This window comes from Xyrauchen texanus, chromosome 28 (genome assembly GCF_025860055.1).
Source record: "Xyrauchen texanus isolate HMW12.3.18 chromosome 28, RBS_HiC_50CHRs, whole genome shotgun sequence".
NCBI classification, from domain to species: domain Eukaryota; kingdom Metazoa; phylum Chordata; class Actinopteri; order Cypriniformes; family Catostomidae; genus Xyrauchen; species Xyrauchen texanus.
The window spans coordinates 3,633,684-3,777,862 of NC_068303.1; the positions used below are offsets into that span (position 1 = coordinate 3,633,684).

Consider the following 144,179-nt stretch of genomic DNA (forward strand, 5'->3'; position numbering starts at 1 on the left):
ACCCATTCTTTGCAATCATGCATTTGTAAATTAATTTGTCCACGAACAATTCTTATGTATATTGTTGCATACACGCGTTCTTAAAAGCATGCTTAAACCCATTTTTCGTAAATCATTGTATTCATACGTGTATAAAACTATTTGTTCGTGAACCATTCTTATGTAAATTGTTGCATTCACAAGTTCGTAAAAACATGCTTAAACCCATTCTTATGTAAATCGTTGCATTCATGAATTTGTAAATAAAATTAAAATTGCGAACAACTATTACAGAAATTGTTGCATACACGTGTTCTTAAGAGCATGCTTAAGCTTGTTTTACGTAAATCATTGTATTCATGCATTTGTAAAAAAAAAAAATTCGAACAATTGTTACGTAAATTGTTGCATTCACACGTTTGCAAAACCAAGTTTAAACCCATTCTAACGTAAATCGTTACATTCGTGCATTTGTAAAACCATTTGTCCGCAAACCATTTTTATGTAAACTGTTGCATTCACGTTTTTAAAAGCATGCTTAAGCCCGTTTTTACATAAATCGTTGTATTCATGCATTTGTAAAAATACAAAAACGAATTGCAAACAATTATTATGTAAATTGTTGCATTCACGGTTTTATTTGTTTGCAAAGCATTCTTACATAAATTCTAACATTAATTTATTCGTGAATCATTCCTAGGAAAGTTATTGCATTCAAGTGTTCGTAAAAAACATACATTCGTAAACACATTTTTTCATAAAAAAACATTTTTATGTTGTATTTATGTTTGAAAAGCCATTAAATCAAAAAACAAATCATTCACAAATTTTTTTTTATTTAAACTGTCGCATTCATGTATTTGTATTTATTTATAAACCATTCTTAAGTAAATTGTTGCATTCATGTGTTCGTAAAACAATGTTAAAACCCATTCTTATGTAAATCATCATTCATGCATTTTTAAAACCAATTGTTCAAGAATCGTTCTTACATAAATTGGCACATTCATGTGTCTGCTGTAAATGATCTCTGTCATGTTTTTATTAAAATCATATAGTTAATATAATGGTTAAGAATGGACATAGGAATGACTTACGCAGAAGTTTGTTTGGCTTGTATTTCATGAGTCCATTTGACTTTGGGGGCCTTTGTTGCGACAGTTAATGTAAGAACTGCTTTATAAACAGATGTTTTTTTTAACAACACATGGATATGAATATTTATGTAACACTCGTTTTACTAAGACATAAAACTAAAAAAATATATCGTTATATATTTTAATTAGCTGGGATAGGCTCCAGCCCCCCGCGACCCTGTACACAGGATAAGCGGTTGACGATGGATGGATGGATGGATATATTTTAATTGTGTTCTGCTTGTGTTTCATGAATTGAATGAAAAGTCTATTGTATGGGAATTTAAAGATATGTCATCTTGCCAAACTGATTTCAGGCCTGTGTAAAGGGAAAACACTGATTAGTTGTAGATTGACAGGAGGATGAGGAGTGCTGTGGTAATGCCCAGAGTCAGTAGGTGATGTTGGTTAAATGAGGGCGTTCCATCGTGGTATACATCATGGATGTATTGAGCCCCACACTGAGAGCAATCTGACCCACACAGTGAACATACAGACATGTCCCGTCTTTTCTCTGATGTATAGGACCGCATGGTCTTCCGTCCTACAGAAGACAAGCAAATGGATTAAGGAGAAGACCGGAGATACATAGCATAACAGAGAAAAATAGGAGGTGCAAGTTTGAAATCGGGGAGGTTCGCCAATTACTGTTTGATATCAAAATATTTTTTGTGGAAAAAAAAAAAGGAAATATTCCTCTTCTGTCACTTACTCGACATTGTGTCGATGTAGTGACACTAGGGGTCTCTCTTGAGAGCCTCGGTTACCTCTTATCTTTGAGAAAAGGCCAATGAGAATTGGCGAACAGAATTTGCATGCCCCTCCCCCGGAGATATGGGTATAAAAGGAGGGAGGCGTGTGTCTGTTCAGACAGGTTTTGAGCTGAGGAGCCGAAAGTAAGGTCCTGGCAATTTCAGCAGCTTAGTACAGTGTTGTGGCAAGAGGGACACAATGTTACTTTCCCTCCATCAGGGAACGGAGGTTACGACAGTAACCAAGACTTTGCCATCTGTCAGTAACTCGACATTGTGTCGATGTCGACACTAGTGGTCCCTATTTAAAAATGCCACCTGGCCCTCCACTGGGGGATGGAGTGGTCTGAGCACCAGCTTCATGGCAGACATCTCTCTCCCTGGGTTGCCCATCTCAGGAGCATTTGGGAGCCTTCCAGGTCCGGGTGGAGGTCCATGAGACAGGGGGTGTCCGTCTCCTGTGGGGAGCTCTACGCTGGGGCTGAGAGCTGGGTCCGGGCTGGGTCAGAACTGCCTGGGATTTTACCGCTGCAGGGGGACGCCCTTGGCGAGCATTGGCCTTTTCTCAAAGATAAGAGGTAACCGAGGCTCTCAAGAGAGACCCCTAGTGTCACTATATTGACACAACGTCTCGTTCCCTCCATAAGGGACAGTAACCGAGACGTTTTATGCATTAAATAAAAATACAATGTTCACTTCTACTAAAGTTTGAAGTAAGCTTAAGTTCAGCTAAATGTTTCATAGTCCCTCCCATATTAAAATGTTTAAAGGAGTATTCCAGGTTCAATACAAGTTAAGCTCCATCGACAGCATTTGTGGCATAATGTTGAGTACAACAAAAAATATTTGGACTCATTTTCCTCCTTTTCTTTAAAAAAGCACAAATCTTAGGGGGCCTGGGTAGCTCAGCGAGTATTGATGCTGAGTACCACTCCTGGAGTCGCGAATTCGAATCCAGGGCATGCTGAGTGACTCCAGCCAGGTCTCCTAAGCAACCAAATTGGCCCAGTTGCTTGGAGGAGTCCTCGTGGTCGCGATTAGTGGTTCTCGCTCTCAATGGGGCATGTGGTAATTTGTGTGTGGATTGTGGAGAGTAGAATGAGTCTCCACATGCTGTGAGTCTCCGCGGTGTCATGCACAGTGAGCCACGTGATAAGATGCACGGATTGACGGTCTCAGAAGCAGAGACAACTGAGACTTGTCCTCCGCTACCCGGATTGAGGTGAGTAACCGCGCCACCACAAGGACCTACCAAGTAGTGGGAATTGGGCATTCCAAATTGGGGACAAAAAGGGATATAAAATACAATAAAAAAGCACAAATCTGGGTTACAGTGAGACAATGGAAGTGAATGGGGCCAATCTGCTAATGTGAAAATACTCACTGTTTCAAATGTATAGACACAAGACATAAACAATATACATGTTAACATGATTTTAGTGTGATCCCTTACTAACCTTTTTGTGGTAATCAACATTATTCAACAAAATTGATTGAGCCTAACTCGCATTGAACCTGAAATATTATTTATGTAAAACAAAATGTATATCTATAATGTTTAACGTGGAACATTAATAATGACCATTTTAATGGCTTTGCATTGTAAGAAATGAAAGGTCTTACGGGGCTCATAGTAGTCGTAGATGACGACCACTGCATTCTGAACACTGGCCACCTTGAAGTCCAGAAAGGTGGGTATTTCAACACACCTCTCAGATGTGGTGACCTGTAATGAGAGAGGACATGAGAACAATTGGAGATGTTCTTGTTCTTATAACAGTCAGAGTCTAAATATAGCTCTGGTGCATCCCAAATGTCTTGATCATCTTTGAGATGTTTCTATGCCTTGATTAGTGTCTTCCTGCGGTAAATTCCATTGAATGGACATGATTTGAAAAGGAACACACCTGTATATTAGTTGCATCCTCAGACGGCATGCCACAGACTGTTCATGGACCATGTGATTGCACATAAAAATATACAGGTACACAATAGTATGTCTGTATTTCTATCTGAACTACTGTATACACTGATGAGCCAAAACATTATGACCATTCACAGGTGAAGAATATAGCATTGCTTATCTCCTAACAAGTCCACATATCAAGGTCTGGGTAGATTAGATGATAAGTGAACAATCGGTTCTCGTAGTCAATGTGTTGAATGCAAAAGTAAAGATCTGAGCGACTTTGACAAGGGCCAAATTGTTATGGCCAGATGATTGGGTCAGAGCATCCCTGAAACGGTAAGGCTTGTAGGGTGCTCCAAGTCAGCAGTGGTGAGAACCTACCAACAGTGGTCCGAGGAGGGACAAACCTCAAACCGGCGACAGGGTGTTGGGTTCCCAAGGTTCATCAATGCACAAGGACAACGAAGGCTGTCCAGTCTAGTCCGAACCGACAGAAGGTCGGTTTTAATGATGGTAACAGGAGGAATGTGTCACAACACACAGTGCATCATATCTGCTGCGACCCCTTTCCAACATCAAAAGTGACCACAATGGGTACGTGAGCATCGGAACTGGACCTTGGAGCAGTGGAAGAAGGTCTCCTGGTCCGATGAGTCTTGTTTTCTTCTACATCACATGGACAACCATGTATGTGTGCTCCATTTACCTGGGGAAGTGATGGCACCAGGATGAACTGTTGGAAGACGACAAGCCGTTGGAGGGAGTGTGATGCTCTGGGCAATGTTCTGCTGGGAAACATTGGTCCCGACATTCATGTGGATGTCAATTTGGCATGTGCCACCTACCTAAACATCATAGCAGACCAATGGTATTGCCTGATGGCAGTGGCCTTTTCAGCAGGATAATGCACCCTGCCACACATTTTTCAGGAATGGTTTGAGGAAAATTATGAAGAGTTCAAGGTGTTGCCCTGGCCTCCAAATTCCCCAGATCTCAATCCGATTGCACATCTGTGGGATGTGCTGGACCAACAAGTCTCGGCAGATCCACGGCAGCTCCACCTCGCAACTTACAGGACTTGAAGGATCTGCTGCTAATGTCTTGGTGCCAGATACCACGGGACACCTTTAGGGGTCTTGTAGAGTCCATGCATCGGCTGGACGGCATTGTTTTGCCAGCACAGGGAGGACCAACAGCATATTAGGCATAACGTTTTTGGCTCATCTGTGTATTTCTATCCCTCACAGCCTCATTGTCATTCATTGAAACCAAACATGCCTTATAATTCGGCCTACAGTCATGATGCAAACCACAGAGTTTGTGGTTGTAAATATTAGGTATTATGTGTGTCCATGAGAGCTTGAGGTTGAATAAATGATGACAGAATTTTCATTTTTGGGTGAACTATTACTTTTAAGTAAGTAGCAAAGAGAAACCCACAGTGTTTAAGTATAGAATAGCTCGTCCTGGAGGTGTCTCTATTCTTCTGACCACATCGTCTGTGTGGATGGTGTCTTGTGCCAAGCTGAAGCCAGTTATTAAACCCACATCCAGTATGGCCATCCCTGTCTGATACAGGCCTTGGTCCTCCCTCAGACTTAAAGTAACAGGAAAAAAATTGAATTTCAACCCAAAATGTGAATTTTAATGACTATTTCAGTCTTATTTCTTTCTAACGGCAAAAAGCGAGGCACCTACCTGAAACAAATGTGAAGATTAACACGGAATGTGTCATTGTCCAACATGTCTACATACAAATAAAATGCATCATCTGTGTATACGTCACGACGTCTGAGTGACGTTCTCTGGCTGTTCGCGTAGTAGAACACAGAAAGCTAATAGAGTAAGAGATAGATAGAAAAGATGTATAATCATTAGTGTCATTCATATATATCTGTAGCACAATAATAGTGATGCTTGCCTTAGCAAACAACACTAAAAACTAAACAAGATAAAACATTTGTGCAGAACAGACTTTAGTGAGGCTTCTCAAAGCAGCTCAAGATGTTGTTGATGTCTCGCTGACAATAAAAACAGTGTCTGGCGTTGGTTTACGTGCTGCATGGCAGACAATCAAAGGTGTAAATACACATTCGGCCAAGAGAGAGAGAAAGGGGAGATCAGACTGGTGATGAAAACAAATTATTTTTCTCATTACGTATCTTTATGGGGCTTTCGGTTGTTATTCACAGCTGCGTTCAGTTGTAATACCTCACTGTTTAGGCCAGTGGTGGCACAGCGGTTAAGGCTCTGGATTACTGACCAAAATGTTGGTCAGGGGGTTCAAGCCCCAGCACTGCCAAGAGTAGGGATATGTGAAAACAACTGCATTTCATTGGCTCTGTAGCTGTACTCTGCACAATGACAATAAAGTTGTATTTTTATATATATTTTTTTCAGCAGCTCTGTGACAGAGAAGATATGTACACTACAATAATGTCATGTGATGTAATGCTGAATTTGTCATACCATATTTTACTTGTGTTGCAAGTTTGCAGTCGAATAGAATATAATGAGAGAAAAAGTGTACAATGCCACGATAATGCATTTGTCTGTTGTATTGCCTGCATTACAGACTGGCTGTTTATATGAGAGCGTGTAGTTAAAGGTATAGAAGTCATTTTTTGATATTGATATAAATTGATATTATAATTGGAAAAACCTAAAGTGTCATCAAGTATTCAGAGAGCTGTGTAATACATGTTTAACATACCTGAAATAGAGCAAAGCCTTTCCCTTCTGCCACCACCTGAATGTGAACCGGGTTCTCTGCCTCCATCTGTAAAGGCAAACATGACAAGGAAACTTCAGTTATCTTGAAGAATTACTGTAGTGTCATATTGAAGCTAGTTGGGCCTGTTTATTATGACCTCAGAGGAAAATGTTGCTGTATAGTGGCCAAACTGAAAAGGTCATCTCAAAGTTTATACAGTACGTGTTTTTCAGCTTCGGACAATTTCTTGTCTTAGCGGATGATTTTTATTAAAACAAACCGATTTCAGTTATTTTCCTTTTGTTATATGAAGAACATTTTAAATCTGAATAGGAAATTTCAATTTTGGCCATGTCCACACCAACATGTTTTCATTTGAAAACCATGTTTTGGCCTTCCGTCCACACTGAGACGGCGTATTTGTCCAGCGAAAACTGAGCTTTCCGAAAACGCTCTCCCAAGTGGATACATTTGAAAATGCAGTATTCTTGTTTCCGTGAAAACTGAGATATTCAAAAAACATGATGTATTTGGTTTTGTATAAGGGTAGTCATGTGATCCATTCAACACAAAACAATCAAGAATGCAGCCCATGTTGTAGCGGCATTGTTGTGCCTGTTATCGACTTTGATAGCATTATTAATGATAAATGATACAAAAGAGATACATTGTGCAACCTTCACATTGCATTCCTCCAAAGGTGATGGTAAGTTTACTCGTAATTGCTTTGCAGCGGCAAAACACGAGGACAATTGTGTTTCAGCCCATACGTGGAACATAAGCAGTAAGTGGATTTAAGTGGTTTTATACGCTTCAGTGTGGACGAGCAACTTTTGCAAAAATTTTTAAAATGGCAACATGGACGTAGTGTTTAAAAAAACAAAAACACACACACACTTTTCAATTTTGGGCGTAGCCTAAAACTGTAAAAACCCATCTTAAAAATATTGAAAAAAAAATCAGTGACCAATGCCAGCAGAGCTCCCATGCAAGGCGCTAGCCTGCCATTGGGAGCATCTTGGGGTTCAGTGTCTTGCCCAAGGACGCTTCGGCATGTGGAGTCATGTGGGCTGTGAATCGAACCACCAACCCTGCGATTAGCGGCCGACCCGCTCTACCATCTGAGCCACAGCCGCCCCTATGCATGAAAATGATTACGATTGTCCCACAGTTCTGGGACTTAATGTTAGTGGTTTGTTCAAATGCCTAACTCTAAGTATACTGTAAGCAATAGTAATAGTAATGTAGAGTTGTTATGTACTAACGGGCAGGTCTTGGCTCTGGTGCAGCAGGTAATTGGATCTGCTGATGCTGAAGATGGCCATGGTGCCGGTGGGGTTGTTGACTGTGATGGTGAGATCCATGTACTCAGAACTGCTGTATGTGGCGTACACCGAAAGAGCCTGTAACGCTACTACCGTATCCTGACAATGAAGACAAAAACAGAGTACAGACTTTATAATGATAGAGCTTCAGAACTGGAGGTGAAAATAAAAGCAGCTGAAAAGGAAAGTCATTTTTACAGGCTGAGCTTTGTAAAGATAACAATGGCAAACAGATTAATCGTTCACAATAAGACCAGGATAATAACGCGTTTTATGAAAGTAACTAGGGACAATTTTGATTCCGTGTTGATTTCAAGTGTAGAGGCGGATGTCATTAGATAATCTTTCTGTATTAATTACAGGTGTCCATGCATCTGTTTGCAGGTCCTTTAATCTTTAATACACACTCTGCCAAGCACTGCCATGACGGCACATATGCAGCAGGTTTATTGGCAAACACAGTAAGATGTTCTTCTCTGAGTCTCTTGGATTAAAGTGTTCTGCTTCAGATGTTATTTTAATGCTCTAATGAAAAAGAGGAGCTTAAAAATGAATGCAGGGTTTTAGCAAAGCTCACGTCCTGTCCTCACTGAAGTTATTGTTCCTGAAAGAAGACTTTCAGACCAGAGCCAAACACCCATTTAAATAAAGCAGGAGGGATTTTATAAAACTAAAAGGACATCTTACATCTGACCTAGATGGCCTTTCACACATCTTGATTTCCCATTTAAACATTCACATTATAATTGCGATTATTTTTGAACTGCAATATAATTTTTATGTTTTTAAACCTTGTGATTTTACCCATATCGTTCCAGAAAGGGTGTTCAAAAGCATACATCGGGTCTTTAGTGACCCGGGACCTCATTCCACACCCTGTACCTCATCCATTTTTTTGGAGTTGTGCCCACACCTCTTTAGTATTCCTCAATCTTACTCTTATTAATAGTGTAACGCTCACACAAAAAAAAATTAATAATGGCTTAAGTATCAAAAGTGTATAGGGTCATTAAATACCCTAGGTATGTAATTATTGTAAGTATAGGTTTTTCTTTGACTTGTTTTTGCACTTCTATAAATTATATATTTTATGATTATTTATTTATTTATTTATTTTTTGTTTATATTAGATAAATCGCACTAGACCATATCTGATTTCGATTTTATTTCGATTCATCATTCAGCCCTACTACTTGTTCAGTCAACTAGTCAACCACCCTGACCCACTCTTTTTTTCTCTCTCCCCTTTTCTCCCCAATTTGGAATGCCCAATTCCCAATGCACTCTAAGTCCTCGAGGAGGTGTAGTGACTCGCCTCAATCCGGGTGGTGGAGGACGAATCTCAGTTGCCTCCTGAGACCGTACATCTGTGCATCTCATCACGTTGCATGTTGAGTGCGTTACCACGGAGACAAAGATTAGTGGAGGCTTCATGCTATTCTCCACGGCATCCACGCACAACTCACCATGCGCCCCACCGAGAATGAACCACATTATAGCGACCACGATGAGGTTACCCAATGTGACTCTACCCTCCCTAGCAACCGGGCCAATTTGGTTGCTTAGGAGACCTGGCTGGAGTCACTCAGCACACCCTGGATTTGAACTCACAACTCCAGGTGTGATAGTCAGCGTCAATACTCGCTGAGCAACCCAGACCCCCTCGCGTTGACTTTCTGAATGAACTAACAACAATGGTCAATTACCAGTGTTCCGTATACACAGACATGTCATACATATTATACATGCTTTTGATTCAGTGATTGACTTGATTTACATTTGAAATTGCTATTTGATGAAGAAACAACATGGAAGTAAACTATAGCAAGTGTAACACATGAACAGAATAATTTGGTTATTGTCATTTGGGTGTACTACTGAAATTATTTCAACCCATCTACACCTATTCTCTTATGTAAATAAGTAAAGTCCAGGGGGGTAATCAGGACTCGAGTCTGGAGCTCAGAGCCCTCCAGTATAAGGACTGCAAGCCAAATAGTTTTACTGTTTCAACATAAGATTATATTAACATACTAACTACTGAATTTCTGGGTATTTATCTGGGTACTATCATGAGCCTCATGTGTGTTTAGAGTGTGTGTTATATGCTGACCCCATTTACATGCAGACATGCTATAGACAGCTGTTAGCGAGTTCAGACTATTTATATATTTAATTAAATCAAAGCCTATCCTATATTAGATAATCGCACTAGACCATATCTGATTTCGATTTTATTTTGATTAATCTTTCAGCCCTACTACTTGTTCAGTCAACTAGTCAACCATCCTGACCCACTCTCAATTTCTCTCTCCCCTTTTCTCCCCAAGCTGGAATGCCCAATACCCAATGCACTCTAAATCCTCATGGTGGTGTAGTGACTCGCCTCAATCTGGGTGGCGGAGGACGAATCTCATTTGCCTTCGTGTCTGAGACAGTCAATTTGTGCATCTTATCGTGAGTCTTGTTGAGCGTGTTACCGTGGAGAGCTGCCAAAACTTACCACGCACCCCACCAAGAGCAAGAACCACATTAGGGTGACCACAAGGAGGTTAACCCAACATGACCCTACCCACCCTAGCAACCGGGCCAATTGGTTGCTTAGGAAGCCTGACTGGACTCACTCAGCACGCCCTGGATTCAAACTTGTGACTCCAGGTCTGGTAGTCAGTTCTTTTACATGCTGAGCTACCCAGACCCCCCCGCCTGACCCATTCCTAATCAAAAGGAGAATCTTTCTAAACGTTCAGCCATTGTGTCCCATATAAACAAACGTTATCTCTTGTGACCTGAGCTTCTCCCCACAAAGAATATGCATACTTCCCTAGTATATATTATGTCAAAAGCATTACGTCAATATAGCAGTATTTCCGAATCCTCAGTATTCAACAGTATGCTAAAATGCACAGATGACCTACTGCATCTGAAAGGGTTCTGAAGTGCACATACACTGGACCATTTAACTATCCCTTAATCCTACAGGAGCTGAGATGATGTAAAACAAAATGGTATTTTTCCAATGTAATTTGCCAAGAAATTACGTCAATGGTAGTTGTTACTACATTAGCTATTTTGGCACGGGACAATGCACACGTTCACAGGTGAATTATGTCTGGAAATGTATTCATACTACACACCTGCATACCTAAAGAACATAGTTTATTAATGGATGAGAAGTATCTTCATCAAATGCAGTACATACTCTGTCAGTACACAAATTCTGATGCAGCTTATGTTTGAGTGAGATGCAGCTACCTGAGTGGATCCATATCCACCAAGATGGTTCCTCTGTTGGCTCAGCCATTTCATTAGACTGAAACCGTCATAGATTTGTGCCTGTCTGTGCATGGACAGCAGTACGTAGGCAGACATCTCGATGTCCGCTGAGCGAGGTGGCCAAGAATCTAACAAAGAGTTCCAAAATGGCACTCCATCTGAAAGCCACAAAATGCAGGATGGACTGCTGTTTAAAGGAATAGTTCACACAAAAATGAACATTAATCGTTTACTCTTATGTTCCAAACCCATATGACATTCTTTCTTCTATGGAATACAAAAGGAGATGTTAGGCAGAATGTTAGTCTGAGTCACCATTGACTTGTTTAATTGTATGGAAAAAAGATGCACTGAACGTGAATGGTGACCGAGGCTAACATACGGCCTAACATCTCCTTTTGTATTCCATAGAAGAAGAAATAAGTCATGTAGGTGTATAATAAAAATGAAACTGCAGGACTAGAATGGCATTGACTGTTTCATAGTATATGAACTATATAGAGGATATTTACCCCTAATGAGCGCTCTGTTCATCAGCTCTTTGAGGGCAGATGGAGCAGCGCTGCTGTTGGCCAGTGACAGCGCATACGTGACCAGACACAGACTGTAGTTACTGGAGATGCCCTGAGCCAGTCGAGACGTCATGAAACTCAACGCAGACGACACACTACCTTCATATGTACTCTACCAAGAGAAAAATACACACAATTAGTATTTTATTTATCTCTGTATCTATCTATCCATCCATCCATCCACACTGTAAAAAATACATGTATAAAATACAGTATATTTTAACATTAATTTCACAGTTTGTACCAAAAGTGTAAAATTCCCCTAAAAATACATTTAACATTATACATTTACATTTTCAACAAATATTGCACATTAAAACATTTTTTTTTTACTTAAACAGTTTTGTTTTGAACTTTATTTGACGCTATATTAGCAACAAAAAATACTGCGTTTATGCTGTACACATAATATGAAGAAATTTTACTTAGTAAACTCCAAAGTAAAATTAATTTTTGCTGCTCATTCAATTTACTTAGTGAAATACACTTACTGTAGAAATGGAAAATGTTAGTTTAGTTAATCCATTTGTGTTGGGAACTGTAAAATATGTCTGTCATTAACAGAAAAATGATGTAAAAATGCTACAGTAAAAAAGCATTGGTTACCAGGTAGTTACTTTAGCATATACACTAAAATTATAATATATTTAATAAGATGATACATGTAATCTTACAGTAAAAAAAAATAAAAATAAAAAACATTTAAGATGTAAAAGTACTTTATAATTAACTATTTCTTCGATTTTGTGTCTATCTGTCTGTCTGTCTGTCTGTCTGTCTGTCTGTCTGTCTGTCTGTCTGTCCATCACAAATTTCTTTGCATGTAAAGTTTGGTTTTCCACCAAACTCTTAAAAACCAATACTTCACAGGTCAAATCCAAATAAGAAGCCACAGATTGCAAAAAATTAGCAGTTTAGCAAAATATCAGAATAATTCAGTTCATTATCTGTCAGTAATTGATCACACTGCACTCACTCTGTAGTCATCATCCTCTAGAAGTGCTATGAGGACGTATGCAGTGAGTGAAACAGGTCCATCCAAACCTCCCTGGAGTTCTGTGTGGATGACATGACCTGGCTCTCGGAACGACCCGTCAGGCTCCTGCTGAGTCACCAGCCACGCAGCTGTCCTCTGCACCAATGTTGGCTCAATGGAGATGAAGGTACGAGCCTGGAGAAAACATCTCAACACGAACGCTGATAACCTGATTACCACAAAACACCACACGAACAAACCACAGATCACTCATAAGCTACATTTGTGTATCATTTTATGACTGAATCATTTTTGGTTGAACTACCCCTTTTGTCACGTGCATATAATTTGATATGTACCATGTGCTTCCAGAGTAATCACTGTCCCCAAAAGCACTGAAGGAGCCGTCAAGCCTCTGATAGGACAGTTCACACTCATATGCTGCAATCAAACAAAACAGATGTGTCAAAAGACAATGAGATCTTCTGTTTGTCTCTGGACTATAAATCACAACTCTTACCTTCCATCATGTAGCTCATTGCCCTGCTTCCGGTCTGTTCTTCCACCTGTCCTGTGCTCCTTAGGTATTGGAGAACATAAATATTTGGAGCAAAATGGATCATGTTCTGCTCGCCACAACCATAAGGCATCTGAATGAGCGAGTCCAGATTGCCCATGGATGGACCCAGAATGTCACCTTCACAACCACGCGGATACAAATAGGGAATGGTTTGATTATAATGCCTTGAATATGCTAAAGCAGCATGATAATAGTCAGAAATCCTCTTGGGTTAGAAATATCATAAACTCACAGAACTGTTAAAATGTGGGGAAACTGACTGGACATACCAACAGCAGACACATGGGCTCTCTGACTGCCGGGTACCACATCTGCAGGAAAACTGAACTCCATCGATCTAGACAGCGCTTTCTCCTCATGTAAGAACTCCAGAAACAACGTTTGAGTGAACAACTGCTCCATTCCTTCTGGCTAAAGAGAAATAAATCCACAAAAAGACTTAAGAGGGATTTTCCACTGTCCCAGATGGCTTTCATTTGACATTTTAGTTGTCATCACACTATTTATAAGACAAGCATTCAGCTCTCCAAAGCTTTTACTTTTACCTTCTACAATACTTTTAAGACTAGATATTAAATTGGGTGTATCTCAAGACAAACTAGTCAAGAACATGCCTATGTCATATTTTACTTCAAAAATGAAATACAATTTATTATATGATATTATATTTTTTTAAATAATATATATATATATAATTTTTTTAGCATTGTGACATTATTTTCATTTCTGTAAATTCAAAAGGAAAAGTACATTATTTAAATTGTATATACAGGTGAAACTCGAAAAATTAGAATATCGTGCAAAAGTTCATTAATTTCAGTAATTCAACTTAAAAGGTGAAACTAATATATTATATAGACTCATTACAAGCAAAGTAAGATATTTCAAGCCTTTATTTGATATAATTTTTATGATTATGGCTTACAGCTTATGAAAACCCCAAATTCAGAATCTCAGAAAATTAGAATATTACATGAAATAAAAAAAAAAAGGATTTTAAATACAGAAGTGTCGGCCCTCTGAAAAGTATAATCATGCATATGTACTCAGTACTTGGTTTGGGCCCCTTTTGCATTAATTACTGCCTCAATGCGGCGTGGCATGGATGCTATCAGCCTGTGGCACTGCTGAGGTGTTATGGAAGACCAAGATGCTTCAATAGCGGCCTTCAGCTCTTCTGCATTGTTTGGTCTCATGTCTCTCATTTTTCTCTTGGCAATGCCCCATAGATTCTCTATGGGGTTCAGGTCAGGCGAGTTTGCTGGCCAATCAAGCACAGTAATACCATGGTCACTGAACCAGGTTTTGGTACTTTTGGCAGTGTGGGCAGGTGCCAAGTCCTGCTGGAAAATGAAGTCAGCATCTCCATAAAGCTTGTCTGCTGAAGGAAGCATGAAGTGCTCTAAAATGTCCCGGTAGAGGGCTGCGTCGACTCTGGACTTAATAAAGCACAGTGGACCAACACCAGCCGATGACATGGCTCCCCAAACCAACACAGACTGTGGAAACTTCACACTGGACTTCAAGCATCTTGGATTGTGTGCCTCTCCATTCTTCCTCCAGACTCTGGGACCTTGGTTTCCAAATGAGATGCAAAATTTGCTCTCATCAGAAAAGAGGACTTTGGACCACTGAGCAACAGACCAGTTCTTTTTTTCTTTAGCCCAGGTAAGACGTTTGACATTTGAAGCCCATGTCCAGGACCCGTCTGTGTGTGGTGGCTCTTGATGCAGTAACTCCAGCCTCAGTCCACTCCTTGTGAAGCTCCCCACACATTTGAATGGCCTTTTCCTGACAATCCTCTCCAGGCTACGGTCATCCCTGCTGCTTGTGCACCTTTTTCTTCCACACTTTTCCCTTCCACTTAACTTTCTATTAATGTGCTTTGATACAGCACTTTGAGAACATCCAACTTCTTTTGCAATTACCTTTTGAGGCTTTCCCTCCTTGTGGAGGGTGTCAATGATGGTTTTCTGCACAACTGTCAGGTCAGCAGTCTTCCCCATGATTGTGAATTCAACTGAACCAGACTGAGAGACCATTTAAAGGCTCAGGAACCCTTTGCAGGTGTTTAGCTGATTAGAGTGTGACACTTTGAGCCTACAATACTGAACCTTTTCACAATATTCTAATTTTCTGAGATTCTGAATTTGGGGTTTTCATAAGCTGTAAGCCATAATCATCAAAATTATATCAAATAAAGGCTTGAAATATCTTACTTTGCTTGTAATGAGTCTATATAATATATTAGTTTCACCTTTTAAGTTGAATTACTGAAATTAATGAACTTTTGCACGATATTCTAATTTTTCGAGTTTCACCTGTATGTAAAGAGCTACTATTTAATATTAATATTTAAATATTTAAATGTAATCTATTAGTGTAATAAATCATGGGGGTATGTATAATTGTCATTAAAATAATAATTCCACTGTGCCAGAAATCGTAAAAAAAAAATTATAATAATCTGGTCACACAAATACTCTTAATTTTCAGTTTGCAAAATATAATTTTTTATTTAATTTTTCAGATTTTGGGGTGAAATATGACCTTAACATGTTTTATGTGAGACTTCTTAGGTTAATTAGACTCATTTGCAAATAGTCATTTTTCAGATGATCACCTTGACAAGAAGTGTTTGGTAGACTAAGTCTGAGCTGTAGATGGATGTAGCTTTCACAGTGATGGGGATCTCTCCCAGTACAGTTGCTCTGATGGGGAATAAAATGGATGTAACATCCTGACTCAACACTGAGACTTTCCTCACATGGGCCAGAAAAATTTCTTCATCGTCAGCAGCCACAAACTCAAACATCTCACTCTCTGCAACAACAACCAACACCTGTGACAGGGGGGGAAATGAAGAGAGCAAATAGTTACAGGTGATAGTATACCTGATACAAGTTCATTCCACCTTGACTAACCTGATATTCAAAGAACAGTGCACCAAAAAATGAACATTAAAAGTTGTCCATAAACCTCATGCACTGCATTGTCATGCGATAGCTTTGCGTGAGGAACAGACATTTCCGTCCTTAAATCATTTCTAGTGAATAATGACCTAAATTTAGGTCTGTTCCTCACACAAAGCTATCATATGGTTTCAGAAGACTTGAAATATAGCACAAAAGTCATATGGACTATTTTTGGTTTTATTTAGCGCTTCACTGTATGCTTTCATTGCATGAACATTCTTCAAAACATCTCCTTTTCTGTTCCATGTCATGCAGGTTTGGAACAACATGAGGGTAAGTAAATGATTACAGAACTTACATTTCTGGGTGATCAATTCCTTTAACTGTGCTAACCTCTAAGTATTCTCACAGGTATGTTTTCTAGTATCATTCTAGATGTTGATGTATTAGTAAATGACACCTACAATATATCAACTATTTTACAAACACAAATCTCACTTCCAAATCCACATCCATATAGTTGAATAAATAGACTTCCAGAAGCAGCAGTTCTCCACGGATGAGAAACGGCGGGAGATTTAGAGACAGGAAGAATTCCTTGAACACGGTCAGCTGGGAAAGACACTTGTTTTTATTAATCATTATCTTTGGAACTCTATTATATATAATGTATATACCAATAATCAGTTATATATACACTGTAAATGATGCATTACCTCTACAGGAGCGCTGATGCCTAAGCCAAGATTCTCTGACATCACAATGCCAAAAGCCATCCAAGAGGTCATGCTGTCTGGTACGGTAAACGGAAAAGAAGCTGAGGTGGAATCGCTGCAACATGAACAAACACAGAGAATGTTATTTCTCAGGAGACTTTATGGTGTCCTCAGTTAAGTCTCATATTAATTGAATCAAGTCTCCATTCACTCTCAATTTAATTGCTGTCTAGGAGGTTAAGTTAAGTGATCACCTTTGTGATTTCTTGTTAATCCTATCATAAAATAGACAAATTGGTGGACCAACATATTTCCTCCCTTTTACCTCATATTAGCATCCATCCAGATCCATGTTTCAGGGAAGTGTTTTCTCTCTTGTGGTTCTTCAAACATCCCGTCTGCATGCTGAGTCTGAAACAGTTCTTCCCCTGCTGTGGAGCACATGAGCGTTAGTGACAAAATGATTATTAATGATTCTAATAGACACAAACACGAGTAGAATTCCAATTCCATGACAGAAGAAACCTTTTTGCTCTGGATCGTCAGTGTTTTCCTTGTTATTTTTATATATAGAGAATTTAAAACTCATTCTCCGGATTAATTAATATATTTTGGCATTTTGAAATAATTATCTTGGCAAATAAGTTTTTTTTTTTTTTTTTTTACCTCAGATGTCACTATAGGCTACTAAAATGTAGTTAACCCCCACTGGGGTCCCCCAGTGGGGTCCCCAAATCGCCCCCAATGCTAACCGCCGCGGCCTCATATCCGTAGGTAGAAGGACCGAGGTTGAGAGCCGCTGGGGTGGTCATGACCACAACGTTGCCATCGTCATGTTCTCGCAATGAGGACATGACCCATCCACAAACGATGTCTCCGCATGGGCAACACCCAAGCACGTGAGACAGCGGTCGTGGCATCTGAAGTGGAGAGATAGCGACCGCAACAAGGAATTATACACAGATGGAAAGGCATCTTTAAAAAGACGCTCCATCAGTGCCACACTTTTAGTAGGAAATATTATCTTTTATTAGGAAGAATATACTCTTTTAGCTGCTGAAGCACCCAGGGGTGTTCTCTGCACACCACCAGGGCAAGAGGGGGAGAAACCGCAAATCCAAAAGCTTGGTTTTCAGAGGTGAATGGATCAGCAGAGGAATTCAGCTCACAGAACACAACCGCTCGGCTCCGAAGAAACAATCTGAATGAGTGGTTGCAAGCCAGCTCCTTTTATACCTGCATGCAAATTCCACTCGCCAATTCCCATTGGCCTTTTCTCAAAGATCAGAGATCGACTCAACGTCGAGAGAGTGACAGATAGGGAACATCCTGTTTAATTCTAATGGTCATGAAAAACTAAAAATTGACTGTTTTTGATGCAAGAAATCTTGACTACTAACATTATAAGTTAGTAAATCTTACAAAAGTGTAGAATACGGCCTCTTTAACTCTTAGTGTTTTACCAAATTTAGCCTTAACACTTACGGAATGCAGGGATCAATTTACTCGTCTCCAGATTCAGTCTGGCATCTGTCAAAACCGTGACACCGCAATTCTGCAGAGTGAAACACAATAACTGTAAACTCATTTCTGTGCTCTTATCGGTGTGCATACAAATGGACAAGAGATCCATGTATTGTGCCTGAGATTAAATCAAGGCATCGGATGACATGGATGTATCTGATCTACCATGAATATAGAGTATGGATCTCCCATTTTCATGCCACTGTAATCTGTCTGGGTCACTTCACTGCTGTACGCCATAAATTCCTCCAGCACCTAGAAAACAACAACAAAAAGCTCTTGATTGCAGATCTTGTATCAGTTTTATGGCTCTCTTTGTATAACTAACATAATATGAATAGGACCGTTCCAAAGTCTTTGATTCGCCATTATAAGCTGCTACTTTTGTCAACAACAAACCAAACAACAGAATGGAGTCTGTATTATTTAAACCTGTTCACCAAGTTCTGGAAAACACTCTTAAGTTTCCTCTTATTGTCTTGAAATGAAACTTGGGTGTGGTATCAGTGTTTGGTTACAAAGGGAATAACAATGAAAAACCAGGACTAAATCTCAAAAGGTGATTTTCCACACATAAAAATTCAAAAACCCGAATGAGATAAGACATCTGGGGTGAAACTCGGAAAACAAAGGATCTTAAAATCCCTTTGGACCTCCGTGTTGTCTGTTGTTGAGCATTCTGTAAAGTGTGAATGAAATAAAGACGTGGTATAAGGCCGTGTTACCGTCGTCTCTGTGATGCCATTGTCTGTTTTGGAGTCCAGCGTTCCCTTGTCTACCACCAGAATTCCCACTAGAGATCCAGGCTCGGACACAGAGACAGAGAGAGACACAGAGTCTGCTGGTTCTGCACGGTCCTGACTCCAGCTCAGAGATACCTGAGTTACATAAACACATTTTATATCATTTAGATTTCACGTGATGCATAATTCATACATTTGGGGCTTGCTAATATTTATTTTTCTATTGCTAATATTTTATATTCAGTTTGTACATTTGTGAATGTTCTGCGATGTTACTGTTGTCCTGAACTCTTACGGTGTTTCTTAGGACTTGTGTGAATGTCACTTGTAGAGCATCATTCACAATCTCTCCATCTGGAAGTGTGTAGTACACCAGAACACAAGCTGATGGAGTCCAGGAGTGATCAGTACTCAAGCTGAAGGAGAGGGAATCTAACGTTCCAGCATCCACCACTTGACCACGGGACATCACCTACAAAACAGATATTTATTAAGATATTTAAGTGGAAAGCTACCAAAATCACAGCATCCTTCTCAGAAAACCATGCCATTCATGTGCAAAGTGTGTCACCCTGACTTATGATTTTTAATAACAGGACAACTCTAGTCACGTTATTTGATAGATTTAAATCCAATTTAAATCTAAATGAATATTACTTCAATTGAAATTGAATTTGTCTGTGTTTCTGAACTTTTAGTTCTTGTAATGGGAAAAAAGTCAAAGCGATCTATTTTTTTAAGAAAAATATTGTTCTTGGCACAAATCACAAAAATGCGGTGTGGTGTAAAAAAAACATCTTACAGATGTAAACGTCTGAGTGATGTACGCGTGCTATCAGGAAAGCATATAGATTCCAAACTTACTGTGTGACGGCTGAAATTATCTAGAAATTTAGGGTTCGCGAAAGTATCAATAATAATGTATTATCTATTGGTAACACATATTTAGTAATGGGGTAGTTTAGGAATCTTCCATTGTAAACCCTAATTTGTTTACAATGGAGTTCCTCAAATTCACTAGTACAAATAGCACCATTTGCTGAGAATGACCATATAATTTTTTATTATATATATATATATATATATATATACAGATAAGCAACACCATTAAATCCACCTGCCTAATATTGTGTATGTCCCCCTCGTGCCACCAAAACAGTGCCAACCTGAGATGATATTCTTCTCACCACAATTGTACAGAGTGGTTATCTGAGTTAACATAGACCTGCAGAGTTTAGCTCCAACACACCTGCCTGTCATTTTCAAGTAATCCTAAAGACCTTGATAAATTGGTTCAGGTGTGTTTGATTGGGGTTGGATTTAAACTCTGCAGGAAGGAGCATTTACATTTACATTTATGCATTTTGGCAGATTCTTTTTATCCAAAGTGACTTACAGTGCACTTATTACAGGGACAATCCCCCCGGAGCAACCTGGAGTTAAGTGCCTTGCTCAAGGACACAATGGTGGTGGCTGTGGGGATCGATCTGACAACCTTCTGCTTACCAGTTCAGTGCTTTAGCCCAGTACACCACCACCACTCCACAGGAGCAGGGTTGGTCATCCGTGCCGTAGACTTTGTCAGTTCGAACCAGTCTGGACTTTCTCTGTTGACCTCTCTCATCAACGAGGCGTTTCCATCCACAGAACAGCCGCTCAATGGATGTTTTTTTTGTTTTTGGCTTGTGCATAAAATCATGCACTGCATGAGCTTCAGTTAATTTTCACATCAAACATCAGGATGGGGAAAAATGTGATCTCAGTGATTTGGACCATGGCATGATTGTTGGTGCCAGATGGGCTGGTTTGAGTATATCTGTAAACTGGCTAAACAGTAATCATCAAAGTTGTAATGTCAAACTTTACCTAAAACAACCATAAACAAACACGGAAACAAATGAAACACGGCCGGGTGCATCTCTCTCTCTCTCGAACTGGCATCTCCGGCTCCAGTGAGAGGCAGTTCTGTGGATGGAAATGCTTTGTTGATGAGAGAGGTCAACAGAGAATGTGACTGGTTAGAACTGACAAAGTCTACAGTAACTCAGATAACTGCTCAGCACAGTTGTGGTGAGACAAATAGCATCTCTGAATGCTATTCTGAGATGTGCGTTAGCGTTATTTGGGTGGCACGAGGGGGACCAACACAATGTTGCCTAGGTGATTTTAATGTTGTGGCTGATTGGTATATTTATTAGCTTTCATATGAAAAAGGACATATTTCTTGATGACATGCTTACAATGTAGTGGAATTTGCTCAGGTGAACATTACTCTCCACAGTCAAGTACAGTGGCTCTCCAACCTGCAAAAGTCACCCAGACGGTTAGCATAAACACTTTGGAAATGACAGCATGCTACACCATTCACAAACAGCACAAATACCTGAGGCTCACTATCTCTGTGAAGTTGTATGTAGGATTTACTGGGTGAAGAATAACCACTGTACAACTGAAGGCGTTTCACTGAGTCTTCAAACTGGGCCTGAAACAAACAGCAGGTGGCAGTATTGAGAGATGATGAGAATTAGCTATAGGCTACATGCTAATTAGTACATTGCTAATTGCAATAGCTACTTGGCTGGTGGTGGGAAGTACATATTTTTATGTATTTTGTAAAACAAAACAACAGTATTAGGACATGGAGACAACTCATAAAATTGACTCTTGATATCACAGATCAGTTTGTTACATCCTGTTAGCAAACTGATAGCATCTAGCTGCACATTTACCTTCTTTGGTCCATATAGTGCAACTTGTTAACAACTTACATTTCATTAAAAACAGAGCAGCTTCAAAATGCACATTTCAGTTAAGAATGTAATTGTGCAATTTATGTTGTTGGTAAAATTATTTTCAAGTAATGTTAACCGCAGAGCTTCTTTTACTCATTTAAATTGAAAAGCTGTATGAACCCTTTTCGCAGACTGAGATGATGCATATATACAGACCCTCTCAGAGGACAGGGATGGAATTTTTTTTTCTGAAATAGTTTTCGTTCCTCACAAATAGTTTTGCGTGCATTAGCAATAGCTTGCATTCAGTCACAATATGTTTTGCATTGCCTTACAATACGTTTTGCGTGCCTTTGTAATAGTTTGCAGTCCACTGCAAAACATTTTGCGTGCCCTCACAATACGTTATGTGTGCCTTCGCAAAACGTTTTGCATTCTCTCGCAATAGTTTTTCGTTCACTCTCAATAAGTTTTGCATGTCCTCGCAATAGTTTTGCGTTCCCTTGCTATGAATTTATCATGGTTTTACTAAAGTAACCATATTTTAACCTTAATATTTGTAGTAAAACTATTGTAATAATTCAGGAAAATGAAAACTAAGGGAACAACAATCATAATTTTGTGGTTTTTATGGTTTTACTGCAAATACCATGGTCAAACCACAGTAACCAAATACCATAGTAAAACCATGGTTAATACGGTTTATGGATACAGTATATTGTATTAAAAGCATAGTTTCAGAACATAAGAAATGTGCGTTCTTGTATTACTGTGGCGGTAGGTAACTAACCTCAGTATACAAGGAGGCGATAGAGTTACCTTCAAAAGTCTGTTGCATTAAACTGGATTTGTTATTATTCAGGTAAGTTATAAATATATTCACTTTAACTTACTTGCTAAGCAATATTCTCATCAAACTGTTTCTCCTCCATGACAGAAGTAGTAGTAGTAGAAACCTCACCATGGGACCTTTGAGAATGCAGTGTGTACTTGCATTATGCTATGAATTGCGGTCTGACACATTTTGGAATACACGAAATCGAGCTTAAGTAGCTAGAATTGCCTGTATTCACGTACTTGTATAGAATATGTTTCGGCCTTAATGTATTGTATTTTAGAAGCAACACTTGGCAGTGTTCGCACCTCTATATCAAGTGTGGCGACATCTTTTGAGAGGTGAACCTGGAATATCATTACTCCATCAGCAGTTACAGGAAGCTCCATTTCCTTCACAGGGACATTGTAAATGGGAGTGAAGAAGCTGGAGGTAGTTGTGGTGTTTAGCATGCGTGGCTCCAGGGATCCGTGTTCATTCCACCTCCACGTCCAGGGGCTGAATTTGTGTTGGGTCACCACCAGCCGCACACTCCTGCTCTTATCTTCAGTGGTCAGGGGCCGGTCATCATAGGTGGATAACTTCAACTTGGAAAACAGAAATACAGATATTTGATTTTTAAATTATCTGTAGGAAATGGTGATTGGTGATTGCACATGCAAATGTCGGTGCCACATTGTCAGGGTGTTGCGATGCAGTTCCTAAGGTGTTCTGAGTGGCTTTTAACATGTTGCTATGTGGTTATTTGGGGGTTCTGGGAAGTTGCAAGGGTTAAGGTTTTTGCTGGGTAGATGCTAGGTTGTGTTGGGTGGTTTCTAGTGCATTCTAGTTGGTGGCTAGGGAATTGTTATGTGGTTGCTAGGGTGTTCTAGTGGTAGCTAGGGAATTGCTATGTGTTGTTAGGGTGTTGCTAAGTGATTCCTGTGATCAAGAAGAGGACATGGCCTAGCCGTAATGATGCACGGCCGGCACTGAATGGGCATATATTTGGTTTGAATATTGGGGGGTTGCAGCGTGAATCATCTACAAGTTTCCATTGATCATGGTATAAATATGGGGGGGGGGGGGGGGGTTGCACTTACTTATTTTGATTATTGGGGGGGCTACTCCCCAGCAGTCCCCTGGGGGAGGAGCGAACTGGCATCCGCCAGAGGGCGGATGAGCAGTTGAGGACTGGGAGCCACTTGGTGAGTAAGTTCTTCTCACTCTCTCTCTCCTCTCTCTCTGTGTCTCCGCTCACCCTTTCCCTTTCCCCACATGTCCCGCCGCCTCTCCCCCAGGTTCACAGGATGCGGGTTGGACCACCGGCTAACAGAACGGCCGGAAGGGCAGCGTCTCCCCACCAGAGTTGGCGATTTTAGTTAGGTATTTGTCAAACCGGTGGCGCCCCGGCCTGAATTTGGCGGGGGAGGAGTGCGATGGTGCATGATGATCAGCGGGAAAGCGAGATAAAGGGGAGCCCGGAGATGCCAGTTCGAGAGAAAGAGAGACGCACGCTGCAACGTTTCATGTGTGTCTGTGTTTATTTATGTTTGTTTTAAGTTAAGTTTGACATTAAAACTTTGTTTTTTGTTCAGCCGGTTCCTGCCTCCTTTCCCATCCTTTACCTGTTACAGTTCCCTAGGGTGATTACATACTGGCACAGTAAAAGTCAAAAGAGCCCAGTCTATGTTAAGTAGATATGGTTTGGGTCATTCCTTCAAGCCTATATGATTATTTTACAGTTTTATCGCCCACCAAGTGAAAACCACAAGCCTAATCGCTTAGAAAGGTAAAGGCACACCTAGCAACAACAAAGAATACCCTTGTAATTGCAAAGCAACATGGTAACAACCCCTCAGAACACCACAGCATTGTGGTGGTTAGTTTATGCATACCTCTCATATTAGAAAATGTACTAATTGCCTTACATAGACTACTCGGATAGGATACAGATCACAAGGCACTTAAAAATCATATGTAATGTCCTGTCAGTTGTCTAGGTGTTTTATGTCATTGTTTATATCTTTGTCTATATTTTTCTGTGTCTATTGAGCTGTTTATTGTATTCATTTATTAAAAAAGAAAAGAAATGTCCATACCTGAGCAGTGAAGGTCATGGAAGGTTTAATCGTCTGTGGATGCTGCTGAAATTCTAGGTTATATTTATTCTTTACAATAGTCACCCTCATGCTGCTGTTGTATGTTAATCCTGCAGAGAGAAATGAGTGTGTATCTACAACATTACACCAGAAAAGGCATATCTCAGTTTATCAGTTTGCTTGAAGGTAAATTCGTATTATTTGTGTTTCAGAGCTAGGTGCATATAGGCAAGTTCTAACGCACCTGTAACACGTTCAGTGACGTTCACTGTAATGTCGATATATTCACCAGCACTGTATCCATCATAAAGATATTGGTAATCGACAGACCTTTTGTTCAAGTTGGCCAAATAAAATGTGACATCAGCTGAGCCATTAATCTGCGCAGGGGAAGATACAACAGATTAACAGTTAATCAATCTATAACTTAAAGTGTTGCATGTCATTTTTTATATATTAACATACTTTATAATGCTACTTAATATGTAGAGACTAATTCTATGGTTGACTCCCCCTTAAATTTTAAACACTGTGATGCTATCAAAACATTGCACTGTTCGTTAGCTCAATCAATGGCTTGAGTTTGGGACGGGAATATCTTTTTCTTGAGCAATGGTGGATGGACGGGGAGTTTGGGAAACATTTTGCAATTACATTTGGAAACAGAAGCAATGCAGAAATTGCACACTTGTTGAGTATAGATGTTTCTCCCGAAACTGTACTCACGGATTCTTCCTGTTCGTAATGCATATCTAGGCCATGGAAACCGTGGACATAGGATATGTTCATTTTCCCACTGATGGGCTTCCCATAAAGATATCTGAGAAAAAGGACAGTCAAAGTGTCTCTACAAAAATCCTTTGTTCACCTTATCAAGGATCATAGGATAAATAAGGACAAACACTTACTTGGCAGTGACCGTCCCCATCAGTGTGTCTTCATAATGCAGGACAGAGGGGAAGTCCAACTTTACCTCAAATTTAGGAAGCACTGCAAACACAAAATAATAATTATTAGAGATTAGTAACAAATTTAAAGGTAAAGATGTGTAATTTTGTATTGATAAATAATGTCTCCTATCCCAGCTTTATGTGCCGATACAAATATAAAAAAAATTGTATTTTGATTCCCACAAAGGAAACACCATGGCTCTGTGGTGCATAAAACTGTGCTTTGTTTGAGAGACATCCTGCTCCATTAGCTCAACCAATGGCGTAATTTTAAGGCAGAATTATCTGTTAGTCCAACCAATAGACGTGCTGCACCCTAATATTGATTTCATGACATAATACTAAACATGTAAGTGCTATATTACCATAGTAGTTGACATTGAACTGTCTCTCCTGTACAACATCCTGCATTCAAAAAATAACAATGTTAAAATTGCATTCAAATCAAACAGCAAAATAACTTTATAAATAAATCAATATACATTTTCTGATAAAAGTGTTATTGCTGTTGCCAGCCAGTGTTGTGGATGGTTGCCAGGGTGCAGTACTGGGTAGTAATGGATTACATGTAATCTGGATTACGTAGTCAGGTTACAAAAATTGAGTTCTTGTAATTGGATTAAATTGCATTTGAAAATACTCCTAATCAGACTACAGTTACTTTTTTATAGATTACATGATTACATTTTAACAAGGCAATGGCAGTAAATTGTTAATAATTTATTGATCATTTTCATATCAATTTCATCATATTCTTACCCTGAAGCACAACAGTCTCACAGATGAACATTTTGAGCATGTGCTCCTTTTACGTTACAACAATAAAATATGCACCTAAACTAAGGAACTGGTGATGGACTATTAGTAAGTAGTAAGGGTTAAAAGTAAGTATATCAGAGATTTGAGCTGTTAGCTTTGACCTATAATATCATTGCTGTTGATTTCAGGTTCATTACTGTTTGTTTGTGTAATGTTTCTATTGTTTTATGCACTTAAAATAAACTAGATATGGTTTTTAAAATGTTTCATTATTTCTTACTACCTCACCAATGGTGTGCAGCTTACACATTGAACTAAAATGTAATTTTTGTAATGGAAGATTAGGGTTAGGTTTAGGGTGTCTGTGGGACTCAATTAAATAAACTATGTGCAAATAAATTGGCATGCAAACGTTAGGGCACCCCTGGTCAAAATTTCTGTTGCTGTGAATAGTTAAGTAGAAGATGAAGTGATTTCCAAAAGGCATAAAGTTAAAGATGAAACATTCTTTTCAAAATTTAAAGCAATATTAGAGTATGATTTTTATTTTGTACAATTTTAGAGTGAAAAAAGGAAAGGAGCACCCTGCAAAAGTTTGGGCACCCCAAGAGATTTGAGCTCTCGGATAACTTTTACCAAGGTCTCAGACCTTAATTAGCTTGTTAGGGCTGTGAAAATGCCAGGTGATGCAAATTTCAAAGCTTTATAAAATACTCTGACTCCTCAGATCAGACCCAACAATCAGCAGCCATGGGCTCCTCGTTTCAGGTAGCTGTTTCCCCAGTACGTAATGTAATTAAGAATTGTCAGTTAACAGGAATGGTGGAGTTCAAGTTGAAAACCTTCAGAGAGAACTCCTCGTAGGATTTCTAGAAAGGCATATCAAAACCCGTTTGACTGCAAAAGACCTTAAGGAAGATAAAGCAGACTCTGGAGTAGTGGTGCACTGTTCTACTGTGCAGCGACACCTGCTCAAATATGACCTCCATGGATGAGTCATGAGAAGAAAACCTTTCCTGCGTCCTCACCACAAATTTCAGTGTCAGACGTTTGCAAATGGACATCTAAACAAGCCTGATGCATTTTAGAAACAAGTTCTAACTGATGAAGTTAAAATATAACTTTGTGGCCGCAATGAGTAAAGGTATGTTTGGAGAAAAAAAGGTCCAGAATTTTATGAAAAGAACACCTCTCCAACTGTTAAGCACTGGGGGGGTGGATCGATCATGCTTTGGGCTTGTGTTGATGCCAGTGGCAAAGGGGAACATTTCTTTGGTAGAGGAAATAATGGTTTAAATTAAATACCAGCAAATTCTGGAAGCAAACATCACACCATCTGTAAAATAGCTGAAGATGAAGAGGATTGCTTCTACAACAGGATAATGATCCTAAACACACCTCAAAATCAACAATGGACTACCTCAAGAGGCTCAAGCTGAAGGTTTTGCCATGGCCCTCACAGTCCACTGTCCTAAACATCATCGAAAATCTGTGGATGGACCTGAACAGAACAGAGCATGCAAGACGGCCCAAGAATGTCACAGAACTAGAAGCCAAGGAAGAATGGGTGAAAATCCCCCAAACAAGAATTGAAAGACATTTAGCTGGCTACAAAAGCTTTTACAAGCTGGGATACTTGCCAGGGGGTGTTACTAAGTACTGACCATGCAGGGTGCCCAAACATTTGCTTCGAACCCTTTTCCCTTTTTATTATTTTGAAAATGTAAATGATGGATATAAAAAAGTGAAATTGCTTAAAGTATTAAACAAATGTTTCATCTTTAACTTTATGCCTTTTGGAAATCAGGCCATCTTTTGCACGCCACTGTACACTTGAAGCAAATTATGATCAGGGGTGCCCAAACTTTTGCATGCCACTGTACACTTGATGCAAATAGCCTCTACCAAATTTTAGACATACTGTTGCTGAATTCATGAGACTTTCTAAAGTGTTCTGAGGTGATTTTGGCATGTTAGCCAACCAACTTTCCTATAGGAAAATCCCATATAGTGTTCTGGGTGGTTGCCTGGTACTTGCTTACTAGCTCTAGTCAAAAGAGTCAACCCATAAGTCTCTTTGCCATTATGATGTCTTCAGTGTAAGTCGATGTCCCCCCACCTCCCCCCCCACCTATGATGTATCAGGCAACAAATTACATGTCAGATCTGACTTGACTCATCATTCATGTCTGTAGCACAAACTGATCACTTAGAGGTTTTCAAAAGTATGTAGTTTACTTTAAAAATGCACACAACTCACATTGATTCCAGCTACAATTTTCCACTGGCCGAGAGGTGGGTTCTGAGATAGGTTCAGTTCTTTTGAAACAACTCCTAAAACACCTTCTGCAGAATCCCACTGTCGAATCGCGTTCCCTCTGGGATCCTGCTCACAATAGACACACCAAAACAAGTTAAGAAGCATCAACGCTGAAGACCCCTGCTGAAAAGACTAGCTATGACCAGATTCATGTGCTGGTTTATAATGGTTAGGGATGGTATGATGCTAGTGACAGTTTCAATCATCATTCACTTTCATTGTACAGGGGAAAAAAAGATGCACAGGGGTTTGGAATGACAAGTGGGTGTATAAATGATGACAGAATTTTCATTTTTGGGTAATCTATCCCTTTAAGGCACCTACCCTGATGAAAATGTCTATCTTGCCATTGTACGGCTTTCCATCTGGTGTTACAGACACAACCCGAATTTTCACCACCTGTCCCGGCTTGTAGTTGCTCTTGTCGGTCTGGATAAAAATGGACATGCACTTGGGGCTAAAGACCATCATGGTGGAGTTATAGAACACTTGACTGGCTCCAACAAACCCCTGAACATTCAGCTGGTATGGATACAAATAACTCATCTCACTGTAAAATACCTGCACAGAGAAATCCATACATAGGTCAAAGACAGCCTGATATAACATATTAGTTTTTAATCAGTGCATTATTTCTAATTTATTTGGTGTCGGAAATATCGTGCAGTCCCAACACTCACAGGAGGGAGAACCATTTGCCTGGTAGAGCCTGTAAAGTCAAAGCAAAGCAGACATGAATACAGCTTGTTTGTACAGGGAGCAGTTGTACAGCCATGTCCAAAAGTATTGGCAGTGACATACATTTTGTGTTTTACAAAGTTTGCTGCTTCAGTATTTGTAGATTATTTTTTTCACTTGTTTCTATGGTATACTGAAAAACAATGATAAGCATTTCATATGTTTTAAAGGCTTTTATTGGCAAAAACATTCAATATATGCAAAGAGTCAATATTTACAGTGTTGACCCTTGTTCTTCATAACCTCTCTGGCATGCTGGATATCAGATCCTGGGCCAAATCCTGACTGATGGCGATCCATTCCTGACTATTAGTGCTCGGAGTTAATCACAATTTGTGGGCTTCTGCTTGTCCACTTGCCTTTTGAGGATTGACCACAGGTTCTCTATGGGATTAAGATCCGGGGAGTTGCCTGGCCACGGATCTAAAATTTCAATGTAATGATCTTCGAGCCACTTCATTATTACTCTTGCCTTGTGACATGGTGCTCCATCATGCTGGAAAATGCACGGATCACCAAATTCCTCCTGGATCGTTGGGAGAAGTTGCTCTTGCAGGACGTTTTGATACCATTCTTTACTCATGGCAGTGTTTTTGTGCAGAATTTTGAGAGAGCCCACTCCCTGTGATGAAAAGCAACCCACACATGGATGGTCTCAGGATGCTTGACTGTTGGCATGACACAGGAATCATGGTAGCCTTCACCTTTTCTTCTCCGGACTATCGATTCTCCAGATGTCCCAAACAGTCAGAAGGGGGCTTCATCAGAGAAAATATATTTGCACCAGTCTTCTGCTGTCCAATCCTCGTACTTCCTGCAGAATTTCAGTCTGTCCTTGATGTTTTTCTTGGAGAGAAGTGGATTCTATGCTGCCCTTCTTGACACCAGGTCATTGTCCAAAAGTCTTCGCCTCACTGTGCGTGCAGATACACTCACACCAACCTGCTTCCAAAAAATATTGAGCAAGCTCTGCACCGGTGGTGACACGACTCCTCAGGAGGAGACGGTCCTGTCTCTTGCTGGACACTCTGGGAAGTCCTGAAGCCTTCTTCACTGAAGTTGAACCTCTCTCCTTGAAGTTCTTGATGATCTGGTAAATGGTTCTTTCAGGTGCAATATTCTTTGCAGCAATTTCCTTGCATGTGAGGCCATTTTGATGGAACGCGATGATGGCTACACGTCTTTCTTTAGAGGTAACCATTGTTAACAAGAACACAATGATTGGAAGCACTTCTTCCCTCCTTTTATAGCAATCAGTCTGCTCTTATAATCCAATCAGAGTGACACTTTCCCAGGTGCTGCTGATATGATTAGTGAAATGATGTAAGCAAGTCGTTTTGTGGCAGGGCCAAAAAACTGTGAAATTTGGGTTTTTGTGATAAAGTAAATTTATTTGGCCAATGAAGCTTTTTGCAATTATTTAAAATGCATCTGATCACTCTGCACAATAATCTTGAAACAATGTGAATAAACACCACAACAACCGAAGCAGAAAACTTTGCGAAACACAAAATGTATGTCACTGCCAATACATTTGGCCACGGCTGTATACTTATAACAATACAATAAAGTAGTGCAATAAAATCAAAGCACCTGCTAGGATGGTTCTCTGCATTTGAGCCACACTGTTGTTTCCATGAATGAGTTCAGATGTGACATTAATGGGATATTCTGTGAGAATAGTGACTGATAGTGTGGTCGGAACTCCACAGCGCAGCACTTTAGAGATGGATATTAGATAGGATGGATTCTGAACTGGGCTAAAACAATCAGAAAATCAAACAGTCACATTTTGTATGGGTTACACATTTAGAACATACCATTTACACAATACATTAGAAAAACTACATTTAAAAACTATAAACCTATTAAGATGATGACATACTCCTGTAGCTCAACTGGTGCTAGCAACCCACAAACTGGTCAAATTTACACCTTAAATACACTTCAAGTTGCTTTGGATAAAAGCGTCTGCCAAATGCATAATATAAATATACAAATTTATTGCATTGTAACATTATTTTTAGGACAATTAAGGACGCCACCACCCCCAAAATGCTCATTCTTATTAACGCAAAAATAATAATAATTATAATTGAATGTTGTTTAAATTGAAAGTATTTTATACAGTACATCATGATATGGCATTTGCTGAACTGCATTTAATATATGCATTGCATTTTACACATAAGTACTGAAAGTTTGGATGGATGAAACATGCTTCATTGTCATTGCCAATATGCATATAAATCGTCCTTAAATAGGCTTAATCTTCTTCATGTGAAATATACTCTCTTCTTTTGTCTTAAGGTTGTGGGGTAAAATTTCATGGGTTTCAAACATAGTTACTATAAAAATAAATTAGAGGGGTGGATTCCCTCATTCTCTTAAAGGAATATTCCGGGTTCAATACAAGTTAAGCTCAATCAACAGCATTTGTGACATAATGTTCATTTCTACAAAAATTTATTTTGACTCGTCCATCCTTTAAAAAAAAAAAAAAGAAGAAGAAGTAAAAATCGCTTACAATGGAAGTCAATGGGGCCAATTTTTGGAGGGTTTTAAAGGCAGAATTGGGAAGCTTGTAATTTTATTAAACCACTTACATTAATTCTCCTGTTAAAAGTGATGTATTATTTGAGCTGTAAAGTTGTTTAAAAACGTTGTTTAATGGTTTTAGTGTTAATGGCATTAAGTCGTCATGGCAACAAAGTTTTAAAATTGGAGATGTTAGTAAGAGATCATGTTAACATGCCTTTTGTTTACATCTTGTGGCTATACTTTTGAAACAGTGAGTATTTGATTCCATTGTAAGTGCCTCATTGTACCCCAGATTTTTTTGCTATTTTTTAAAGAAAATTAGGGATGTGACTAAATTCATTTTTGTAGTAATCAACATAATGCCACCAATGCTGTTGACTGAGCTTAACTTGCATTGAACCCAGAATATTCCATATAATTTTTTTATGAATCAACAATGTTTGCGCCAAAATTCTGCTTTAACTACAAATAAAGCATGGTCAGTTTTCATAAGGGAAGCTCCATTGTAAGACGCACTAACCATGAAGACAACCACAAAGCTGCAAAGCCTAAAAAGCAAGACAAAGAAAAAGCAAATATTGTTTTCACCAACCCAACCCAACCCAAAAAGACAAAAGATAAACATGGAATTGGAGGGTAAACAAACCTTGGTGTGCTTGGAGTGCCACGGCAAACTAGTAGAAAACCCAGGACTCCAAAGACTTGAAGCCACTCCATTTGCAGGTGTCAGACTCAGGTGAAACCACATTTACTGAACAACGGAGACTAACGAGTGCTTTTAAAGACGCTTTGAACACCTGATCCCTCATCACTCCACTCGCCTGGGGAAATAACAAGACATGTGAGGGACTGAGGGATGTCTAGAAAGCATTATATAACATTTACAACAATAAGGAGGAATCAATTAATGAATCTTAATGAAATATTAGATGAGAGGGAAATGAAATGTGAAGATTATAGTTGTTGTAAGATGAATTCAGGCAAAATGGGTCGGATAGGGTTGTATTGTGTGCAAGGTGGGCAACATAAGGAAGTTAGCCCTAACTTGCTATCTTCCTTATTAATAATACTGATATATTTGTAAGAAACAAATGAACATTAATGTTATAAATCATGAATTCAAGGGTGTAGATTTGGCTTGAACATTAAGGGAGGTTAATTTCAAGGGCGTAGCAGCCACTCTTTAAAAAGGTGATTTTTGTCCCCCGCACTTTTACAAGCTAAACCCATACCGAGTCCAAATGGTGGATTTGTATACAGTATTTTTGTGTTTTGTTACTTTGGGCTGATTGAGCGACCAATGTAATATTACATCATACTTATATATTAATATATAGTGTAATATATTAATACTGCTGCACTGTAAGTATTGGGTCTCTACAAGCCAACTGACAGCTGTGCCCACACTTTTAAAATGACTGCTACACCCCTGCATGATTTTAAGAAAACAATTCAAACGATTACCAAAACAACTTTTTGATGAAGGCTGTTTAAGTGCTTGGCCACTGCAACAGAGCAGGGCAGATAAAATGTTCTAAATTGACTTGAGATATTTTTATGTTTAATTTCATAGAGAAATGTGAACATTATTATAATAATCCAAATTCAAGCCTGGATGTTTCATATTTATGTTGAATTAAGTCTAAATGTCCAGTTTCTCTCCCCCATTTTAGCTGAAGACATGGACATCTGACAAATAAATAGCAATTGACACTAAAATGTGAATTTTGTTAAATGTAATATATATATATATATATATATATATATATATATATATATATATATATATATATATATATATATATATATATATATTTCTTTGAATATATATATATATAATTATTGAGACCTGATTTACCTAATAAAGAAAAAAAATCACTTTTGAAAATTGCGCAATATAGGTAAACATAGCCGGTTTACCTGAATTTATTACAATGAACCCTATATGAGATTTCTAATACTGTCTTAAACGTTTTAAACTGTTTTTATGCTACCCTTTAAGAAAGCAATAAAATTGGCAAGATATTAGTGAAATTAGTTAACAGTTTCGAAATGTCAACATTCTCTTACACCTATGTTTAACTAAATGAATTAGAATAATATTTTGTTTATTATTCAATCATATGGTGTGATAAAAACGTACATAATTTATACATGTTACCTCATAACAGTAAACGTTTACTGAGTAACGAGTCATTTCCCGCTAAATAACTGCATGTGTTTCACTCCATCATGTCGATAGAGGTCACTGTTTAAAAAAGGAAAAGATACGTCACACGTACACGCACGTATGACGCAACTGTGAAAGGTCAGAGCGTCGTCCTGCGCGTGCACGGGAAAATGACAACATTACGGGCTTTCACGTGCGATGATCTTTTTAAATTCAACAATATGTGAGTTTTATACATGTATAAACTTATATAATATCACCGATAATAAACGCGTGGTACAGTGATGGTATTAGATGTTAATATGTACAAGAATAATAATGGCACTATGCTAGTATACATGTATTGTACTACGAGCATTGTACTTTGAGTTTGTGTGCTGTTACAGAGCTGCATTATATTAACGATTAGGAGCTGAATATTGAATATTTACAAACAATAATGTGTTTGATTTTTTATTTTTATGGTTTAGTATGTCATGTCACTTTTAATAGTGTGTATAAGCTAATCACTATCATAAAAGTACCATGGAAAAATATGAACATGGCATTTATTCAGTAGACATGGTATTACTATCTGATACCCTCATTGTACCATAGTACTTTTTTTGTACGAAATTATTATTATTATATGTGCATGTGATGTGATCATAATTAGTCATGTACTTGAAGTCAGATGTTTACATACACCTTAAGCAAATACATTTAAACTCAGTTTTTCACAATTCCTGACATTTAATCGTAGAAAACATTCCCTGTCTTAGGTCAGTTAGGATCACTGCTTTATTTGAAGAATGTGAAATGTCAGAATAATAGTATAGAGAATTATTTCTTTCAGCTTTTATTTCTTTCATCACATTCCCAGTGGATCAGAAGTGCACATACACTTTGTTAGTATTTGGGAGCATTGCCTTTAAATTGTTTAACTTGGGTCAAATGTTTTGGGTATCCTTCCACAAGCTTCTCACAATAAGTTGCTGGAATATTGGCCCATTCCTCCAGACAGAACTGGTGTAACAGAGTCAGGTATGTAGGTTTCCTTGCTCGTTTTTCAGTTCTGCCCACACATTTTCTATCAGATTGAGTTCAGAACTTTGTTATGGCCACTCCAATACCTTGACTTTGTTGTCCTCAAATAATTTTGAGGTATGCTTGAAGTCATTGTCCATTTGGAAGACCCAATTGCAACCATGCTTTAACAACTTAGCTTATTTCTTGAGATTTTGCTTTAATATATCAAAGCAGTGGCTTCTTCCTTGCTGAGCAGCATTTCAGGTTATGATGATATAGGACTCGTTTTACTGTGGATATAGATACTTGTCTACCAGTTTCCTCCAGCATCTTCACAAGGTCCTTTTCTTTTGTTCTGGGATTGATTTGCACTTTTTGCACCAAACTACGTTCATCTCTAGGATAAGACATCTCTAGAAACATCCCTAAGCGGAATGATGGCTGCATGGTCCCATGGTGTTTATACTTGCGTACTGCTGTTTGTACAGATGAATGTGGTACATTCAGGCATTTGGAAATTGCTCCACAATATTGGTATTCTGAGGTCTTGTCTGATTTCTTTTGATTTTTCCCATGATGTCAAGCAAGGAGGCACTGAGTTTGATGGTAGGCATTAAAATACATCCACAGGTACACCTCCAGTTCAGTAAACCTCATATCAGAAGCTAATTGTCTTAAGCCTTGACATCATTTTCTGGAATTTTCTAAGCTGCTTTAAGGCTTTAATGATTTCAACATAAGTGTATGTAAACTTCTGACTTCAACTCTATGTATGTGTGTGTGTATATATATATATATATATATATATATATATATATATATATATATATATATATATATATATATATATACCTTGAATGAACTTTAAGTCGCTTCTGCCAAATGCATAAATGTAAATGTATGTATTTTTCTCCCACAGTAACCTGGACCCATTGACTGAGACTGTATCCTTTAACAGAGTCTTCTTCAAGAGATGTAGGACTGTATGGCACATGCAGGACTGTTTTGTTTCTCCTCACTTTTTATTTGCATTATTCTGTTTTCTTTGACCTTTATTCTTTGTACAGTATGGCATTCCCTTTTACCTGCAGTATTTGGCTCACTGGCCGGAGTATTTCATCGTAGCAGAAGCTCCGGGCGGTGAACTGATGGGATACAGTGAGTGACTTTCAAATGTGTCATTCCACCTTGCTCTTTCTCATCTCTTATTGATCACATTATCTCATTTTGTTTAGGGATAGTTCACACAAAAATTAGAATTCTGTCATGATCTATTATTTACTCACCTTCATGTTGTTTGTAACCCGTAAGACGTTCTTTCTTCTGTGGAACACAAAATGAGATGTTTAGCATACAATGAAAGTTAAAAGGGATGGATGCTGTCAAGATTGTTAAAGAACATCTCTGTATATCCTCACAATGCAAGTGAAAGGTGGCCAAAATTTAAAGGTCAGCATAAAAGCTCTAGTGGATGAATCCATGTCTTCAGAAGCGATATGCTTGGTGTGGGTGAGAAACGGATCAATATTTAAGTCCTTTTTTTTTTTTTTTACAATAAATCTCCACTTTCACTTTCTTTTTTTCTTTTAGAAGATTTGCAATCTTCATGCATATCACCATCTATTGGGCAGGGAGGAGAATTTATAGTAACAAAGGACTAAAATCAGGGGTGGGGAACCTTTTTTCCATCAAGGTCCATTTGAGTATTTACAAAATGATTTACGGGCCGTACAATTGCTTGCCATTCCTGATTGTCGGTTGAAATTAACACTAAAAGGTCTGTCTATTATACAATATTTTGTGGTGTTAGAATTTTAAATGATTTTTTTGTAATTATTAGATTTTTTTTTCAGGATAATTTAATCAAGGCCATTTTTTGCTTTTCAAATTATTTCTCAAATGGACTCATGGGCCGGGTAAAATGGTCTCGCGTGCCTTATACGGCCCTGAGGCCTGACGTTCCCCATCCCTGACTTAAATACTGATATTTTTCTCACCCACACCTATCATATCACTTTTGAAAATAAAGATTTAACCACTGGAAGCATATAGATTACTTTCATGCTGCCTTTATGTGCTTTTTGTAGCTTCAATGTTCTGGCCACCTTTCCCTTGTATTGTATGAACCTACAGAGCTGAAATAATCTTCTAAAAATCTTTGTTTGTGTTCAGCAGAAGAAAGAAATCATACACATCTGGGATGGCATGAGGATAATTGATGAGAGAATTACAGTTGAAGTCAGAGGTTTAAAGTCATTAAAACTCATTTTTTTAACCCCTCCACAGATTTAATATTAGCAAACTATAGTTTTGGCAAGTCATTTAGGACATCTACTTAGTGCATGACAAAAGTTATTTTTCCAACAATTGTTTACAGACAGATTGTTTAACATTTAATTGACTATTTCACAATTCCAGTGGGCTTTAACTGTGCCTTTAAGCAGCTTGGAAAATTCCAGAAAATGATGTCATGCCGTCAGATAATTAGCCAATTGGCTTCTGATAGGAGGTGTACTGAACTGGAAGTGTACCTGTGGATGTATTTTAAGGCCTACCTTTCAACTCTAGAAATTCTAAAGAAATCAGACAAGACTTCAGAAATAATTGTGGACCTTCACAAATCTGGTTCATCCTTGGGAGCAATTTCCAAATGCCTGAAGGTACGTTCATCTGTACAAACAATAGTATGCAAGTATAAACACCATGGGACCGCGCAGCCATCATACCACTCAGGAAGGAGATGCGTTCTGTCTCCTAGAGATGAACATAGTTTAGTGCGAAAAGTGCAAATCAATCCCAGAACAACAGCAAAGGACCTTGTGAAGATGCTGGAGGAAACAGAAAGACAAGTATCTATATCCACAGTAAAACAAGTCCTATATCATCATAACCTGAAAGGCTGCTCAGCAAGCCACTGCTCCAAACTGCCATTCAAAAAGCCAGACTGCAGTTTGCAAGTGCACATGGAGACAAAGATCTTAATTTTTGGAGAAATGTCCTCTGGTCTGATGAAACAGACCAGAGGACTGAAGCCGAAGAACACCATCCGAACCGTGAAGCATGGGGGTGCAGCATCATGTTGTGGGGGTGTTTGCTGCATGAGGGACTGGTACACTTCACAAAATAGATGCTATCATAAGGAAAATTATGTGGATATATTGAAGCAACATCTCAAGACATCAGCCAGGAAGTTAAAGCTCAGTCGCAAACGGGTTTTCCAAATGACATTTCACACTTAAAATAAAGTAGTGATCCTAACTGACCTAAGACAAGGAATGTTTTCTACGATTAAATGTCAGGAATTGTGAAAAACTGAGTTTAAATGTATTTGGCTAATGTGTATGTAAACTTCTGACTACAACTGTATAATTTTTGGGTGTAATATTCCTTTAAACTTTGTTAATTGTTATCTTGTAGTCATGGGCAAGGCAGAAGGGTCAGTCGCTAGGGAAGAGTGGCACGGGCATGTGACGGCTCTCTCTGTGGCACCAGAGTTTAGACGACTGGGACTGGCTGCCAAACTCATGGAGATGTTGGAGGAGATCTCGGAAAGGTAGAACGTCTGTGTGAATCTGGATCAGATACACTTGGTCATGGAGAAGTGATTCCTCTAATGACTATTTTCATTCTTTTCTCTTTAGAAAGGGAGGATTCTTTGTTGATCTCTTCGTGCGAGTGTCCAATCAAGTCGCAGTGAAAATGTACAAACAGCTCGGCTACAGCGTATACAGAACAGTGATAGAATATTACTCAGCCAGCAACGGAGAGCCAGATGAAGACGCTTACGGTGAGTCATTCACTTGTTTACCTAAAATGTATGTCATAATTGACTCACTCTCATGTTGTTCCAAACCCATATGACTTTCTTTCGTCTGTTGAAGACATTAACCTTACATTGTGATAAGCACCACTCAGATTTTCTTCAGAAAATGTCAAAATCGTGTCAAAATCTTTTATTTACAGATATGAGGAAGGCTTTATCCAGAGACACGGAGAAGAAATCCATAATCCCGCTTCCTCATCCTGTCCGGCCAGAAGATATTGAATAACACTGAAATGTGGCTCTCTGAATTCATCAGCATCTAACCAGGAAAATAGAGATTTTTTTTTTTTACAGATTTATTTCAAACTGTGTTTATAGATCATTTCATTGTCAGAGAGTCACTGCTTTGAATGGCTTTCTTTAAATTGTTGTCTTTATTTGATTAGTAATGCTGAAATGCAATGACTTTAAAATTATAGTTACATTAAATAAAGGTCAAAGTCAAAACTTGCCTGATTGTCTTTAAAAAGCAGATAAGTGACATGAAGGTCCCCATGAAATCAAAACTGGAGTTTTGTGGCTTTTCATCCATGTTTGTTTGCTTTAAAGCCATCTATCTATGCTAGTTGCTCATATTTTTTGTTTTGTTTTGTTTTTTAAGTAGAAAAAATACATGTGAAATTATCAGGGAGTTTTAAAGTGGTGTCTTGCAGGCCTGGTAAAGTCATGGAAATTAATGAAATCTCAAGTCATGGAAAAGCCTTGGACATTTCTATAGTGAGTAAATGCGTTTGTTGTTTTTCACCGCTCTTAATGACAGGCTAGCTATCGCTCTTTTGTAGAGTAAAACTTGCTTACAAGCCATAAGGATATCTGATTTGCAGTGAATACATTTGAGTCAGTACTAATTCATTTCAATGAATTAGTCAAAATGGGTCAAAAATCCAAATGATTTTTAAAATTGGTATATAGTTGTCACAAATGCCTGGAATGGTCATGGAAAAGACACAAACCCTTTTGACTAATACATTTCTATGATTTATCCAGATGTTTATAATTATGAGAAATTGAGTTTTTATCATTTCAGACAATTGGCTAATCATTTAGACCAAATTGTGAACCATTTCAGCTAATTCATTGACAATAACTGACTCCAAAAAATTATTCAATCACAAATCTAATATCACCAAGTTGTGCAAGAATGTTTCACTCTACACAAGTTCTATGAAGTCGTGGTCACATATTCACTTGGCGAAATTGTCATCTCGATGGTGAATCCATGTAATCGTGAGTTTCACGCAATGGACTTCCGGTGGTGAATAATTCCCCCCTTTACTTTGAGAGACGAATTCGGCATGTTGACCAATAGGAAGATGCTTGGTTTGGCAGTGACCTCTGTGTGGGTAAGTTACTCTAAAAAAGTAATTAATTACTAACCACTAATTACATCTTCTACAGTGTAATTAGATTACTTTCTAAAACCCTTATCAACCTCCACCAGATGAAAAATAGACATGAAACTGTTCTTTGAATTGTTTCAAATGAATCATATAAAACTAAAGTTATTCCTGAAGTGGCCAAGAATTTAAGGGGGCAGCGTTAAATGATAAAAACATACATTTTAACATTAGATGTTAAATTTCTATTTTAAATTCACTATTGTTTTATATAGAATTGTTCTATAGTCTATAAAGTTTTTAATGCTATTACATCAGAAGTAACTAATTAAATTAATAAAACATTAAGAGTAATCCATTACTTTTTATTGAAATAGTAATTTAATTACTTTTTAATGCATTCCACCCAACACAGGTGGGCGGTGCTTCATACACAGCTGCACTGAATATTCACAATGGACAAGGATATTATTTTAGTTAGTTTCTTTTTAACTTCACTCAGGGTATAAAGTGCAGCATTAATAACAGGCTGCTTGGCAATAGAGCCGTTCAGCTTGTAGTCCAAAAACCCAGAGGAGAATTCACCATGGGTTCCCTCTGGACTTTTATAATGGCCTTTTTGAACTTAAGAGAAAAACAAGGTATGTGGCAAACATTTCTTGACGATACATGGACGTTTTGTTTACAACATAAATTACACACTTTCATACCTCAAATGTGAATTTTGAAGCTGTATTGAATAATTACAACAAAATGCGGCTTCAAAATTCACGTTTGAGTTATGACTATTTTTGATTTATGTTGTAGAACAAAACATCCACGTATCAAGTATTGTGTACAGCAAACATTATTTTACACACAAGTTCAAAAAGCCAATTATAAAAACCCATAGGAAAATCCATAAGGAAACCATGGCAAAATCAGACTTCCAGGTTTGCCTTCAAAATGATGTCACGGATTAACAGCTGTTATTTTTTGCTGGTTTTACACGCGCTCAACATTTGCCCACGCCAACTTCGCACTGCCCACACTGAGGTCACCAAACCCATAGATATCTATACATCTATGACCAAACCAAGCAACTTCCTATTAGTCAACGCACCAAATTTGCGTATTTAGTCGCAATGTGGAATTCTTGGCCACCGGAAGTGCCATATAGTGCCATATTCACGATTGGGTGGATTCCCATTGAGATAACGGTATTTTGCCCGCAGAGTTTCCATGAACTTTAAGATTTTAATTTCCATAAATTTTCCAAGCCTAGAAAACACAAATGAAAAATTCCCTGATATTTTCAATTTTCCATGACTTTGGAAAATCTGTCACAGGCATATCCAGGAAAAACACTTTGTTCGTCACTCCATTTCATGAGGTCTTTAACAAAAACAGCAATCTGCACAAGCGTGTTGTGGTTCTCACCTTTATTTTGTTACAAAAAAGAGACAAAGACAAATAATGGGATAAGGCTCTAGATCATCGCCGTTCATATACCACACCGGTTCAATGTTTTTCTGTGTCTGTCTTGGTTTGTTCCGTCTTTCCTTTGTCATCGTTATGGTCGCTATCACTCTCACTATCACTGCTAGAACTGCTACTACTATCATCATCACTATCGTCATCCTCGTTTTCCATCTGTTCTCTTTGGGCCACAGGTTCCTGCTCCTCTGCTTCAAAGTTCTCTCCTGGTTCCTGCCCTTGAGGAACCTGCGGTGGTTCTTCTTGTTCATCATCATCTTCTTCTTTCTCCTCCTCTTCCTCCTGCTGCTGTTGTTTCTTCCACATCTTGGCCATAGCCAGCAGTTTGAGGTTAGGCTGGTTGGCAGCGTCCTCAGGGAAGATGTAATCGTAATATTCCTCCCAACCTGCATCCGACTGATGAGCAAAACACAAAAAGTCAAACAGTTTGGAAAAACAACATCTACCATAATCAGATCAAGTTTGTTTTTAGATAATTTTTTTACATGACAATAACAATAAAGATCTCAATTAGTGATGCAGCTTTAAACCGCATCTCAAATTTGAACGCAACAATTTAAATCCTATAAAGCTTGAAAACTCCCAAATGTATTCAACTAAATCAAAAATAGTGATGCACTGCATCTTTTGACTAAGTATTATTGTTTTGTAAAAATGACTGCAAAACATTAGAATAATAATTTAAATCTTAGATAAATGGCTCATAAGAATCATTTGTTCAGGAATCGGACTACACTGGTAATGCTGTATGTCTTGCATTGGAGATTCAACAGAACCGGCTCATAAAGAGTCAATTGTTCAGGAATCGGACTACACTGGCCACACTGTAGAGTCAAAAGAACCGGCTCATAAAAGTAATTTGTATTGGAATCAGACTACACTATGGTTTGTGCTGCTGATCCCATAACGGTGTTGCAGTGCTAAGAAGTAGCTGGAAACTATGTCAGCGTATTTAATTGGAGAAAGAATGCGTTCAAATATGTGTTAATGGAACCGAAAGTCATGAAAACCATTTGGTCCGGGTAGAATTTGTTTTAAATGGAACTTGGCCTGAAAAAGAACCTGTTCTTGGTTCACAATCCTACTGCTTGCTATACAATGCTACTCCACAATTAGCCTAAAAAGATTGACTGTTTTAAAATAGCCAGACAACTATAATACCACTGGAAAATGAAGTAGCACCACTACTTGTAGTTAATTCTTCCCCAACATTAAACAGCACATATGATGTCAAACTCTCACCCCGTCCTCTGCTGTGACCTTCCTCCTCTTCTTCACCTTCTCGGGCAGGAGTTTGCGGACTCTTTCTCTGTTGGCCAACGTTCCACACTCCTCCTCATATTCTCTCCAGGACTCCATTAGCATCAGGCGTTCCTCCTTCTCCTCGCAGCTCTGCATGCTCTTATTGGCCTCCTCATAGATCTGTCTGCATCTCTGCAGTCTATCTTCACTGTCGATGGACAGCTCAAACTGAGCATAGCTGATCCAGACCTGCATATTAAATGAGTGGAATAAACTGCTTTGCAGATGTTTGTTTGAAATACAGTGCGTTATTTAATTTGCTTACTTTGACATGTTGAGTACGCTGTAACAGTCTTTTATAAAGTCCTCGTGTGTTCTCATATTCTTCTTGCTCGATCTCAAAGTCTATATATGACTTCCACAGCACCTGAATTAAACAATTCAGTTAGTAATACAAAACCGTTCAAGGTATAAGGACTTCCTTTTTAAGTTGTTAGCAAATATATGTGATATTGAACTGTTGACCTCTGGCATGTCCAGTCGTGGTTGTCCTATGGCCAATTCAAATATGGCTCTGGCCCGGTCTGTGTCTCCCAGGATGGACTCCAGCTCGGCAAACTTGATCCAGGTGGTGCAGTTCTCCGGACTGAACTCCAGGTACTTCTCATACAGCTTCCGGCAGCGGTCAAACTCTCTCAGCTGTAGCTCCAGCTCGACGTAGCCTTTGAACAACTTGTTCTTGGGACATTTTCCAATAGCTGTGCCCTGACAGTAAAGAGGTCAGGGGTCAAACTCATTATCATTCATGTAGGGAGAGTATATTTTATTATTATTATTTAAAACTTACCAGGCCTCTTCTAGCATTTTGCAAGTTCTTCTGTCTGATTTCAAACTGACCGTATAAAAGCCAAATCTTGGCAAATGTGAACTGAGTAAAAAAAAAAAAAAAATAGATAACAATTAAAAATGGGAGTTTCTCAGATAAAACACACATTAAGCAGTCTAAAAAATGTAAGCTGTTGTTTCAAGTTGACCTCAGGGTGCAGAATTGACACATTCTCCCAAGTTAAAGGTATAGTACACCAAAAATGAAAATTCTCACAACATCTACTCACCCTCATGCCATCCTAAATTCTAAATTCATATAATTTTTTGTGTCTCATTCATTTTCATTGTATGGAAAACAGAAGTGTGAGCATTCTGCCGAACATCTCCTTTTGTATTCCATGAAGCAAGCGAGTCAAATAGTTTGTAATGACACGAGGGTTAGTAAAGGATGACAATTTTCATTTTTGGCCTTTATCCAACATTATTACATCCACCTGTGTGAAGACATTTCATTTTACCTTCTTGTGTGGTATCAGCTCCAGGCATGCCTGGTACACCTGTCTCGTAGTTTCTGGGTCCTAAACATGTGACAAATTAAACCCTATTATATAAAATACTAGACATCTTATTACAGATCAAAATTACCAAACAACAGGCTATTGATATCTATCACACCTTGACTTCCAGTTCTTCATAGAGAGCATAGTTTATCCACAGGTAGATGTAGCGTCTCCAGTGTCTTTTTTCTTGGATGGGGGGAATGTTTGCTATCGCTCTTTCATACACTTCTCTAACGGTATCTGCATCAGCATCACTCTCCACCAGACGCAGGTAATCAAACCAGGCATCATAATTGTGTGGGTTTGCCTATCAAGGAGAAAATGTCAATACTTCTAAAACATCGAATTAGAGGTTTGTTAGAGCAATAGTAAAAGAAATACCACTAAAACAAGAGTATTTTGGATATTTTAAATACCTTGACCTCCTCCTCGTATTGAAACCGCCTTTTGCTGACGATCACATCTTCGATTCCTCTCCTGTCTCCAAACCTCTTTTCAAACACGGTGTAGTTCTTAAACAGCTCTTGGGCTTGCTGTTTGGGAATTCGGTCCAAAGCATATTTATAGGTGACCCGAACTCTCTCAAACTGAAGAGACACAGTGAAAGGTCACGTGTGAAGAGAAAACAAAAGAAGGGTCTTGTGTTTTCTGTATAACATGACTGCACGCTGTCATACCTCTTTCTGTTTCTCCTCAAATCTGGCAAAAGCCACATAGAGGTTCTCGCTGATGTGATCTTCAGCAAAAAACTCCACAGCTCGCTCGAACACTTTCCTCCCAAGAGCGATGTAGCCGTGCTTCTCTTCAAAGTGAGCATACTTGATCCAGTTCTTCACTTCAGGATGGACCATTACAAGTGCAACCGCTGTTAAGGAACTATTTCTCAAGTGAGAACATGAGCGATTTTTAAATTGCGGTTACAGCTAGGCACTTACAATGCAAGTCAATGGGGCCAGTACATAAACATTTAAATATACACCGTTTACAAATAGCCACAAGATATAAATATTATATGTATAGCATAATGTTAAGCTCATGTTTACAATGCTTTGTGGGTGTGACACTTTTGCCGTGTCATCACCATTCATATCTATACAACCAATATGTGCTCAAGTGGGCATGCCCCCGGACCCCCCTAGAGGGTCTCAGGTCCACCCACCACAGTCTCTCAAAATCCTGTAACATTTTAGGGGTTTTAGGGTTATAGCATTATGCAGTCATAGCAAAGAAGTTGCAAATCGAAATATATCTTTACACAGAAACGGTTAGTTGTGGTTATACTGTTGAAAAAATTAGTATTTTAACATTTATGGATTGGCCCAGTTCACTTCCATTGTAAGTGCCTCACTTTTTCTTTTTTTAAATGTAAATAATTTTTCAATCTCTGTATTTAACCCAGAGTATTACTTTAAGAATGCTATGTAAAAGGACATATTTCTCATAGATGCTGCGGGCTTTATCCACCTCCTTGTAGCGTAGCTCAAAGTTGATGTATGAATGCCAGGCCTGTTCCTCCGGCTCCCACTCCATCCAGCGCTCAAACACCTGCCTGCAGCCCGCAACATTCCACAACATCTCCTCCATATACGTGTATTTGTACCTGAATGATAAACAAACATAAAACAATCAATCGGGATTCAAAGAAAAAAAAAAAACTATGACACCATTCTAAGTTGACTGCACGTTCTCTGAGCATGTCATCATCTATATGATAATACAGAAATGGGTAGGAGATACCAGAACTGATTGACGCGAGGCAGGATGGTGATGGCTCGGTCCCAGATGTTGCGAGAATGATTCACCTGCCGGTTCTTCATCTCCATCTCTGCATACTTCAGCCATAGTGTAATGTTGCGGTGATCCACGTCCAGCGCACGCTCGTAGATGGAACGAGCTCTGTGGAGAGGAGGGGACAGTGAAACAAAAGTCCTCCACACTAAGTCCTTCATAAAACTCTGATTACATTACTGAACAGAAACTCACCTCTGGACCTCTTTCAGGCTCTCCTCCCATTGTGCGTACTTGATCCAGTTACTGATGACTGTTCTGTTCTTCCTGATGTTGTCTTCAAAGCCCTGTATTTAGATGAGAGACGAATAGCACATGTACCATCATAATAATACCATTGTTTATTTATTACATGTCCTAATTCTTGGTATTACCACAGTACATGTTCCACGGTAATACTGTAATTATTTTTTACATGTACCACAGTAATAACATATTTTACCTTGATTTTTTTTGCTTTAAAATTATTATTGTTTTGTGAAACGTGCTATATGAATAAAAATGACAACGTTTGTACATGTACCACACTAATACGATATTTTTGGACATGGACAATTTTAGGTTTTACCAAGATTGTATTCTGTAAAACTGCATTGAAACAGTTATTGTACTGTGACAAGCGCTATACAAATGACTCAACTTTTGGAAATGTACCATGGTAATACCATGTTTCATTAGATGTACTATGGTAATTTCATGCTTTGGACATGTAGTATGGTAATATTATATTTTTGTACATATATCAATGTAATAATACCATGTTTTTTTTGGACATGTACTGTGGTAATGACATGTTTTTGCACATGTATCACAGAAATACCATGTTGTTGTTGTTTTTTTTTTCAATTACAAATGATACTTTTTTTCAAATGTTAAAAAGTTTGGTATGTTCAATAGTAATACTATGTTTTTACATGTACCTTAGTATTACCATAAATCCCAGGAGATCAGCAGTTACAGAAATACTCAAACTAGCCCGTCTGGCACCATCAATCATCCATGCGATTATCTAATCAGCCAATCGTGTGGCAGCAGTGCAGTACATAATTGCATATACGGGTCAGGAGCTTCATTTAATGTTCACATAAACCATCAGAATAGGGAAAAACATTTTATATCAGTGATTTGGACCATGGCATGATTGATGGTGCCAGACGGGCTGGTTTGAGTATTTCTGTAACTGCTGCTATTTCTGTAACACAATATTAGGTAGGTGGTTTTAATGTTGTGGCTGATCTGTGTATTTTGAAAACAAACTATGGTAATACCATGTTTTTGGGACATGCACTACAGTAATACCGTGTTTTTACACGTACCACAGTAGTACCATGTTTTTGGAAATGTACAATGGTCCTACCATATTTTTTTGCATGTACCATGGTAAAACCACATTTTTAGTACATATACTACTGTACTACAAAGAAAACATGTATCAGGGTAATACATTTTTCTTTTACATTTACCACAGTAATACGGTTTTTGGACATGCACTACAGTAATATTGTGTTTGTTTGTTTGTTTTTTTTGTACATGTACTACATTAGTACAATCTTTTTTACATGTACCACAGTACCACCATGTATTTAGAACATATTCCATGTTTATGGATATGTACCATATCAATACAATGCTTTTTGGACATGTAGCATGGTAATTTTATACCATATATAGGACATGTAACATTAGTAATACCATGTTTTTTTTTACATGTAACAACATTTCCATGATACATAAATGTAGCAACCTTTTAATATGTAAAATCCAAGTAGCATGTTGTTGCCATCTGTTCACTGCACCACAGTACAGTACGTTTTGTAATGGGTGTTGTGCCACCAGTCTGATAACACTATACACAGCTCATACCTTCCTCTTCCTCAGTTTATAGTCATTGAGCTCTTCTTCATCGGTGATCTTCTGTTTGGGTGGGGGAGGCAGAAGCTCGAGCTCTCTCTCTTTCGCCTCCCTGAGCAGCTGCTCTGCGGTTATCTGCACCTCTGCCGGGGCTTTGTTCTTCACCTGAACACATTCATATAAAATGTACCATTAATTAAACAGTGTTTTCATTACAAATGAGCAGCTTCACACTGTTTACATGCTGATGCTAACTCAGAAACACTCTTTTTATATATATATATATATATATATATATATACCTTTGCCACTTTCGGGATCCTCTGTTTGCCCGCCGCAGTGGACGCCATGATAATAAACCTCCCGTGACTTTGATATAACGCTACTTTAGTAATTTAATTCAAGTTTATGAACTTCAACTTCAAAACATTTGCGACGTTTCACTAGCGTGTGTCGCGCGGCGTGACGTGCACACTGTGACCTTTTACAGCAGTTACGTCACCGAGGCAGGTCACTATGGTTACAGGATGCGTGCTAACAGTTAGCGTTAGCTTTGGTTGACTGATTTCTAAAAATGTACTGTTTTGAATGAACCACTTTGCGATCTCTCACGCGAAAGGGCTGTTTAATTCTTTATATATATATATATATATATATATATATATATATATATATGGCTTATATATCTTATAATTTATTGTTGTGTCGAAATAAAAAATGAATAATGCGATTTTAAACCGAAATTAAAATCGCACTAAAACATGATTTTTGTTTGTTTGGTCGATGCATAGATTCCATACTTCTATTTTTGGTTGTTCATACTTTTGATGACTTTAATATTATTAAAAATAATAAAGTATTAATTGGTGTTTCCAAAATTTTGAAAAGTAGTTTAGATATTAAAAAATAAAATAGGTGCATTTTTACAGCTCTAACATAATTTAAGTCTGTATCTACAGTTTACACCTTAGCCAAATACATTTAATCTCAGTTTTTCTCAATTCCTGACATTTAATCATTCCCTTAGGTCAGTTAGGATCACTATTTTATGAATGTGAAAAAAAAATTCAGTTCTGCCCCCAAATTTTCGATTGGATTGAGTTCAGGACTTTTTTTATGGCCATTCCAATACCTTGACTTTGTTGTCCTTAAGCCATTTTGCCACATCTTTGGAGGAAAGCTTGAGGTCATTGTCCTCAATTTGGAAGACCCAATTGTGACCAAGCTTTAACTTCTTAGCTGATTTCTTGTGATGTTGCTTCAATATATCAAACGTAATTTTCCTTCCTCGTGATGCCATCTATTTTGTGAAGTGCACCAGTCCCTCCTTCAGCAAAGCACCCCCACAACATGATGCTGCCACCTCCATGCTTCACTGTTGGGGTGGTGTTCTTCGGCTTGCAAGCCTCACCCTTTTTCCTCCAAATATAACAATGGTCATTATGGCCAAACAGTCACATTTTGGGCATTTATATGGCATTTCTCCAAAAAGTAAGATCTTGCACTTGCAAACTGTAGTCTGGCTTTTTTATGGCTGTTTTGGAGCACGGTGACCTCTTCCTTGCTGACCAGCCTTTCCGGTTATATCGATATAGGAATTGTTTTACTGTGGATATAGATACTCGTCTACCGGTTTCCTCCAGCATCTTCACAAGGTCATTTGCTCAGTTCAGGGATTGATTTGCACTTTTCGCACCAAACTACGTTCATCTCTAGGAGACAGAATGCATCTCCTTCCTGTGCGGTATGATGGCTGCGTGGTCCCCATGGTGTTTATACTTGTGTACTATTGTTCGTACAGATGAACGTGGTACCTTCAGGCATTTGGAAATTGCTCCCAAGGATGAACCAGACTTGTTAAGGTCCACAATTGTTATTCTGAAGTCTTGTCTGATTTCATTTGATTTTCCCATGATGTCAAGCAAAGAGACAATGTGTTTGAAGGTAGGCCTTAAAATACATCCACAGGTACACCTCCAGTTCAGTACACCTCATATCAGAAGAGAATTGGCTAATTGTCTAAAGGCTTGACATCTGTTTCTGGAGTTTTCCAAGCTGCTTAAAGGCACAGATAACTTAGTGTATGCAAATTTCTGACCCACTGGAATTGTGATATAGTCAATTTTAAGTGAAACAATCGGTCTGTAAACAACCGCTGAAAAAATTACTCATGTCATGCACAAAGCAGATGTCCTAAACGACTTGCCAAAACTATAGTTTGCTAATATTAAATCTTCAGCTGGTAAAGCTGAAAGTGTGACTGTCAGAAGAACAGAATCCTCAGATGCTGAAGAGATCAATAATCTAATCAGTCCACCAACTGTTGCTGTGTTTGGAAGAGTCAATGTTATTCACCTTCTGTAAGTAGCATGGTGTCTTAGTGTTTCATAGTGTTCTCTTAAAATTAAAAATATGTTTATGATAAAATGATGACATATTTGTCTATGACATATTTTGTCTATTATGCATCATGTCTATTGAAGTAGTCATTGGTCAACATAAAAAAAATAACATACAGTACATGTGTCAAAGGTGTAATAGCATTAAAAAGATAGGCTGGAACAGGAAACTTGGAAATTTAGAAGCATTCTGGTACACAGTAAAAATCAAAATCAGCTCATTGTTCAGATTTGTTTCTCTAAAAATAATTAAAAAAAATACTCGTTCATGCGGCTTTCTCTGACCGTGTATTATTTAGTGGAAATGTTCACTGATTGTTTATATCCTGTTGCGTGTTCGTGATAGTGCATGAGAGCACCTCGTGATATTGTAGCATCCTAGCGAAAACTAATTTTGTTTATCAAAAAACAAGTCCATTGTAATCAGAGTTTTTGTCCTAACCAGCAGTGGCAAATGACAGTACATTCTACTGATCGCTTGTTTTCAATTTTCACCGTGAACTGTCACCGGTCCAAAAACGTAAAAAGTTTGGGCATAGAAATGCATCAATTCTTTAACTACAAACTCTTCAGACATGTTTAGTAAGTTCTGTTCTCTGTTTTGTGTGCAGCTGTGTTGTGTTCTGTTGTCGCTATCTAAAAACAGGTCCACCACAGCGGTGTTTTCGATTGAACGCCCCAATGTCGCCTTATTGTTAAGAAAAAGAAAGAAAGACATATAGGGTTATAACAACACAGGGGTGAGTAAACAATGACTGAATTTTTGTGAACTAATCCTTTAATGCTTAATAATTCCTTTGTTTTTAATCTAATTTTCTATCTGTTTTTTCCAGCCAATGAATACACTTTTCCTACATCTATTTGCTCAGCTTGTCCATAGGGGGCGCCAAAGAGATAGTGAGGTAAATGGGGACAGTAGTGCTATAATTTTTGGAAATAATTTCTGTTAATTTTGTTATCATTGTGATAATACAAGGGTGAATCTGATGAAAACATGGAAAATAATACTTTCATCCTAAGCATTACAATTGTGCAGTTACACGGATACACACACAATGTGATTTTTTGTTTATATCATGATTTGCTTAAACAAGACAAATTTTCTATTGTTCTATTCTATTGTTATCTTATTAAAGAGGGTTTGAATCTGGTTTTATGCAATACAAATTGTATTTACTGTATAGCAATGCCCAAGATTGCTATATAAAATTTCCCTCCAGTTGTATTCCCTCCAATGCAACTTTTAGAACAGTCTTCAGTGCTATTGTGGAGTTGGAATACATCTGTCTACAGAGGCTCGCTTGGTAGGTAATTAATTTGGAACGTTGTCTCAAAAAATATTTTTACATTTACGCATTTCAGTTTCATAACAAAAGGTTATCAAATTGAATTTAGTAATCTTTAAAATCAATTATGCTTTAAACCCTAAATATTTTAAAGGAATATTCTGGGTTCAATACAAGTTAAGATCAGTCGACAGTATTTTCTGGCATAATATTGATTACCACAAAAATGTATTTTGACTCGTCCATCCTTTTCTTTAAAAAAAAGCAAGAGGCACTTACAATGGATGTCAATGGGGTCAATTTTTGGAGGGTTTAAAGGCAGAAAATGAAGCTTATAATATTTATAAAAGCACTTACATTCATTCTTCAGTTAAAACTTGTGTATTATTTGAGGTAAATTTTTAGGGTTTGTTGACATTGCATCGTCATGACAACAAAGTTGTAAAAATGGCTATAACTTTACACAGAAAGTTTAATTAAGTGTTTTTATCACATTAAAATAGTTGATAACACACATATTGTTTATGTCTTGTGAAACAGTGAGTATTTTAACATTGACGGATTGGCCCACATTCACTTCCATTGTAAATGTCTCACTGTATCCCAGATTTGTTCTTTTTTTTTTGGAGGAAAAGGAGAGATTGGTCAAAATACATTTTTGTGGTAATAAATATTATGCCACAAATACTGTCGACTAATCTTAACTTGTATTGAATTCAGAATAGTGCTTTAAGTTTTATTCATTTAAATTTGTTTAACATGAATTAATTCAAACATTAATTTTGTTATAAAATTGTAATGCGTTCAATTGTTGTACTCAAAATTTAAATGTGTTGGCACACATTTTAAAGCATTATTTTTATTATATTTCAATGTCAGAGTCAGCGCTGGGGAAGATCTTTGAACCCATGACGTCTGTTAAGAAAGAAGTTCAGTGTTCGGTTTGTTATCGATACGACCTCTGCCCTCAGCTTAACATCCGCAAAGCAAAACACACTTCTCATTCACTCATGGATGGGTGAATCTCTCAAAACCTGTCAAGAACACGTTCTGTTCATATTTCACACCAAAATAAATAATACAATTAAAATAAGAAATTATACTTTGCATAAAGAAAATGAAGCCTTTTGTTAGAATTCTTAAGACTGTTTGCATGGTGATGTACATTTCCTGACAAAGAAGCAAGTTCCTCAAATCCTCAATATTGAAATGCAAAATAATAATAATAATGGTAATAATGATTTTAATAGAGCTGTTCATTCGTGACTTCAATTTGTAGGTGAACCCAGAAGTCTAATTCGCTGTGGGTTCCCTCGGGACTTTCCTATGTGTTTTTATAATGGGGTTTTTGAACTTATGAGAAGGTAAATAAATTAGGTCTATAATAAGGTCTAAATAATGTGTAAAACAGATTTTATTTTATACATAAGTTCAAAAACCCCATTATAAAAACCCGTCTGAAAATCCCAAGGGAACTCGGGGTGAATTCTCTAAGAGGTTTTTGGACTACAAGCTGAAAAGCTCTATAGCAAAGTACATCATGGTAAATTTGTTGTGCTTGCACCGCCTTTAGTTTTTGCTGATTTTATAAAAAAAAAAACAACAACACTGTATTGCAGTATTTTTACTGTAAAATGGGGGAAATAGTGTATAACAGTAACAAGAATCTGATGAGAATCATTATTGAGAATAATGAGAATCACAAAAAAAAACTCCAACAAATTACGGTATTGAGAATTTGGGGGAAATGTGCTTACGGTAATTTTAATGAAAATCATTTTAAAAAAATCATAATAATATACTAAATGTAATATGCTTCCATTTTTATCATGCAAAATATAATTTCTTATTTATATCTTTTGTGTTTGGGGTGAAATTTGAACCAGACGTGATTTACAAAAGTGATGTATTAAAAGAGCGGAAGAGCACGATGACCTAATGTACATTTCTGGAGATCAGATCACATCACTGGTGGAGTCCCACGGCCCGTACTTTCTGTCTGAACTCATTGAGGCGCAAGAACAGGAGAGTGAAGTTAGTCATGTTCATTATCATCCACTTGAGTCTTCAAACATTTCAAAAACGAGTACAAATGGAATCTGTCTGTCTGTCTGTCTGTCTGTCTATCTATATGTCTGTCTATCTGTCTGTCTGTCTGTCTGTCTATTTGTCTGTCTGTCTATCTGTCTGTCTGTCTATTTGTCTGTCTGTCTGTCTGTCTGTCTATTTGTCTGTCTATCTGTCTGTCTATATATCTGTCTGTCTGTCTATCTGTCTGTCTGTCTATCTATCTGTCTGTCTATCTGGTCTATCTATCTGTCTGTCTCTCTGTCTATCTGTCTGTCTATCTGTCTGCCATTTTTCATTTGACGCTAAAATCAGTTGTGGTATTTTTGATCGACATCATTAGGTAAGTGTTTCTCAAGTACACAGTCTCTATATGCAAAGTTTCAAAAGAATGAAGGGCTGACAGATCCCCTCCCTCCCTCCCCTGGGGCGCGTGCTGAAATGTGTTCATGCGACATATGCCAGATGAGAGCTCATGCCCTGCCAAGACATACTCACACTGAACATATTGTGTCCAGACATCTGTAGCAGTGTTGTCTTTTGTCTAAACGGCCCATCCATTCAGCTGGATAACTGTACTACATCGCCCAGGAGGGTAACAAAAAGTCCCTGAATATTTGTTTCCATGGAAAATGTACTATTGTAGAAATGTACAATTAGAGGTACTGTTTGTTCAAGGTCTTTTTTTACTCTTATTGTTATGAGTGTTTTTAATTATATATGGCTGAATCTCACAAATCCTGTCAAAATATGGTAATTTTTTTTATCCTGAAATCAAAATAAAGATATGAGATATAATTATATATTGCTTAAATTTTTTTTATGTAAAGCATGAAAAGGAAGCCTATTATTTTATTATTGATGTTTATTGCATTGGTACACTATTTTCATGACATTTCTCCACAATTTACATTACTGTGTTGTTAAAAATATATGGTATGTTATTTAATGTTATTTAATTCAATATTTGAGGTGAAATGTGAATTTATTTAACAATATGTTGAGCTCTGTAATTATAATACAAAAGTCTTAATAATAGTACGATATGCCAAAATCATAATAAATAGGAAAAATAAAAATAGGATTAAAAAAATTATTTGAAAATGTATTTAAATGAAGAAAAAGGAAGAAAAAAGAATACAGAAATAAAATTATATAAATCTAGAAAAATAAAGGAACCAAACCTTAACCTAACCATAAAGTCTAACCCCTTACCCGACCCCCCAAAACCATGATTTTAATAAGAAAATAACTTTTGTGTACCATGGAAGAAAGAAAACATCGGGATTTGGAAAAAGACAAGGGAAGCGTATTACAGGTTTTTGCCATAGACATTAGTATTAGTACTGCAAAAGTATATATGGAATGAGTAACTGTAGCGTGTAACACGTGTTTAGTGTGTTATACTAGCGTGACATTCAATATGGGCCAATTGATCAGAAGGAAAATGCGTCTACTGGAGAGAGGAAGACAGCACAACAGGTGAGTGAACAATCAATACAAAGTCTTGTTTCTGATTCAGTTTTTGGTCTTGTATTAGAAGAAATACACTTTTACTCAAAATGTGTGAATTACAAAGAAAAACAATTAAAATACAATAAATGAAAATATTCACACTTTTGTTTTCTTTTTCCAGATACGTGGACTCAGTTTTGAACAGTACTCTATTGTAAACAGATTCTCACATGCTTATGAATAATAAAATAAATAAAATAAAAATAAATCTGTGTCAGATTCCTTACAAACAACGAAATTAAAGAACAGATAATAATTTCACACAAAGTATTGCAATCAATAGCTCAATTACCTCAGAATAAAATCAAATGAACAATCAGTTTGATTCAATACACAGAATGAAATTCTGAACTTTCGCTTTCAGTTGCAAACGAATCACTTCCTCCTCAAAACTTAATAGTCTGTCCAATGTGAATCAGAGACTGAAGATTTGACAAATAAATTCAGTTAACCTGAGTTCATAACTCAAGTCGATGAGTTCAGAGAACTATTGATTCTTTTAGAATGATTCAGGATCACAATCAATGTCTTTTGTTGAGAAAAAGGAAAAATAGAAAAACAAGACGATCTCAATGTGTCCGAAGTCTTTGTCCAAAAGTAAAAGAAATAATTCTCCTACCAGTTTGATGGCTCAAAACACAGTTCAACAGAGAAAACTGTTCCATTGGTGGCTCGCCATATACAATATGCACCTCGATGGTCCAGCACGAATCAGGGAACTCACAGAAGAACTTGAATGAATCTCACAGAAAAACCCAGCCTTGTAAAACACAAGGCAGAACAATAATTAATCTTCAATTCAAAACAATTTCATCGTCAAATCACATGCATGCACTTCAATTAACACATTTAACATAACACTTTAACACTCAATAGCATGCTTCATTAGCTCATTAGCATTTTCACACGTGCATCAGCTTTAGCCCATGTGCGGTCCACTTCAGCTCGCATACGCCTATATAAACACTCTATATTATTTCTCTATTAGATCTACGGCACTTTTTCCATAAACATCAAGTTAATGTTTGAGTTTTAACTCACCAAGGCGATGAATTTATAGATTTTCAACAAGGAAGTTCATTTGTGGCACATTGATGTTCCGTGTGTCTGCATCAATCTGTTTCACAAGCCTCCGCCTCATCCGCCTCTTACTCTGGCATCAGCTCCTTATATTACAGCATCAGATCAGAAATCCTGTTTTTTCTGTTGTATTCGATCACTTTTCTTTGAGTTAATCACTTGCATGGAGGGGTTTTGAAGATCGCTACGTGTAGCTGCCTCATCTCACTCGCTCCACAGTAGCAGATAGGCGGGCTTGGCTCATTGCTGCTACTAGCTCTTAAAGAGCCCATCACCTCATTTAATCGGTGATTTCTTTGTTTCTTTCTTACTTATTTTTTACTTCCATTTTATTTTATTAGTAGCCTGGGTTTACCCGGTTACACTCTCCCGCCTTGAAGATATGCAGGTCTCACTGCATCTTCTAGGCTGTGAAATTACAGCAAAGGGAGATCCAGTTTCCATTTCTGGAGAGGCTTCCTGAAGGTAGTCAGACTCCTCCAGTGATGCAGTGAACGCTGTACTGAGTCCCTGCAGTAAGGACTGTATGACCAAGGAAAGGGGATTCCCTAATTGAGGGTACTGTAGCCTTTTGGTGGCTCATGGCCTTTGCGAACGCCTCAGGACACCTTCTCCAACCTGGTCAACCACTGTCTGGTCACTCTGAGGGTTTCTCTGATCAACAACACTGTCTTGTGGCAGGACATCAGTCGTATCTTCCTCAGTGGAGATCTTAGATGCCGATTCATCCGATTCCTCTATCTGCTCTACTAGTCTTGGGTCATCTCCAACAGGTAAGTCACTCAACACATCTTCTCTTACGAGATCCATCACCCACTCATCCTCTCTCTCAGGCTCATCCAGTGGAATTCCCTCCCCAGCGTCAGGTAGGTTAGGCAAGCTCACTTGCAACTTCACTGGAGTAGGTTGCTCAGAGTCTGTATTAATCACATTTCTCATTTCAGGAGAAACATCTGCTGTCACTCCACCACTTAACTGCTTTTGAGGTCTGGAATTGGAGAGAATTCGGTTTCCAACACTTGGCAAGTACCTGGGTGTGTAATAATCCATACAATCATTTTCTGATTCAGAATCCTCAGTCACACTTTTGGGATCATCTGTACCAGGGTTTGCTCGAGTTCTAGGCCTCCGAGGTGTCTTTGGTCTTACTGGTTCCTCAGGTGTGTTTTCTCTAAGTATCCACAGGGTAGTAGCAAGTCTCGGTGCAACGCATCTAAGCGGCCCATTCTTTCCCTCTGGTTGAACGGTATAGACTGGCAAATCAACAGCTTTCTTGATCACTATGTATACCTCCTTCTCCCACTTATCTGCCAACTTATGCTTTCCCCTCAGCTTGACGTTCCTCACCAGGACCCGATCTCCGATTTCAAGGGATGAGGCGACCACTCGCTCGTCGAATCTCTTCTTATTACGTCTTGCCACTTTTGAGGCGTTCTCACTTGCCATCCTGTAGCTCTCCTGCAAGCGATCTTTCAAATTTCTGACATAACTTGAATGAGATGGGAATGACTTGGCAGGTAAACCGAAGGCCAGATCAACCGGTAGCCGAGGCTGCCTCCCGAACATTAACTCGTAAGGCGAGAATCCTGTCGAGTCATTACGAGTGCAATTATATGCATGGACTAATGGTTTCACATAGTCCTTCCAGCATGTCTTCCCCTTCTCATCCAGGGTCCCTAGCATCTGAAGCAGCGTCCTGTTAAAGCGCTCAACAGGGTTGCCCCGGGGATGGTAAGGTGTCGTCCTCACTTTACAGATTCCTGCTATACCACATAGTTCCTTTATCAACTTTGACTCAAAGTCGGGTCCCTGATCACTGAGGAGTTTCTCAGGAAACCCGTAGTGGATGAAGAAGTTCTCCCACAGGCATTTGGCCACAGTTTGAGCCTTCTGGTTCCTAGTGGGTATTGCCACAGAATACCTGGTGAAGTGATCAGTGATCACTAAAATATCCTTAGTATTGCTCTGATCAGGCTCCAGCGACAAGTAGTCCATGCAAACTAGCTCGAGGGGTCTGCTGGTCGCTATGTTCACCAGGGCGCGGCACGCTCGGAAGGGTCTTCCGTCTCACACAACGCTCACAGGCCTTTATCTTCTCCTCCACAGTCATTGCCAACTTTGGCCAGTAAAACCGGGACCTAGCCAGATCCAGGGTCCTCTCAATTCCAAGATGGCCCATGTCGTTGTGCAGGCTTGTCAAGACCATCTCCCGCAGATCCACAGGTAATGCCAGCTGATACAACACACTTCCTTGATCTTGTCTCCTCCTAAACAACACTCCATTCTTGAATTCCAATCTGTTCCACTCTCTCAGCCATAAGGCTACTTCTACAGGCTCTAGTTTTCCTTCAGGCTTCTGCCCATATTCAAGGTACTTAATGACTTCTTTGAGTTCTGGATCAGCTCTTTGACGTTCTCTCAACTCTTCTTCAGACATTTGGGGAAGAATCGGAAGGCCATGGGCGTCTTCCTGCTGGAACTCCAGAGGTACTGCACTAGCATTAATGCACAGTGACTCAAACACAGTGGGTTGGAAGCATGACAGGTCAGAATCATCACAGCTCTGATATACTTGGTGTCTCTCACAGAGGGCTCTCACTGCTGCTGGGAGAATTGTTGGCTGCTCTGATTCTGCTAAATGGTGAAGAGTGAATTGTTTGATTCTTTCACGCTCCTTTTGGGAGGCAAGGTTATCCACGGGCGTGCCATGAGGACGTCTGGAGAGTCCATCAGCGTCTAGGTTTTGTTTGCCTGCACGATATTGGATCTTGAAATTAAAGGTTGAAAGACTGGACAGCCACCTATAACTGGTTGCATCAAGCTTTGCAGATGTTAAGATGTAGGTGAGTGGGTTGCTGTCTGTTATTACAATGAACTCTCCTCCATACAGATAATCACTGAATTTTAAAGTGACCGCCCACTTGAGCTGAGGAACTCCAATTTGTGCATAGGATACTTTGTTTCGCTTTTGGTTAGACCCCTGCTTGCGAAGGCAATAACTCTCATTTGACCCTCCTGCTCTTGATAAAGGGCAGCCCCAAGTCCTGTTGTGCTTGCATCCGTGGTCAACACGTAGGGAAGTCTGGGATCAGCAAATCCAAGGACTGGAGCTGAAGTCAGCTTCTCTATGATGCTATCAAACGCCCACTGGCATTCATGGGTCCACCGGTCCCCAAACTGCTCCTTAGGATCCCAGTACTGTGCACTTTTCTTTGGGTCTCGCTTTTGGTTTTTCTGCAGAGGGGATATCCAATTGTAAGGTCGTTAAGAGGTCTTGTGATCTTAGAGAAGTCTTTGACTAACCTCCTGTAATATCCCGCAAACCCAAGAAAACATTTGAGTTCTTTGAGATTTCTGGGCCTTGGCCAGGTCCTGAGAGCTTCAATCTTGGCCGAATCTGTCTCAACTCCATTCTGAGATACTATATGACCTAGATATCTGACCGACGCCTGGAAGAACTTGCATTTAGTGGGCTGAAAGTTTCAGTCCATACTCCCTCAAACGCTTTAAGACTTGCAAGAGTCTGGTTTCGTGCTCCTCTAAAGTTTTAGAGAAGACTATGAGGTCGTCAATGAAGACCAATACTTCCCTCCTGTTAAGATCGCCCATGCACCGCTCCATTAGTCTCTGAAATGAACTCAGCGCATTTGTGACCCCTTGTGGCATTCGATTGAATTCATAGAAGCCTAAAGGACAGACGAATGCTGTTTTCTGTTTATCAGCCTCTTCCATCTCAATCTGATAGAAACCTGATTTTAAGTCGAGGACTGAAAACCATTTGGAGCCAGTTAGAACTGAGAAGGCTTCTTCCAAATTTGGCAGAGCGTCACGCGTCTTTTATGGTCTGTGAATTCAATTTCCTAAAGTCAATGCAGAGACGTACATCATTGTTCTTTTTCTTTACCACTACTATCGGAGAGGCAAAGGGTGATTCCGATTCTCTAATGACACCTGCATCTAGGAGTTCTTTGAGGTGCCTTCTAACTGCATCGACATCTTGGGGATGGATAGGCCTAGGCCTTTGCTTGAAGGGTGTGTTGTCGCTGAGATTGATGTGGTGTTTTACCTTATCAGTCCGACCGTAATCCAAATCGTGCAGTGCTGAATACATCTGACATGGAGCTCACTAGATCAGTTATTCTTTCCCTCCATTCACTTGATAAAGGAGAGTCACCGAAGTCAGGAACAATCTTTGCTTGTGCAGGTCTCACAAATTTGCACACAGGAGCACTCACAGGGTTTCTTCCCTCAATAACACTATGGACAGTGTGCACTTCAGCCAACACCGCTCTAGGAGGGATTGTTAAATCGACTTGGGTCTCGTTCTTCAACACTACTGGTATCTGGATGTTGCGCTCGGAGGTAGGGAATGCAAACAACTAGCCACTAACAGTCCGCTAGGCAAAGATGATGATGCTGATGGCTCCACGGTTACCCAAGTCTCTGACAGTGGCTTGATGATGTTGACACAGCCATTCAGAACCACTGTGCTTCCAGCCGCTACTACTTCAGGCATTTCTCCTTTCACTTTTACTTGGCCCAAGACACTCTCACCAGCTCTTTGCCGTCTTGCCTCTAGGACTCTTATCACAGCTCGATATCCATGGTAGCATGACTTAGCTTTGAGTGTGGTTTCTTGTATGTAATCAGCATACAAGACATCCAGAGTGTTAGTGCCAATGAGGATCTGAGGCACATGTGTCAGGTCTGGGACTACTAGGGCCAACGTTGGAACTTCAGCTTCTGTTCCTAAAAACTCTTGAGGAAACTTCAGAGCTAACTCAACATATCCCAGGTAAGGAACAGCCTGGCCATTTGCCCCTTCAACTTCCAACAGGCGATTCAATGGCTGCAGGGGATGGTGCGACAGGTGACTGTTGTAGAAGGACAGAGGGATTGTCGTGACCTGAGATCCTGTATCTAACAGGCAGTTTACTTCCTTCCCTTCGACTCCGACTTGCGCCGTGCATCTCATTCCTATTAATCTATCTGGTAGCTTCCAAGAAATTCCGGCACCGACATGCTCATTAAACACTAGTCGCTGCTTAGGGCTTTGTTTCTTACTTCCAGTCCCCATCTGCCCTGCGACAGAGACTGATTTTAATTTAAAGGCACCGTTACGGCTCCATTTTGAAGATCCCACTCAGCTTGTCTCTCCTTCAACTTCCGCCTCTTCTCCTCAACTCTAGATGGATTGGGTGCATTCTCACAATTAGCGGCTAGGTGGCCATCGTCTCCACAGCGAAAGCAGTACCATGGCCGAGGACGATTGGATCTCATCTCAGTGCACTTTGGCCCTTCATTCTCCCTTCTGCTGACTTCATTGAAATTTGATCTGCTCAGACTGCTACTGAGATGAGGGAATCTTGCAGGTTGGTTTCTCTGTGCACTAGAAGCAGCAACTTGAACTTTAAGCTCCTTTATCTGGCTTTTCAATTCCTCAAACTCATTTGTCTCAGTACACGCCCCTTCTTTCTTCCTGGTGTCTGCTTTCATGGCGGCGATTTGTCTTTGAAGGCCAGCAATTTCCTTCCTTAAAATGCCCACTTCCGACATGTCAGGACACTGGAACTTGGCTTTCTGCTTAGGTGCCTTCTGCTCTGCATTTCTAGGAGCTGGGGTCTCTGCAACATCCTCTTCAAATGTGCTGAGCGGGTAAACAGACTGTTGGTGTGATGCCGTCCTCAGTTTGAGGGGAACTGATGGATACTTGCTCACACCCAAGTGCTTCCTCATTCTCTCCTCCTTAGAGGTCTGCTTATCCTCAGCTGTGCGAATGAGTGTTGCTAATTCAGCAAAAGGAGGTGGGTTTACTTTCCTCTTTTCAAGTTGCAGGTCAGCTATCAAGGTGTTGTCCCAACAGCCACGGCAGAACTGCTTCAACAGACATCGATCTCGTTCACCCTCTGCAACACCTTCACGTCTGATGGTAGCACTCAGGATCACGTGCAATCTGTGGAGGTAGGCAGATGATTTTTCACCGGGATTCTGCAGGGTGCTGATGAACTTAGCCAATAATTCATCTCCATCCTCCACTGAACCATAGACGGACTCTAGTAGCTTAAGGCACTCTGACGATGGAGCAATTGGATTCACATGTTTAATGATATCTGAAGCAGGCGGTAACAGGCTATCTAGAATTCTCCGTGTCTTGTGTGACTCGGGAAGGGATGGATCATTCAACAGGTAGTCAACACTTGCTCGCCAGGTGTCAAAATCAGGCTCATTGCTTGGGCGGGGCTCCTTCCAGAGAAAGCTCTTAGGCGAAAAGGGGTATTGTGTGGAGACAAGGAGTCACTCGTTCTTACAATGTGTTCCATCACCACCTTCTGGATACCTGGAGGGTGTACAGCAGTCATAGGGAATTTCAATGATACCGTCTCAGTAGTGCTGTCATCGAGGTCCCTTGAGCGATCGCGGTGATGCAGCGCCCATTGCTTCCTTGACTGGGTTTTTGAGTTCATCGTTCTTCGAAGGGTGAGTCAATGTCTCTGCAGCAAATTCCGTTCTCTGTAGTGGTAGTGATTCACACACTGGATGCTGAGGAGTGCTGGTGGCATGTGTCAGAAAACTTGATTTACTAGGACGGTGCTCTATTTCAGGCTCTGTTCTAGACAACGCATCAACTGAAGTTCTAATCTCACTTATCTTATTCAACTCTCGTTGGAGCACGTCCTGAAGGGATTCTCCACTGGCATCCGCTATTGCCTGTAACTTCGCCAAATACCCTGTGGTGGCGCTACTAGCGGTAGGGGTGTATACGCCGCTCAAGGTGCGCACGTGAAACACTGTGTCCGCATCAGTGGGACTTATGATGGTTGCGGGTAGCTGAGGCTTGAGGTTGGACATGGCAGAATTGCATGAGAACTCTATTACTGCATTATGATGTAACTCAGAACATGGGTCATCAATTAGTAAGTTTTGTCGAATAGAGCCAAACTTCTGCAGATAAGCCTCAAGAGCTTCATCTAGTTCAGTTAGTGTTATGCCACTGACAATCACTGCATTTTGCACATTGACATTTTCTCGTTCCACAACATCCATTTTTGTCTGGTTCACTGTATGTGCTATTTTAATTGATTATTCACCTCAGCATCTGCTGCGTCCTCTCTCCTGGCTGGCTCGCCAATTTGTAGCGTGTAACACGTGTTTAGTGTGTTATACTAGCGTGACATTCAATATGGGCCAATTGATCAGAAGGAAAATGCGTCTACTGGAGAGAGGAAGACAGCACAACAGGTGAGTGAACAATCAATACAAAGTCTTGTTTCTGATTCAGTTTTTGGTCTTGTATTAGAAGAAATACACTTTTACTCAAAATGTGTGAATTACAAAGAAAAACAATTAAAATACAATAAATGAAAATATTCACACTTTTGTTTTCTTTTTTCCAGATACGTGGACTCAGTTTTGAACAGTACTCTATTGTAAACAGATTCTCACATGCTTATGAATAATAAAATAAATAAAATAAAAATAAATCTGTGTCAGATTCCTTACAAACAACGAAATTAAAGAACAGATAATAATTTCACACAAAGTATTGCAATCAATAGCTCAATTACCTCAGAATAAAATCAAATGAACAATCAGTTTGATTCAATACACAGAATGAAATTCTGAACTTTACGCTTTCAGTTGCAAACGAATCACTTCCTCCTCAAAACTTAATAGTCTGTCCAATGTGAATCAGAGACTGAAGATTTGACAAATAAATTCAGTTAACCTGAGTTCATAACTCAAGTCGATGAGTTCAGAGAACTATTGATTCTTTTAGAATGATTCAGGATCACAATCAATGTCTTTTGTTGAGAAAAAGGAAAAATAGAAAAAACAAGACGATCTCAATGTGTCCGAGTCTTTGTCCAAAAGTAAAAGAAATAATTCTCCTACCAGTTTGATGGCTCAAAACACAGTTCAACAGAGAAAACTGTTCCATTGGTGGCTCGCCATATACAATATGCACCTCGTAGCGTCCAGCACGAATCAGGGAACTCACAGAAGAACTTGAATGAATCTCACAGAAAAACCCAGCCTTGTAAAACACAAGGCAGAACAATAATTAATCTTCAATTCAAAACAATTTCATCGTCAAATCACATGCATGCACTTCAATTAACACATTTAACATAACACTTTAACACTCAATAGCATGCTTCATTAGCTCATTAGCATTTTCACACGTGCATCAGCTTTAGCCCATGTGCGGTCCACTTCAGCTCGCACGGCCTATATAAACACTCTATATTATTTCTCTATTAGATCTGCGGCACTTTTTCCATAAACATCAAGTTAATGTTTGAGTTTTAACTCACCAAGGCGATGAATTTATAGATTTTCAACAAGGAAGTTCATTTGTGGCACATTGATGTTCCGTGTGTCTGCATCAATCTGTTTCACAAGCCTCCGTCTCATCCGCCTCTTACTCTGGCATCAGCTCCTTATATTACAGCATCAGATCAGAAATCCTGTTTTTTCTGTTGTATTCGATCACTTTTCTTTGAGTTAATCACTTGCATGGAGGGGTTTTGAAGATCGCTACGTGTAGCTGCCTCATCTCACTCGCTCCACAGTAGCAGATAGGCGGGGCTTGGCTCATTGCTGCTACTAGCTCTTAAAGAGCCCATCACCTCATTTAATCGGTGATTTCTTTGTTTCTTTCTTACTTATTTTTTACTTCCATTTTATTTTATTAGTAGCCTGGGTTTACCCGGGTTACATAACAAAATATGTTCAGAGATGTTTCCTATCTTTAAATAAAATGTATGCAGGTTTGATTTAAAAATTCTGTTTGTTGATTAGTTGATTGGTCGCTCTCTATGGGAATAAAAGTCGCACATTTTCATACGAGCGAAGTCAGATGATATCTTACGATGTCGCCTTCTCGTACAAATGATTACAAGTTGTCCTGAGACTACATTGTACAAACACAATGTTCTCAAAATAGAGATCCTGAAATTGAAGAATACCTCCTAAAGAACCAAAATAGCCTGTGATGAAATGCTGGCTTTTAGTTTATAGCTAGTGTTAATATGTTTGTGTTCCCACAGAGTGAAGGAACTATTGTTGGTTTCATCAACGTGAGTGGTCACATTAACCTGAAGCTCCTGAATATGTGTTTTGAACTTGGAGAATTTGACAGACTGAGAAAGACAATTCCAGCAGTTCACACCTAAGAAACAGTGAAACCAGAGGAACCAAAACCTCCAGAGAAAGAGAACAATATCCCTGATACTCAGGAATCAGATGGGACATCAGTCTTATTTTGCTGCAAAAGCTTTTGAGTTGTGTTGACTCTTTTTTGAAATCCCTACAAATGTGGTATATGTGAAGTACGTCATGTTAAAACGAATATTTTCTCTCTCTTTATTTGTCTCTATTCTAATAAGTCGGAGCATGTTGAATCGTGCATCAAAGACACATTAGATTGCAGTGAAGACTCAAATCTGGACAATTGCCCTAATGCATTCTGCATCCAGCGCTTCACAATGGAAAAAAGGTTTGAAATGAGGTGAGCTTTTGGAGCATTGAAGTAGAGGCTCAAACTATATCTAGAGACCAGAATAACACAGATAATATCATAGTTGAGCTCTTTTGACTTGAACAGAGTCCCTATCAAGGCAAGTTAGTCCACTCTGCTGCCATTTTGGAAATGGCAGCTATTTTCTATGGATACAAATGTACAGCTCCTATCTTCTTAAATGGAAAGACCAAAATCTCCAAAATGGTTGGTCAAGATTAAATTCAGATAACATTCCATATCAGCAGTAAAATCAGATGACATTGGTATCATAAATTGTGCTAATTTAGCTCAGATCATCATGGTGATGTCTGTATCTAAAGGGTGATTGGCTCTTTTACCTGTAAGGAGGGACTTCCTTTTCTACATCAGCCATATTATGCATTCCAATTTCTAAAACATGTGCTCCATCTCGAGCTAAATAGTCTCTGACTTGAAGCAGAAAGCACCCATCTAGCAACCACCTAGCAACTACCCAGAAAACCCTAGCAACCACCAAGTAACATCCTTACAATTGCCCAGAACACACTAGTAACCCCCTGAAGCAAATCCCACACAGAACAGCCAAGCAAACTCCTAGTAATGATGATCTAGTAATACCCTAGATACCACCTTGTAACATCCTGCCAATTGCCCAGAAATCTCTAGTAACCCCATGCTCCAAAGACCACCCAGAACACCCTAGCAACCACCTAGAAACCACCCATAACACACTAGCAACAACCTAGCAATGCTCTTAAACACACCTAGTAATGTCCTAGCAACCACCTAGAAACAACCCAGAACACACTAGCATCCAACTAGAACACATTTTCAAAAACCTAGCAATGCCCTTACAAGTACTAATGTCCTAACAACCACCCAGAGAATATTCTAGTAACAACCTAGCAATACCCTTGCAACCACCTATTAAAGACCTAGCAACCACCTAGCAACTAACCAGAAAACTCTACAACAATACCCTAGAAACCACCTTGTAACATCCTGCCAATTGTCCAGAAATGTATAGTAATCCCATGCACCAAAGACCACACAGAACACCCTAGCAACCACCCAGAACACCCTAGCAACCACCTAGTAACCACCCAGAACACTTTAGCAACAACCTAACAATTCTTTTAAACCCACCAATTATACACTCACCTAAAGGATTATTAGGAACACCATACTAATACTGTGTTTGACCCCCTTTCGCCTTCAGAACTGCCTTAATTCTACGTGGCATTGATTCAACAAGGTGCTGAAAGCATTCTTTAGAAATGTTGGCCCATATTGATAGGATAGCATCTTGCAGTTGATGGAGATTTGTGGGATGCACATCCAGGGCACGAAGCTCCCGTTCCACCACATCCCAAAGATGCTCTATTGGGTTGAGATCTGGTGACTGTGGGGGCCATTTTAGTACAGTGAACTCATTGTCATGTTCAAGAAACCAATTTGAAATGATTCGAGCTTTGTGACATGGTGCATTATCCTGCTGGAAGTAGCCATCAGAGGATGGGTACATGGTGGCCATAAAGGGATGGACATGGTCAGAAACAATGCTCAGGTAGGCCGTGGCATTTAAACGATGCCCAATTGGCACTAAGGGGCCTAAAGTGTGCCAAGAAAACATCCCCCACACCATTACACCACCACCACCAGCCTGCACAGTGGTAACAAGGCATGATGGATCCATGTTCTCATTCTGTTTACGCCAAATTCTGACTCTACCATCTGAATGTCTCAACAGAAATCGAGACTCATCAGACCAGGCAACATTTTTCCAGTCTTCAACTGTCCAATTTTGGTGAGCTCTTGCAAATTGTAGCCTCTTTTTCCTATTTGTAGTGGAGATGAGTGGTACCCGGTGGGGTCTTCTGCTGTTGTAGCCCATCCGCCTCAAGGTTGTGCGTGTTGTGGCTTCACAAATGCTTTGCTGCATACCTCGGTTGTAACGAGTGGTTATTTCAGGCAAAGTTTCTCTTCTATCAGCTTGAATCAGTCGGCCCATTCTCCTCTGACCTCTAGCATCAACAAGGCATTTTCGCCCACAGGACTGCCGCATACTGGATGTTTTTCCCTTTTCACACCATTCTTTGTAAACCCTAGAAATGGTTGTGCGTGAAAATCCCAGTAACTGAGCAGATTGTGAAATACTCAGACCGGCCCGTCTGGCACCAACAACCATGCCACACTCAAAATTGCCTAAATCACCTTTCTTTCCCATTCTGACATTCAGTTTGGAGTTCAGGAGATTGTCTTGACCAGGACCACACCCCTAAATGCATTGAAGCAACTGCCATGTGATTGGTTGATTAGATAATTGCATTAATGAGAAATTGAACAGGTGTTCCTAATAATCCTTTAGGTGAGTGTAGGCCTAGAAACCACCCAGAACACCCTAGCAATAACTTAGCAACTACCCAGAAAGTCTAGTAACAACCTAGTAATACCCTAGATACCATCTTGTAACATCCTGCCCAGAAAACTCTATTAACCCCCTGCACCAAAGACCACCAAGAACTGCCTAGAAGCCACCCAGAACACACTTTCAAAGTGTAGCAAGCCCTTACAACTACTAATGTCCTAACATCCACCCAGAGAACACTCTAGCAACAACCTAGCAATACCCTTCCTAGCAATACCCTTCCAACTAGCCAGAACACCTTAGTAACCACCTAGGAACTATCTAAAAAACTCTAGCAACAACTAGTAACATCTTAACAATTGTCCAGAACACTCTAGTAACCCCATGCACCAAAGACCACACAGAACACTTTATAAACATCCTAGCAACTTGGTAATGTCCTAGCAACCACCCAGAACACAGCAACAAACTAGCATCCACATAGAAAACCCTAGCAACCACCTAGTAACATCCTAACAACCACCCAGAATACTCCAGTAACCCCATAGCAATACATAAAAGATCACTCAGAACATCTTAGCAACCACATAGCAATGCCCTGGCAACCACCCACAACACTGTAGCATCATGTTGGAAATATTTGCATGGGCAAGCGCCACACACATTGGGCCTCATTCATGAAATGTATAACTATATCAGTAAATTCAGAGTATTTTGCATGTAAAACGGACCTTCCTGAAAACTTTTCACCACATGCAAAAATGCTACAAGTTTTACTAGATTTGTTAGTAAACGTATGTTTTTGAATTCCAAATATTCCTAAATGGATTGCACGTACATGTTCAGTCACAAATATAATCCATGCCTATGAAAATGGCATGTGAGGAAGTCATCAGACTCACTAGTAAATGCTTTTAACATTTACATTACATTTATTCATTTGGAATGTAATGCGGAACAGTAATGAAATCGTTTTTCATGAAAGAAGTGCATTACTTTTGTAAAATTTAGATTTAGCAAGTACAATAGCGTTTCAAAGAAAGTGTGGTACTGCCATCGCATGTTTTTGCTGTCATATGACACTCTTTTGTCAATCAAACAGTTCCAGAAGTCAATAAAAATGGTTTGACATGCACGCCTATACTAAATTATAAAACATAGAGTTTTTTTTCTAAGGGTCAGAGAAAGAGTGGAAAATGGTGATGTAATACTAAATTATGATTGTATTTGGTGCAAGAAAACTTTGACTAACATTATGAGAGAAAACAATAAAATATGAGTCCATTAAATAAAACTGAACTAACCAAAATTGGTCAATTGTAAGGTTTACTGTTTAATTTTTCATTAATAATGTAGTTTACAGCAAAGGGTCTCTCTCTCTCTCTCTCTCTCCCTCTCTTTCTCATAGTCTGGTGGAGCTTTAGTGGCTTTCAGTCAGGAGCTTTTGTAAAAATCAGTCTTAATGTTATTTGGCTTCATGCTGAGCTGGTCTGTGTGCCACCTTATTGGCCAGCTGTTGTGGAATATGGAGGCCTGTCGCTCCCCACAGAGCATGAACATGTAATTAATGAGTAAAATGCTTAAAGTGACAGCGAGACCATCAAGAGCTCGTCCTCCCTTTCTAGTGCCCAACATGGCAGACTTTCTCATTGCTCCTGAATGACAGCTGATGATGATGTGCTTTTATGTCTATTGTTGTCTTCAGCAGACTTCCTGCCGTACTTGTTGAAAATGTTCCTGGTAAGTACATGTTTGCCTTTCCACAGGCTTATTAAATGCATAATTTACACCAAAATGAAAATGTGTCATTATTTACTAACCCTAATGTAATTTCATGCCCATATGACTTTCTTTTATCGATGGAACCCAAAGCTGTCAAGCTCCAAAAATGACCAAAACAGCACCATAATACTAATGTCAAAATATTCCATATGGCAATTCTTCTGAAGCCAAACGATATCTCTGTGTGAAAATAATAATTTTTCCTGGAAAATATTTTCGTATAAGGAAACTGTTAGACTGTGTGGCTATCATGGTTTGTGCTAAATGTACAAAAACATTGTAAGGATAATTATGGTTGTCAAATACACAAATCTGTATAATTTTGTCACTGCTGGCAGCTGCGCATTGTGAAACAACGTCAACGGTTGACTGTCATGAACAAAGCCCTGTCACATACATTCAATGACAATGGACGGACCGCAGAGTTTTTTGAAAATGAATTTGCACCCCGAGGTTGTAGCGTGGTAATACAGCCTTTACACCTCGGGTTGTGAATTAATTTGTAATAATTCAATGACTGGAGTCCGCGTTTGCGTTTGATTAAGAGTCTCGATCAGCATGAGTCCATCTGGATCTGTTCCTGATAACGCACTGGTGGCTCAGCGGTTGAGGCTCTGGGTTACTGACCAGAAGGTTGGGGGGTTCAAGCCCCAGCACCACCATGATGCCACTGTTGGGCCCTTGAGCAAGGCCCTTGACCCTATCTGCTCCAGGGACGCAGTATCATGGCTGACTCTGATATGTGAAAACAAATACATTTCACTGTATATATGCAACAACAAAAAATTATGTTTAATGTGTGACCAAAATAAAGGATTCTTAATTGTTTAAAAAAAAAAATCATGTTTAATAGCTGAATTTCTGGTTAGGAACTACAATGCCCATCATGCTGATGGAAAACGATCCACCAATCAGTGAATCGCGGCAAACAAAGCACACCAAAAGAGCTCTGCAGCGACCGCCCTATCCTATGATGCATTGTGAATAACACAATCAAGTCGGTCACCCTACACCTTCAAACTACTTAAATGTTTGTATTTATCTGTAATATGTTGTTTCTAATTTTAAAATCAGTAGCTTTAAATAATAAATAGTTTTATATTTTTCCTTCATTTTTAATTCGATTTTTAACGTCATTCGCAATGCTTTATGGGATTGTAATTCATTCCCTTATTAAAGATGTTAAGTACACAGTCTTGTACTTTAGTCTTTTTGTCAGATTTTCAAATGCTATTTTTCATCAAATCAAGGTGTGTAATGTTGTGATTCAACTCGGAGCTGGTTGGTTCGGTTCATGGCTTAGAACTCTTTTGTGAAGGACCTTTTTGACTCCCTGTGAAAGAAGTGAAAAATACTTACAGAACCAAGAAGGCTGAAAAAGTGGGCGGGCACTGTTGTGCTTTCTTCCAGTGCGATGTCTTGCCCCATAGACTAGCATTGCATATGCACTACATATTTACAAATCATGGGACGAGTCAAAATGATTGTCTGTGAAAATCAACAGATTGTCACAGATGCTGTCCATAGATCATGACTTCTATTAAACCTGGAACATTCCATCAATGACTCATTATGGTGATTCCTGTTCCGTCCGACAAATCCTGTGCTCGCTGTCTTTCCATGTTTGTTTTTCCCAGGACATTGAGTTCATACGAGCCTTCACCAGCGAGAGGAACACGATCGACTTTGTCACTTCAAGCCCATATTTCAGCACCACACCAAACATTTCTTAAAGGAGGTCCTGCGCTTGACACACAAGTTCTGCCTGTATTACCCACTCTATCTGCCCCACCACAGACAGAAGGTGATCAAAACTTTGTTGTCCAATTATTCTTCTTCAATGTGTTTGTGAAACATTCAATACCAGGGTTATAACAGGGTCTCTCTTAATTTCTTTATTTTTCTACATTTTGCTCTTAGGATGTCAATTTGGAGTGGTGGTGGTGTACTGAGCTAAAGCACATAACTGTTAATCAGAAGGTTGCTGGTTCGATCCCCACAGCCACCACCATTGTGTCCTTGAGCAAGGCACTTAACTCCAGGTTGCTCTGGGGGGGATTGTCCCTGTAATAAGTGCACTGTAAGTCGCTTTGGATAAAAGTGTCTGCCAAATGCATAAATGTAATTGTTTTCAGTCTCTGCCAGCTGTGCTGAACTTCATGGTGCCTGTGGGCCCGAGACGACACATTATCTACCCGCTCATGGAGCTGGGCATCAATGCACCATCTCAACAGATCACTAAAGAACAGGTCAGACAAGCATTGCTACAAAACCAACACCCAGATTCTGATTTTAACTGTCAAGACAGAGATAAAGTTTGGAAGAATGAACTAAAAATCACCTAATATTCACTGAGTGGGAAATGATGTGTCACAAGAGGGTGCTGTGCAGTAAACAAACGTGTCATTTCAATTATAATTTGTTCAAACTCACCATCTATAAACTGTCAAGGGATCGCAGGGCATCTTTGTTTCTCTCACAAATGTTTATCAATAATTAACGCTGTAGCTGTCCATATTATTCCACTCGCATCAGAATCATTAGCCGTAAGTGATACAGATCACAGGCATTTTTTGCCTTGAGGTTATTGAGTGTGCGGTTGTGAAGAAACAGATGGATGGATGGTGGCAGATGGTGGTGAATGTTTACACTGGTTTCTAACAGGTAAAGCAGCAGCGATCTTATCCAGCCATCATCAGAACAAGCAACATCTGCTGCAGACCTGTGTGTGTTTACTCCAGTGTGAGATACCACACACACACACACACACACACACACACACACACACAGAGTAGCCAGAGGGGGGATTTCAATTTACAGAATTTTTCTTCTTCTCAATAATCTAAATGAACTAAACTAATCATGAGGTGTTATGAAAGCATATTCAGCTCACATAATTTCACAGTTTTCTTCAATAAGAGACATCAGGCAGCATGATAGGGATGTTTCCGAACACAGAGTTGTTGGGTGGGGTAAGACCATGGCTCCATTCCAAAACCTAGTGAGCTGTTCCATTTGTTTTTCTGTGATTAGATTTTTTTAACGCAAGAAAGCATTGTGTTAGTCTGCGTACTGGCGCACAGAAAACCAAAGTATACTTTTGCCGTTAAGTAGCATCACATGTGCAACAAGCTCAATGAAAAATCCATTCAAGATGTCGTACAAAGCGAGAGAGATGTTGACTATAAATATATTTAAATATATATATCAAATAAAGATAAATAAGACTATTTTACCCAGTATTTGTGTTTTTTTTTGTTTTTTTTACTCAGAGTATTGTGCTGTTAGCTTAGCAAAATGCTAACAGAAAACTTATAAAATAAAATGTGGCGTCTTCCCTGTTCTTTGCTTGAGGAGCACTATTTGTTGATGTGCTGGGTTACTGTCCATGTAGTGTGTTCTAAAAAGGTGAAAGCAATGGTGTATGGGAGTTAATACGCTTAAAAACATGGCTTCTGTTCAGATCCATTGCATTCGAAGAGCTTATTAATACTAGAATGCATCCTTTGTAAACAGCCCTTTTCATTACACACCAAAAGGAAAAAGAAAAAAAAGAGATGAAAAATAGTTAAATCTAATTAAAGTGGATTATTTTACTCAATATTTGTGTGTTTATATTTATACTCATTACAGTATCATGGCAAGGGCAATTAGCAAGATGCTAACGGCAAAACTCGATTGAAATCCAATGTGGGTCGAATCTTCTGTGTTCTTTGTTTGAGTTGCTCCCTATGTAGAGTGTTCCAATTTGAGGAAGAAATACGGATTCTTTTTAAAACCAATTTAAAGCTAGTATGCGTCCTGTGTGAATGGCCTTTAGAAGGTAGCTGCATAGATAGGCAGTAGACAGCAAGGTAGTAGGCAGTAGACAGCAAGGTAGTAGGCAGTAGACAGCAAGGTAGTAGACAGTAGACAGCAAGGTAGTAGACAGTAGGCAGTAGACAGCAAGGTAGTAGACAGTAGGCAGTAGACAGCAAGGTAGTAGACAGTAGGCAGTAGACAGCAAGGAAGTTGACAGCAAGGCAGTTGACAGCAAGGCAGTAGACAGCAAGGCAGTAGACAGCAAGGCAGTAGACAGCAAGGCAGTAGACAGCAAGGAACTACAGCAAGGCAGTAGACAGCAAGGCAATAGACAGCAAGGCAATAGAAGGCAAGGAAGTAGACAGCAAGGCAGTAGACAGCAAGGCAGTAGACAGCAAGGCAGAAGCCAGCAAGGCAGAAGCCAGCAAGGCAGTAGACAGCAAGGAAGTAGACAGCAAGGCAGTAGAAAGCAAGGCAGTAGACAGCAAAGAAGTAGACAGCAAAGAAGTAGACAGCAAGGCAGTAGACAGCAAGGCAGTAGACAGCAAAGAAGTAGAAAGCAAGGAAGTAGAAAGCAAAGAAGTAGAAAGCAAGGCAGTAGACAGCAAGGCAGTAGACAGCAAGGCAATAGAAAGCAAGGAAGTAGACAGCAAGGAAGTAGACAGCAAGGAAGTAGACAGCAAGTCAGTAGACAGCAAGGCAGTAGAAAGCAAGGCAGTAGACAGCAAGGCAGTAGACAGCAAGGCAATAGAAAGCAAGGCAGTAGACAGCAAGGCAGTAGACAGCAAGGCAGTAGACAGCAAGGCAGTAGACAGCAAGGCAGTAGACAGCAAGGCAGTAGACAGCAAGGCAGTAGACAGCAAGGCAGTAGACAGCAAGGCAGTAGACAGCAAGGCAGTAGACAGCAATGCTGTTCACTATGTTTTGGAACAGAGCTCCTATGTAATGTGTAGTTCTATGTGTGTGCTTGCAGTACTTTAGAGAGAACACACAAGCTGTCACTTTACTCCGTTCACATTAGAAAGGCCCATTTGGTATCACAGCAACACTGGTGTCCAGGCAGCGCTACAGATAAGAGAGCAATCACGGTGCTAATCCTCTGACCGGTTCAGAGTTAAAGCACCTGTTCACTCTCCATCAAAAGAGTTCTGCGTTACGAAGGCCATTATGTCTGATATTAGTCTTGCATAGCCCAGAGCGTTTGAGACGGACGCACCTGCTTTGGCTTTACCTGAGCAGATGACACGGTCAGCTTGCATTTAACGCCATATTACCATATTATTATAAGAAATGGTGCCTTCGCACTGAGTAAAAACATTTGACCCTACTTCAGTGAATAGTACTTTTGACAAGTGTTTAAAGGTGAAGTGTGTCATTTCAGCAACACTAGCGTCACCAAACGTACTTGCAAAAATAATGTTTTCAAACAGGTTTCCAAAACACTCCCCCCCAATTTTCCATTAGTCGGACTTATTATAAATTGAAGGCAATGCAACAAATACTACCATGATGTAAATATATACTTTCATTTAAGAACTGAGGAACTCATTTATTTGAGATGACGTTTGGGATTTAAACCCATTTGAACTGAACAGATAATATTTCTTACACATTTACATATTTTCATATTTGTTTTTGCCAAGTGTCACACAAGTTTAAATACATTAAATTAAATGTAAGACACAAAGAGATTTTATTTGTGACAGAAAACTTGAACTGTGCTTCGATATTATCAAGCAAAATTCGACATTCCTCATTGTATTCATAAATAAAGGGGCAGTTTTAGTGTATGGTTTTCAAAATGATCAAATAAAATGATACATTATTATTAAAAATCCTCTCTTAAGGGACGTTCACACCAAACACGTTTTTGCGTTCTTCCTTGTTTTCCTATGTAAGCATGCGCTGGACTGACGTCTTTGACTGTTGTGCCTCATTTTTTTGATGCCAGGATGAATTTAAAATTATCTCGATATACCTGCATTCTCCTCTATTTGTAGCACTGCGTCTACCTTTTTTTAAGCACGTTTTTCTGCGTGAACAGCCCCTTTCTCTTTCATCAATCCAACGTCTCTAAGTGATGACAAAGATGAGTGAATGAAACCCATTGAGAATTTATTATTTTTTTTAATGTAAATATATTGTACAATAAAATGATGAGATTTTAAAGAGGCTTTATTAGTTTAATTGGCTTTTGTAGTGTATTTTTATATCATAACGATAACGTGCATTAGGCCAGTCCGAACCAGGGCATAGGGGTTCATAGGGTTGCTCACTTTGAAATGGATTTCGTCAAATGTCCCAAACTTTTTGAGCACACAGTTCCTGCCATGATTCATCTTTTTCTTATTTCTGTTTTTAAATGGTGCAACATATTCAGAATTGAAAACCCCTTCAGTCTCTGCCATCGATTTTACTATTAAATTAAAGTCTGTGAAGAGCCAATCATGGATGGCTGTGTAATCAGATGTTTCCTTACATTACAATGACAAATGACATAGTTTTGGGCCTCTCTCTTCCTAGAGTGCACTGCATCTCCTTCTATTCTTTCATGTTAAATCAGATAAGGTGTACCATGGAACAAATCTCTCAAATTATTCATGCTCAAGGGCCAATTAGAGATCTAGTGAGAAAGAATAATTAGGAAAACACGGCAGCTGTTCGCTTTGAGATGATTCAAAGACAACCAATGTATCTCTCCAGCTAAACCTACTTTAAGAATCAGCCATTTCAATCATTCATATTAGGTGTAAGGCATATTGAAATGCGTGGTTTTGATGGCGTGGGTTTCCATTCTCTCGGTGGATGGCTGCTATGGAAATCTTAGAAAAATTCAATATTTGAGATTAGTTATAGTGCTCACTAATGCAAATGCATTTTTTTCCCCGTTCAGTGTGCTGGTATCTATTTAGCTATTAAGTGCTTAGTGAAATATTCTGTTGCGCTCGCTGTGATTAAAATATTGTCACGGAGGGGAACACTTCCAAATGGAAAAAAGTCATTGTGTAGGAAATCAGTTGTGCTTTTAGGAAAACTTTATTGATTAAAGGAGAAACATGTACCTGAAACAATACAGTGCGGTAAGGGGGAACCTTTTTGTTGCACCAATGAACACCTATTTGTGCTTATTTGTGCTGGATTTTGCAAAAGCAGATTCTTAAATTGCTAACCCTAATCACAGCCACATTTAGAGTTTATATACTAATCATTTAAAAACAATAAATGCATTAATTCCTGTAGTATCTTGTAGTTTTTGTAGTTAAAACCATGATTAACCAATGACATTTCTCTTTCAGAAAATGTTTTGTGCCAACCGTGTTATATTCAACATGTTTTGGGGCTGAAGATTAGTCCAAGGATTTCTAATAAAAGCCTTAACTGCAACCTGGTTTCTAAATTTTTTCCATATTATTTTTATATGGCTCATTGTACGTATCACGGCAGTTTCCTGGTAAAAATGAACACTAGAGGCGCTACAACAACAATGACTTTTATTCACTTTCACACAAATCATAAGTAAAACGGCAGATTATCAATTCATATACACTTACTTTTCACTCTGTTCCTCATACAATGCTATCTTATGACATGCGCATGACTTCTTTTAATATTTGTATTATATTTAAGAAATATCACACTCACAATCGTGCGATATGGCCCTACATCAGCTCTGCAGTAATTAACTACGGCACTCGGCCTGCGGCCGAATCACAGCAGTGCTGATGTAGGGCCATATAGCATGATCGCGAGTGTCATATTGCTTATATGCAACAGTTCAATGAACAAGTACATTTAAAAAAATTAGGAAAAACCGAGTATGTTCATAAAAACGCATTTGTGCATGGAACTACTTTATTACACGACGAATCAGAATCTGCCATTGCTGGTTCAAAACAAATGATGCGTCCAAACCTCTGTTAGTAATTCAAAAATGTCTCTTTAGAAATAGTATCACGGCTTGTGCTGTTTCTAACAAGTCATGAAAAGAGTAACATTTTACTCTCATTTTACAAGGATAGCCGGGTGTGTGTGTGTGTGTGTGTGTGTGTGTGTGTGTGTGTGTGTGTGTGTGTGTGTGTGTGTGTGTGTGTGTGTGTGTGTGTGTGTGTGTGTGAGAGAGAGTTAGAGAGAGCGTGTGTGCGATCACCTGTTGCCACACCCAATCAGAAATGCTGTCAGCTTTAACAGTGGAAAATAGACGTCCAAGAGGGGGTATTCCTCTCTATTTCGCTGTAGCTGGTGCGCAAGAGTCATTGACTATAGAAACAGCGATGTCCTCCGCCATTTTAAACAGTATGCATCCAATGTGGAAACTAAAATAAAAGGTAAGTACGTGAGTTCTGTAATATATCAGTCTGTTGTGTCTCTCAGTTGTGATGAGCCTTAATCCTGAAGTTCTCTGTTTAAAGCTATTTCCTAGTTTTGGTAATGTATTAGTAATACGAGCGATCACGGAGCGCAGTTCTATGTAAACAATGACTTCACTTTAGGTCACCAACTGGCTCATATTACACACAAAATTTATATTTTGCCACCACCTGCTGGCTAACAGATGTAATGTCAAAAACAAAGACAGTAAGTCTTAACACATATGTACTACTCTTACACTTTAGTTTAGAACAGCATGAACACAATCGAAGTGATACACACAGTGAAGCTTCCGAGTGCTGATGGTGTCACACCATCAGTGCTCATGGAACATCTCTCATCCAATCAGATTAAAGGACCGGAACTAACTGTGGTATATCCATCTACATTTACAAGCTTATTTGGGCACGATCAATTTGCATGGTAGGTCATCTAATAGAGCGTTGAACTTGTGATGCAAATGACGTGACGCGAGAGCCTGAAAGTGTCATAGAAGCACCACAAAATTATGTTTATTCATCGAACATTTGCTTTTTATGACACTATCGGTTAGGTTTAAGTTTAAGGTTTAGGGTAGGGAAGTCGGTTTTGTTGATTTACAACTCCATAGAGCATTACCCTCATAAACCTCATCTGTTTGCGAGAACATTTTACTCGCTTTTAGCGCCACACAGTGGACAATTCTCCTTGGGAACTGCTGCGATATGTGTACATTTTGCTAAAATGTTCCCACAGTTAAAGGAATATTTCGGGTTCAATACAAGTCGACAGCTTTTGTGGCATAATATTGATTGCGACAAAAATTTATTTTGACTCATCCCTCCTTTTCTTTTAAAAAAAAGTAAATGAGGTACTTTCAATGGAAGTGAATGGGGCCAATCCGTACACATTAAAATAATCACTGTTTCAAAAGTATGGCCAATATGTGTGTTAACTTGATTTTAGTGTGATAAAATCGCTTACTAACCTTTTCTGTGTAAAGTGATATCAACAAACCCTAAAATTACTGTAAAACTTACCATTTAAACAACTTCACAGCTCAAATAACACACAAGTTTTAACAAGTACTTTTATAAAAATTATAAGCTTCTCATTTCTGCATTTAAAGCCTCCAAAAATTGGCCCCATTCACTTCCATTGTAAGTGCCTTGCTGTAACCTTGATTTTTCAAGGAGTTGAGTTGTTGAAATAATTTTTTCTGGTAATCAACATTATGCCACAAATGCTGTTGATTGAGCTTAACTTGTATTGAACCCCGAATATTCCTTTAAATATTTCTGGGCCAAGAACAATATTTGTCCTGTGTAAAATTAGATGCCGATAAAGGCTGTTAGAGAAACATCCCTCTGTTTGAACCAAGTGATCAGAATGTTTTTAGTGATGTCACTTTTATTAATATGACCATTGCTTTTGAAGCGACAGATGTTACAGTATAAAATGTTCTACATTATTTTTATTTTTTTGCTGCATTACACCCTGAACAATTTCAAATCTATCAAATAATTTAAGGCTAAATTGTGAACACACAGTTGGCTTATAAATGGTCAAATGGTCCTGCCAGGCTCCCATTGCCCTGTACCACACAAACAGAAAGCTCACCATGGAGCCAAAGGTCACCATCAATGCCAGAATCGTGGTAGTAGGAGCATCCGACACGGGTTTATCTTTCCTTGAAGCTTTGACTTTTTGGTATGTTATTTTTAGAAACCCTACTTTAGTCAAATGTTCAATGTCGATCGTGGAGCCCTAAATAACATGTATTATTTTCCCTAGAAGAAACGGACAGATTTGTCTTTCTGAAGCAGGTTTTTATAGGTGGAGGGAAGTGGAGGACATCATCTCTTCTCTTGTGTGATTATAATTAGTAAGAGTGACCCTCAGGGATTGGAGCGAAACAATCATTGCATGAAATCTGAGCTTACAGCTTTGTATAATAACACTCAGCCCAGTATGCTCCTGCTGCTGTACAGAGATCTCTTTGTATTTAGGATATTCAGCTAAAAATGTTGTTCTAAATATGACCTTTTATCTTCCGTGGAACATGAATGTATATACTGCTTTTCTCTATACAATGACAGCATACAGTGAAGAGGTGGCATGATCTCATGAAAATTAAGTGGTGAAATGTCCTCTGGGTGGCGCTAAAAGTGAGTTAAATGTTCTTTCAAACGGATGAGGTTTTAGGTTTATGTTCAAATGTAAGCGCAGCGTAATTCTAGCGGCTGTACATCATCGCACCATTAGCTGGGTAATTCCCAGCCAATCACATGTAAGCCATTGCTTTAGTCTGTCTGCTCACAATCTATCACATTGCTGATTCAGTGTGCTAATATGGCAACCTCCACCACCCCATCACCACCTGTTGGGTCCCGTCCTGTACGGTGGTAGGCTCCTCGCCCCTGCCTCCTATCTCCGGCAGGATATGACAGTTCCGAGTACATCTTCTTCGGACCGCCAGACGGGGCGGCCTGTGTGAGGAACAGTGCGAGAAATACGTGTTTATAAAATAATAATCTGCCATTTCACTCACGTTTTTGTTTTTTTTGCCCCAGCATTTTTATTTTCAGTGGCATTTTGTCATTTCCGTGGCATTTTTGCCCTGAGCCCCCCTGACCCTGGCCTTTAGAGTTTATTTTAATTGCAGAGATACACACAATGAGCCACAAACAAAAAATAATTTCACAAAAATATAGGTATGGTAATGTGACTATGAGACTAGACTGTGTGTGAAACACAAGTGAATTTGTCCAGATTGTTTGTCTTCTGTACTTAGGTTTCTGTTCAATAAAAACATATTGTGAGCAGCTGTCAAGCTCCAAAAAGCACACAAAAACACCATGTAAAAGTACCATAAAAGCATAATGAGTAAATGATTGTCATTTCAGAATGTTCATTTTTGGGTAAACCGTTCCTTTATTTTAAAGCACACTTTAGACGCTAACAATAATTCAAGCTTTCCCCCACATATTTAGTCTTACTAAAGGATTTCAATTTTCAGAATTTAAGTTCTTGAGAGGATATCAAAAGATGCCATGGGTTTGGATTCACTCACAGAGCGTTTGAACAAACAAAGCTGTGATTTAAGGCCATTCTTGTTTCCTGAAAGCTGATAACTGCCTGGCAACCAGAGGTTGCTCTACGGTTGTGTGTGTGTGTGTGTGTGTTAACTCCTGGAGCTTTGGCAGTCACTGCGGGCACGCAGCTGTCTAAAGCTGGCAGCGTGCAGGGGTCACGCGCTGGCCCTTTAATTAGCCTTGCCACTGTTCTCTAGGCCGCAATTGGTGATCGCTGTCACTAATGACTTGACTAATGAGGCAGTTAGTGTCCAGTAAACGTATGGCCGGTCAGCCGCTGTAGAGGCTGTCTGACTAATGGAGAGGGTGGAGGCCATGGCCAAACAGCACTTATTTGTCAAGCCAAAACATTGGCTCCCTCTCCCTCTGCCTTTGTTGCCCCTGAGAATGGGGTGAAGCACAGGACCGATAAAGATGCATGGCCCCTGCTTGGCCCCTAAACATAGCAGTCAGACACCGGCCACAATACAGGCCTGTCAGCTGCTGATAAGAAGAGAAAGCCATGAGTGGATGGTCAAGAACAGCCCACAGCGAGAAAAAACACACGCTTGTGATTAACATTTCACCTTGCCAAAAATACACCATTTATTCTTGTGGTAAAGATGGACTTCTATTCTATACATTTTAACAAATTTACAGATACAACAGCAAAAATTATCAAATAAATAATATATAATATAATGTAACAATAAAATATAATATGATTTCTATTGTTGGCAGCATACGTCAAGCTCAATGATTCTATCCTGTTAAGTTATTATTATAAAATTTATATTATATTATAAACAATATGTATATTTTTTGTGTTGGCAGCATTCGTCAAGCTTAACAATTCAACCCAGTTACCAATGTTATTATAAGAAATAATATAATAGTTATAAAATATAAGATAATATGATTTCTAGTGTTGGCGGCATTTGTCAAGCTCAATTATTCTACCCTGTTACCCAAGTTATTATGAGAAAAACTATCAAAGAAATAATATAATTATGTAAATGTATCAATAACTAAGAACCAGCATTTGTTCCCAAACTAGCTTGCCGCTCCTTTAATTTAGTCACTTAAATTTAGACTATTTAATTTAGACCATGTTACACATTTTTGCATATTTTATTGTTATTTATTACATTTTTGTGTTTATTTAATGTTTATTGCTAGAAATTAATTTATTCCAGAAAATCAGGTTTTTAAGCTGTATTTAGACATGGTCCAAATTTTGTTAACAGGGTTGAAATGCGTCATAAAATGAACAGAAAACAACACAGCTTATATAATATTAAGTTTGACCTCCTGAGGTGGATGAACATCATTTTCAGAAGTTTAAACGCCTCCTTTTGCCAAACCTTTGGTGAAAAAGAAAATATATTTGGCATTTAAGATGGACAAAGAATATTCTCTTCTATAATTTACTGCTGATATACTGAAACAAAAATATCAACTTGCATCTAAGGTCAGAAATCTAAATAAAAAATATAGATATTTTAAATTATTATTTTTCCTTTTTTGGATTGTTCTCCCCTTTTCTCCCCAATTTGGCATGCCCAATTCCCAATGTGCTCTAGGTCCTCGTGGTGGTGTAGTGACTCGCCTCAATCCGGGTGCCGGAGGACGAATCTCAGTTGCCTCTGCGTCTGAGATTGTCAATCCGTGCATCTTATCACGTGGCTTGTTTTGCGCATTACCGCAGAGACCTAGCGCATGTGGAGTCTTCATGCTATTCTCAGCGGCATCCACGCAAAACTCGTGCCCCACCGAGAGCGAGAACCCACCAATTGGTTGCTTATGAAGCCTGACTGGAGTCACTCAGCACGACCTGGATTTGAACTCACGACTCCAGGTGTGGTAATCAGCATCTTAACTTGCTGAGCTACCTAAGCCCCCACGACATTTTAAATTATGAGCTAATTTTAATGACAAAAAGTGTCATAATTAGCTGTGTCCTATACTTTGTGTTCAACCCTGTTACCACATCATTTCCCCCTTATTATGTAGCACTCCATACAACTGTGACATCCAGGAAGTAACATCATCTGTGTACTACATGTCTTTTTTTAAATGTTAGGTTTGGCAGTTTCCGTCCATCTTAATGATTCAACCGTTACTCAAGGTATTATACAGTCAGGTCCATAAATATTGGGACATCGACACAATTCTAATCTTTTTGGCTCTATACACCACCACAATGGATTTGAAATGAAACAAACAAGATGTGCTTTAACTGCAGACTTTCAGCTTTAATTTGAGGGTACATCCAAATCAGGTGAACGGTGTAGGAATTACAACAGTTTGTATATGTGCCTCCCACTTTTTAAGGGACCAAAAGTAATGGGACAGATTAACAATCATAAATCAAACTTTCACTTTTTAATACTTGGTTGCAAATCCTTTGCAGTCAATTAAAGCCTGAAGTCTGGAACGTATAGACATCACCAGACACTGGGTTTCATCCCTGGTGATGCTCTGCCAGGCCTCTACTGCAACTGTCTTCAGTTCCTGCTTGTTCTTGGGGCATTTTCCCTTCAGTTTTGTCTTCAGCAAGTGAAATGCATTAAAGCTGAAAGTCTGCAGTTAAAGCACATCTTGTTCGTTTAATTTCAAAACCATTGTGGTGGTGTATAGAGCCAAAAAGATTAGAATTGTGTCGATGTCCCAATATTTATGGACCTGACTGTATATACAGTATCTCACAAAAGTGAGTACACCCCTCACATTTTTGTAAATATTTGATTATATCTTTTCATGTGACAACACTGAAGAAATGACACTTTGCTACAATGTGAAGTAGTGGGTGTACAGCTTGTATAACAGTGTACATTTGCTGTCCCCTCAAAATAACTCAACACACAGCCATTAATGTCTAAACCGCTGGCAACAAAAGTACACATTTTGCATATTCTGGCATATTTTATTGTTATTTTAATTGTTAATTAAAATGTTAATTGCTAGAAAATAATTAAATCAGGCAAATTGTTTTTTAACTGTATTTAGACATTTGGTAACAGGGTTGAAATGGGTCATACAATGGATAGAAAATAAAACGGCTCATATAATATTAAGTTTGACCTCCTGAGTTGGACGAACATAATTTTCAGTTTTCTCACCAGATTTTTTAAGAGTTTCAAGCCCTTCACTGCAGTTAAATGTTTTGTGCAAATTAAACATGTACAGAAGGGACTTCAATGAAGAAAAGAGCTCAAATAATGACATACACGAAGATCCAGTAACAGCACTGTCTGTCCACATCACTTAGACTGCTAGAACGCAGATCAGCGACTGCGTGTCCGCTGTCCTCTGTCTGATCAATCATGACAGTCTGCAGGCCTTGTCGCTCAGAAGCACTTCTCTTTCAACACACGCTAGCCTGATTTCCTCTCCCGCCACAGATACAGATCACATCTTTCTAGCACGTACAAAACAGATCATTTACATGACAAGAGACCTTTTTACACTCCTAAGGGGACGAGGGGAGGGCGACGGGGGGAGACCACTACACACAGGAAACAAAACAAGGACAAAACAAAAGGAAAGGCTTTTACTGTGATGGCCGGTGAAGAAAGCGCTTTAATGCGGCCCAGTACAGCAGTGGAAATGATTTCAGCATCTGTCCATTGAGTGTTTGCGGAATAACCCCACTCACACCACACCGCTTTTGTTCGGATCTCGTTACCGTCCTACCTTCATTCACCGGTATTCGTTTCTGTACAGAAAAAAAAAGGAACAAAAATTGTTCAAAAAACAGCCTAATTATCCAAAATGAAGGAGATCAGTTCTGCCCACAGGGTGTGTTTCTCAAAGGAGAACACATTAAATCGCATATGTTACTGGTGCTTTAGGCAAACTACGGTATCTATAGTTGAAACAGATTTAAAGGTGAAGTCTAAAATACTTTCTCCAATCCCAGCTTAGTATTCCAGACAACTATAAGTAAGCCATTAGTACGGTAAGTTGATTTATCTGAAAAGTGTATTGCAGAATGTTCGGGAAACCTGTTTGCAAACAGTTATTATTGTTGCAATACCGCTTGGTGCCACTAGAGGCAAATAAATATCCCACTTCCAACATGGAATAAAAATGTATTCAATTTATTTTCTTAATAAACATTTCTTGTGTTCCATTGGGCATGATTCATCAGTGCATGTACAAATAGATGTCTGTCTTTGTAATATTTCATCAAAATATAATACCTTGCTCCACCTTTGAAACAAATTTCCTTCAACCTACGAATTGTTATTTATAGTTTAGTCTGTGTATATTAAGTTTGGATAGGAGAACGTATTTATATATATATATATATAAATATCTTTAATCAGAAGCCAAATAACTCTATAGAAATCATTTCTGGCTGTATTCCAGTATGGAAAACTGTTCATGATACAATCAGTTCCTAATGGATAAATTCACATCTTGCCCTACAATTGCTTTCTCATTGAATATGCAATTTGACTTAAAAATACGTCACGTTATGTAAGTAAATTGGGTTACAAATCCTGTTTCATATTGATTTTAAGGACATCTGGCATAGAGAATATAAGCAAAATATATATTTTCACAAATATGCGAACATGCGTACATGTGTCAACAACGGTATGGATGCCAGTGGTAGTTATCTTCAGAATGTCAAAATGCCGAAGCTTGGTAAAATGTTGCATGACTTGATTCTCTTTGATTGGTAATAACAGAAATATCTTTCCTCCTTTTATTTTCAGTCCTCATCTTAGATTCAACAATCTCACTCTCATATCCACTCAAGGCCTTTCAGATCGCTGCTCTGATGACAACATGAGATTTCTGGCTACAAGGTGAGAGACGCATTACAAATTAGAGTTCTTCAGAGAGAGAGAGAGAGAGAGAGTGAGTGAGAGAGATAAAGTGAGTGAGTGAGTGAGTGAGTGAGAGAGAGAGAGAGAGAGAGAGAGAGAGAGAGAGAGAGAGCATGTTGCTGGTCAGAGAATTCTTTTAGCTCCTTTTCAAGCTGCACATCTCCTCTCTGTTGAAGAGGAAAAGACATTAGTATTACCAGCCTCTATCATACACATGTGAAGTATGGAAAGTGCAAAAGCATTTAAGATGCTTTGGTCTTTCGGGGAATTCCAAATATAAAGCCTTATCTTGTATTCGAAATGTTAGACAGTTGCAGTCCAAAGCCAACCATTCATAATTCATTCAGGCCAAAATGTAAGTGAGTTTAGACAAATAGCAAGAGAATGGCTTCATCAAAGGCATCACTTCTGAGCAACTCAATTACGGCATGAAATTTAGCTGTAAAATCGTTGAACGAGTCAGTTAACCTTGAGGATTGAGAATTTAAAAACCCTTAATAGCATTGCTGTTAGCCAAACACATACTGAAAGACACATCCTTCTCGCCTCTCTTTAAGATTGCTCATTTTTCTTTGATAGTTTTCTATGTTCAGAACTAGGGCTGGGCAATATAGCTAAAATCTCTTGACAATTGGCTAAAAAGGGTGATTTTTAGATAAGTAGATAATCATATTATTTCATTTGTATGCACCATGTCAGTGATAAATTACATTACAATAGACAATAAAATATTCATGTTTGACACATTGTTTTTCACTGACTTGAACATAAGGAATAATTAGACTTCATTTTAATTTATGCAACAATAACAATAGCCTACCTAATAATAAACAGCAATATTTACCCTAAATAGATTTTAGGAAACATTTTACAATATGAAAAATGCCACATAGAGGCTTTGGTGAACATTTTAGTGTGGCGATGCGAAGGAATCTTTGAATAAGAGTTTTGAATCATTTCATTGAATGGACAGTTTGAACTGATTCACGGAATTGAATCGAATTGCAACTGACCTTTAAATGAGAGACGCTATTAAACATCTCAGTCGCTCTCAACATAACAAATCAAACACAAAACGGTCAAGTGGTCTTTGGGAAAGTTAATGGCCAAATTTAAAATTTGCTTAAGTTTATATCATCAGCCAAATGACCACGACTATATCGTGAATTTTCAATGTATCGTCCAGCCCTATTTTTGAAATATGCAGTCCCAAGTGTGTTATACAGTGGCCAGAAAAAAGTATATGAACCCTTTGGAATTAGCTGGTTTTCTATATTAATTGGTCATAAAATCTCATTTTCTTCTACGTCACAAGTTTAGACAAACACAATGTGATTAAGCTAACAACACACAAACAATTATAATCGTTCATGTCTTTATTGAACACATCACATTAATCATTCACCGTGCTGTACAAAAAGTAAGTGAACCCTTGGATTTAATAACTAGCCAATCCTTGGCTAACTAGTTTCCGGTAACTGCGGATTAGACCTGCACGACGTTCAGAAGGAATTTTGGAACATTCTTCCTTAAAGATCGGCTTCAGCTCAGCCATTCTCTTAGGATGTCTGGTGTGAACGGCTCTCTTGAGGTCATTCCACAGCATCTCTATTGAGTTTAGGTCTGTGCTCTGACTGGGCCACTTTTTTGAAGCCATTCTGTTGTGGAATTACTTTGATGTTTAACCATTAAATCATTGTCCTACTGCATCGCTCAACTTCTATTGAGCTTCAGTTGGCACCAAGGGCGTAGATTTGTTTTGAACATGGGGGGGGGTTGTATTGTGAAGAGGGGAGTGGGGTTGGGGGTTGTACTTGCTAGTCTTGATTATTTGGGGGTTACCTCCCTCCATCCCCCCAGAATCTACGCCCCTGGCTGGCTCACAGCCACCCGGACATTATCCTTGGGAATTAATTTTTCTTTGATGATGGCAAATGGTTCAGACTCCAAATCATGATGCTCCCTCCACCATCCTTCACCGTTGAGATTAGGTTTTTATGCGGTGCCCTTTTAACGCCATATGTAGTGCTGCGTGTTCTTCCCTAACAATTCAGCCTAAGTGGACATCAGTCCACTAAACATTTTCCCAGTAGCATTGTGGAGTGTCGAGGTGGTCTTTGGTAAACTTCAGGTGCACAGCATGTTTTTGTTGGAAAATAGTGGCTTCCTTCATGGTGTCCTGCCATGGACACCATGCCGGTTTAATGTTTTCCATAGAGTAGACACATGAACAGAGATGTTCCAGTGATTCCTTCAAATCTTTAGCTGTCACGCTCAGATTATCTTTTTACCTCATTGAGCATTCTGCGGTGTGTCCTTTGAGTCTTCGCTGGATGGCCACTTCTTGGGAGAGTAGCCATAGTACTAAATCATCTCCATTTATAGACAATTTGTCTAACTGTGGACAAATGAATATCTAAGCTGTTTGAGATAACTTCATGCAAAGCAACAATTCTTGATGGTAGGTCTTCTGAGATCTCTTTTTTGTTAGGCATGGTCAACTTAGCAAATTTAAATTCTTTGAGTGCTTTTTAGAAGTCAAAGTAGCTCTAACCCACACCTCCAATCACGTTTAATTTATTGGATACCAGGTTTGCCAACTCCTGACTCTAATTAGCTTTTGTTGACATTATTGGCTTAGGGGTTCACATACTTTTTCCCAACCGACACTGTGAATGTTTGAATGATTTATTCAATACGTAAAATAACAATACAATAATTTGTGTTATTAGATAAAACAGATTATGTTTGTTCATTATTGGGACTTAGATGAAGATCATACCAGATTTTAAGACTAATTTATACATAAATGCTTCACATTCTAACCACTGTAGTTTAACGGGCCATTCAGGCCGACACAGTGCAATAAGTAAATCATTATGTGTCTCTAGACAAGTTTTTAACTTGATATGGCATAAAAATTATGCTGTGCTGTATGCACGATGTACGCTAAAAACAGAGATGTGGCAAAACGCAACGGTCATCCGTCTAGTGCATGTTTACATATAGTTGAAAAAATACAAAGCAGACGGACGGAAAAAGCATTTGGTGTAAACGGCCCCCAAGAATGATCTAGGTTCTGTTCCTCCGCAGTCACTGCTACAGTGATCGGGATCAATCTCAGCTGTCTTTGCATTCCTGGGTCAGCGTCGTGATAGGCAAGATGACGGCCATCATCCGGGAGGTCAAACAGGTTGAACTGGCGGCTAATCATTAAGTGAATTATGACTATCTGATCCTCTGCACTGGACTGCAGTATCAGGTCAGAGACACATAAACAGTTACTCACATTAACACGATTAATCCAATCAAGATGTCATTGTGAATTATGAGACATGTATTTTTGCATCATAACTCAGTCTTTGCTAATTAATACTTCAGTCCATTGTTTTTTTTGGACAAAAAAAATAGCTTCACACCATGTGACCCACATTTGGTTTTTGACCATTGAAAATAGAGATGGAGCCACACTAAGAGCCACGTATCTACATTTACAGTTACATTTATGCATTTGGCAGACGCTTTTATCCAAAGCGACTTAGAGAGCCCTTATTACAGGGACAATCCCCCCGGAGCAACCTGGAGTTAAGTGCCTTGCTCAAGGACACAATGGTGGTGGCTGTGGGGATTGAACCAGCGACCTTCTGATTAACAGTTATGTGCTTTAGACCACTACTCCGACTACGCCACCACCACTCCATATCTCTGAGAATTATCCATATAGGGCTCTAAAAATGAAGATACAACAAGGAAGGTTTGTTATGGAGCTAAATCTAAAAGGATATTAAGGTATCTTTAATACTTCTGAAGTTATATACAGTCCAACTTTGGAAAAAGAATGCACAAAAGTGTTTTTTTTTTTCCATTTTTGTACACCATTAGCATACAATGCAACAAGAGGTGCTGAAGTCAAATGATTTTAGTAATAGACCTACTTATAAAATAACGACACTGCCACTTTTCTGAGGTTATTTAATTTATATTATTTTGACTCCCCTCTACAAAATAATGGACTTCTCAGTAAATATGCATCAATGCCATTTATATATTTTGGCTTTTATCATCTTTCCTCAGATAAAGTATTTAAAATTTCAGCCATGAAAGTTCTTAAACTTAATATAATTTGACATGGAATAATTCAGTCCAACCTCTTCACCCTCAACAACCAGACTGACTGTGCAAACACCAAACACTGGTACATTTAATGTAAATTTACAAAAGATCTAAAACCTCCTTTTCTCTTAATACTGAAGTCTAGAGATGATGCTAGATCAACATATCCTCGTCTCTCATGCATTAATCTCATTTACCAAGCCACTGTTATTCCAAAGCTGCGTACAACTTTCAGAGAATAGCAAGTAGCTAATTAGAGTGAGTGAAATCTCATCTCCCTCCATTCATTTACAGGGGAATATTAATATTAGCAGGGTGGGCTAAGAATTAATCTGCACGGGCAGAGATGAGCCTATGCTATCTGTCTGATTATGCCTATTATATTTACTAATTACAGCCTCCTTTAATAATTCGGAATGTAGCGTAATTATCAGTGAATGATAATGATACCGTCTGCATTTGAAAGATATCAATTTAGTGGCATGCAAATTTGTATGAGGGTCAACCAGTGAGGCATCACTGGGCTTTGGCTTTGAATAAGTTGTCAGCACAAATTGCATGATAATAGTTTTGGTTTAAAACATCCTACGGCTCAGAGGTTGATCGCTGTGTGGCTGTAGTACAGCTGCATGGACAGAGCATTGAGCTGGGCCTTCTGAAAATATTCAACTGTAAAGCATGGCATGAGGAAAGACTGCTTTTCATTCATGACATAGATGTAAATTACTACCATTACACAATCCTATTTAAGATACGCTGGCACATATTGCATTAGAGACTGCCAAACTCCTGGACTGAATGTTTTAAGACAAAAACCATATCTGATTGCTTGCATTGCATTTGAATCCTTTTTAAAATAGTCAATATATGCACAGCTGCGACTGCAAATTAAATTGTATATTAATGCTGCAAGATGCTATGTTATTCGACAACCATAAACAGCCTACAGTTAGGCCAAGTCCACATTAAAATGCTTTAATTTGAAAATGCATTGATTTTGAAAGTTTTACGCATATCATCCACACTGGAAAAGTAAGCACAGCGTAGTTCTAGCGGGAAGACGAGCTGCTGTACATCTTCGCACCATTGGCTGGATAATTCCCAGCCAATCACATGTTAAGCCGTTGCTTTATAAGTCTGCTCACAATCTATCACATTGCTGTTTCAGTGTGCTAACACGGCAACCTCCACCACCCCACCACCACCAGTCGAGTCCTATCCTGCTCGAGGGTAGGCTACTCACCCCTGCCTCCTGTCTCCGGCAGGATATGACGGTTCCGAGTACAACTTCTTCGGACCACCAGACAGGGCCTAAGGAGGTTTTAGACCTCTCTATTACCGCATTTTTTATTAGATTAACTAGCAATTAACAATTAGATTAAGGCCACATCCACACTAATCTGTGTAGGTTCAAAACATTTATAACGTCATAATGTTCCAAAGTATGCAGTTATGCAGAGCATTTTTGGTGGATGAAAACACTGTTCTAGTGTGGATGAGAGGCGTAAACATAGCAAAATTAATGGATTTTCAAAAGAAAATGTATAATAATTTGTTTTAGTTTGAAAACTCTGTTTTCAGTTTCCTAATGTCATCATTTTCCAAAGTGTTCTGTTCATAGAGAGCATTTTCGGCACAAGAAAATGGCGTTCAAGTGTGGATGAAACATAGCAAAATGTATGCATTTTCAAACAAAAACATATTAGTGTGGATGTGGCTTTATACTAATAAACTATATTATTTGAATAAATAATTATTTATAATAATGATGATTATATTATCTTTTTAAGGCTGCGGATAACAACACTTGAAAAGGTTTTACAAACTCCGCTTTATGTTGTGATCGCTTATATTATATTTATTTCCATTGCTCCACAACCATTACCTGACTACAATTAGGTTGATCCCTTTAAGCTCGGAAAGCCCACGAGAAAAAATAATAACTATCTAAATATGAATAACTACAGTCTTGACCAACACAAAATAGATATCATTTGAAAGCTTAGAAGCTGTACTTTCCAATGCATGCAGGCATTATGACAAAAAATGAACAAGTGCTTTGAAATTTATTTATATTTAAAATTGCACTGCACATATTATTGTAATTGGTTAAAACAGCAAACTGATCAAATAGCCATGTCATTGGAAACTCTTAAAGAGGACAATATAACCAGCCTATTTTTTTATGCACAGACAGAAATATACAGAGAAATAGCTAAGTATATGTCTTTGACATGTATCATGTAAACGGGTGTTGCTTATTTGCCTCAGTTTCACTTATAACTTCCCCAAAAATAAACGGAACATAAAATAATCACCATTACTTAGAGGAGGTGATTATCTGTAAAACGAGCCCACACAAAATGTAAATGGATGCATAGATCATAAGATAATCCACACGAAGCACAATGTGCACACAGCAAATAATGTGCTGAAATCTGGCTAAAACACGTTAGCTTTCCTGGATCAGATGACTTTATCGTAAATAATGTAGCACGTTGACCAGCGTAACAGAACGCTAAACCAATCATATTAGGATTCAGATAGCTGCAACCAGAGGTGGAAGTCATCCAAATATGGGCAGAGAGAATCGATCACTGTAATTACATGTGGCAAATACATGACACAGACTCAGTGATGGCTCAAATGACACAGGATGGAACTGAATGAGATCTCATTGCTCATGCCCGCATGCTTTGAAGAGAGAGCATACCTTTAGTCATTGTTGCACATGTAATGGGTTCTTATGTACTGTACAATTATGATGTTTTATTTGTCTGGAGACGTTTTTGCACACTAGGATAAATTATATTCGTAATGCTACAACTTTTGATTGCTTTATCGTACCAACACAAAATTGATACTCACGTACAGTTGACATAATTGGGAACAAAACAAAAGCAGTTTTTCGAGCTATCTTATTTACACCCTGAGATATATAATGTCAAATCAGAAAAATATATTTATTTATTTTTCGCAGCCTCTTAGTCTGATAGTCTCATAATTTATAAAAAAATAAAAATTACTTAAAAAAACAATGATACCAAACACTTGACCCTCCTTGTTTTTTGTCGAGTTATAAGCCTTTAATTTTGGGTATGCCATTGAAACAGGAAATCTTTTAAAACATCTTCAGAGCATAAAGTGTTTAAGAACTTCAATACTTGTTATTCCGATTATTAATAACAATGCATTTACTGAACATTTATAAGCTGTTTATTGCTGTTCATGCTATATATTGCTTTAGTATACATTTAAAATATAGTAATATATATATATATATATATATATATATATATATATATATATATATATATATATATATATATATATGCACACAAACTAATATTCATATGATGATTTCACAAATATATTATGTATTAAGTGATGTATTTGTGACTGACTGTACATCCAATGTCTAATTTAGCATTTGTTGGACGAGCTGTCAGATTGTTTTCATCCTTGAGAATCCAAATGTTATCATCAAAGCTCTTCCTTCACAAAAGATCTCAATTAAATCAATCTCAGCTCTGTGAGCGTGGGGGCTTCTCTGATGCTCCTTTAGACTCTTATGAAAGGACATCTCTCTAAAGGATCTCTTCCTTCATTTTCTGTTCCTCTCTATGCCTCTTTCTCCTCATCTAACCTAATGGGACCTTCTGTGTTGCTAAGTGACCCTTCTCTGTTTCATAGCCGCTAGATAAGATCGCTGCAAACGCCCTAATAAATTGCTTCCCTCCCCCTTGTGTGGATGGTAAATGGCCTTATGTTTATTTTACTGTTAAGTAAACCACCTTTTTTTTTTTGGAGGAAATGTAACTTGATTACTTATCATTGGTGTGAAGCTAGTAACATCCTTCATGTGTAGCAGTTTTAGGCTTCTTTTTAATTGTATGCTTAAAGATCTAGCTGTGTCAGACCCAAGGGTGCTTTCTTAATGGTATTAACTAGCCTAAATAATGACAAGATGAATGGCAATTCAAACACAGAAACATCAGCCACTTTTCCACCTTCAGGAAGAACAGTTCTAAGCATGGTGAGGAATCATTCCGGTGGCATTTCCACTAAGTGCATTTTCATAGCAAACTGCAAATAAAGATCTCTACAAATAAATATATCATGGTGAGCATACGGAATATTATCACCAAGTCAGTCAATTCATTACTTGATCATTTATTTCCACACAAAAGCATTTTAAGCAGCGGTCTGAGGCATCTCCCCCATTCACTTGCATTGAAACATCTCTCCTTGTTGACCGCTCCAAGATAGCGCCGTGGTTGACATATGCAACCCAGCCAAATAAAGCAGCTACGTATGTGTATCTATGGATTAAGCTAGCTAGCTAATTTAAAATCTTTTAATATAGCATTATATTACTAAATGTACTTTTTAGCTTGTCTGGGATCTTTTACCTTCCAGCTTGTTCATGTCTGGTGGCATGCACAACGCCTCATTAAATTATGGTAAACCTCTCGCCTTATTCTCTTTGCTTTCCTTATTGCAACATTGGAAATGTCTTTCCTGTGCTTTTGCAGAATAACAACCAGCAGCAAAAGCAGACCTAAAAACTGGAATATGCGATCATCCTCCATAGTGCATACACTCCAATGTTTAACTCTCACGCTGACGTACTTGTTACATACATTCATGCACCACAATGGAAAAAGAAACCGTGCCAACGGGGCTGGATCAGCTCGGAATGGAACATATTCGCAACGAGAACCGTTTGGCTCGATGCTGAAAAATTGGCAATAGATTTGATTCCAGTAGAGTTTGATATTAGCATGTTCTTAAGCTAACAACACTACTCTCTAATTAGCATAAAAATGCATGTGATCAATGAAAAACATTTAATGCATACATTTTTCTTAATCATGATTAACTCATATACCGTTAATATAGCATATCAGCTTTGTAATGTGTCCACCCGGAGTCATGACCATGACGCACACTTCACAACACACACAACAGCACTTCCGTGTCAGTGATAAAATGATGCAGAAAGGATCTCTTAATGCTATCTGATGTACAAAACTAGCTCAGATAAATCAAGTATTTTTCAGCCTATGAAAGGTGCATTTTAATTATCACAGAAGCACGTCAAGTCTTAACTATCACCAAAGCGCAGAATGAGACGTTTTTGTGTGCAAGCGCTTTTCATGTGGAGTTCAAAACGACACTTGAAAAAATTATAAAAAATAAACCAATAAAACAAATAAAAAATACATAGCACATACAAATATTGGGTACACAGTCATTTTTAGATTAGACTTAACTATGTTTGTTTCAGCTGTGAATAAAATATTACATCAATCCCCACAGCCACCACCATTGTGTCCTTGAGCAAGGCACTTAACTCCAGGTTTCTCCGGGGGGATTGTCCCTGTAATAAGTGCACTGTAAGTCGCTTTGGATAAAAGCGTCTGCCAAATGCATAAATGTAAATGTAAATGTTGATAATGGCTATTTGACTTCAGTCCAGCCTTGCTTGACTTTCAGTGTTCAGAAATATGATGTTGATTGTCAGGGTTGTGTGTGGTCTATCTACAGGTGATGCTGTGGTTTATGGAAACACTTTAGACATCTTCACCTGTGTGGAGACACTTGTGTGTTTGGGTGCCAGTGGCGGGATGATTCATGTAGTCCACCTTCCTGATGATGACCTATCCTCTTATTTCCACGACAGTTTAGTTGACAAAGAGGAAGTCCACGTCCATCACAACTGCCTATTTGATTAACTCAATGACGGACAGCACCCAGATCCAATAACATCAGTGTCCTTCCCCACTGAAGGTCCGCCCCTACGACTGGAGTGTGGAGTGAGAGGATATTTTATTTATTCATGACTATGGGAAATTGTTAAAATTATACTGAAATTATCAGGTATCTTGTCAAAAATAATCTTAACCTGCATTTTACTAATGTTTGAATCCAGAAAATTAGCCTGAGTCACTATGACGAGGAGGAGGGCGGGGCCAGGTCTGGCACCCAAATAGGCTAATCAGCTGAGGAGAGCGATAAAGGCAGCCAAATGCGGCAGTTCGGGAGAGAGAGAGCCACATGCAGCTGCCGTGTGTGTATTTGTGTTTGTGTCTTTTTCTTTAAATTAAATATTACTTTGACTCTTCAGCCGGTTCCCGCCTCCTCCTTGCCCGTTAAACTCTGTTACACTGGTCATGAAACCCGGGAAGAAGAAGAGATGCGCTCTCGCCAGTCCTTGCCAAAGGAGCAGCCGTGGCCGTCCACCGGAGGAATGGTCGCCGTCCACAAGGGGAGGAGGGGCTCGCTACCGGCCACCAAAACGCAGAGGGGCGTTCAATCCGCCATGGGTCGGAGGACTCACTGCTGTCTGCCCAGGGAGGAGCGGCTGTCATCTGCAAGAGGGTGGAGGAGTGGTTGAGGACCAGACGACGCCATGCCTGGGAACTGATGAGTGATTTATTTTCTTTTTTTCTCTCTCTCCTCTCTCTCTTTCACTGTCGCTCCTCCTTGCCTTTTCCCTGCCATTTTTTTCCCACTTCCCTTGTCCCTCTCCCCAGCTCTAGAGAGGTAGCAGTCTCCAGAAATGAGGGGGGAGGGTGACGAGGGTGACGGGGAATCCCCGTCATGCCGGGGATTCCCCGGTCTGAGTAAAAGAGGGTGGAGTGTGACGAGGAGGAAGGTGAGGCCGGGACGTGGAGAGCCGAGGAGAGCGATAATGGCAGCTGGATGCAGCAGTTCGGAGAGAGAGCCACACGCAGCTGCCATTTGTGTATTTGTGTTTGTCTTTTTGTTTAAATTAAATATTACTTTTCCCGCCTCCTCCTTTCCCATTTCAACCCAGTTACAGTCACCATTCACTTTCATTGCATCTTTTTTCCATACATTAAAAGTGAATGGTGACCGATGCTAGCGTTCTGCCTAACATCTCCATTTGTATTCCACAGAAGAAAGAATGTCGGTTTCTAGTATAAATAATACTATCTGATTCTAACTAATTTTCTACACGTGTGCTTCAACTTCTCTCATAAAACCGTTGATTACGAAGCCTTCAAAGCCATCAATGATGCCAGTTTGGTGTTCGATGGCCGTCTGATCATAGATAGCACCTTCCATACCAACGATCCCTCCATATATGTTGCTAGCCCCTTGACCAAATACTCCCGCCGTTACCATGCCGACCAGTGGACCTGCTCCAGATTTAATTCCAATGAGTTGTGGCAGAGTTCGGCATCTGTTCTTCTGCCCTTATTCGACCCGAATCTGGAGCCCACCATCAGCCCCCCATCTGACCTTCAGAACCTCATTCCACTCTACAGTCAGGCCAAGATCCAAGGTCACTTTCTCTAACACTGTCAACAATCTCCCCATCTGCTGCTATTAGTGGTGTTTGCTAAGTGCAACTTGTACTGTTTTTTCTACCGACATGAATGAAACCTCAAATTATGGGGCGTGTTGAAAAGAGGTGTGTTATTCCATTCCTAAGCAAATGGACTCACAATTTTGGCCTGGCGGATGATAAAATAGACAAAAGTAAGAACCACACGTACACACTACACACATCCAAACATGGGAGACAGGAAATTTCATACGACGCTATGAACCAAAGTTCAAGCTTGGTAAACTCTGAACCATGAATTTGAACGACGAGAGGACGCATGACCAAATTTGTGGAAATCAACATTGTCAGATGTGCTGTTGATTGAGCTTAAAGGGAATAGTTCACCCCCCAAAACATTCTCTCATATACCCACCCTCATGCAATCCCAGATGTGAATTACCTTTTTTCTTCTGCTGAACACAAACAAAGATTTTTAGAAGACTATCTCAGCTCTGTAGGTTCATAGAATGCAAGTGAATGGTGGCAAGAACTTTGAAGATCCAAAAAGCACATAAAGGCAGCATAAAAGTAATCCATACAACTCCAGTGGTTAAATCCATATCTTCAGATGTGATATGATAGGTGTGCACGAGAAACAGATCAATATTTAAAATGTAACTTTCTTACTATAAATTCTCCTACCTGCCCAGTAGTTGCCGATATGCACTATGAATGCGAATCGCCAAAAACAAAAGAAGAATGTGAAAGTGAAAGTGGAGATTTATTTAAAAAAAAGGACTTAAATATTCTGTTTCACATCCACCTCTATCATATCACTTCTGAAGATTTGGATTTAACCACCGGGGTCGTATGGATTACTTATATGCTGCCTGTATGTGCTTTTTGGAGCTTCAAAGTTCTGGTCACCATATACTTGCATTGCATGGACCTACAAAGCTGAGATATTCTTCTTTGTGTTCGGAAGATGAAAGAAAGTCATACACATCTGGGATGGCTTAAGGGAGAGTAAACGATGAGAGAATTTTCCTTTTTGGGTGAACTATCTCTTTAAATTAAACACGGAATATTCTTTTAAGAATGGAACCGCCTAGAACAACCTAGCAACCATATAGCAATTTGCTTGTAACCACCCACAGCAAGGTGTTTGCATTTAAAAGATTTAAGATGTATTTTGGTATGAGTTTATCAAATATCCAAAAACTGGAAGTATTTGCTCAAATTTCATAGCTCCAGAAGGTCAGTGTGTATTGCGTCATCCAATTTTCCCTTGCATCTAATTCTGACTGACTCCAAACTATTGACAGTTAATTTGCATAATCTAATCATGAGCTAAGTGATTACAACTGAATGGACCATCTGTTATACAGAAACAATGTCTGAAATGAGACAAAGAGCTTCTTATTCATATTTTTGCCATTGTAATGAAATACTATTTATTTTGCATTTGTAAAATCAACAGGAATAATTCACAATCATTCTCATATTCACAGGTGGAAGGTTACCAGGCGGCTATAATTACCTCTATGTTGCCAAACCGACTGCCAACAAGCACAGAACTGCATCAGCTCAGCAAGTATGTAGCATCTAATGGGGCAAAACTGATCAAAGGCCAACGATTAACTAATATCACAGTACAATCCAAACACTACAATTAATATTTGATAGATTTCAGTCGAAATGTAAGCAGTCAAGCCAAATACACAACAATACTTTGGGTTTTGGGTCAAAATTGTCCTTTTGAGGTGGAACTACTAATTCATGCGGGTGTAATTTGTACCCTTGCACACATTTTCATGCACACAGATTCAATATAGATTCTGTATAATAATGATCATGTCACACTAGTTTCATGCACAGAACATTCCTCACACCAGAACTTCACTTTAAGAACAAATCTCTGTTATTTGCATCCTACAGGGTCGGGATATTGTGACCGGCCGCACTGAAACCGGGAACTATGGGAAATTTGCAGACAAATCATAAGTCTTCTGTTTTGATCATTTATTAAACATTTTGCAGTGTGCATATTATTGTAATCGGTAAAAACATCAAACTCATCAAATAGCCATGTGTCATATGATGTTGGAAAGGCCTCGACGAGTAAAATACAACCAGCCTATTTGATTTACTCATTGACAAAAATATACAGAGTAATATTCTGCGTTTGTGCTTATATCTTCAAGACATATGAACAGAGCTTAAAATATCACATAACATTACTTAGAGGAGATGATTATCTTTAAAATGAGCCCACATACAAAGTATTCAGATGCAGAGATCATCAGATAACCCACATGAAGCACAATGTGCCCACAGCATCTGGATAGCTGGCTACCAACACCCGATAGCGTGATAGTCCAACCGGTGGTGATATTCCTCCATGTTTGGGCAGATAGTCATGTGATCAATCCCTGTAATTACATATGGCCACCACTAGATGGTGTCAAGTAGATGACACAGACACAATGATGACTCAAATGGCACAGAATGAAACTCTGAAACTCATTCTGTGAAATCTAATTTCTAAAATCATGTCTGCATGCTATGCAAATCTTTAGTCATTTTAGTCAGATTAGTTCTTATGTGCAATTATTATGTTTTATGTGTTTGGAGAGGCATTTGGACACTATGATAAATTATTTTTGTAATGCTATAACTTTTGATTGCTTTGTTGTATCAACACAAAAAATGTACTCAGTTATAGCTGACTTGATTGGGAACAAAACAAAAGCCACCTTTTTTACACCTAGAGATATATCATGTCAAATCAGTAAAAAGTCAATTTTTATATAATTTTTTTTATATCGTCATTTTTTTTTTTTTTTTTTTAGAAGTTCCTTATCATAACATATAGCATTCAAAAATGGGAAAAGATTTCTTTAAAATCATACCAAACACTTACATTTTTTTGGTATGCCACTGAAACAGGAAATCTTTAAAAACACCCTCAGAGCTTAAAGGGTTAAATCTACACTATAATCTACTGGACATACTGTTTTTAGTCACCTTACAAGATGGCGTATCTCAAGAAAACATATCCAGGTCACATTTCACCCCAATATATCACCTGTATATATATATACAGGTGAAACTCGAAAAATTAGAATATCATGCAAAAGTTCATTAATTTCAGTAATTCAACTTAAAAGGTGAAACTAATATATTATATAGAGTCATTACAAGCAAAGTAAGATATTTCAAGCCTTTATTTGATATAATTTTGATGATTATGGCTTACAGCTTATGAAAACCCCAAATTCAGAATCTCGAAAAATTAGAATATTGTGAAAAGGTTCAGTATTGTAGGCTCAAAGTGTCACACTCTAATCAGCTAAACACCTGCAAAGGGTTCCTGAGCCTTTAAATGGTCTCTCAGTCTGGTTCAGTTGAATTCACAATCATGGGGAAGACTGCTGACCTGACAGTTGTGCAGAAAACCATCATTGACACCCTCCACAAGGAGGGAAAGCCTCAAAAGGTAATTGCAAAAGAAGTTGGATGTTCTCAAAGTGCTGTATCAAAGCACATTAATAGAAAGTTAAGTGGAAGGGAAAAGTGTGGAAGAAAAAGGTGCACAAGCAGCAGGGATGACCGTAGCCTGGAGAGGATTGTCAGGAAAAGGCCATTCAAATGTGTGGGGAGCTTCACAAGGAGTGGACTGAGGCTGGAGTTACTGCATCAAGAGCCACCACACACAGACGGGTCCTGGACATGGGCTTCAAATGTCAAACGTCTTACCTGGGCTAAAGAAAAAAAGAACTGGTCTGTTGCTCAGTGGTCCAAAGTCCTCTTTTCTGATGAGAGCAAATTTTGCATCTCATTTGGAAACCAAGGTCCCAGAGTCTGGAGGAAGAATGGAGAGGCACACAATCCAAGATGCTTGAAGTCCAGTGTGAAGTTTCCACAGTCTGTGTTGGTTTGGGGAGCCATGTCATCGGCTGGTGTTGGTCCACTGTGCTTTATTAAGTCCAGAGTCAACGCAGCCGTCTACCGGGACATTTTAGAGCACTTTATGCTTCCTTCAGCAGACAAGCTTTATGGAGTTGCTGACTTCATTTTCTAGCAGGACTTGGCACCTGCCCACACTGCCAAAAGTACCAAAACCTGGTTCAATGACCATGGTATTACTGTGCTTGATTGGCCAGCAAACTCGCCTGACCTGAACCCCATAGAGAATCTATGGGGCATTGCCAAGAGAAAGATGAGAGACATGAGACCAAACAATGCAGAAGAGCTGAAGGCCGCTATTGAAGCATCTTGGTCTTCCATAACACCTCAGCAGTGCCACAGGCTGATAGCATCCATGCCACGCCGCATTGAGGCAGTAATTAATGCAAAAGGGGCCCAAACCAAGTACTGAGTACATATGCATGATTATACTTTTCAGAGGGCTGACATTTCTGTATTTAAAATCCTTTTTTTTATTGATTTCATGTAATATTCTAATTTTCTGAGATTCTGAATTTGGGGTTTTCATAAGCTGTAAGCCATAATCATCAAAATTATATCAAATAAAGGCTTGAAATATCTTACTTTGCTTGTAATGACTCTATATAATATATTAGTTTCACCTTTTAAGTTGAATTACTGAAATTAATGAACTTTTGCACGATATTCTAATTTTTCGAGTTTCACCTGTATGTATATATTGTGTGTGTACATAATGCATGCAAAAAAAATCTAAATGGTAAAAAAATATTTTTAAATACTTATTATTATTTTAAAGTAATAATTAGGGAAACTCCTCGTCACATTTCACCCCAAAATACACATTTTCACACTACAGATTTTTTAAATATTTTTAAATAAATGTATTTATTTATTATTATGGTAATGACATTTGGGGGCGGGGGTGCTTATTTGTAAAAGCAAAAAACTTGATGGTACAAAAATACTGTAATATAGTGGGGTTTTTTTTTCACATTATTTAAAAAAGCATTAATTAAAGGCAGTGTAATAAAAAATACTACAATAATATATAAATACTTAATTAATACAGCACTATTTATAGCTCATTACAGGAATTGTCATGAAAATGATGTCACAATGCAAAAAATCTCAATGCTCCAAATAAAAGTCAAAAAATATAATGTCTTTCATTCTTTTAATTTTGGAGTAAAAAATGCCCCGGAAATGTTCTTGACAGGCTTGGTGAGATTTTCATTTGCGTGTGCACCACTACCTAAGTCCTATAAATTCTACAAATTATTATTTATGACACTACAAACCTAAATCATATCTGTTCTTATCTGGTCACACTTTATATGAGGATCCATTTCTGACAGTGTGCCCTCTGCTCCAATATTTTAACACCAGTGACCTCTCCCCATCAGAGCCATTGTCCTGCATTACTAATCTGTTTATGCAGGTGTGCAATCCGCTCGGCCACAGCGCCAGGAGACAATAGTTAAGCCACCCAGCAGTGCTGATGAGACTTATTAAAATAGGATTCTTCTCTAGTCTTTTGTGATGACTCTGAATGTGGTCAGCACTCAGTGTCATTACTGAGAATGGCTGAACATTAAGAGCCGTAAAGATAATTCATTGAGCATGCTGCTGTATGGACGATATTAGATATTAGATTATGTGTGTGTGTGTGTGTGTGTGTGTCACACACAAACATTTAAAAAAATCTGTCATTATTTACTCTCTCTCATGTCATTCCAAACCCATATGCTGTTATTTGTCTGTGGAACACAAAAGAAGAATTATTTTTCCTACCACAGTTTATAATGGCATTGCTGTCAAGCTCCAAAAACATGAATTATAACATAGAAGTAGTCCATATTTCTAGTGCACTACATTCCAAGTCTTCTAAAGTCAGACAATAGCTTTGTGTGGAACAGAGCAACATTTTTAAATCATTAATCACTGATTAACTTTCCCTTCTGCGACAGATTTTACATTTCAGTTAAGTTTAGTGGTGGTGGCATAGTGAGCTAAAGCACAGAACTGGTAATCAGAAGGTTGCTGGTTCGATCCCCACAGCCACCACCATTGTGTCCTTGAGTAAGGCACTTAACTCCAGGTTGCTCAGGGGATTGTACCTGTAATAAGTGCACTGTAAGTCGCTTTGGATAAAAGCATCTGCCAAAATGCATAAATGTTTATGTTTTGATTTAAAAAAAAATAAAAAATGCATTGATGTGTCACACCAGGTTTGAAGTCATCGGTTCCTACATAGGTCATAACCAAACGTGACATGCAAGTTTGAATAACAACCTAAATTTCAATCTGTTTCTCACACAAAGCTATCATATGACTTCAGAAGACTTGGAATATATTGTCGAATGGATTACATTTATAGTTCTCATTTGGTGTTTTTCTGGTCCTTTTCAAAACAATAAACTGTCTTTGCATGAAAAAGAGCTGTGTGAAGATTCTTCAAAAATTCTCCTTGCGTGTTCCACGGAAGAAAGCAAGCCACACGTTTAGGAATGACAGGATGACAAAATGCAAACTAGAAGGCTTTCCTTTCATGACCAACTTTCTTTTGAAAGCATCGTTTGATGTCAGCTAGACACTTCAGATCAGTTTAATCCAATTTCGGGCATCAACCAAAGTTACAAGATTTTCATATTCTTTAAACTACAAACAGGAAGTCTCTTTCGCAGGGTGAGCATGGTTTGATGTCAATTCAAGGCGTACTTCAGATGATTGTGGAGGATAACCGAGAGACAGACCAGCTGATGAGTCTCGACGAGACGTTTCAGAAGAGTGAGGCTTATTATGCTCTGAAGAAAAGTGTTCTGGATTATTTCAAGTACAACAAATATCACCTGACTGTGTATGCATGGCCGGGACTGCTTTAATCATTTTTAAAGGAACAGTTCACCCAAACATGTAAGTTCTGTCATCATTTACTCACCCTCATGTTGTTCCAAACCTGTATGACATTGTTTCATCTGTGGAACAGAAAAGGAGCTGAGGTTAAAATGTATAAAAAAGATTGGAACTACATGAGGGTGAGTAAATGATGACAACGTTTACATTTTTGGGTGAACTATCCCTTAAATTGAATATTTAGGAGTATAAAACTCTTCATATTTAGTATTTTCTGCACCATATGTTTTGGGGGTAAAACACATATTGAGGTGGTTGGTGTGGTTGAGGTGGGGGTGGTTGGACAAAGAACTTGGGCAAATAAATAAAGCTTCATGCTCTTGTCATATGCACATATTTGGTGTTCAAGTGACAGTCCTTTAAAAAGTGCTGGTCTCTTTTGAATACTCCTTGTATGTCACACTTTGTGTACAGATCTGATGTTGGACTGAGCTGAACGCAGCATGACTTCTCAGTGTAGTGGGGCAGATAAGAGCAGAATGAGGGTAAATCTGAGGGGCTGTAAAGACAGACCGCAGGAGCAGCTGTATGATAATGAACGTTGGGCAGAAAATCACAGACGCATGATCCAACAGACACGTCATATGACACGTGTTTGACAATGTATTTTAGTTAATAATGTTCTGGAGGACAGAAATGCAACCATTTCAGATAAAGATGATTATGATTATAATAATAATTGTAATTATTATAGAATTTTTTTAGGAACATTTGTTGTCCCTTTTTCATGCTATACAAGTTTGTTCCATGTGTCTTATTTTATATGTGGAAATAAAACTAATAAAAACAAATATAATAATTACACAAGCTAAATCTACTCAAAAACGTGCACCAGATATTTTTAGATTTAACAAATGTGTTTGTCTAAGTTACTGTAAGAAAACGCACTTGCCAATAAATTCAGAAATACAACTTTATTGTATTTATTGGTTTGTTTGCTTAATTTGCTATTATTGACATTATCTATCTATCTATATAATATACAATTAATAATTGCTATTATAATACATATAAATAAATATATGTAATTTATATATATTTACACACACACACACACACACACACACATAAATATAATATACAATTAATAATTGCTATTATAATACTTAAATATATAATTTATATATTAAATACATCAAATAATACATTTAAATAATAATAGATGCATTTGAACTCTTGTCATATATATATATATATATATATATATATATATATATATATATATATATATATATATATATATGCAACTATTATTATTTAAATGTATTATTTGATGTATTTAATATATAAATTATATATTTAAGTATTATAATAGCAATTATTAATTGTATATTATATATATATATATATATGTGTGTGTGTGTGTGTGTGTGTAAATATATATAAATTACATATATTTATTATATATATATATATATATATATATATATATATATATATATATATATATATATATATATATATATATATATATATAATTTCTATATTAAATACACAAAATTATAAATTTAAATAATAATAGTTGCATTTAAACTCTTGTCATATCTGAGCAATTCAGTTTTTAGGGTGTTTGTGATAAAAAAAATAATAATAATTACAAAAGCTTCTCTAAAACTTTGCACAAATAATTGTAAGATATAACAAATGCGCTTGTTTAAGGGAGGTAAACCACCTTGAACATTATAGAACTATATTATTAATTCATTAATTTACATATACTATTATCTCGAACATTTTCTCTTGTCTGGCATGAGCAAGTTTCATTTGGTCGAAATAAAATATAACTAATTTCACATGTTAAATCTAATTTTAACTGTGCACCAAAAATGACCAGATGCAACAAATGTCTTCGTCGAATATAGCAAGTATAAGCCTGTTGAACTACTGTTATTATTATTATTATTTATTATTATTAATAATATTACTTTTTTATTAGGCTCTTTTGGTATGCCTTTAGTTTTGATTTGATCAGTTGAAGGAGATTATGAGAAATTCCACCATCACGAGCATTGGAATGACATCACCACATATGAGCACGAGCATGATGGGACGGATGATGTCGCAGACGCACACGCAGACAGACTGCCGTTAAAGCTGCAGGAATGGGTCGGTTTGAACAGAAGGATGATTTGCGGACGCACGCGTCTGCCTGCAGCTTGCACAAGCGTGTCTTTTGTCATGCAAACGAGAGGAGCCTCTTTTTATGAATTATGTATGCGTGCAATGAGTGATTAATACGTGCAGCATTCAACTGTCGCACATGTTCCAATCTTTCCCGTTCTCTCTCTACAAAACGGCTGCCATAGCAATGAATAACTGATGCCAACTTATGCAATGTGTTAATATTCTAAACACATCAACACAAATCCAGTAACTTCATTTTTATGTATACTAGGCCTACTCTCCAATACGTCTATATCAATGATTCCAACTTATCCTTGTTCTAAATATGCCAATTTTAAGAAAAGAAAAGAAATTGAAATAATAATCAAATAAATGACTTTTGCATTATTATGTTCTCTTTTTAGATTTAAGTTGACAATGTATTATTAAAAAGACATGAAGATGAAGAAATATTATCATGCAACTCTGTTTCAGATGCACCTTATCGTTTCACACCTTTATAATGTCAAATTAAATTGTAACACTGTCAACCCTGTTACAACGATTTGACATGGAAAACAACAGATATAGGCAAACTGAAAAGTGGATATTTGTAGAAATGTTATAATTAAATTCTGTTTCTAAGACAGAAGCACCTATAGTGCAAAATGGCTTGTAAGTGAAACTGTAAAATGATCAACCCTGTTGCCCTCTGAAATCATAATTATCTCCTGACATATAGGCTATGGAAATGTATTATTTTAACTTAAAATGGCACAATGCAATTTGTAAACACTTAAATGCATAATATACCTGATAGAATGTTTAAATGGTTTATTAGTTTTAAGGCAAATTATGCTTGCAACTTGCCTTTTTTCCTGCACAAACAGGGTTGACAGTTTTGCATGCAATTATGCTGAAATTGCATCCTGCTTTTAATGCAAACTGAACATATGAAACATTGCACGACTTCTTTGTTGCCCTTTCCCCCCATTTCAATTTCAAATTGTGATGCTCTGAGTGAAGGAGCCCCGAAAGCATCCTGACAAAGGCAGGGCACGCGCGCATTGAGAGAACGCATCAGAGCGTGAAAAGAGGAGGAACCCGCGTGTGCCTAAAGCATCCTAATATAATAAAGCTCAGGTACATCTGCTGAGCAATCTACAAATCTCCCCCACCCGAATTTCCAGAGCAGACCCTTCCCTCTCCAAATCCATTGGGATTCTAATGCCATCTGATTGGATGAGGCGACAAGGGGCGAGAACAATGTCATCATTCCTGCTTAAAAAGAGTGCTGCTATGCCTCTGATGGAACCATCGCCACACGCACTCCAAATATAGTACCAGGTGTGCCTCTGAATCGAGTGCCTTTTCAGTTGGCGAAGATGCCAAGAGGATTTCTAGTGAAGAGAAACAAGAAAGCGACACCTGTTTCGTACCGGATCCGCTCGGACGAGGATGAAAATGCAGCGTTTCCAGTCGCGCAAGACGCGCCGTGCTTTACGCACAACCTGGCATTTCCGCGAACGGATTCGGGCGCTATGACTTCCGCGCAGGAGGCGAAACCAGTGCAGTTTGGCAACCCGGAGACGGTGTACCGATCCATGTACAGCCCGACGCGACCCGTGAGCAGAGAGCACGAGAGGGAGTGCTTGGAGAGGCGATTCAATCTGGGCTCGCCCATTTCGGCGGAATCCTTCCCGGCGGCGCCCAACACCTCCGATCACCTGCCATTCGCCCCCGTGGATCTTAAAATCGGCACCAGCAACAGCAACCGAATCGGTACGAGCAACCCGATCGCAGTAACCACCAAAAGACCCGCATCGGACGGCGAGCGCAAAGGCAAACCCGCATCCAAGAAAGTCAAAGTCATGAGGAAACTGCAATTCGAAGACGAGGTGACCACCTCTCCAGTGCTGGGCTTGAAGATTAAAGAGGGTCCCTTGGAGCAGAAGCCCAGATCTCAGTCCGCAGCAGGTGACAAGCCGCTGGGCGAGTTTATTTGCCAGTTGTGTCGGGAGGCGTACGCGGATCCGTTCTCTCTGGCGCAACACAAATGTTCCCGGATTGTGCGGATCGAGTACAGGTGCCCTGAATGCGACAAGCTCTTCAGCTGTCCGGCTAACCTGGCATCGCACAGGCGTTGGCACAAACCTAAACCGCAAAACCCACCAGGCACCAACCCGAACAGCAACAAGATGCCCGCACCCGACAAAAGCATCGCCTCTGAGGAGCCCAAGGACATTTCCAGCGACAGAGACACTCCCAGTCCCGGCCTTTCGGAATCTGGATCTGAAGATGGCCTGTATGATTGTCAGCACTGTGGGAAGAAATTCAAACGTCAGGCGTACTTGAAAAAGCACATTATGGCGCATCACGATGGAGCCGACAAAACCCAAAGCCAAGCACCTTTGAATCTGAGCGCCTCGGAGTGCCACCTGTGCCCAGTGTGCGGAGAAAACTTCCCCTCCAGAGTCAACCAGGAGAGGCACATCCGCCTGCTGCACTCTGCGCAGGTGTATCCCTGCAAATACTGCCCGGCCATGTTCTACAGCTCACCTGGACTAACGAGACACATCAACAAATGCCATCCATCGGAAAACAGGCAGGTCATTCTGCTCCAAATGCCCGTGCGTCCAGCCTGCTGAAAGACAAGCAAGCAAACAAACAAACTGTGCCTTAAAAACCACAGAAATAACCCTGGATGACCACTAAGTGACTGTTAAACCACAGACAAAAGTAATGTAGTTTATCCAGAGGAGGTGATAGAACAGGTTAGACTGTTCGTTTAATTTTCTAGGATCTTCGCACAAGTGCTTTTAGCTTTTAGACCTAAGAATCCTAGAACATGGCTTGAATTCACAGGCTGTACATGTGTTTCCATCACTTTCTAGCTTTAAAATAGCTTGTGAATCTGTGGACTTTTGTAGCTTTCAAAACAACAAGGGTTTCTCCCTTTAGTGTAGCCAGAAATGCCTTGAATTAGATCTAAACATGCTGTAAAACTGCCTTAATCATGTAAATGTTGGAGTGATTGCGGTTGTTTGTAATATTTTTTGATATTATTATTATTATTATTGTGTGCATATGTTTGTGATTATTTATCCTATTATTATTATTATTATTATTATTATTTATTTATTTATTTATTTCAAATGTTTTATTTAAATTATTTGTTGGCCTAATTGATTTTGAATTTGTGTCGCCAGCCAATGTTTCCCTTTATTGATCTAAAGATCGATCTTCGTCTACCGAAAGTTTGGAATTCACTTTGCATAAGATACAATCGTTTATTTATTTACTTTATTTATGTTTTCAGCGCTTGCGTGTCTCTGCAGTTCTGCTATTTGTCCAAAAATACGTATGATAATAATAATAATACTAATATTAAACAGTCCAAAAAGTTGAAATGGGATCCACTTGTGATGATGTCATGGAGACATTCCAGCAATCCAGAGACATGTGTATGGAAACTCGGACAATGTGATCACATAGAAAAACATCATCTTCTTATACAACAATGTACTGTATGTGTTCAACTGAAGTCTGTACCAAGATACATCTGCACTTAATAAAAAGACATCGACCTAAAACAGTTTGTTTGTCCTCTAAACTGTCTTTGACTATAGCATCTGTCTTTATAACAAACCCTTGAACACAAAGGATAGGCCTAACCGATGCTTTTAGATTAAGACTATGATGTTTGCGTGGATTTCTGTGAAACATCCTTTATAATCGGCATTAATGAGCCCAAACAGATTGTTTACAGATGTTTAACAAGCCCTCAAATCAAGGCATTCCCCCGTATTGTGATTTCAAACTGCAGGTTTATATGAGCAACTATTGATTCAAGCTTTTATTAACTTATATTACTTGACAGATTATCCTTTTCATTTCCTTTGTCACAGCACATTCAAATGAGGAAAAGCTTAAATTAAATTGTATCTGGTTACCTAACAATGTTCACTTTTATAAGATAATGTGTATATACAGCAAAAATATACACTTTCCCTTGTTTATAAAGGTGTTTCTTCAACCTGTCCAAGGGATTGATTTTGTTGAATGAAGATCACATTAAAACTGACTTAAAGCATTTAACCAGGAATTCATCATTTATCTATTTATTTATTTGACATATTTAGGGAAGATTTGACTGTTTTAATCTCATCCCAGACTCGGATATTAAATATTAACCTATGAAAATTAATTGTAAAAATACAAATTATTACATGTTTAAAACTACGAACATTTAAATAAAGAGTGAAAAATAATTATTTCAATAGTTACGGTGTGAAAATTATAATGTTACTATAATATACTCAGTTCTGGGTAGTAACGGATTACATATAATCTGTATTATGTAATCAGATTACAAAAATCAAGTGCTTGTAATTGGATTAAGTTACTAATTGTAATCAGACTACAGTTACCTTTTATAGATTACTTGATTACATTTCTAATAATTTATTGATAATTTTCATATCAACATCATCATATTCTTACTCTGAAACGCATCACAGATGAACATTTTGAGCATGTGCTCCTTTTAAATATGCACCTCAGGTAAAGAACAGGTGATGGACTATTAGTAAGTAGTAAGGGTTAAAAGTATATCAGAGATTTGAGCTGTTAGCTTTGACCTATAATGTCATTGCTGTTGATTTATGGTCATTAAGTTTCATTTTATGATCGTTTTAGGTTGATTTTATGGTCATTTACGTTCGTAATGCTGCTTTGGCCACGCTCTGTCATTGCTGTTTTTAATGAGGCTCTTTATGTTAGTAATAAAGAATGAAATACATTTTCTTCCTCTTTGTACTTTTATGTTAAAATGATTATCCTACTCAAATGCATGTGACATAAAATAAAACAGAATTAGGTTGAAAGTAATCAAAAAGTAATCATATTACCCCAAAAATGTAATCTCTGAGATTACATTGCTGATTGCATTTTTTTTCAAGTAATTTGTAATCAGTATCTGATTACAATTCACATGTAATCCGCCCAGCCAGGGCCGTTTCTTGGCATAGGCGAAATAGGTGGTCGCCTAGAGTGCCACCTGTTGGGAGGGCACCAAAGAGGCAGTCTCTGCCATACCACCCCCTCTCCCCCCAACGGGGGCACCAATAGGAATCTCACCTAGGGTGCCAGAATGGTCTGAAACAGCCCTGCACCCAGCACTGAATATATAATGTTTTAAAAAATTACTACTGTGCCATTCAAGCTGTAATCATGCCAAATGATGGACAAAGTGTGAAAATATTATTTCATTGTGTTTATTTAGGATACATGAAAGGTTAACTATGAAATGAGCCTTCGCAAGACAAAGGAGTTGGAAATATTATTTCAAAAACATCAAAAACCTAATTTCCATCAGCATCATTTCCACCACTGAACTCTATACAGAATAAAAAATGTGGTGGAAATCAAAATGTTATTGAGATTTAAAAAAAAATGCTTTAACAAAACCTTACTTTCAAGAAGTCCACAGAAGTGCCTGTAGTTGAAGAAATATGTGGCTCATTAGCTCTGTATAATTAAACTGAAATCTAAGGTACAATGTTAGCAATTAGAGTGTTTTGCTTACACAATCAACCATGTGCATACAATTTGCAAAGTCTTTGCCTTGACTTCATTATGTTATATTCAATGGAGATACTGTATATACTTGACCTCCTTTTATCTTCACAGCTAGTTTGTTTATAATTTCAAAAGTTTATAATGAATAAACACACAGAAAATATTCTTGCTTGGTGTCGGTATGCAGGGGACTTTCAAGAGTTGCTCTGAGACGCAGATGCTGAAGATAGAATTCACCATAGACACCAAATCCCCACTGTTACACAGAGCAGCACTTCACACACACTGCTGTTATGCAGACGAGATGCTCTCCCAAAGGCCATGAGCAAGACACACACACACACACACACACACACACACACACACACACACACACACACACACCAAAACAGCCTCTCCTCATTGCAGGAGAAGAGAAACAATGTAATTTCTTTAACAGTGTTATTAAAGGGCTATGTTTGCGCCCGTAACCCGAGACATTTTTACCATTATGTGGGCATAATATTTCAAACCCTAGGCTTGGGATCGATGCCTTTTTCATGCATCGATAATCTGAAAATTTTCCTGATGATTATGGATATATATCGGGATTTCTTTCATCTATAAATAGGGCTGCTCGTTGCACCTGTAGTCATTCAATAATGGTAAATGGTCTGCACTTATATAGCTTTTTAAGCTTTACACTGTGACTCATTCACCCATTCACAAACACACACACACACACACACACACACACACACACACACACACACACACACACACACACACACACACACACACACACACACACACACACACACACACACACACACACACACACACACACACACAATGGCAGCAGAGCTGCTATGCAAGGTGCTAGCCTGCCATTGGGAGCAACTTGGGGTTCAGTGTCTTACCCAAGGACACTTCGGCATGTTGAGTCATGTGGGCCGGGATTTGAACCACAAACCCTGCGATTATTGGCCGACCCACTCTACCAACTGAGCCACAGCCGCCCCAGTCTTTGTCTTTTCAAACATATTTCTCAGCACAACTTTGGTAAAGTGTGAGAGGAAGGGTTCATTAAAGGGGGTCGCACAGGACATGGTGCATTCTAAAATTCGAAACATTTATTTTCAACGAAGGTAGCTGCCGCTCGGTGTCAAAATGATGCCGTTCCACGAAGCACAACGTGCATAGTTTTCCATTAAATTCGACCCACATCATTATCAAAGGACAAAGATTATTTACTCTATCCATCACTGGATGATCTATTGTTTATATGTATCTTTCACAGAGCCTTCACAGTGTATTTTGACGGCTTGAATGAAATACCTATTTAAGGCTACATATAGAGAAATTGCATAATAAACCTCACCATTTCTATTAGTTTAGTTTGCACAGTTACACCAGTTTCAAACACTAACCTGCAAACTCATCAATGTCACTGTTCGTAACTTTGGACTGACATCTGCTACGCTGCATCAGTAGCTTGTCCTCTGTGTGTGACAGGTGCTTTTCCTACTGTCTTCAGTAAATGTTATATCACCCCCTTGTGGTCTCCCAATGCTATTACGCCACACTATTAAACAGAAGGCCAGCTGAGTGAGTTGGAAAGCATACAAATTAGGCTTCTAATTTAAATGTCGGCTAATTTTAATATATCAATGCCTCAAAGATATATTGATAAAAAACACACAGATCAGTAATCGATATATAGATATTTTAGAGCATCCCTAGATGTTAACAATAAAATTAAATGGACATCAACTGTATGCCACAATATGCTTTCTTTGTATGGATAAATCAGTGAGCTCATTCTTCAAAATCAAAACATCTCTTTCTGTGTTTAACAGAAGAAAGTCATACAGGTTTGGACAACAACCATTTTCTACTTTTTGGGTGAACTGTCCATTCAAGAATGAGGAAATTAAACAGTGCACACTTAAAAAGATATTTTCTTGGTATGTAATGTATCTTTAATATTAATTAATTGTAATGTACATTCCGTCAGTATCTGTTATAACAGAATGCAACCCTCTGCGACCCTGTAATTACTAACAAACTCTCTCTCTCACACACACACACACACACACACACACACAGAGAGAAGCAGACTGCACCACTCCCTCTGTGAGTGACAGGTGGAGAGCAGCTGCAGAGCGGGCCGGAGGAGATAACAGCAGATAAAGCCTTTTCACACACACATACACTGGAGCCAACATTTAAAAACCAGAACAAAATAAGGTGAAGGCATCTGAACATACAGCAAACAACAATGCCAGTTCATTAGATTTACAGCTGAAACACACGCAAACACACACACATACACACACACACTCAGCAGGATGATCAGTCAGCATTAGTTCAGCATCATTGAGGGTTGGATGTTGACTGTACCTGCCACTCTGAATGGCTGACCATTGCCAACAGTGTGTGTGTGTGTGTGTGTGTGTGTGTGTGTGTGTGTCTTAATGATTTAACTGGACACAATATAGCCAGTATCTATCATCTGAGGTCCTTGAAACTAGTGCATGTTGGGAGAAAGACAGAGAAACAGAGTGAAAATACACAATACTTTACTAACAAAACATTACCCAAAAGGACAGCATGCCATGGCTTTTTTTGGACATACATCATGGTAATACCATGTAATACTTACATGGTAAGTAGCATGTAATATTATGAATATGAATCATTATATAATCATTCAATACCATGGTCTTACCATCTGATACAACCAATGTACCATGGTACTGCTACAGTAATCTTTTGAAATGAAGTAAAAAAAGAGCTGGATTGGATTATGTAATAATTATGTATGCAGTCCCCATAAAAAAGGAAAAATAAATAAAGGAGTAAAACCAAAATAGAGATTTCTTTAATCCTTTAAGCTCTGAAGGTGTTTTTAAAGATGTCCTGTTTCAGTGGCATGCCCAAAATTAAAGGCTTATATCTCCACACAAACAAGGAGGGTCATCATTGTAAAGATATTATAATGATATAGATTATTATACATTCTGGGACTCTCAGCCTAAGAAACTACTGGAAAAACAATTGAGCTGTTTTTTCTGATTTAAAATTATATATCTCTGGGTGTAAATAAACTGCTTTTGTTTTGTTCCCAATCATGTCAACTGTATCTGAGAACAGATTTTGTACAGATATGATAAAGCAATCAAAAGTTATAACATTACAAAAAGCATTTATCATAGTGTCCAAAAATGTCTCCATGTGTCCAAAAGCCTCTCCAAACACGTACAACATAATAACTGTACATAAGCTATACACTATATATATATATATATATATATATATATATATATATATATATATATATATATATATATATATGTATACAGTATATAACTATACACATGCAAACACAACAATGACTAAATGTTTGCATAGCATACAGACATGATTTTAGTCATGCGATTTCAAAGAATGAGTGACTTTTGGCTCAATGAGTCTGAATCATTGATTCTGCGTTATTTACGTGGCGCCATCTCCTGGTGGTCATGTGTAACATTGTGCTTCGTGTGGATTATCTAATGATCTATGCATTCAATTACCTTGTGTGAGGGCTCGTTTGAAAGACAATCACCTCCTCTAAGTAAGCGTATGTGATATTTCATGTTTCTTGAAATTATAAGCAAAAACATGGCATTTAAGTAACAACAACATAATTGTCAAAGACATACACTTTAGCTATTACTCCCTATGTTTTTTGTTTGTGAGTAAATCAAATAGGCTGGTTGTATTATACTCTTTGAGAGCTTTCCAGCAACATATGACACTATGGCTATTTGCTCAGTTTTTCATCCGTCTTGGTTCCAGAAGTATTTTTCCCATTCATTTTTTCCCCATAGGGATTTCATTAAATCCTTCATAAAAGAGTTGTAAGCCATGAAATAAACCAACCAGCTCCGAGGTGAATTACAGCATTACAAACTTTGATTTTTGAACTATTTGAAAATCAAACAAGAAGACAAAAGGCACTATGCACTAACATCATTAAAGAGGGAATGAACTGCAGTCCTATGAACAACGATCAAATTAAAAACAATGTAAAACTATGCAACTATCTATTTATTTGTTGATTATAAGAATACAACGTATATTTTAAGCTTATTGCAAAATATTCATATGTTAGTTCATCCGATCGCTGCAGAGCTCTTTTGGCGCACTTTGTTGGCCGTAATTCTCTGATTGGTGGATCTATCTAAGCAGGATCATGGGTAGTGTAGTTCTGCACCAGAAATTCCTCTATTAAAACCTATTTTTTTAATAACGGGCTGATGGCTTCAACAGAAGCATATACCATCGATTAACAACATCATAGCTCACAGTAGGCCTGTCTTTAAAGGTTTGAAAGTTACCTGAAAAAATATCTACACCCCTATGGAGAAAACAAATGAGAGTTTTACTTCAGTATCCAGATTGCTCTATTCTCCTACAAAGAAACATATGACACCAAGACGATACTTAATCCCTAAATGAACCATAAATGTTAACAAATGTCTCTCTTCTTACTGACCCGCATCATGTATGATTCACCGCACCTGCCTGTTGCAGGTCACACTCGTCTGTTTGTCATTCCTCGTAAGTAAAGAAAGAGACTCTGGTTGACGTGTGTGTGCGGTCTGGTGTGTGGCAGCTCTTATCTGCTCTGTGTTCAGACAAAAAGACTCTTGCACTTTCAGGCCGCGTGTGTGTGTGTTTGCACTGAAAAGCACACAAACCTTAAGGCATTTTCCAGTACGGCAGGTGTTGCTGGCATGGGCTGACACAGACACACACACTTACACAAACAAAGTCAACAAAACAAGATTACAGTAGGCCACAAACACACATATGGTAACTAGTATCTGCAGCTTATTTTGCCTGAAAATAAGACAAACCATTATTAATTAATTCTTTCTGTCTTCATTAGAAATGTACTTGATATCAAGTGCTATATGTTGAAGCAAAATTACATCAGTGATGCAAAAACCTGAACACACACACACACACACACATACACACACATATATATATATATATATATATATATATATATAATTTAAAATCATCTTATGTGTGTGTGTATGTAAAGTGTTGGCTAGTTTGGAGTGTCTGTTAAATGTGGCACATGTCTATTGTGTTTCGGGACCCTCTGCACAGTCCTGCAGGAGGTTTGCAGACAGCTTTCTAAGAGGGGGGAGACATACAGCTGATCCACACAAAAGACCTGCACCTCCTGTTCACCCGCAGCACACAATAGCCCTGTCCTTATGCTTGTAAATCTATTCACTGATCAGAGCGTACGGCAACACGCCAGTCCGAATGCATTTACAAAACAAGAGACGAAAATCATGAGAAAGATTCCGAGACGTCTGAAGTTTAAAACAGGACAGACAAGAGTGAAAAGACGTTTTAGAGGTTTAGAAATGGACAAATTAGTCATTCAGAGTCAAACTCTCGCCTCAACCAGCCACGTCATTTGAGGTCTAATTTGTGTCAGTAGCACAAACAGTGCAGTGTGAAGTTTAATATTTAGGGTTAAGGGTTTGTTCAAATTCTTCACCCGAAGCATGAGCAACAGCAATAGTGTTGCAACACACACACACACACACACACACACACACTGCTGTGTTTCCTGAGTTGCTCACTATTCGGGTTGATGAAAGGTTGATGAAAGGTCGAGGGTGGGCGGGGCTGTGTTTCAAGAAGCACAACCACTATTATGCAAATGAGCCTGGCTCCCCCCATCACTGTCAGACTGCTGATGGGGCCAGACCGCCACACACACACACACACACACACACACACTCAGTCACTCTCTCTCGCCCCAAAGTGTTTGGAGAGATTACATCAGACTACCTGATATCTGACATCAAACTGTGTGTGTTCTGTGCTTTGATAAGCATGCAACAGAAGCTGGAATGGATATTGAATTAAAAGGATATGGGCTAAAGACTACTAGCATAATGTGTGTTTGTGTGTGTTTTAATATAGAAAAAATTGCTGACAGATGATTGCTGTCTTCAGAAGTTCTTTAAGAGAAATATGATTTATAAATGACATAGAAACGTTTTAATATTGTCATTTTGAAGTTAATATTTAGGTAACCAGGTAAACCAGTTGTCACTAGAAGTAAGCTCAATTTGATTGTTGACATCATCAAAGGTAAAAAATAGTATTAAATCATATTATAAGTTATTATATTTGAACCCTTTTTCTTTGGTGTAGATTTAACATTTAGGTTAGTCTGTAACAGGGTTGAAAAGGTTACTTTTAAAAATTATTCCACTACAGATTACAGAATACATGCTGTTAAATGTAATTTGTAACATATTCCATTAGATTACTCAAGGTCAGTAACGCAATGTAAATAATCTGGACAACTTTTCAGCACTGATTACTATAAATAAAGTAAGAAAAAAAACATTCACTGAAAAAAGACTAAATATCCTACTCAAGTACATGTATTTTTTTAAGGATCTTTTAAACTGATAAAACAATATTTAAATTCTCATTAAAAATACGATTTTTGCAGTACATGCTCTAATATCAAAGGTCTTACTAGAGAAAAAACGTTATGCTCCAATGTGAGTTTTCTTCATAGAATTCATTATAAAATATGATTAAGTATGTTTGTAGATAAAGGCAAGAAATAGCATTTTAGCTTAGCGTAAAGCTGAATGTTCACATGCAAATGTACACAAGGTTTATTATTTTTGCTGCTCCAAACTTCAAAACCTCACAGAGTGAACACAAAGACATCCGTTTCTGATCACATGTGGATTCTCCTCAAAGAATGAGTAAGAAAATATATTATTTGTAGCTTTCTGTATGATGTTAAAGGCTAAACTGGTTAACATTTCTTGTAAAAAAAAAATACCCTAACCGCATAAAAAACATTGACAAGGCATGAAATCGTGAATTTATTGGATTTATTTTTTATCTGTCAAACCTTTTCTAACAGTTTTTGTGAAGTTGTAGAAACATTATGTAGCTCCTCTATTAAGCTCCCAAGGGAAAGGTACTCGATGACGTCATATCCACCTTTTCACTCACAACAGTATGAACATGTATGAATGTAACACTCGGATCACATCATTTATATGGATGCATGTTTTCAGACAGAATAGTCTAAATATTAAAATAAACAAATGACAATAAATACAAAGTAATCAAAATACTTTTTGAATGTAACTGTATTCTGATAACCGACTATTTAATTTGTAACTGTAGTGGCATAAAGTTACTAATATTCTGTATTTTAAATATACAGAAATTAATCCTGTTACATGTATTCCCTTACTTCCCAACCCTGGTCTGTAAAAACCATGAATACCTTAAATAAAAAAACACAACAGAAGTAAATATGTGTATGTGTGTGTGTGCGTGTATTTATCACTTTGTGGGGACCAAATGTCCCCATAAGGATAGTAAAACCCGAAATGTTTGACCTTGTGGGGACATTTTGTCGGTCCCCATGAGGAAAACAGCTTATAAATCATACTAAATTATGTTTTTTGAAAATTTTGAAATGCAGAAAGTTTTCTGTGAGGGTTAGGTTTAGGGGTAGGGTTAGGTTTAGGGGATAGAATATAAAGTTTGTACAGTATAAAAACCATTATGTCTATGGAAAGTCCCCATAAAACTTGGAAACTCAACATGTGTGTGTGTGTGTGTGTGGGTTTGGGTAGTTTGTGAAGACATTTTGTTAGGTTACAGACTGGTAATTACAAGGGTATTATGCTATAAATGTGGTTTATGAGGACATTTCTAGTGTCCCCATAATTCAAATTGCTTAAAAAAACGATAATAATAAACGGTATTAAAATTGCAGAAAGTTTTTTGTGAGAGTTAGGTTTAGGGGTAGAGTACAGAATCTATCATTCATACAGTATAAAAATCCTTATGTCTATGGAGAGTCCTTACCAACACAAATAAGTAAATGTGTGTGTGTGTGTGTGTGTGTGTCCTTTTCACCAATTCAGTTTCAGCTGCTGTGTAATGAATGCAAGGAACCTCTCCTCTACTGGAGCAACAAAGCACTTATCACTCATTTACTGTAGAGAGAAAGAAAGAAAGAAAGAATGAAAGAAAAATAATACAATTAATATAGAATGTGCAGTCAGAGTGTGGCTCATCCAATCAGAATTCAGAGTCTAAGAACTCTCCGTTTATGATGGAACATTGTTTACTGTTTCGGGTTGTGTAAGTTACTCAAAAAGGAATCCACTACAGACTATTCATTAATTATCTTACAATGTAATCAGATTACTTCACTGGCTACTTCATCTAAAAGTAATCACATTACTAATTATTCTATATTTAAGTTACTTTCTAAATCACTTTTGCTTTTTTGGTTTTCCACTCAAATTTAAATTGTCTATATTTCCTCCTCACACCCTTCAGCTGTCACAGGAATGCTAACAGATGTACATATGAATTCATATTTTAAATTATACATACAGTATTATACATATTACTTTAATTGCAAGTAATGTACCTAAAAGTAATTACTTAAATTGAAAGTAAGTAACTGTAACCTGATCACAAGAATTTAAATTGTAATGTATTAGATTACTTTCCTGACTAAAAAGTTATTCGATTACAGTAATGGATTACTTTGTAAATGGACACAACCAACACTAGTTTTGAGAATGTCACTTTTCGACTTGCAATCTGTAAAAACTATGAATCGTCTGAAAAAAAGATATTTTGAGGGAGATATGAGCTGTTGATATCAATACAATGCAAATCAATGGGGTCCAGAATTTTCAAGCTCCAAAAATGACATAAAGGTAGCAATAATCCATACAGCTCGAGAAGTTTAATCCATGCCTTCTGAAGTGATATGATCGGTTTTGGGTGAGAAACAGACCAAAAAATATCTCCTTTTTCACTATAAATCTTGACATTGCAGTCTCTAAGGTGCTTCAGAAGACATGGATTACACCTTTATTTGACCTTTCTGCCATTTTTGGAGCTTGAAAGTTTTGGACCACATTGACTTGCATTGTGATGACAAAAACACATTATATATCCTAAAATCTTCTTTTTTGTTACACAGAAGAAAAAAAATAGTACAAGTATGAGACGGCACAGGAGTAAATAAAGTAGAGAATTATCATTTTTGGGAGAAATGTCCTTTTAAGTCTTGTTTACAGAGAAATAAAACAGCATTTTGTGAGGTCTGTACAAAGGGGACATTTCTTTACTCGCTTTCCTTTTCAATTCAGTTTTATTTTTCTTACACCAATTCTCATTTTCTAGCAGTGTAACATATGTTGACTGACCTTGTCTGATTGTGTCTGATATCCTGATGACCGAAGCACATGAATAGCCTGCAGAGCTGCAGGGTACAGTGAGTGTGTGTGTGTGTGTGTGTGTGTGTGTGTGTGTGTGTGTGTGTGTGTGTGTGTGTGTGCGTCCTGATGCTCTGTCTGGCCTCTGGGCTGCATCTATTCTTGGTCGAGTTGTGCTTGTGTTGCCAGGGCTGGGAGCTGGTGCCCGGGCGCAGAGTGGGTAACAGCAGCGGTGGGCTGTCTGGCATACAGGGAGCAGGGCAGTGGCTGTAAGCTGGCACGTGCCGCCACAGCAGGGAGCAACAGAACCGTGACAAATCACTGAAAGGGTCCAATTCAAGCGTGCAACACCATGCACCTGAGGACACTGTCAGAACTGCCTCACACATAAATACACACAGCAGAATTCCAGCAATATGAGCACACATGGTACAGAAATGCATCCTATTCAAAACACACACAAAACAAGATGCAATCACTCTATAAAATCAAAAATCTGCATTCAAAGAAAAACAGATTCACAATGGATCTTCTACCTAAATCAATTTCATTTTCAAAAATGCACTGCATTTAGTTGGGACTGTGGAAGTGTATCACTATCCACGCTGCCATAGCAACAAGGACTATGTCACAAGGGGTAATTTCCTGAGTACCGTGGTATTCAGCACAGATCATATTGTGAGTAAAGCTGAAAGGCTCTTACATTCACAAAAACGCAATGCTCATTGTAGATTGTGTCTTTGTTTTGGTTTTTATATATTTATTATGTATTTGAAGTATAATAACTATATGACTGACATGTGGTACAACAGATTGAAAACAACATCAGAGCTATGATTAGAGAACGTTCATTGCTGATGTGCTTTTTTTACATTTTATTTTGTCATGTCTAATTAAAAACAAAACCGTAATAAGAAATACAAATTTGTAGTTTTTTAGGACCATGGTATCCTTTGAAGTACCTTGATTACCATCTAATACCATTCATATACCAGGGTAGCACCACAAATTTGTGAGGGGCCATTGGTTGAGCCAGGGTTGTTGTATCTAGCTGGATGGCCGCTCAAAAGAAAAACACCACCAGAGGAATGTTACAAGTGTCTCAGTGTTTACACTTTTCATGGGAAATCAACCTTTCTGCATATTAACCTCCAGAGACCCCTCGTCCACATGCGTGGACATTACATTTTGACTTTGCTATATGTAACGCATAATTAAAATAAATAAAATCCAACTGAATGCCATTCACAAGACTCTAGACTGACATTTAAGGGTTAAACTTCTGCTGAACCGAGTCACGTGACACAACAACATGACGGCGATTACTTTGAAGCACTTCTACGGACACAGCACCAACAAAAGTGCCTCTGCTAAGAAATCTCTTTATGTTTTTTCATTGAAACCTGTTTGGTTGTAAAGAGACGCGTCTCTAGTTTCGTTTGATATGCTGCTTCAAAACATCTGTTCATTTTTCACTCGTTAGTGCCCCAATAAACATGATGTCCACATATGGGGAAACTCATACCGTATTTCCTCAAAAGTAGAAAAACTTGATTTATTTTGAATAACTTTAAAATCTAACACATCTGTGGGTCACTTTGCTTCATTTTAATTTGCATTTTGTTATATTTTATTTTGTTATCTCTGTGCAATACATGTCTATTCATTAACATTAGTACATGCATTCCTATATATTTACTGTGCATTTTCACATTGAGAATCAATGGATATCAACCAAAAGCTTGAAAATATTGCTTTCAGGGGCTTTATATGGACTTAGGATGAAAATAAGGTGCATTTCAAACTGTTCTGAGATCAGTGCAGACAGACAGCACACTGGAGGTTAAGTCATTCACTAAATAGGGAGCAAGGGAGCATCCTATATCACTCTATGCAGTTCAGTGCATTCACTCCTAAAATCTGGCCAAAAGTTGAGTTTCAGGCTGCAGATGATGTTTGGATCACTCAACATGTTTGACACACATGTGACGATGATAATCAGTATATAGATTCACCATTTATAATGTATCATTTTATTTGAAAATGGTTGGCTGTGATTGGATGATGCTGGTCGTTACTATGTATCAGAATTATTTATGCTAATTTCTGATGTGATCTCTGTAACGCCTCAAAAACATGATCAACCAACACTTCTAGAAACACAGTAAACAATTTGATTAAAAGAAACTGACTTTATAGCTTGGTATTATTTAAAACTTCACAACTTAGTCCCACTGTCCACTTTTCTTTAGTAAAATTGGGTTTAAAAAAATGTGTTTTCACACTTGGGTCACTGGTTAAACTGGGATAGGAGAAAGTATTAAGACATAAAGAAAATTAAACACATCCGCTTTAAAGATAGTTAACCTGTTGAGACGTTTCTGGCTACCTACCTAAATAATAACATGCGGTTTGAGTTCATATACTTTATGTTTTACATTTATCTATGTTATATACCTGCACTACAGGACATCTATGTCATTATAGTTGTTTTTTTATGAAATTCACGAAAATTCCCACCACAATGTCAAATTTGAGCACATCTAAAATTCTGTATTATGTTTAATGGAACCCTGTGGTGGAAATTAAGCTTATAGAAATTACATTTTTTTATGATTATTAATACAAATGGCAAACCCTTACTGCTGTCTTATTTCATAGCTAAAATTATACGTATCCTAAATACACACAATTAAATAATATTTCACACTTTTGTCATTATTTGGCAAAATTACAGCTCGGTGTGACTGATGCCCAATAAAAAACTCTGCTCACAAGTGATATTTACCTTGAGTTTTCTTTGCTTTCTTCAAACATCACTTGTCTATTTAATCTCAAACATACTCTTCACAGACACTATTGTTGACTTAATAAGTACACTAACTTTTGAAGAAACTTTATTAGACGCTAAATAGTTTGGAGTGGTGAAAACAACACCACAACTGTGGGACAGTCATAGTTTTCACACAATAAATAAAGATATACACACACACACACACACACACACACACAAACATTTTTATTTATACCTTTGTAGCACACCTAGTGTTTTCTCTTTTTTACTTTCTTACTTTTATAATGGATTTTCATAGTAAAATATTGAAAGTTTGGGTCTGCATGGGGGAAAACAACAGTAAATTCTATACATAAAATTAATTAGAAAAGTACCAAATGAAATGACATGTAATCGAAATGTAACCGAGTACCAAGTTTTTTTACCACCCCATTAAAGCAAGAGTGCATGTACATACAACCATTTGTGTGCATCTCCCAGTTTTGATTATTACTCATCTAGTCCTTTACTGTTCTAAAAAATAAAACTTTATCAAATATTTTGAGACAAAAACTTGTTGCATGGTCCAAGCCAGTGGATTACATTTTAAGAACAGTGCATTTGGTATTTATACACCACTAATGAATAAGCCATATGAGCAGGAGAAGATTAATCTTACTACAGTCTAGTGACCCCCATCTGAACATCTGTTCATCATTAGTTCCTTGAGTGAAATTTATTTAGCACAGCATGCGTTTCACAGTACCATGGACAGCGCAAATCAATTGCATCCATTTAGAGTTACTATTTAACATTTAATTTTAGCGAAGGAGAGCCCTGCTTTGAATTCATTGTTCACTTCATATTGTTTGTCCTTTTTGAGATGGATGACACCCGTTCCAGGGGTCACAAGGGTCAGCAACGGTCTACACTGAAATTCAATGTGGTCCAGAGTGGGTGTGATGACTAGATAGAAGACACAAGCAAAAAAGCAGAAGGGAAAATGGAACAACAAGGTTGCTCCACAACTAACCTATTGTAAATCCGTGACGGATTCAGAATGCCGACATTCTAGACAGAAAGACGCAGCTACTGACAATTACAACAAATTCGAGTGTAAGAACAAACAAGGTCAGGGGTCAGCCAAACAGGCTTCAAAGAAGGAGTAAGAAACAAACACACCAAGTCCTACATGCAATCATATACACAGTCCTGAATAGTCGCATGTGGAAAAGTGGTGGCTGCCTTCACAAGTTATCCTACTTTAGATGAGGTCAGTTAATTAACCTCAAAAGATCAAGCAGAACTTCCCTGGCACTCCACAACTGGGCCAACCTGAATCCCAGAGGATAATTGCCTCGTTGACATTCAGCCAATCAGAAAAACCAAGCCTGTGAGAATTCCATCCATACGGACGTGCCACGCGTTCTGCCAGTCGCAAGATTTGCTCCTCCGAGTCATTTAAGCCACGCTGAAAGATTCCAATTAACCTCATCAGCTCATGCTTCTTAACAACGTGCTAAAAGCGGCAAGTAAATGCTCCGCTGCCGTGATGAGGATGGAATCAGAGCCTGCTGATCCAATCTCATCTCCAGTTCTCAAAATAAGCAGACTAATTAAATTTCCATATGCATTTCAGCGCTCGTATAGATCAGTTTACCACTAGCACTGTGAGGCAGCTTGATTATGCAGCAAACATTTTTTTCTTGGAAGAAGTCCATGTTGCATCAGTATGATGGCAAGTGTGTCGAGGAAAATGAATGCTGTTAAAGTAATTATGCTTGTAAGTAATCACATTTGAGCTAAATAGATATGACATGCACACCGCATTAGTCAGGGAAAGACGCATGGTGCATGTATCTTAAAAACATGAAACCTTGTTTGAACCGTATGAGTCATTGGAATTCATTTAAGAAATTATGCAATCGCAGATATGCATGCTTGGCAAAACACATTGGCAACGTGCGGCCTGGTTGAATATGCTTAACGTGCATGCTCGCGTTCATTGTTGGGGAAGCTACTTTGAAACTGCAGCTGTCCTCTTTTTTTTTTTATCCCCTTTTCCTCCCAGTTTGGAAGGCCCAATCCCCACTAATTAGTAGGTCCTCATGGTGGCGTGGTTACTCACCTCAATCTGCGTGGTGGAGGACAAATCTCAGTTGCCTCCGCTTCTGAAACCGTCAATCCGCGCATCTTATTATGTGGCTCGTTGTGTATGACATCGTGGAGGCTGTGTGGAGGCTCATGCTAGTCAAACATCCCACGATCCATGCACAACTTACCATGTGCCCCATTGAGAGCTAGAACCACTAAACGCAACCATGAGGAGGTTACCCCATGTGACTCTACCCTCCCTTGCAACTGGACCAATTTGGTTGCTTAGGAGACCTGGCTGGAGTCACTCAGCATGACCTGAATTCGAACTCGTGACTCCAGGGATGGTAGTCAGCGTCAATACTCGCTGAGCTACCCAGGCCCTTCTCAAGCTACAAGCTTCTCATCGTTTAAAGTAGTTAAAATACAGTCAAACTACTCTTTTAAAAAGAGGTGAGGGTGATCTCAGAGCTCAAGCCCAGTCCTGTGCTCGAGCCCCTCAGCAATGGACAGCACACCAAATATGTTGGGTTAGGATAAGTCAGGTTAATGTGCTCCAGGACTATATGTAACAGAGAACTCATGAAATTATGCCAACATAATTTGGTACATATAGTCCTAGATCCATTAACCTAACCAAACCTAACCCAAAGTATTTGTCCGTGCAGTCCATTGCGGAGGGGGCACTACTATTGCCTTAATGAAGCAGAAACAGAAGCAGACAAACTGGTTAATCCGAATGTCTGCTAGCTGCCTTTGAGACGTCACACAGGTTGCATAAATTACAACACATAGAGATTGTATCACCAAGATATCACATAGAGGCTGTTTAAGGTCAAACTTGATTGAGGGACTATTGAGAGCATCCTGAGCAGCTGCATTACTGACTGGTTTGGGACTTGCACCATTTTGGACTGCAAAGCCCTGCAGAGGATAGTGAGGACATCTGAGAAGATCATAGGGGTCTCTCTTCCCTCCATCTAAGACATTTACAAAAAACACTGCATCCGCAAAGCAACCAGCATTGCGGACGACCCCACACACCCCTCACACAAACACTTCATCCTCCTGCCGTCTGGCAAGAGGTAATGAAGCATTCGGGCCCTCACGGCCAGACTGTGTAACAGCTTCTTCCCCCAAGCCATCAGACTCCTCAATATTCAGAGACTGGAGTTGCACTTTAATTATTATCCCTTTATACCTGGCTGCTACCTCAATAACTGCTATGTGCATAGAACACTCATAGTATGTTATGTTTACATTTGGCATTTTTAGAAACTGTCATCTTTTTGCACTACTGTTACTCTCACTGTGCCTATTGTCCTGTTATTTTTACAGATATAATAACAGTTCCCACCAAAAACCATGGTTATTAAAGTCATGATTACAACAGTATTACTATATTAAAACTATGGTTAATATGGTTGTTATTAAAACTATGCCAAACTATTTTTTTAGAGTTAAACAAATAAGGTGACAACATTAAAGTAAACATAAATGTGTGCTCGATACCTTCTAATAAAACTAGAAAACAGACCATTTTATTTAACTCAGTCGAAATATAGTGCTAAACAGCAGCAATAAACTAAATATTTAAGTCCTCATGTGTGGCTCAAGCAGGGCTCCCAACACTAAATATAATTAAATAGTTCATTTTAACTGGTTCATTGACATGAACTGTCCGAAAGAACCAATTCACTTTAACGTTTATGAGAGAGGGAGGACGGTTTAGGTGAGCACATTTGATTACTTAATTTGCTTTTGCTGCGTTTGCAATAAAATGTGACTGTAACAGGTAAGGGACGGGCAAGGAGGCGGGAACCGGATGAAGAGTCAACATAAAGGTTTAATGATATAAATAAAATGAAAACAACATAAAACACAAGACGAACACAGACAAACATGCGGCTCTCTCTCTCGTACTGGCGCCTCCGGCTGGTCTTTATCCCCCTCCCCAATTAGCCCAATTCAGGTCTGGCCATGTGTCCAAGTCCTACCAAAGCTAAATCAATATTCAGTGTGACCAACTTTGCATTTAAAACAGCACCAATTCTCCTAGATACACCTGGACATTGTTTTTCTTGGTTGTTGGCAGATAGGATGTTCCAAGCTTCTTGGCGAATTCTCCACAGTTCTTCTGTGATGACATGATGTTCAGTGGGGGGCTCTTTGAGGGCCATAATATCTGTTGCAGGGCTCCCTGTTCTTCTATTTTATATTTGAAACACTAAAGCTGAAGATATAAATAACCATCTTAAGACAAATGCTTTGGTTAAACATCTTATGTGCTTGAGACTTATGCACAGTACTGTAAGTCTTGAGTGAGTGCTTTGAAAATGGTTTAAATGTGTTGCAGTGAATAAAAAGAAGTTTCTCAGCATGCTGGTTAGGCTTCGCCTTTGCCTTATTAGCATGCTTCATTGTAATTTGCAATGAGGTGCACCCGAATTCTGGTGGATCCTGGAGCTACTATATTAGACTAGTTGTCATTACCGTTTCAGAGATGTCACCAGAGGCAAGCTGTGGGCGAGGATTGTCCCACGACCTCACGGCTATTCTTGTGCGATGCACAGCAAAGTCTTTATGCTGTGGCACCGGAGCCATATAATTAACACAGGGAGAAGAAAGCGTTAAGGTTAGAAGAAAGGTTAATTGAGCCTATAGGGCACTCTCTTACAGTAAGGACTGATCCCATTTCCAAGAACAATGAATCTGCATGTGGGTTTCAGGGTTGCATTGGTAGCTGCTTTTTAGGGATTAGTTATTTTGGAGATGAAATAGAAGGTTGTATCCACACTTGGTTTGATTGCTTGGTCTGAACCCGAGTCCAATTCCATGCCCTCCCTACAGCCCCACAGTTTTCTGTGTTTCCTGTTTCACACTGTATTTTTTAGTTACGAACCACGGACGGCATGCTTGCAAGTGCCACCGTGAGCACAAGCGGAAGCTGTTTACCACGACTCTGGAGGAGAAGATTCTTTTTATTCACAGTTTTTTTTTTGATGCTTTGCTTTTACTAAAATTTACCGTGCACAGAATGGCACTTGCGTCTGCCGTGGATGCATTGCAAGAGATTTGTAAAATGCAAACTTCTCTCCAAAAAGCAATTTCAGAGGAGACAAGCAGCAATGAGAAATTGAATGACTAATATGTTCAGACTGACCTCATGAAAATTACGTGACTGTTGCAACAATTTAGCAAAATGATATTACGCGGTTCATTATTCGTATCGCAGCAGTTCTGAGATGAAACGTCCACTCTGTGCCGCTAAAAGTGAGTTAAATGTTCTCCCAAACAGATTCGGCTTTAAGGTTATCAAGTTTGAAGTCAACAAAGCCAACCTCCCTACCCTAAACCTCAAACCTTAAACCTAAACGATAGTGTCATAAAAAGCAAATGTGAGATGAAAAACGCAATTTCTGAAGTAACCACGTCATTTTGTGGTGCTTCTATGACACTTTCAGCTCGCATGTTGACTCGCGTGCTCTTCAGGACTCTTACCCGGTCCTTTGCATCGCAAGTGCTACGCTCTATCAGTCGAGCTACCATGCAATTTGATCACACTTGAGCAAGCATGTAAATGTAGTAGGTTATGTAATACAAATGTTAAAATGTATTGCCTTACAAGTAGGGCTGCACAATTAATCGAAATAAAATCGAAACCGCGATATGACCTTTGCGATTATTAAATTGCAAAGGCTGCGATTTAATTAAATAAATAGTCTGCTCCCTTCAAAGTTTATTTGCGCTGCTCAGTCGAGTCTATATTAAATTAGCGCATTGTTACAGTGTTTTCAGAGCGGTTCTGTGCTCCACAACTCCCTCTCATGCTTAGAGTAACTGAAATGCTCTTGAGTTCGGTTCCGTTTGCTTACGTGCGCTAAACGCATTATTTACACTAAACTGGCGCGGCCTGCGTGAAGCGTTTTTTATTATTATCTGCGGTAGCAGCATCTCAGTCTCCGCAAGGCACAGGTATCATAATAATAACGCAGAATACAAGATGGGGAATAATTCAAACATCTTTATTTAATGATTGCTGAGCAAACAGCATTAACAGTAACACATGTAGAGTCCAGCAACATACGCTCTTCATTCTCCTGTCATTTGTTTACCTCTCACGAGAGAGCGTGTCGCCCTTTTTACACTCCCCGAGGAAACAAGTGAAAGCGGAACTAATATTACCAACATCCAACAAAATGAAAAGGAAGGAACATACATATAATAAATCTATATCAAATATTTAGTTACTATAATATAATGCATTGCTAAGTTAAATATAATAAAATAATGAATACAAATAATTAAATGAAATGGTGACAAAATAACCAAAATGTTCACTTTAAATTTAATTACACCAATGGGTTATGAGTTCAACTTCAGTTTGAAGTTCTATCTTATATACAGTAAAGAATAGTTTGTATAAGCCTACTAGTTTTTAAGGCCTAGAATAAAGAGTAACATTTATATGTTGTGTATACTGAATTATTCAATCAACCAACATTATTTTTGATAGCAAAAACTAGGCAACAACTATGGTTTTACCAACAGGGAAATTTAGTTAACAGTGGCATTGTGCAGAAAGCTTACATAAAACCAGTTTTGACAGAGCTGCTGATAAAAAGTGAAATGGTCAGCATCGATTGGAGATCAGTATCAGATGTTAAAATCCTGATTGAAGCATCCCTAATATTCAATTTGACTGTTTAAAAAACTAATGTTGATGATTAGTGGGCTGAGATCCTATCACAAAATGGACAAAAACACATACACGGTGGATGGTAACATTTGAATATGAAGAAGACTTTGTTTCACTGTTTATATATTTATTTGTTTGTGGTTGAACTGAAAAAAGATCTTTTAAGAGGGCTCAAATGTGAAAACCCCAGTAGCCTTTTTGCAGTTGAACATGTGGAAAACATTACCATCATAATCGCAGTTCAAATCGCAATCGCAATATTTTTCGAAATAATCGCAATATGACTTTTTGTCCAAATCGTGCAGCCTTACTTACAAGGCATGCACTATAGTAAATGTTTTTGAATGTCCTAAAATAGCATTGTGTGAGAAACAGAGCAAAAAGTATTTTTTACGAACTGATAATCTGCATTTTTACTCATTATTTGTGTGAAAATTAATGATAGTCATTGACTACAAAAAGACTAAAATGTCACATAATTTAGGCAATGAAAATAACATTTTAACTGACAATAATGTGCAAAATGGCACAAACGTGTCAAATGGTACATATAAAACTTGAATTAAATATTCAAACATTTCGAAAAATTATAAGATATTTATTAAATGTGTATCAAGTCACTGTATTGTTAATTCTTCATGCTTTAGAAACATCTAGCTTTAATTTTCTTAATTATTTCAATCAATCGTTATTATTTTCCTTTTCGTCATATTTTCGCTGAGAGTGTAATAATTTAATTATCGTCATGATGTCTTTTTTCTCGTCTTGGTTATTGTTGACGAAATTCAAAAACCCTTCATCAACTAAACTTTTCATCAGTAATTTCATTGACGGGATTAACTCTATCACACCAACCACACAAACAGATTTGAGTCTGCACCAAAAGCTCTAGTGTGAAAGTGTTCAGAGGCAAAATATGTCACCTTTATGTTGAGTTGGGCATCTAGCCTTGATGTCAGTTAATGTAGAGGTGTGTCTGTGATGTCACTAGTCCAAGCCTGTCACTAAAAGCTCTGGGGACCGTCTCTCTCACGGCACCAAATTGTCCCACAACGGCCCAACAGGTCACAGTGATTCAGCAGATGAGCACATATTGACCTGCAGATGGTGAACACACACACACACACACACACACACACACACACACACACACACACACACACACAGAATTATTCCAACATTGGAGGGGGGGGTGTAAAACAAAATTTTACTTCACAATAATGAATTGATACTAATCACCTCACAACATTTTTCAACTAACACTGACGTGTTGATGCTATATGCTAATTCAATGGCACAGATGAAAATAAAGCACAATGTTAAGCAATAAGAATCGCATTAATATCGTATCACAACCCAAATATCGTTATACTATCATATCATAAGGTCTCTGCTGATTCACACCCCTAGTTGCCATGGTGTCTGCTCGTTAGTCACATCAATACCATATTCTCACCACTTTGGCCCTGGCACCACAAACCCTTCTCGGTTTTCTAATTCCTAGAGCTTTCGTAAATAAATAACAACAACAAACAGCAACAAGAGTGCTATACCCAGTGGGGTTTGGTGTGACATATGGGAGCTCCCTGCTTTGGCCACACCGAGCGACATGGACACAGATGGCAGCTCTCAACATGGCCTCTCTCTCTGTCTCGCTCTGAAAGCCCTCTTCGCTGTGTATTCAAATGAGTACGCTTGCACTGACAACTGCTACCCTTCTACCACATTTCCAATTGTTGACTGCTGTCAGAGGCTCAGATGGGTTAAACACAATGCTAAACATAATGCACAATTAGACGAACAGTTTTGAGTGTAGTGCTGCGTTAAACACACAAATCGTAACAAGTTTGAGAGGACAGAGGCGAAGCTGAGTCACATCTCTCCACTGGCTTTGATTGGTTGATTGGCATTGGTTAACCGGTAAAAGCGTTTCTTTATAGAGATTGGGGTCATTGCTCTACAATTAATCTTTGACGGAGATCTCCTGAGTACCATCAAGAAGCCAGACTCCTGGAACTCATGGATTCAGATGGATGTCCAATGCATTCACAGTGTAACACAAGCAATATATCATAAACTCATAGCTCTGAAAATAACTTCACAACTTGTTTCGTAGGTGTAAAGTTCAAATAATCCAGGTATTAATGTTATTTTAGCATGGATTTACATCGTTTAGCATAGAGACAAAAACATTGCTGTCTAGAAACAATTGAGATGTTTCATGGGTGATTTTCTTTCCTAAAGGCACAGCTGGAGACATATTGGTATTTTCAACGATTTACAGTATAAGTGCATTTTAATGAGTACAAGGAGTGTCTCACTCTCAAATAAGTTTTAGAGTCATGAAGCTTGTAAATAGATGGAGCCAATTTCTCACTCTCTCAAAATCCATTCCAGACCTCCACTTCCAGTGCATTAAACAATTCGGCAGTCTTCTCTCCCTCCTTCCGTCTGCCCTCATCCCTCATTCCTCCTTGGGATTGTGGAGGATGGGGGGTGGGGTTCTGGAAAGAAAGAAAATGGACTTCTGTTTCAGCAACAGCGTCTTTCTTTGCTCTAATCCTCTCGCCCCAAGCCGCACAGTGCAGTCAAGCGCGCTGTTACATGGCAACAATTAGGGAGAGCCAAATCTCAGCACCTGGTTCTCCCCAATCTACGGCAGCTGACTGTACACACACACACACACACACACACACACACACAGCCAGGTGGCACTTCTTCAATTACATTAGCTGGCCACTCTAGGGTTAATAAAGGCCGCGGCCCCCTCCTTGATCGGCCAGCCACCCAGTCTTTTCACCCCTTACTACAGACACTATGTATTCTTTACAGGCCCAGAAACAATGTTCTTTAAACCCAGTTAAGTGGCGGGACCAAATGTTTAAGGGGCATCTATGATTTCCTCAGGTCTATTTGTGGCATCATAATGGTATATTATAATAACAATAGTTCTGACTGGATTCTTGGGTGTTTCTAAAGTGTTCTGTGTTCTTGCTAGTTGTTTGCTGGGTGGTTGCTAAGGTGTTTTGAATGGTTTCCAGGGTGTTCTTTGTGTTTTCTGGAGTGTTGCTGTTTAGTTGCTAAGATGTTCTAAATGGTTTCCAGGGTGTTCTCTGTCTGTTTGCTGGAGTGTTGCTGTTTGGTTGCTAAGATGTTCTGAGTGGTTTCTAGGGTGTTTTGCTTGCTTGCGATTGTTTTGCTGGGCGGTTGCTAAGTTGTTCTTAGTGGTTTCTAGGGTGTTTCTAGAGTGTTATGTGTGCTTGCTAGTTTTTTGCTGCATGGTTGTTAAAGGGTTTTGAATGGTTTCTTATTCAGTGTTTTTGCTAGAGTGTTGCTGGTTGGTTGCTAAGATGTTCTAAATGGTTTCCAGTGTGTTCTGTGTGTTTTCTGGAGTGTTGTTAATTGGTTTCTAAGGTGTTCTGAGTGGTTTCTACAGTGTTTCTAGAGTCTTCTATGTGCTTGGATGTTTTTGCTGGGTGGTTGCTAAGGTGTTTTGAATGGTTTCTAGGCTGTTTCTAGGGTGTTCAGGGTGTTTGCTAGAGTTTTGCTGGTTTGATGCTAAGATGTTCTAAATTATTTACATGGTGTTCTCTGTTTGTTTGCTGGAGTGTTGCTGTTTGGTTGCTAAGATGTTCTGGGTGGTTTCCAGGGCATTTCAAGGGTGTTCTGCTTGCTTGCTAGTGTTTTGATGGGTGGTTTCTAAGGTATAATGAGCAGTTTCCAGGGCGTTTCTGTGGTGTTCTGGGTGTTTTCTAGAGTATTGCTGGGTGGTTGCTAAGGTGTACTGAGTGGTTTCCAGGGTGTTTCTATGGTGTTCTGGGTGTTTTCTAGAGTATTGCTGAGTGGTTTCCAGGGCGTTTCTATGGTGTTCTGGGTGTTTTCCAGAGTATTGCTTGGTGGTTGCTAAGGTGTACTGAGTAGTTTCCAGGGTGTTTCTATGGTGTTCTGGGTGTTTTCAAGAGTGTTGTTGGGTGATTGTGGATATTTTACTTTAAAAAGTATATAGATTTTAAATGTATAGTATACCCACCTCTTCAGTCCCTACTAGACCACTGGTTGTGAGGGTGTTCTGGGTGGTTGCTAGGGTGTTGCTAATAGGGTGGTTTCCATGGCAAGGGTGTTTGCTAGGGTGTTCTCTTGTCTTTCGTTTCTTCCTTGTTTTATTTGAGTAATTTTACATTATAATGCAAGCCAAGTGAACAGTGCTTATTACAATAACAATACCTGTAGAATTATAAGCTCAGGTCATGATCAACAGTCATTTGTGAAGACAAATTATAAGATCATCTGAAATAGCCACGGCTTGAGCTGAATACTATCAGCCATCAGAACGCCTGCTGCTTTGTGTCGCCGTAAGACGCTACAGAAACAATGAATGAGTAAACAGACACAGAGAAAGATTAATTGAGCAAACAAAGCTCTCCCGAACGTTCATTAATTCAGATGGAGACGCAAATTAACAAAAAAGCATGGCCAATCCTTCTTTCTGCCGGGCTGATGATATTCCACATTTGTCAAGCGCCGATGGAACTTTAATGGTTTACACAGGCTGTGCGCTCCATTAGACACATGATTCATTTCATCACATGCATTTCTACATCCTCTCTGCTCTCCCCTGCACACACAAACACACACATGCTGAAGATGCCCCATTTAACACATCAAAGCTTGGGGACTGAAAGCTGCGTGCTGGAGATGCAGCATCACTGTAATCCTCTTTACTCAGCCACGTGTGGAGAGAGAGAGACAGAGAGAGAAAGAGAGACAACAAATTGCACTCAAAGTAAACAGGCTTAGATGCAAGAGGTGAGGTGAGCTGTCACACAAACACAGAAGCCTCAGAACTATGTAAAGAGGCATAATGCTATTTATGTTGCCCTTGTGTTGTGTTCCTGTCATTTTTTTTTTTTTTTTTTACTTTATCCAATTAGAATAAAATTCCTAGACTTTGTTCAAAATTTGGAGCATTTTCTTTCCATTTATTTGGTTTTATTTATTTTACTTTGTTACACTTGTTGTGTTCCCAGTCAAAAATGACCGGCCATTGGAAATGAATGGATTAGACTACAAAAACAGAAATATTAAGTGTTCAGGAGCATCGCAATTCTAATAAGCACATATGTGGTTGTGTGTTTGCACACATAAAGTTCTCAAACATGTGCACACACACACACACACACACACACACACACACACAACACACACATAATGTGTGTTGAGAGCCATTTTGTGCATCGTCTTTCCATGTGCATATTTCATAATATTCATCATATTATGTTGTGTTTGAGCCTGCTGTAAGTTATGATATGTCATTGTCTATGTTATATGTATGTTTCAGGAAGTAATAAGGAAAAAATTGACAAAAGACACTCCTGTTTATTAACATTTATGTGTGTCTGTGGGCACTTCATACACCATTTTATACATGGCCTTTGAGCGAAAACAAATTTGATCATTGCATTCTACAAATTGAGACCATTTCAATGATATACTGTATAACACAACGCTATCTTATCTTTTTTATGTTTTTACCAACTCTGAATATAGATGTTGTGATAACAACTTTGCAAATGATGAGAGCAAAAGTTACGAAACAGTTCTTACTTGTCAGCAAATTGAAAAAACATTATTTAAAAATTGGTAGAATCAGCTAAATGCACTCTTAAAACCACATTCTAAGCTTAAAAATGACACTTATTTGTTCAGATCAAGCAAGTGGTTTTTCATTTATTATGTAATTATATATATATATATATATTAGGGCTGTCGATTCAACGCATCAATTCAGTGCGATTAATTTGACTAAAAATTACGCGTAAAAAAAATTTACGCAATGCCCGCACTGATATGGAAGATTCCTGAGAAATGCAAGCTTGTAGTACCACCTGTTTACTCCAGAGGGCAGTAAGTGAAACTTCAGCTGTGTGGCAATGCCCTACTTATACAGTGAAGAAAAAAACCTTGAACAGCAGAACAACACAAACATGTGTTACGTTCTTGCGTTCAAAACACTTGATGGAGCGCAAATCCGAACTAAGGGATCTCAATATGTGTTCTAAGTATTAAACTATATTTAACTTGACACAGTGACCTAAAAATGTTATGCTTATGATGCAACACCCGAGACGCTAAACAATCATGACTGATGCTTGTTGAAATTGACGTGTCCTTAAACAAGCCCTCATAATAAATCTCCAACTGATTGACAAATTCTCTTGTGTAATGGATTGCTGTGAACTGTATGAAAATGATTGACTTATGATCAATAATATGGTAGTAAACAATACATTGTATTCTAAAGCCGCTTTTGTATTGTCTTATTAATGATTAACTCTTCTGCCACAAGAATGTAATGCATTTTAATTATCTGAATATTTTTTTATTTTATATATATATATATATATATATATATATATATATATATATATATATATATATATATATATACATAAAATATTTAAAGATAACTATGTGTCATTATTTAATCATTATATATTGAATTATATTTATATGAGGGGCTTTCATAGCAAATATTTGTATATGCGATTAATCGCGATTAATTAATCGAGACACCATGTAATAAATTCGATTAAAAATTTTAATCGATTGACAGCCATAATATATATATATATATATATATATATATATATATATATATATATATTCTGTACATCTTTGCTCTAATATCAAAGCTCTTACTGGAGAAAAAAGTTATGCTCCAATGTGAAATTTCATTATAGAATTAATTATAAAATATAATCATGTCTGGTAACAAATGCATGTAAAGGCAAGAAATAGCATTTTAGCTTAGCGTAAAGCTGAATGTTCACATGAAAATGTACACAAGGTTTATTATTTTTGCTGCTCCAAACTTCAAAACCTCACAGAGTGAACACAAAGACATCCGTTTCTGATCACATGTGGATTCTCCTCAAAGAATGAGTAAGAAAATATATTATTTGTAGCTTTCTGTATGATGTTAAAGGCTAAATTGTTTAACATTTCTTGTGAAAAAAATACCTTCTGCATAACAAACATTGACAAGGCATGAAATCGTGAATTTATTGGATTAATTTTTTATCTGTCAAACCTTTTCTAACAGTTTTTGTGAAGTTGTAGAAACATTATGTAGCTCCTCTATTAAGCTCCCAAGGGAAAGGTACTCGATGACGTCATATCCACCTTTTCACTCACAACAGTATGAACATGTATGAATGTAACACTCGGATCACATCATTTATATGGATACATGTTTTCAGACAGAATAGTCTAAATATTAAAATAAACAAATGACAATAAATGCAAAGTAATCTCTTCCTGTCTAAGAGGGCAGTTCTTTGCCTGCATAAGCTGCAATGTGTATCAGACTCTATGCTTATTAGTCTAAATGACACTAACCAGGCTTTGCCATAAACTAAAGCTATTGGTTATTAAAAAACAAAAGAAAAAGCCCTTAATATGTCCCACCGGTTTCAAAAGGAAACACTTCAACATAGGAAAGAAAACAGTGAGTATCCAACAATTAATTCATTTGTAAAAAGAGATGGCAGAAGATGGTAAGCGAACAATCGGTTCTAGTAGTCAACGTGTTGAATGCAGGAGAAATGGGGAGACGTAAAGACCTGAGTGACTTTGACATGGGCCAAATTGTTATGGCCAGACGACTGGGTCAGAGCATCTCTGAAACGGCAAGGCTTGTGGGGTGCTCCCGGTCAGCAGTGGTAAGCGTCGGAACTGGATCTTGGATCAGTGGAAGAAGGTCGTCTGGTCCGATGAGTCCCATTTTCTTTACAATCACGTGGATGACCATGACATGTGCACCGTTTACCTGGGGAAGTGATGGCACCAGGATGCACTGTGGGAAGACGACAAGGCAGTGGCGAGAGTGTGACGCTCTGGGCAATGTTCTGCTGGGACACCCTGGCCATTCATGTGGATGTCAATTTGACACATGCTACCTACCTAAACATCATTGCAGACCAGGTACACCCCATCATGGCAATGGTATTCCCTGATGGCAGTGGCCTCTTTCAGCAGGATAATGCGCCCTGCCACACTACACACATTGTTCAGGAATGATTTGAGGAACATGATGAAGAGCTCAAGGTGTTACCCTGACCTCCAAATCTCAATCCGATTGAACATCTGTGGGATGTGCTGGACCATCAATTCCAATCCACAGCGGCTCCACCTCGCATTTAAAGGAATTGAAGAATCTGCTGCTAATGTCTTGGTGCCAGATACCTCAGGATCTCATCAGGGGTCGTGTAGAGTCCATGCCTCGACAGGTCAGCACTGTTTTAGTGGCATGCGGAAGACCAACAGCATATTAGGCAAGTGGTCATAATGTTTTGGCTCATCATTGTATGTATGTATATATATATATATTGCTCAATGATTAAAACACTTTGAGCAAAATGGTGAAGTTTAACCTGAGAAAAGCACTAGCATAGATGCAATGCAATGACATTAAGGCATTTTTTTAAGCGTGGCTTTAAGGGAAAGTTCAGCAAATTACGAGAAACAGCAGAAATTTGACTGAATGTCATTTGCTGCTATAGGGAGAGAGAAAAAAGCATGAAGGTGAGTAAATAACAACAGACTTTTCATTTCTGGGTGAATTGCAGATATTACTTGGCACATGTATTTTGACCGTTAGCTGCAGTAACAAGAAATCTGATGTTTGACAAACTAAAGAAAATTGAGAAAGCCTTTCAAGAGAAGCAATCGGAATGTAATTCTCTCAGGCTTTTGCGCTGATTAAAAAATAACTGGAGTGAGAGCATCCCCTTCAGTGAAGCAGGAACGGGCAACAGCGATTTCATTTCACATGGCAGTGATTTTCATTTTGAGAGAGAGAATCCCTGAAGAATCACACAGCTCTGCTGGCAATGACAGGTTTGACAGCTTCAGCCACAGACAGCGAGAGAGACAAAGAGAGGACACAAGTGAATAATGAGTTCTTCTCATCGGGGATTCCTGCGACTGAAGGTGCCAGCGAGTCACAGCTACACAGGAGGACAGCAGGTTCCTCCTCTGGCACCTGATGATGGCAGCTGCCTTCTGCACTGACATGTCCACACATGTCATTCCAGCATGCTTCACGGACATGCTGCCATGCTGTTCCTGACAGGAAACACATAGGCCAGAGAATTCAACACAAACAAACACAATTTCTCAGATGAGCTGGATTTAATCCTGATGGAAGTGACAGCTAAAAAAGTTATAAAACTGTTTAAGCCAGAAATAACACAATGCCACAAGAAAGAATAATCAACAATGAGATCAACTTTAATTATCTCAGTTGTTTCTCATAGACAGCAATGAGAAAAATGAAACTTCTGTCATCATTTACTCACCCTCATGTTGTTCCAAACTTTGAACACAGAATGTTAGTCTAAAGCTCTACTCAGGCGGGATTAGTACTCTAAATGACATTTGAGTTACAATTAGTTACACCCGACATCTGAGATTTCAGGTACTGATTCAGTCGGGACTAAAGATCTCAATGTTTATTACAGAGGTGGAAGTGTCTGTTTTCTAGATGTGGGCATTACAGAAGGTTGAACACATAATTTAGGAGATAAAGTTAACGTATCTTTTAAACTTATATATACACTGGTGGCCAAAAGTTTGGAATAATGTACAGATTTTGCTGATTCGGAAGGAAATTGGTACTTTAATTCACCAAAGTGACATTCAACTGATCACAAGTATAGTCAGGACATTACTGATGTTAACAGCACCATGACTATTTGAAAAAAGTAATATTTGAACAAATCTAGACAGGACCCATTTCCACCAGCCATCACTCCAACACCTTATCCTTGAGAAATCATGCTAAAATTAGCATTTGGTACTAGAAACTAGACACTTGCCATTATATCAAACACATCTGAAAGCTATTTGCTATTTCGTTAAATGAAGCTTAACATTGTCTTTGTGTTTGTTTTTAAGGTCAGTATTAGGTCAAAAATAACAAAAACGGCTTTCTATCAGTCAATCATTGTTTTGAGGAATGAAGGCTATTAAATACTTGAAATTGCCAAAAAAACAATGAAGATTTCATACAAAGGTATACACTTCAGTCTTCAAAGGCAAAGCACAACTGGCTCTAACAAGGACAGAAAGAGATGTGGAAGACCAGATGTACAACTAAACAAGAGGATAAGTACATCAGAGTCTCTAGTTTGAGAAATAGACGCCTCACATGTCCTCCGCTGACAGCTTCATTGAATTCTACCTGCTCAACACCAGTTTCATGTACAACAGTAAAGAGAAGACTCAGGAGGCCTTATGGGAAGAATTGCAAAGAAAAAGACACTTTAGAAAAACAAAAAGAAAAGGTTTGAGTGGTCAAAGAAACACAGACATTGGACAACAGATAATTGGAAAAGAGTGTTACGGATCTTAACCCCATTGAGCTTTTGTGGGATCAGCTAGACTGTAAGGTGTGTGAGAAGTGCCCGACAAGACAGACACATCTATGGCAAGTGCTACAGGAAGTGTGGGGTGAAAGGTCACCAGAGTATCTGGACAAACTGACAGCTGGAATAACAAGCATCTGCAAAGCTGTCATTCCTGCACGTGGAGGATTTGTTGATGAGAACTCTTTGAAGTAGTTTAAGAAGTTCTGAATTTATTTTTCAAATTGTAATAGTCATTTTTCACATTATTAATGTCCTGATTATACATTGTGATCAGTTGAATGCCACTTTGGTGAATGAAAGTACCAATTTCTTTCCATTAAAAAAAAAATCATTATTCCAAACTTTATATGTATGTTTATATGTGTATATTATATAAATATAATTATATCATTACGCAATTGAGTGGAGAAATTAAGGTGAGTATCTTAACTAATATTACAGTGGCCAGTTTTATCAGTTTCCACAATTTGGCTCTCTTTGTTAATTTTATTTTCTTATTTTTTTCGACGGATGGCAAAAAATGTTTGTGCTGTAGATTCAAAAGAATCGACTCATACGAGTCATTAGTTCGGGAATCAGACTGCACTGGTCTTGCTGTATGTTTCGCACTGTAGATTCAAAAGAACCGACTCATAAGAGTCATTCGATTGGGAATTGGACTAAACTGGTTGTGCTGTATGTTTCGTGAAGTAGATTCAAAAGAACAAACTCATAAGAGTCCTTCATTCGGGAATCGGACTACACTGGTCGTTCTGTATGTTTCGCACTGTAGATTCAAAAGAACCAGTTCATAAGAGTCATTCATTCAGGAATCAGACTATAATAATGGCGCTGTATTTTTCGCGATGTAGACTCAAAAGAACCAACTCATAAGAGTCGTTCGTTCGGGAATCGGACTATACTGGTTGTGATGTATGTTTCGCGGTGTAGATGAATAAGAACCGACTGTTAAGAGTCATTCGTTCGGGAATCGGACTACACAGTTTGTGCTGTATGTTTCGCAGTGTAGATGTAAAAGAATTGACTCATAAGAGTCATTCGTTCAGGAATCAGACTACACTGGTCGTGCTGTATGTTTCACAGTGTAGATGAAAAAATGTCTTGTAGGAGTAATTCAAAGCTTGGGAAGCTTGGAAAGCTACAATTTCAAAGAAGCATCCCCAACTCTAGAGAACTCGCTATGGAAGCAGCAGCTGTAGTTCGGAACAGTTTTGGTCCAGTGAGTGAATAAGCTGCTACTGCTAATTTGAAAGTCAGCCCTGCTTTAGATGGAGTGACACGTGTCCCTGCTGATTCATCCTTCCTCATGGACTGTGTGTTACTTCATACAGTGGATTTTCAAATCAGGCGAGTGGATTCTGCATCATTTCATGTCACTGCTTTGTTTGGATGAGGTTAGCCAGAAAGAATGTGCATCTATGACACACACTAATCTCCATCTTATCTGAGAAACGGGTGCAAGCCATTTATAGCAGATGTCCATTAAGAGCCGATCAGCAGGATCCGTCTCCGTAGGGGCCGTGACAGGTCTGAGTGTGTGTGTTTATGTGTGTGTAAGAGAGAGTGTGTATTGCCATTCGGCTCTGTAAGGCAGTGCTGGTACTGTGGAGTTCTACCTCGCCCCACGCGGGCGTCTCGGACACAAGCTGCTGTCCCATCCTGTCCCCCCGCCTCTGAGATCAGGAACCCACTTATCCCGCCACACCATTGTCTGGTGTGTCCACACACATCTGTCATGCTTGAGCGACACCACGGCTGACGGATAATCAATTGTTCCCATGGCCACAAGCAAGACACAGCCACAGTTTGGGTTAATTTCAATACCTAATTAGTTCAGGACACACACACACATTTGCTTTTTAATTAAACACCATCCAGCCTCTAATGAGCAATCAGTGTCTACCAATAAAAAGACAAAACACAGAATCACTGTTGGGGAAACAGGAATAAAGAAAATGTTTCACACTTTCAAAATTTGCTGCTACGATGCCAGAGTGTTGTGGGTGGTTGCAACCACTTTACTGTTTGGGTGCTAGGATGATGCTAAAGTACATGGATGTTACTAGGGTGTTCTGGGTGGATGATAGTTGATTGTTTATTTGCCATCACAATGTAAGAGGTGTTGTGGGTGGTTATCAGGGCTTGCAACATGGTTGATAGGGTGTTGTGAGTTGTTGCCTAGGTGTTGCCATGTGGTTGCTAGTGTATTAAGAGTAGATGCTAGATGGTTGTTAATTTATCGCCACAATGTTAGACATGTTTTGGGTGGTTGACAGGGTATTGCAATGTGGTTGCTAGGGTGTTGTGATTTGTTGCCTAGGTGTTGTAATGCCTACATTGCAAACACATTGCTAGGGTGTTGTGAATTGTTGCCTAGGTGTTGCTGTGCGGTTGCTAGGGTATTATGAGTAGATGCTAGATGGTTGTTTATTTTTTCACCACAATGTTACAGGTGTTTTGGGTGGTTTTCAGGGTGTTGCAATGTGCTTGCAAGGGTGTTGTGAGTTGATGCCTGGGTGTTACCATGCGGTTGCTAGGGTATTATGAGTAGATGCTTGATGGTTGTTCATTTGTCGCTACAATAAAACAGGTATTTTTGGTGGTATTCAGGGTGTTGCAACATGGTTGCTAGGGTGTTGTGAGTTGTTGCCTAGGTGTTACCGTGCATTGCCTAGGTGTTACCATGTGGTTGCTAGGGTATTATGAGTAGATGCTAGAT

At 38.6% G+C, this 144,179-nt stretch overlaps 3 protein-coding genes across 4 annotated transcripts; 1 reads left to right on the plus strand and 2 right to left on the minus strand.

Moving 5' to 3' along the window:
• Window positions 1-682: 682 nt before the first annotated feature.
• On the minus strand, window positions 683-32,789 carry LOC127621638 (CD109 antigen-like). The gene is made up of 33 exons (XM_052095317.1): window positions 32,719-32,789; window positions 31,125-31,291; window positions 29,474-29,502; window positions 29,118-29,354; window positions 28,734-28,859; window positions 26,080-26,119; window positions 25,673-25,754; window positions 25,491-25,584; window positions 25,009-25,144; window positions 24,765-24,874; window positions 22,992-23,270; window positions 21,500-21,598; window positions 21,357-21,419; window positions 19,412-19,588; window positions 19,099-19,251; window positions 18,539-18,628; window positions 18,335-18,404; window positions 17,175-17,280; window positions 16,850-16,964; window positions 16,632-16,745; window positions 15,842-16,060; window positions 13,488-13,629; window positions 13,159-13,335; window positions 12,998-13,079; window positions 12,639-12,867; window positions 11,603-11,774; window positions 11,070-11,248; window positions 7,755-7,913; window positions 6,490-6,555; window positions 5,475-5,611; window positions 5,217-5,373; window positions 3,491-3,593; window positions 683-1,659 (listed from the first exon to the last, which is right to left on the minus strand). Exons 1-33 carry the CDS (start codon window positions 32,787-32,789, stop codon window positions 1,457-1,459), a joined length of 4,383 nt encoding a protein of 1,460 aa, XP_051951277.1. The 3' UTR covers window positions 683-1,456.
• Window positions 32,790-34,366: 1,577 nt separating this feature from the next.
• Window positions 34,367-39,524, plus strand: naa20 (N-alpha-acetyltransferase 20, NatB catalytic subunit). The gene is made up of 6 exons (XM_052095325.1): window positions 34,367-34,465; window positions 36,170-36,194; window positions 36,318-36,408; window positions 38,668-38,803; window positions 38,892-39,037; window positions 39,214-39,524. The coding sequence occupies exons 1-6, from the start codon at window positions 34,413-34,415 to the stop codon at window positions 39,297-39,299; spliced, it is 537 nt and encodes a 178-aa protein (XP_051951285.1). The 5' UTR covers window positions 34,367-34,412; the 3' UTR covers window positions 39,300-39,524.
• A 2,299-nt stretch (window positions 39,525-41,823) lies between these two features.
• On the minus strand, window positions 41,824-109,113 carry LOC127621640 (crooked neck-like protein 1). 2 transcript variants are annotated; one of them, XM_052095318.1, is made up of 14 exons: window positions 108,037-109,113; window positions 48,168-48,320; window positions 46,500-46,591; window positions 46,254-46,412; window positions 45,950-46,116; window positions 45,194-45,372; window positions 44,933-45,103; window positions 44,632-44,823; window positions 44,475-44,534; window positions 43,976-44,056; window positions 43,654-43,893; window positions 43,454-43,555; window positions 43,129-43,377; window positions 41,824-42,282 (listed from the first exon to the last, which is right to left on the minus strand). In XM_052095318.1, the coding sequence occupies exons 1-14, from the start codon at window positions 108,970-108,972 to the stop codon at window positions 41,911-41,913; spliced, it is 3,153 nt and encodes a 1,050-aa protein (XP_051951278.1). In that variant the 5' UTR covers window positions 108,973-109,113; the 3' UTR covers window positions 41,824-41,910. The 2 variants fall into 2 exon arrangements, with proteins under 2 accessions (XP_051951278.1, XP_051951279.1); XM_052095319.1 differs by lacking the exon at window positions 108,037-109,113 and adding an exon at window positions 48,458-48,615.
• Between the last annotated feature and the right edge of the window lie 35,066 nt (window positions 109,114-144,179).

Bases quoted from the DNA above. Each gene is read 5' to 3' on its own strand.
- LOC127621638 (XM_052095317.1), bottom strand. From the start codon at position 32,789: ATGGAGTGGCTTCAAGTCTTTGGAGTCCTGGGTTTTCTACTAGTTTGC. The intron at 11,775-12,638 runs GTGAGTGCAGTG...TTCTCTTGGTAG, and splicing joins TAGAGGATGATGACTACAGA to AGTACATATGAAGGTAGTGT. The intron at 3,594-5,216 runs GTGGGTTTCTCT...CTCTCATTACAG, and splicing joins CTATTCTATACTTAAACACT to GTCACCACATCTGAGAGGTG.
- naa20 (XM_052095325.1), top strand. From the start codon at position 34,413: ATGACAACATTACGGGCTTTCACGTGCGATGATCTTTTTAAATTCAAC. The intron at 34,466-36,169 runs GTGAGTTTTATA...TTTCTCCCACAG, and splicing joins CTTTTTAAATTCAACAATAT to TAACCTGGACCCATTGACTG. The intron at 36,195-36,317 runs GTATCCTTTAAC...TTCTTTGTACAG, and splicing joins TGGACCCATTGACTGAGACT to TATGGCATTCCCTTTTACCT.
- LOC127621640 (XM_052095318.1), bottom strand. From the start codon at position 108,972: ATGCGCCATAATGTGCTTTTTCAAGTACGCCTGACGTTTGAATTTCTT. The intron at 43,894-43,975 runs GTAAGTTTTAAA...CTTTACTGTCAG, and splicing joins AAAATGCTAGAAGAGGCCTG to GGCACAGCTATTGGAAAATG. The intron at 43,556-43,653 runs GTCAACAGTTCA...TGTTTAATTCAG, and splicing joins CACGACTGGACATGCCAGAG to GTGCTGTGGAAGTCATATAT.